Here is a 144,179-nt window from a genome sequence, read left to right on the forward strand (position 1 = left end):
CACCTGATGTATAACAAGAACAGAACTGTGTTCTTTGCATGCATGTCTTGCAGGTAGAGAAGTCAGGAGATTGGTTGAAATATGTGGGTTTGCATTGCTACCTCTAAAGACAGTGTAAAAAACAAAAAACCCAAACCAAAACAAAAAAGTATTGGCCAGAATGTTTGTGGTTTCTGAAAAGATTTCTTTTTCTCTATTTTGCACTTATGCCTTCACAGGTGACAATGAGGTCTAGGAAGAGAGTTCTGTTTCCTTGAGAACTTGATGTCAGAGAAATTGGTTAGGGAAAGGAAGATAGAATTCTACATAAAAGTTCTGTGATTTAGAGAAAAGAAAATCATTACAAGGAAAAAAAAAGTCCTTTCTCCATCTTTATTTCCCATCTTTGTGTGTGTGTGTGTGTGTGTGTGTGTGTGTGTGTGTGTGTGTGTGTGTTTTGTTTTCTGTTACAAATGCGTGAAGGCAGGAATTTTGAGAAAAACAACTTCTATTTATTACTTTAATTGGAAACCAATTTTTGTAAGTTACTTGTGAAAAAAGGGAAGATATAAAAGTCCATAAAAAGTTATAGACTCTCAGATTTCCTAGTGCAATAAAATGAATCTCTTTTTTTATACCTGTTATTCCTTTAGACTGAGTAATGCACCTGGCCTAGCCTATGCTTCCTTGTTTCCATCTTTGTTGATGAGAGAGAAAGACACATGAACAGCATTTATTTCCTGGCTGCCCTCTCCTTCTCTCTCTCTTTTCAAGTACTTGGATTCATGTATAGCATATTTTGGCTTCATGCATCTTCTTGCATGATGAAGCATCTGCCTGTGGTGCCGAAGCTACTGGCAGTGCCTGTGTTTGCCCCAGAGCACATTACAGATGGTAGTGTCATTGCAGATAATGATAGCCTAATATACTCATGGTAGCAACAGGGGACAGATGCTGCTTTTGTTCAGTTTTCAGTGGCAGATCCGCCCTGCAGACTGGGGCGGAGAGGGGGAAACTCCTCTAAAAACCAAGCAGAGCTGGCAATTTAGGTACTGGCCACTGGGTGGGGCAAAAGTGCACATCATTAAAAAACAAAACAAAACAAAACCCCAACCAAAAAAACCCAAACCCAAAACGCGGATGATTTGTCAGAAACAACAGGGGAATCAAAAGCAGGACTCTTTAGGGTGGCCAGGAGATTCTCAAATATGTGAAATAACAGTTTCTACATACCAAACAGTAGACATTCTTCATTACTTTTATTACTTCCACAATAATCTGCATCAGATTACACAGGGGACCATTTCAAGGCATCTTGTTGTCTCTCAGGATACGGATGTGAATAAATCACACCCTATAATCTTCCATCATCCCCAGTGGTTTTTCCAGGGGGGATTTACACTCACACATAAACTAAACACTTAAACCCCTACTGTAGAATGGTAAAGGATGTTTTTTTCCAGAGACTGCAAGAATATAAAGTACATGCTGTTTATCTTTTGCCTTTTTGTGCAGCGTAGTCGGATGAGGAAAGCCTTACCAGATCATTGTATTAAGTAGGAATTTAACTTTATCACCATTTTTATTGAGTGTAATGTTTTAACAAATTGCATTTGTCCTATTTCTCAGTTTAATACCTTGAGATCCTAAAAGAAAATTTACATGTTTTTAATGATTAACATGATTTTAATGCAAAACAGCATTTTTCCCCTTTTAGTTAGCAACCCTAATGAGAACATGGACCTCAGATTATCCCTCATCCATGTGCAGCCAGTGTATCAGAAACATAGGAGAGAAGCCAGTAGCTGAGCAAAAAAAAAATCACCCTGTGCATGAACTTAACTTCTTGTATATCCTTTTACCCATACCCAGATCTGCAGTCTGTTTTCTGCCATAATGTGATTGCTCTGCTTGAAGCCCTTGAAGAAATTTCTTCCCATAGAACTGCTTTTCTTTTTGTTTTTTTTTCTGTGGGAAGGAAAACTGTTGGCCTGATTCCAGCAAGTCCTTAAAAAGGAAGACATAGGGAAGAAGGGAGGAAGTATTACAGACATTTCTAACAATTTTTCCCAGACATAGTCCTGAAGAGTGATCAGAAAACAAACAAATATACAAAAGAATCCCCATCGTCTTTGTAATACAACTGCCATTTTCTAAATTAGCCAAAGGAACTGATCTGCATGCGGTTGTCCAAGCACTAAATCCAAGGTAGAGTACTGCCCTTTCTCTTTAAAGAAGGCCTTAAAAATACTTTTTTTTCCTCCTCTTCAACTTCTTACTTCTTCATGACTGTATCCATCTATAACTCTAGAAGACCTCTCACATTTATGAACTCAGTAACTATTATCACTTGTGTCATAGGGTCAGGGGACAGGACAGCTTATAATATACAGTACCATTTTCCGGAGGGAGAAAAGAACACCATATCTTATTTTCAGCAAAAAGACTAAAACAAGGTGACAAAAGCCATTATGTTTCCTCAGTCATTGAACTCCACGGCTGGCGCCATTTTTCACTGACCTCACAACTAGCTCTTTTTCTACAAACACCCCTATTAAAGCCACTTCCTGTGACTAAAGCAGCCATCTGCCCATGCTGCGAGTCCCTCTGCCCCTAGACAGGACTATTTTACCTCGCTCTTTTTAGAGGAACTGACCGCCTGGATATATTTCTACTTGTGGTGCCTGGCCTACAAAGTGAACTGCTGATTTCAGCCCGTTTCCTGTTCATCAGGCACACCAGTCAGCAAAAATCATTAGAACAGATGTTACTATCTGTTAGTGGCTTTAAAAGAGAAGACACTGGAGAGCTGAACTACCTTGCAGAAATTTCCAGACGTGAAATGGTCAAATGCACAACACTTTCTTAATGTTCCTAACCTGTGGGTAAATTAACTTCATTCTCCGCTGTTGCCGGCTTTGCATTTTTCGAAGTACTAAAAACTAATGTGAGGAAAAGCAAGCACAGTCACAGATAACAGTGCTTGGACTCTGTAGAGTGTTTCAGGGGATACCAGCATGGTAAACAAAACCACCTCTGCTAGTGTCTTAGAATACCTTTCAATTGTCCTGTTGTGGTGGTGCTAAACACTGAAACAGAAAAAGTTAATCTCAACAGTGTATGCAGTTTTACAGAAAGGGGGATGACTGAAATATGGAGCCACTACCCCTGGCTCACCAAAGGAGTTGGATATTGGGTATCAAACTCATAAATTCTGTCCTGTAACAACAAGATCATCTTTCCACTCTGTCTTGCAATGCAAAGCTAAGATGATAATGCTTTTCAATAATGTCATTACCGATAGTACCTATTACTTAAAAGATTACCCAGTGTTGTAGTACAACTGTCAGTCAAACTGTATCTGCTTATACCAGAGCTGAATCTGTTTCATAAGGCGTTATAAAATCTGAAGCACTTCAGAAATGTAGGTAACCATGACCATATACAGATGAGGAGACTGAAATATAAGTTTGGGATTTTCCTCCAGGTAACTCTCTCTATCCACCACTACAGTACAAAGCAGAGTCTTTCAAATTAGTTCAGTTTGGGAGCCTAGTATTTGCTTGAGCATACTCTAACCAGGTCTTCCAAGGTCTCTTCTTCCAAGAACTGGAGCTTTGTGAGTTGCTTCTCTCCTAAAAATCAGTCATGATCCCCATCTAAAGTAGCTGTAGCTTTCCAGCCTACACCGTGAGTACATTGAAGACTTCCATTTAGATTTACACCTCCTGACTACCCATCCTTGTCCTCAACCACTGAGAAACTCTGTTTTTTGATAATTGGGTTGGCAATTAAGTGTGACATTACATTCAACGTGGGTTCGATAGTCAATAAACAATTGTCAATAGCAACTTGAAATATTCATTTAGGGCCTAAAGTAAATTTAATAAAAATTGCATAAGAGTTAATTAACATAAAACAGCCAAATGCAAAATGAATTAAATAAACTAAAATAAAGTTCATGTTTTAATCAGCAAAGCCTTGTTGCTTAACAGCTCCTCCAGGCTTAATGTTCAGCTTAGAGTCTGGATCACACTCTTTCAAATTGCTCCACAGAGACATAAATCTGACTGTAGCTACTGTATACTCTTGTGAGAGTGAATACATGTGGATATTTTTGAGTGGGAATGTAAAATATAGTGTGCTGGTGCACTGCGTGTGAATTAATCTTTTCTGTAGTAGGAAAAATACATTATAATATTTTTCTCTTACAGAACACTGTCAAATATTTTCAGCTTTCTTTTGTTTGAGGTGATACCAGAGAAATTCAAGAATAATATTGGACTCAATTAGACTGTATGAAAGCAGAATAAGGTTATTGACTTCACTGGAATTTTCCTGAACAGACACCAACATGTTTGAAATCTAATGCTAACCCAAAGTTCCCTCCTTTGGAGTGCCTTCACTGCAATATTTTTCTTTCTTGAGATGAAATAAAAAAACATTTCACAATCTGTTAATCCATCGATCTAGGACACATGTATTTCAAAATAATGTTCAAATTTACACTTAAAACCATGCAACTAGATGAATGATCTGGATTATGCCACATGTGTTAGCCTGCTTTGATTGTTCTGTTATGCCTCATTGTGCAATCCTCTGAGCGTTGTGAACACAAGTGAAAATGCAGCTTGAGATGTCTTTTCTCCCTCCAGTTTCTTACTGAAGTTTGGAAAAACTTGACCACAACCTGCTCTAAGCAACAAGGTTGCTGTTGTTTGACAAGGTACAGCAACTAAGCGATCAGTACACTAGCTGGTTGTTTCTTGGCTCTGAAGTGAGTGGGCTGAACTCCCAGGAGATGTCCACTGCCCGCCCCCGGGACCCTGCCCTGGCTGCTGTGTCTCTGTCTGGGAAGATGGAGAGAAAAATGTTGTGCAGCATCAGCTGTAACACTGGCTCCAGGATGTATCACACAGGTATTTTTGGTGTGCTCAAAGATATGTCTGAATTTTCCTGACAAATGTAAAAAACCTTTCAGTTTTGTTAATAACTACATGGAAATCTGCTTGTATGGTCACCTAGCTTACACGTATATTAACAATCTAATCTACTCTGTTCTTCAGTCTATATTTCTGCTAAGGAATTCTATTATCATATAAGTTGTCTGAGTTTTTTTTCCTAATTTTCCCTATCTGTAAGTTCATAATGGTACTATTCTGTATGACAAAGATTGTGAAATAAAAGTGTCAGGAAGTGCTTTTTGAGCCTCAGGTGGAAAGTTTCACACAAGTGGAAAGTGTCTTTTTATTTTCTGACGTCTATAAATGAATCTGCAGCTCAGAGCAAGCTTGTGAAAAGCAATTCTCTGAGGCAAAATAGGTCACATGGTCCTATTAAGACAAGCAGGTAATTTCTGTTGTGGAAGTTATGTGCTTCAAGTACAACTGATTGAATTCTAGAAATTTTTATGTGGGAACAATTACTGAATGAAATCATGCTAATATGCTTAATTAATATTAAGCATGACTTGGTTTTTTTAAGCAGTACTGATTTCACGTATCTCATTAAATGACTGGAGATCACTATTAAAGAGGGTCGCCTCTGACAAGGCTGTAGCCAGCAGTATTATATCTGAAAAGCAACACTTACGGAAAAAAGGACAGTCATCCTTTTACTGTTGATACACCTTAGAGGGTCACTGCATGAAGTTTTCTGGGGTTAATCACATATTCGATGGAAAAGATTTTTAAGGGAGAAATGTAACAATATGTTTGAAGCCAGAAGAAGACAATCCCTGAGATACACAGTTGATTTTAAACCAAATTTCTAAGATACAAGCTTTTGATGAATGAAGTTTATAGTTCAAAATGCTTTCTCTAGGACCAACAACTCTGCATCAGTATGTCACTGCTAGTCCCACCCAGTAAAACTGATGTCTGTGTGATGATGTAGAGGAAGGTGGTCAGGCTTCTTTAGGTATGATTTCCTACAACTTCTCTTTGGTAAAACTTTCCAAAAGAATGAGACCTAGTGGGTATCCAAACAGGTTTAAAGGCATCACAAGTCAGAGGAACAACATGAACCGCAAAAATAACTATTGAAACACAGGTGGGCTTTCCCTGCCTTGTACCCAGGGATACAATGTCACTTGTTCCCATGGAATCTCTTTAGATGGTATGGTGGAAACTGATAACGTACTGCCTAAGATAATATTCCTTGGGAAATTTTTGTTGCCTGACCATTGATATTTCCCATAAGCAAGGGTGGTCCTGGTTAAGGTGTCCAAGAATTGTGGCAAGGGCTTTAAATCTGTTTCAAAGCAGATTACATACACTTAAACAGAGCAAGGATATCAGCCCTGGACCTATACAGTGTGCAGTCTCTCCACCAAGTTCAGATCCAGCACACGCTGGTGCAAAAAAGTGTCACTGCAAATTTGTCAGCAGAATGCCCCCAAATCAACACAAAAATAGAGGTCAAAACAAAAGTGGAGGGCAAATCAGTTATTGAGCAATCTCTAAAGAAAACCAAGGCCAGGTTAAATGCAGCTTATGCAATCCTTTTTAAAAAGGAGATTCAATAAATTTATGGACCTGCAATCCTGATTCTCAGGCTCAAGCAAATGAGAGCTGAGTGGAGAATACATTTTCTTCGTATCAATCTTTGCTGTTGTGCCACAGACAACTGACCCTGCGGATGACTCGCAACACAGTTCTATCAGTCATTGGATCCTTCAATTGCTCCGTTTCCTTAGCTGGGATGTGTGCCCAGCAGAACATTTTATTTTTGAGAGATTGTTCATCAGTTATAAGGACAACTATTCAGAGTGAAGCAGAGGATCTCTCCAGACAAGAAAGAGAGGCTAGTGTACCAAAATATAACAAAATTTAAAACATTCACTGTCTAAGTTTAGATGCTCTACAATTAAAAATAGTATGATTTCAGAGGACTTGCTTTATTTGCAGAGTTGTTTCATGTACAAATTGCATATCACTCGTTCATTTAAGAAGCTATATGTGCAGAGTAGTGAATGCATTTTGTTACATATAATGCATTCTCATTTAACACTTTAACACTCATCTTCATAGGGCTTGTGTTGATTCAGCATCTACAGTAATTCTAAATAGTGTGGTTTTATTGATTTAACTTGTAATGTCCCAGCAGATCAGTTTGATTCATTTTTTCCTCCAAACTAAGTGAACTGACTTGAAAAGTGAATTTACATTTTGGTTTCTGATTACATCTCAGAACTACTGGTCAATATTAGATGAACCAAACAACTAACTGAATTTGTCATATTCTTGCCCTCCTTATTTTCAGTGCGTATTTACATTCTAGGTTTTGAAAGTAACATTCATAATATATCTCCCAGATACATAGAATCTACTTTAAGAACTAAAGGTAGAATGATCAAAGTATTTTATTTTAATAAATGAAGCATCATCTGCATCTTCACAAACCTGCAAATCTTATAGTATTGGCATTCTTACTGTCAACTAGCTCATCTGAGTATGGACAGCTTTGCTAGGGACAGAGTATATGCTCAGCTTCAACAAATCAGCCCAGTGTCCTACATAGTTAAAATTAGTTTTAGTGATTATGATCATCACACACAATTTCAGGTGCATGCTGTAATGCTCTTCCAGTCAGCCATGAGACTGAGAGGTGGAGCGTTTTCCCAGTTTACACTGATTATTACTTTATACCCAGGGAATTAAAAATCACTGTAGATATTAAGGTTTATTTCTACATAATAAATAGAGAAGCATTCACTCAGATTCTCTTTTCTTTCTTTTTTTTTTTTTTTTTTTTTTAAATCAGTGTTTTTCTTCTTGCAAACACAGATTTCTGTCGGCTATTTGTATACTGTATTAAAATATTCTTTTATCTCTTAAATGTATCATTATGCATTTTTACTCCTGGTTTCTTCATTCCACATTACAGCAAAATAGATGAGTGCATTGAATTGCTTTTTATAGATTTCAGTGTCTGATAGATGACTACGATTTTCAAAAGTATAGAGGGCATTTGATATCCAGTTCAATTGCTCCATGTCTCTAGGAAAGTAGTAACCTCACCAGACATCAGTTTTGTAGGCTCTTTCTTCTTCTCATTTGAGAAGAAATGCTCTTTAAAAATGTATTTTAATGCTAATTTGAAATGTATGGCAGTAGTGGAATGCCCTTTGCCATAATCTGTCTAATTAGAGATCATGCTTGGGACGAAGCGACCCTGTGTATTCATGATATTTCTGAAGAATATATTTAGTTTGTGTGCTATTTGGGACCACTTCTGTGTTAAGATTGCTGTATTTACTGAACATAAAACAACTAGAAAAAGTACTGTTTAGGTTCTTTAAGGCTGAATTTTTTTATTAATGGAAAAGAACCACTGAAGTTAAAAACCTCTAGAAACATTCTACCTCTTTCTCTTCATTATACAAAGAAATTTTCTTGATCTCTCTCTATATAAAAGACTTCAGGATGCTCATAAATATTTCTTGGGTGACCAAAACCAAATTCAGAATTCAATTTCAGGAAAATAAACATGAAACTTATTTTAAATGTATTTAATTGGATATACAAGGTTTGATGGCTTGTGTTTTACGTTTTAAGACTTCTAAGTGATTGCAGTGTGCTTAAACTATGGCTTATTCCTGTTTCTTTTTGATAGGTTTCTCCTGCTACATTATGATGTGCTCTTCCCTTAATTTCTTCTGTACCCTTTTTTTCACAAAAGTTAAGGACTGCCGTCAGACCAAATAATTGGACTGCTAAGGACCAAATAATTTTGGATGTGAATCTATAGCAGAGGTCTTCTGCAGTAATTGTGTGAGTGTTCTTACCATGTCTGATGATAAGGTCAGGTAACCTGTATATCCCTCAGCTATTCTACAAAGGGAAGGACATTATCAAATTTATTTTGTTACATCAGAGCAGCTGATACATATTTCTGCTCACACTGTATTTCATATACCTTGTATTGGAGTTTTTTGTGGGTATTGCCTTTGAAAGTGGAATTTATCTATAAATTTGTGATTTGAAACAACAAACACCTTTGTATGTCCTAAGACCATAAAATGGGTTGGAGGCTTTTAAGTCAGGTCAGTAGTTATATCACCTTTGTAACTGTCTCCTAATGGAAAAGCATCACAATTATACTTGAAGTCTAGCCAAACTGTGAACAGTGTTTTACTCTGAACTGAAAATAGCAAAGCTAATCCAAAACTGCATTGCAAGTATTTTAAGAAGTGTGTGCTCTCAGGATGGCCTAGTCTCAAGTTACCCTACAGCTTGGGTTTTTTTCTCCCCCCTTATTTATTTTTAACCAGAGTAACACCAAAAGAAACACCAGATGAGGTCTGGAGCGAAGTCAAAATATATTGAATGTAATTTAATACATTAATGAAAACTTCTAGACTGGAAGGGAGCTTGGTTTTGGTTTTTTTGTGATGTTCAACCCAGTGGCATAACTTCAAGCTAAAGTAGCCTGGAGGACATGGGGAATATTACTTTATGGAACACTTCATCTGTATCCTAAATCTTCACTTTATGGCTAGTGCAATTCTTCTTGTCTTCAGTGAGAGTTTTATCTGAATAAGTAGTGAAGGAACTATTCACATAAAAAAACCCCCATATATATATATAAACACACACAGATGCATAAACATACATATATAAATATGGAACAGACAAATCTAAAAATATGATAAATGAAAAAGAAGAAGAAGGATAAAGAAAAAAATAAAAATAATATGAGTGTCAGATTTTAGAACTGGTGAGAGTACCATTTCAGCTACCATCTAAAAACTACATTTAATTCAACAATGGTGAAATCCTTCTACTTCAAGATGTCGGTGATATTATGCCATCAAAAAGGAAGCTGAAGACATTAGACGAAGTTTTATAAGGAATTTTTGGCATTGGTTTGTCTTGACTGTTCAAGTAAAAGAGTTAAGGGTAATTCACAAATGAAAAATAGTGTTAATGTATACTCTGTTGAGAAAGTATTAATAAGTTCATGCTTATGAAGTGTTTTGAGGAAGCACATTGTTACATAGGAGGCATGTGTTTACCCTAATATTATGCAGCTCCTCTAGCTATTTCCTGCTTTCATAGTATATAATTTTAAACTGTTCGGTAATTGATACAGCCTTCCTTCTTGGGCAAAACTTGTGTGAAAGAGCTCATCATTTTGTTCTAGAAAGATAAAGAAGTGACACTACGTTCACACTTAGAAATGTTCCTGCAAAGTTACAACTAGTTCTATGACTGCCTTATTCTATTATTACGCAGGAATTGCAATACTGATTCAGATCCAAAGCCTACCCTGAGCAAAGTCTCTCACTGAGAAAGTGGCTGGTGTCAGATGCTTTAAAGTCCTGGAGCACTCTTCATAGGCACTCCGTATCATATAGTCTGTCCCCACTTTTGACCTTTTTTTGGTTGCAAGCAGAAAGTCAACCCCCAAGCACGAAGTACTTCAATATGTCTCAATATAAAAAAATCTAATACTTGGTATCTTGTGTGCAAAAAAGCAAAGTTCTCCAGGTAGAGGTGGTTGAAGAAAAGTTTTTGGCAGTTGTACACAGAGGCAACTGAGTGAACCAGTAGGTTGTCATAACTCTCATAATCACGTGAGGGATGCTCAAGGAATAATGGTGTGTGCAAGCAAACTCCAACCCTTAGTTGCTTTTCATTCCCTAAAACCATCCTCACCTCCATTATCCATCATCTCATTTTCAGTCAACTAATTTGCACCCATGTTCTGATTTTACTTCTCTGGTGTTTTATTGCAGTAGCTGGAGATTATAGTGCGGTGTAACTTTCTGTATATGCTAATCCTCTCAGTCATAAGTCATTTCTTTATTCTGGGCTTAAAACTAAACCAAGATCAAACCCCTTTATAATCTTTTGGTTTGTGTTTCATTTGGATAATTTTTTGATAGATCTTATAGATACTGTCCAAAGTCTAAAAGAGTACTGTGCAAGTGGGAATGAGTGAAGCCCCTTCTCTGTGAAAATATGACTGAAGTTGATACTAACCCCTTGATTGCGTTCCTCATTCATTGGCATTTCAGTCTATATTCCCTGTATCTCTTATCCTGATAAGATAATAGATATTCAATTAATATAATAATATTAAGATAATAAGATAATATAAGATAATAGATATTCATTGCTCTATTCAATTTTAAAAAGATGGAGGATGGTAGATTCCTGTGTAGTAGGCTTTTTACTTTGTAGAGAAGTTGTTACCTTAGGCTCCTAACTTCAATAGGAGACCAACTGCCATTGGTGGCCTCAAGGTCCCAACAGAGTGACGTTTGTGAACCAAACGGAGGTGATGAGTTCTCACAGGGGTGGCTACAACAGTGCTACAAAGATCACCCATCCCCTCAGCGTGGCCATATGCAAAAGGGTGCCAGAGCTTATGCTTAGCAAACAATCGTTACTGAAGGGAGCCCCACGAAGGGCTAGAAATGGCTCGAATGAGCACAGTTTGCCCCAAAGGGTTCCCATGGATCCATTGTGGGCTAAATCTCTGAATTGCTGTCCAGTGTCCTTGAAGGTCCTTGATTTGCCTGAGATTGCCAACCTACCAAATGTAGGCATCTCATGTAAACACTAAATTAGGCAGGTGAACATCCTGCATGCCAACCACAGCCAGTGAAAACTGTGGCCTCTGCGGAGAAAGAAGCCACTTCAGAGCTGAATGCTGCCCTTTGGTTTCCATCAGCTGGCTTCAGGTAGAAAAAGAAAGACTATGCTAATGCTGTAATTTCCTTGTAACTTCTTCTTTCTTCCAGGTAAATAGTCAAGGAAAAAACTGTAACACACTCTATCCTTTGGATGAGAACGTCACTGTATACCCAGTCCCAGTGAAAAAAGAAAGAAGGAAGATTTGAAAGAGTGTTTTGATTTGTTTTTCCTTTAATTTGTAAGCATGCTGGAGAGCAGTGAATGCAGTTTGGTGCAAATAGGGCTTGCTCTGGCACTGCTGTGTAAAGACACTCACCTCTGGGTTGTGAGCTAGAATACATTCCTACTCTGTTTTCTGTCTCCTAATTAGTTTTTAATCCATAGCATGACTGTGCATCATCCCCTTTCATTGCTTAATATCCTCAAAAGAAGAAATTTTCAAAAGGCTCTTGAAATTCTAAACCAGTTATATAACCTGCTTCTATTATGTATTTTGTTAACTATCCCAAGTAGCACTAACCCTTTAAAATGTAAAAATCTCTGTAACAATGAGCTTTGCAGTTTTTTTCCTTTTCATGTTGTATACATCAGAGATTCTTATGGACCTTTGGTCAGTGATACCAATTAGGAGCCATACACATACAGGAGATCTGATTTCACTCTGTACAGTTCTCGTCTGGTCTTATCAGTACTGAAAGTGCCTGGAGTACAATTAATGTGCTATGGACAGTACCTTTACTAAAACATGGCATGGCAATAACCACCCATGAATTCTAATGGTGAGGTTTTTAAAATTTCTTTTCTTTTCTTTAGTAGCCTATCTGCTTAAATTTTAAGGGCTTTAGTATTTGTGTTTTAGGCTACATTCTGCTGAGGCCTATATATATAGATGACTCTTTTTTTAGATATCACCAAATAATTTGTGCACACCTAAATATTAAGACTTGTACCCTCAAAATGAATATATGGGAACTGATATCAGTTTTTTAAATAGTATTTGCCACCCAGAAAGGACAAGCACAAGCTTTTGCACACTCAGTATTATTTTATTTTTTTATGCACAAGAAGAAACTGTGTAGAAGCCCAAATGAGAACTTGCTTCTTTCAGAGCATTAATTCAGCCCATTTCTGTTCCCTGCTGCCTAGCTTATTAAAGTGCGTATCACCTCAGACTGACAACTGGCAAATGCCCGTACCCTTTCTACTGTTCTCCTCAGCAGTGTTTGACACTGTCAGTCATACATTCCGGCTTTCATGCTGTACAAATCTGGCAAGTGTAGGCAGAAGCACGCTGAAGTGCCTCTGATCTTTCTTGTCAGACTAATCCCAGAAGGCCCTATTTCCATCTCCAGAACTTGCCATTGAGGAACTTGCTAAGGTTCAATTCCTTCCCCTTTCTCATTCAATATCTATACTTTGGGAAGCTATGACTTGGGAGACGCTTGGGAGAAGACCAGCAAGAAGAAAATATACCCCACTAGCAGAATGAGATAAAAAATAGATAATATACCAGCAGATGTGCCCAAACACCTTTTATATTGAGCTTCCCAAAGAAGTATGTATGAATTTTCTGAAGGAAACTTATAGTGTAACTTTAATTTCCTTGCTTCTGCCGTCTTATCCCTATTTTTTGTTCTGCATGGTTACATAGGGACTTGTGCTGTAAAGCTGATCAGGGAAGCGATCTATGTTAAATAAAACAAATTTGAAACTTCTCTTTTTTATTGCTTGATTTAACTTGAACCATTGAACTGATCTATTTCACAAGGTGGCCTCACACACATGATGTCACCCCAGCTGACGGGGACGGTGAATGGCAGCCAGGGGGTAGGAAGGAAGGAGGAGAGGAATGTCGCAGCTGGCTTTGTTGCCAGTGACACTGAAACACACAATTCCACCCCTTGCCTAGCTGAAAACCACATGTCTTACAAACGGGAGTGAGTTTTCAGATGCAGCTCTTCAAAACTCATACATTTAGTATATCGAGTGCCTTAAAGAAAAGGAAGCTTTAAGAAGGGCTATGAAGGAAATTTCATGACACATATTTTTCTAGTTATTGTTTTAAGGAGAAAAAGAAGTGAATTCTCTGTTGAAGATACAAGCTCTTCCTGCTTTTTTGTTTTAAAACTTTTCTTTGAACATACAGCATTCTTTTTTCTATTTTCTGTGTGAAAACAGCAGCAAGTAATAGGATGAAATATTAATAAAGGAAGATCAAGATTTACCTCAGTTTTCTGTCTGTAATTCAAGGAATTAAAACTTTTTTTTGTGTGTGTGAAGTCATGTATCAGAGGGTCTAGCATAGCCATTTGGACACTTTCTTTTCTCCACCTCAATGTTTATGAGTCAACAGGCAGATTTTTATATATCTTTTCCCTTAGCTTCTGTTTCTATACCTGCTAATTGAGTAAATATGAAGAGCTTTTTCCTTTCTTCTCTAGCTTACAAAGCTACCTCATGGATAACTGTACTTCAAAGGCCACGTGTTATACCAAGCCATTCCATTGAAATGCAGAGCCAGAGTAAATGCTGTAATTCCTCATTTCCCCTGATCTTAAATCCATGGTTCTATGAATTAACATAAACATCCATTCTTTGACCAGTCTGGTGAAATTACCTATATATCCATAGAGATTTTGCTTTCCTTTCAGAGGCATCAAAGAGTGCTTCCTTTTGAAGTGGTAAGTGCTCGGTATCGTGGCTTAATGCAGTACTGTATTGTTTTGTTTGGCCTCAGCCTCAGAGAGCTGTTGGTCTGATCCTTCACACAGCAGAAAATACTGTGATCTGATATCTGGGACTGAACCAAGTAATTGCAGGAGCTTGGCTGTACCAGGGAAAGGGGGAGGGTTATGCCTTCATCTTTCCCTGCTAATGCCTGCTGTGTGCTCTTATCTCATTTGGTAGATTAGAAAGAATTTAAAAAGAGGTAAATACCAAATCTTCTTTTTTTTTTTTTCTTTTTTTTTTTTCACTTGGATAACAGCTATGTAGCAGCTTCCAGTCACTGAAACAGGTTGTTAATATAGTAGGAAATGGTGATGGTGATTATTCCTTTCCGTAAATTTGTTTCAGAAATAGTTTAGAGAACTTGCAGACAATGTTTCAAACAATATTGAGGACACACACAGACACAACTGATCTTGAATCACACATATCAAGAATATTCTGCCAAGGGTTAAACAGCAAGATGTTCCCAAGCCTGAACTGTCAGTGTTACTATTTTAATTGTTCCCCAATTAAATAATTAGGTGTAACTTAATAAATGTTTGAACACCATTTTCTCCCCTCTTCTTTCAGTCCAACTGTCTTGTAGTTTATGTCACTATGTCCTACTTTTCAGCAAGAGCATGTCTTAATATTGAGTGTATCAAATCTAATCCTACGGTTTATTGTGGGCAGCCCCAGTTGGTCCTGTTCTAAGGCTTTCCCTCCCTTTCTGGTGAAAAGCACTTGTACCGGGGTCCTGCTGGTGGCCTGAATCACCTCAATTTGTTCTAGCAATCAGAGGCAGCTGCTCCATGTGAAAGGAGTGTGGACCACTGAACAGAGCATTAGGACTGACCTCAGGCTGAATGCAAAAGGCTCAGCCTTTTCTGCGAGGCCAGTCGAGCATGTGCAAACAGATTTGCTGAAGTACAAAATGGTCCAGTGATTTAAAGCAAGTTCTCTTCTCTCTCTTTCTCTCTTTTTCCCTTTCAGAAATGAAACAGGATAGAGGATAGCCTGGGTACAATCTTAGTAACATCTGTTGCCTTTCACTGGGGTCTTGGCCAAGGACAATATCTATTCAAAGAGGTACTGACATTTTATTGAAAGAGAAAAAAGCCTTAAATAGAGAAGCATTTGGACATGTTTCCCAACACACACAGTTGGGTCTTTTTATGGGTCAGAATGCTTTTGGAGAAACACTTTTTCCCCCCCCTCTCTCTCCCTTTTCTGGTGAAAGTGTCAGAAAACAAATCTTCAGCAAATTACCGAGCTCAGTGGGCTTACAACACTGAAGAACAGTTAAATTTTCCCTTGTTTGCTTTTATTCCCTGAACCAAAGGGTGTTTGACAACCAAAATCTTAACCACACTTAATAAGAAGTGTGAAGGAATTTATGCTTAAGATTGTTTCACATCTGTTACTTTCTAATTTCCACATTAATTTATCTTTTAAAACAACTAGTAATAGCAGTGGAGCAACTGCAGCATTTTAGCACTATTGCGATGACTGATATTGTATGAAGATGTATTTTGTAAACTTATTTGTTATGTTTGTTTTCCTGTGTGCTCTCCCCCCCACCATAAACATTAATTTCATCCAGCACTTAGGAAGAGGCAGTTACCTGTTTCTCTCTCCCTTTTTTCCTCACATAGCTTTTCACAGGCAATTTTGCTCTGTCCAACCATGACATGCCTTCATAAAAATGACAGATGAAGCAGCTGAGTAACCGGTGGGTATATTATCCTCCTGCAGGCATCTGCTGCTCAAAAGGCACCTATTCTTTTGTTGGCCTTGAGAGTGAGGATGTATGTTGCATCCCATACGTGAAGCCATTCTTATCAGCCTGCTACTACTTGGAAGAAAATCACAGTAGATTAAATAAAAGCTACTCAAAAGAAGTCTAGTAGAGTTATCCAATTACATAGATTAGCAATAAAACTTTATATAAGTACAATTTTTTAGACACAGAAGATAGTGCTAGAATCCTCAGAAGAAATCCTTTAGTTTTACTGAATTTTGGTTGATCAGGCCATGGTCTTTAAGTTCAAAGCAACATGAAAATGTATGGATAAGCGCAAGCTCCATGACATGAGATGACTTAACATAGCTGACTTATGTGTGTATTGTATACATGTGTGTAGTAAATTATTAATAATTATCTGTATGGTGGTATTTCACACTGAGATCGGGGTGCTTGTGCTCTGCCTGTGTCCCATGATTGACATAAAAAATCCTTGTGTCAGAAAGTTTGCAACAGAAATATGTATGACAAACTTCAGTGACTCAAAGAAAAACAAAAGCAGTACTTCTGTCGAAAAACCAAGGCATGTATGACTAGTAACACTAAGGTCAGTGTTGTTGAATGATTAGACACAGCATCCTAGTGACCAGTGCCTGATGTCTCCAAAGGCCAGACTGGAGGAAATACACTAAAAGAGTGAAGGGGATTGAATGGCTCTTACTTCTGGTGCTAGGGCACTAAACCATTAACCTGCTAAATGTGGGAGGAAGCAGGTTCCAGAGAACTGCTATTTTCTTTCACCTGCCCTCAGCCCTTTTTTTCCTCCCTTATACATACAGGCACAGGTAGAAGTAGGAAGAAATAGGACCTGATCAGCCTCTGTTTTTATTCTTGCAGCACAACTGTCGGTGTAATGCCTTGGGACATGCATCTTCATAGCAATGGGCAAAGATTTCCCCCACCATCTGTAGGAGTGGGACAAAGTGCTGTGCCCCATACTGTGAGCTAGTTTTCTAAATGGCAATGACTTAGATCTTCCATAAAACTTATTCTTCTCTCACTGAATCAAAAGATGTTTTTCCACTGATTTTAATGAATGCAGAATCTAGCCCAAGAACAGATAGAAGTTGGATAGGATTAAGGGATTTATAATGTTTTTAACATTTTAAGTATAAAAGTAATGTCTGAGTTGTCATTCCTAAGGAATAAAAAAATTGATGGATACATTAGCTGGGTGGAAAATTGACATATCAAATTATGTCTCCTTCGGCACTCACACCAAGTAATTGTGAGAGTGGGCAGTTCAAGATGATGAAGATAGTCACATTTTTTCTCTAGCTAACTTTGAAGACATTTCCATCTGCTTCCTATACCACTGCTTACATGCCGTTTTAGAATTCTTTCTCCATAAATATTCAGGTATAGGAGTTTAACATTTAGGTTAACATTCAGACATGAAAAGTTTGATTGCCTGAAGGTGAGAAAGAAGGGTCACCAGCATGCTCCCTCCTTGTAGTGTTTGTTGTGCTTATAATGCTCAGAATGTACATTTTGCAAATGTTTAGTGTTTGGGGGTTGGGTTGTTTTTTGGTTTTTGTTTTTGTTTTGGTTTTGGGTTTTTTTGGCTTGTTTTGGGGGTTTGGGGTTTTTTTTGAAAGAGAGAGGCTGCTTGTCCAATTATTGTTGTGGTCAGAGGAAAAACATACAAATAAAAAAAATTGCTTACTTAGCTAATGTGTTCACATAGGGAAGGTTATGAGCATCTTGAATACCAGTCATGATGCAGGAGTACACCTAGTTTGGGCCAGTTATTCAGAAAAGTCTTCTAAAATTGCAGCTGTAATCTCTGATTTTGTTCATGCAAGTATTCAAGCTTGTATTGACAAACTGCACTGGAACTCTGAAATCTGGTTTGGGTTTAGAGGTCAGTGGAGGAGTTATTCACATTAATTTTGTATAGTTGGTGCAGAGTATAGAATCTGACCTGAAGTGACACATCCTGCTGTGTATGGGCAGTTACTGGTTTATTTGTGTACATATTGGCATTTTTCACAAGTAACTTAGCTGCAGATTTTCAGATGACTGCTACACAGTAGCAGTCCCCTGAAGCGTGCAAAACTCCCTGAAGTCAATTGGACTTCCTATGGATAACTTTTCATAGAATCAGACAAATGTTTTCAGTCTAGGTTGCAATTCCTCTGAAAAATTGACCTTAGTTGTGCCACAGTGTGAATGCCATGCAGAATTGAGCTTAATATCCAGCAGAAACTTATCTAACCTAATTTTTTTCTGCATACATCAGAAAAGAGAGGAGTGCTGATTATAAAAATGGTGATGCTTCTTCTCCACTAGCAGGATCTTACTGGCATGAAGCATTAATCTGAGATACAAGTGTCTGTGGATTTATTTACTTACAGTTTGAACTATTGTGGTCAAGAGATGCTCATAAATGTAGCTAGGTAAGGTCTATTACAGAGCTAGTTTAACTTACCATTGCAATGTTAGTGCAGGTCCAAGGATACGCAAGTAGTTGGCACTTTGTTTGCACTTCTCAGAAACTGGATTTTCTTCTGCTCCTTCCCTGACTATGCCTTTCCTAGCACTTTTGTTTGAATAATCTCCTTGAATGAAACAGAAAAAAAATTTTTTAAGTATTCTTCCTCCCTTTTGTCTTACAATACCTCATTTCCTAGCTCTTATTCCTAGCTCTTAAAAAAAAAAAAAAAAAAAAAAAATTAATGTTTTAAAAATATTTTTAATGCTTTTATTCTCAGCACCTTTCTTTGGTTGCTGCTGATTTTTTTCTTCTTCTGTTTTTTTTCCCCCTTCCCCTATTGGTAATCCATGCTTCTCGCAGAGCACTCGGTGTACAACACTGCCAGCTTTGTCCTGCCGTGTTCTATCTCAGTGCTGGCCAGCTTGGTACATCCACTTATAATATGATGAATAGCATCTGGAGCCTGGCCACACAGCCTACATTCTGGTCTTAGGGCTTTTTTAAGCCATCTATCCTTGCTTGTACAAATAGCCCATTCCTGTGTGGCCATAATGAAATTCTCCATTTCTCTTTTCAGTCTTCTGACAGACTACCTGCCATTTGCCACCCTCTTCTTGTGAGGTTTTCAAAATTCTTTCCATGCAGTTGTTTTTAATTTGATTTCTCCTTGTGCTGTTCTTACTGCTGTGTGACTAATAAATTACCCTCAATGGCAGAATCCTTTTCTTTTAATTTTGGAGCCTCCTTATGATTAAACAAGCCTGTTTTCTATCTATAGTTTCTTAACTTTACAGGTTCCTTTCCTACAACTGCCTCCGTTGCCTTTGTCTGTTCTTCCTGAGAATATAAACTCCATTTTTATCGGCATTCACAGTTTTTACCTTGGGCATCAGTAACTTCTTATTACTGTTACAGTTACATTGCCTTAGATTAACTAGATTTACTTCTGAAGAAGAATACCACTCTTTCACATATATCAGTTACCCATATTTGCCAGTACATGTGGGCCAAATAGGTCATCAAAAGATTGTGGAGACTCAAGAGAAGATGAGGAACTCAAGAAGAGAGGAACAGGTGGAGCCATGATGGTAATGTTGAAATGATAAGGTAACACTTCCTAAGTGGAATGGGTGGTTGTGGATACATAAAGAGACCCCATAAACTCACTAGATGAATCACCACTATTTTTATTTGCTACAGTTTAGTTCATATTGTTATGTCTTTTTGGCTTCCATATCGTTAGAGGATATTCTGCAAAATATCTTCTAAAGAACAGGTTGCTGAATTTTTGGAGGTTATTAGGTAGGTCCCCACAATTACTGTGGCCCCACAGGGGGTGGGAAAAACTCCTGGAATATAGGCAACAATGTAATTGCCTCAAAAAATCAGTTTAAATAGCATATTAAACCATAACTGGGAGGACAAAGAAAGGCAGAGACATTCCTGTGTTGAGTATCTTGTTAAAGGCAGTGAGTGTCTTCAATTTCAGTAGGCCTTTTGTTTTTCCTTCTGCTATTTGTAGAGATGAGAACAAAAGAAGACTGAAGACAAGCAATGCTCGGTTCTAGATTTGAATCAGAGCTGGTGTAACCACAACAATGGACAGTGGCTTCCCATGTGATACAGAAGGTGAGAAATTCACATCAGAATTATAGCCACCTGTAAATAATACCTCTGGACAGCAGGAGTACTTACCTAAGAGTCATTTATAGAGATATTTGTACTTGTACAGGGCAACCATGTGCTAATGGTGGTAAGTGTTTTCCTTTAAAAAAGTTCTTAAACTGCAAGCTCTCCTACCTGCCTCATGAAAGTCAAATATCCATATAAATTTTTAGGAAAAGTAAGGAAAAGTTAGCATTTTGCCTCTGAGCATAATACATTCTCATATTGAAGGAACTCTGCAAGCTGTTGCTGAGCACATAATGGAAGTTATTTCTGCCCACACAGTCAATGAGTTACCAGCACCCAGGTAGCAGTTACCAGCCGTTGCTTTTTTTCAGAATATATATTAGAAGTGTACAGGTAGAAATGTTAATGTTGCAAGACTGTCAGTGGCTCAGGAGACTGAAGACAACTATAAAACTTATCCATTTTCTGCCTCAGGTCCAAATCCTCCCTCAGCAGTGGCCACCAAAGCTCTCACTGTCTAAGAAGCATTTGAGAGCGTGTCACAGAGCAGGGTTTGTGGTCCTAAACCTGCCTATGGATCCGCTATACAGAACAGCAACACAACTTGTACTGTGAATAGGCATCCTTGACACCTTCAGAAGTCAAAAGATGGGAAAGGTGCCAGTAGCAATGCACCCTTTGATGCCTGCAGTCAGTCTTTACAGGGCCTATGTAAGAGACAGTCTAGCGTGGTCCAATGTTTGTTTTTACAAACCGTACACTTTCCTCCAGAAATGGTATACCCATACCTCTCAAGATGACTAAATGTACTACAGAACGTATTAGAAAGAAATACAACAGCACTGTAAGTACGGGTTACAGCCAAAATGATCCAGTCAATGTATTGGAATGGACTGACTCATTGGCAAAACCCCACACTCAAGACAGTCAAGAACAAATTGTATTAAAAAAATATACATTTGCTTACATTACTAAAAATGATAGATTGCCAAAAGTGACTAAGAATAATTGCTTCTTTATATTTTATTCTGCGTGTGCAATGAAATTAAATTGGTCTGCTTAGTCACACTTTTTGCTTGGAGTCACTGGGCTGTTTTGCTCCCATGAAAGTCAGAGGGTTTAAAGCATTTTATTTTGATATGACAGCATAAGCATTTAGAAAAATAATCAGACAAAAATATCTATCCTATTTTCAACATAGTAAAAATAAGTTCAAATGTTTTCTCAGACATACAGTTTAATGAAAGGTTTTGCTTGAGAGAATATAGATTTTTTGGAACATAAAGCACATCCTTGAGAGAGGTCTGTTAAGTTAGTAGGGACATCATGAAATACTCTGTGAAGGTCTACACATGAAAGCTTTTTAATTGGGTAATAATTGGCTATTCCAATTCTCCATTACTAATATCTGGATCCGAATGAAAATTAATGAGAAAGAATCCTTCCTTTATAAAGAATTTTAAGTGATTGTAAATCTATTTAGTCCCTATTTTGAACCTGAAGAGCAAAGAAAAAGTTTGAAGATGTTAGGTAAAGTTTATGAAGCACGTGACCCGTTGTAGATTCTTTTTTTGTATCATCCTATTCCCAACTAATGATTTTTTTTTTTTTTGTCTCTTTTTAAACTGTTCTATCTTCACCATTGAAGTCGTAGCTACTGAATTAAGTAGGAAAAGATAAAGTTTCCAATACTGGTTACCTCTCAGAATGAGTTTGAAAGAAGATAAAGCAGAGGTGTTTGTGATATTTAGTGATGAAAAACGATAATCTGTCCTTGAATCTTGTCCTCTAAGGATCAGTGCAAAGAGTCTTATTTTGATTAACTTGTGAAAGATGAATTAGGGATTGGGGGAAGGAGGACAAAGGAAAGAAGAATCCTTAATTACAATCTTAAGCAACTGTGTGCAATCATGTTCCAGGATTTTCTTGCCTGAATACATCTTATTAAGTTGTAACCATGTACTCAGATGCTCCATAACTTGGAGAATGAAGATTGCTTCTAGGTGCTCTCTTCAAACCACTTCTTCAGTTCACAAATGCCATGATGCTGAATTGCCTCTCTCGGATTAGAAGGGTGACATTGGAAATCACATGTCTGAAAATGAAGCTAAAATACAAGGAACACATGGCAGTTACATATTACATTTATTAAAATACTCATGCATGTTTGCATATGTGTATCCAAAGGCTGCAAAAAAATCAGAAATTAAAGTGATTTAAAAAAAAATCCTTTGTGATCTAAACCAATTTTGTTGGTTTTTTTTAAGAAGTGACTTTATCCTCACATTACTTTATTATTGTTGACATCACACTTCACAGTATAATGTATAATAGGAATGAAAATTAATTATAAAAGCACATTATTAGTTTGTTCACAGTATGTTAAGAATGTTTTTCTGGTGAAGCTATAAATCAAAAGACATTGGCCAAGGCTCATTTCTTACAGTTGCCCTTGGTACGATCCATTGTTCTAAAAACAGTACGTGTTAAAAATATTTGTGCCCGTGGAAAATGTCAGTTCAGCAGCTCCGCCAACATTTGGAACCTCTGCTTTTTTTTTTTTTTTTTTTTTTTTTTTTTTTGCAGGAGGCGTCCTGACTCCCGGGTGATCGCGTTTCAGTTGTAGATCTCTTCCATTCTGCAGACCCAAAAGGCTTCAAGTGGTGCTAAAACGAGGCAGAAAGTTTGTCCTGCCGCTTTCGCAGCCGGACCGAGTCCAAACAAAGCAGGTATTCATTTCCCAGAGCGGCTTCCCCGGGCAGCTCTGGGCTTGCGGGGCTGTGCGGGGATGCTGCCAGGCACCAGCCCCAGCGTGACTCTGCGCCTTCTCCTCCTGCCAGTGCGCAGAGCTCCAGCACGTCTCTCTCCACCGTTTATTCTATGAAAGCACCTGCTTTATTTAGTCCATGTTTGTTTTTTTTTTTTTTTTTAACACACCCCCCCCCCCCCCCCCCCGCCCCGGTTTAAACAGGGGCCGGGTAAGAGGGACAGCAGCAGTGGGGAGGCAGAGGGCAGCAGGGGTGCGGGGTTTTAGGTGCCTTGAGCAGTCCGCGTCCTGCCCCGGGATCCGGAGAGGGGACCCCGGCCCGGCCCGCTCGCTGCCCCGCGGCCCCCAGCTTCCCCAGAGCCGGCCAGCTGCGAACGGGCCGGGGGAGGAGGAGGAGGAGGAGGAGGAGGAGGAGGAGGAGGAGGAGGAGAGGAGGACATGTGGGTTTGGCAGGGGGAAGCAGGGAGGGCTGGGGAGACTGAAAGGGCAAAACTGTCAAGGAGGGACCCCGCAAGTTCGGATTAGTTTTGCGACTTTGCCTTCACACCTCGGGAGCTCAATTGATCGCGGCTTCTAGGACAAGTTGGGGGGGGGGGGTGGTAAAAAAAAAATTCTTAAACTCTCTCCTTCAGCTCCGCGTTTCAAATGCAAATCGGGAGATAGATTGGCTCCCGCCCCACCCCCTAGCCCGGCTCCTGATTTTTATCCAAAGGACTCCATCTGTATATCCTGTCAAGGAGGAGGAGGAGGAGGAGAGGAGAGGCGGGGGGGAGCGGGGACGGGCAGGCTGCTTGCTCCCCGGATCCCTTTTCAAGAGCCACCGCTGGGTCTTCGGGAGGTACAAAGAGTCCCGGTGCCTCCTCCGCACGCCCTCGGACGGAGCCGGCAGCCGGCTCCGGCCGCCGAGCGCTGAGATCCCCTGCCCAGAGCAGCATCCCCACCTCCTCTGCCTTCTTCCCTCCCTCCCCCCTCCTTCCCTCCCTCCCTCCTCTTCCTCCTCCTCCTCCCGCAGCCACGATCCGCACCCAGTCGGAGCCGGGCTTGGCACCGGCACCCACTTCTCCCACCGTGTGCCCAGCGGCTTGCCGTTCCGCGCCGTGCCGCGGAGGAGGAGAAGGAGAAGGAGAAGGAGGAGGAGGAGGAGGAGGAGGAGAAGGAGGAGGAGGAGCGGAGCGGCGGCGTTCCGACCTCCGCGGGTGCGGGCGGGCGCGCAGCCCCCATGCCAGGCGGGCCCCCCCGCCGCCCGCAGCCCGGCCCCCGCCTGGGAGCATCCCGCCAGCGCTTCGCCGCGGAGGCACCGGCGGCCCTTGGGATTAAAAGACTCGCTGCGCCGGGCAGCCGAGGGAGAGGGGGAGCAGGTAAGTGCCGGCTGCACCTGTGCCCTTCCTTGCTTTCCTCTCCCCCTTCCCCTCCGCGTAGGCAGAAGGAGAGCGGAGTAGTTGCAGGAAAGGGGGGCTGCGTGCCGTTCGTGTTCCCCCCCTCCCCGCCCCGTCCCTCGCCCTTAACCCGCCCCGCTCGGCAGCGGGGCCGCGGCTCTGCGGAGTGAGCAGGGAAGTTTGGTTGTGTCCCTGCCCGGGGGCGGCGGGGAAGGGGCCGGCGGGGCGGCCCGGGCAGCGGCGGGAGCAGCGGCGGCAGGGACAGCGTGGGAAGGGAGAGCCCCCACGCTACAGGCGGGCGTGTGTTCACCTTCTGAGACATAAGAGAACAATAGCATCTCTCTGACTCTTTGGAGAAGTCTCGCAGACAAGGGGGGAGGTGGGGGGTGGCGGTGGAGGAAGGGAGGACCACACACTTCTGCAAAATACGGGCAGCGCTAAGTCCTGACTCCCCCGGTCCTTTCTGCCAAACCGAAGCGGCTGGCTTGCTTGGTCTCAGAGTCCGGCACTGATGCTGCAGAGCAAAAGGTTACCGAGGCCAGGAAATTTCCCGAGTTCTTTCCCAGAGCTTTCCTCCTTTTGTGTCAAGGATGTTCCAGAGTTTGCAAATGTTGAAATGATGGGAGCGTGTTTCTTTGATTAGTATTCAGCTGGTAAGGCTGGCTCTGCAGTCTTTGGCTGTTTGATACCGACCCTTCCCCCCCCCGCCCCGTCCCCCCAGCTATCCACATAGCCACACACGGGCATGTCCTGCTCTCCTGTAATAGGTTGTGGGCACCGGTAGCAAGCGGTTTGTGATCTGGATCCTCCGACTTCTGGTTGCTAAATGGAGGAAAAAATATCCCTTTTTGAGATAAGATTTAGCCTTTATACTCGTGCTTTCAAAAGGTGAGCTAGTTCAGGTGAGCCAGGATTCTGCAGACGATGCCTTCCCCCTGCAAATTGGGGGATTTAGGGAGGGATGGGAGATGGAGGCTAGTGAGGCACTCTGATTTGGGGAACTGAAATGTTGATACTTTAATCTTTTCCCATCGCAAGGATAAAATCTTGTGTTCTGATAGATAACTTCTCAAGTCAAAGCAGAGACTTGAAAGGGCAGCATATACTTTATAGTCTCTCTAACAAGACATGCTGCCTTGCCATTTTTCAGCTAAAACATAGGTGATTGTACAGCTTTGCAGGAAATAAAGTGCTTTTCCAGGACAAATAAGTAAATACATAAAGGAGCCAAACTCTTAACAATGCCAGTTTCTGAAGCAGTCTCTCCTTGGCAGTGATGTGTGACTTTTCTACCCTTATTACATTTACTAATTGTTCCTCTGTTACCTCATTTGAAGTTTGCACAGAATTGTTACTGGTGAAAGCTAGATACTTATTTCTGTTTCTGGAAAAGGTAGGTCTGCATAATCTCAGGGGAAGAGCTATTCAGTTGGGCAATAGCATGAAAGTTGCGTAAGTAAATTAAGTTTGCTTAGAATATAGCTTCTGAAGGTACAACAGGTCAACAGATAAAGATCAGCTGGGAAATGATGCTCATCTGCTCTTAGCAATATCATAACAGTTTTAAAGATGCAACAGTGAATTGAGGATGTTTAGAAATAGTACAACCGTGCCTCATTAGAGCTAGTTCAGTGCAACGGGTGTGTTACCACCTTTGGGGGAAAAAAGAACAAAAAACCCACTAAACAAATCCAAAAGAACTATCTAGGGACCAAGTGTGACATCCTGTTTAAAGTCCTTGTACGGACTTTTCTATCTCTCCAGCCTGCAGCTACCCGGGGATCTAATCTAGACACACTTCTTTTTTAGGGTCATGAAGGAGGGCTAAGTAAGATTTAAGAAACAATTGCAATAAAATCCATAGCAAGGGGAGAGGAGCAAAGGAGCTAAAAGCTGACTCTGACAAATATTAAGTATGTGAAATATCTTGGGTTTGAGTACTTAATACAGATTAAAACCTACCTGGAATATTAGGGAAATATCGAAGGTAATAATCTGAGCTACCATTGCATGTTAGAAGTGTGTGGCAGTTAATGTGAATAAAAAACCAAACATCAGTAATGTAGACTATTTTCTTGCAGAAAGCCATTAAAGATTGCAGTTTTAATCAGAGGGCATTTCAGCCTTATAATGGGAGACTGTACTGTAATTAGAGGCTGATGTAGGTCATTAGAATTGTGTTAAGAGTCAGATGACAGCCTCGCAACTCTCTTAAGTCTACTTTTATTGATTTAATAGAAAAGCACTCTTGATTATTTGCTATTGATTTAATAGCAAAGCATTCTTATCTTTCCATATAAAAGGGTAATTGTAAAGTATTTGTATAACTGCAGATTATCCATGAATTATCTGATGACAAGAATGGATATAGCGTCCATGTAGATTTTCACCTATCCTTTTCATCTATAGCTGTGTGCATGTGCATGTTGTGTCCATATTTTCCCATGTTTCTTCAGCAGTCAGAGACTTAACTGAAGAAAATCATTATTAATGCAAAACCTGAGGTTGTTCTACTCTAAGTTATAGTCCTACTTTACTATAAACCTGACTAAGCTTTTTCTCAAAGGTATTCAGCTCACAAATTGACTACAACGTGCAAGGAAAATAGAAAATATTTTAAACTTCAAATGGTTTGCAGGTGAATATACTGCTTGGGAGTCAGTTTTGGTGACAGGCTGGCCAGTAAGTTTCTGTGTATGTTTTTGGCTATTGGCTTCAATATCTGCTGTGTTCAGCGGTTCTTCAATGAAGGCCTTTCTTGAGCCATTCGGTTTCCTTTAGTTTATCGTGCACATTTTTTCTCATGTACGCTTTCATGCTACTACTGGGTATTGTTTTTTCGTGGTAATAAAAATCATTACATTCTAGCTGAGGAAGGGTGCATAAAAGAGATGATGGTTACTTCGGTTCTTCCTGTCAAACCAGGCTTAACTCTGAGCAGTAATGCAGGAGTGCCTCCTCTGGGAATTCAGTGGTTCTGCAAGAAAGTCATCCCTAGGCATTAATGTGAGGTTCCTCAGCTTAAATGAGGCTGCAGAAATTGAGCTTGTGGAAATTTAAATATTTGACTTGATTGGTCACAGATATACAAATACTGCTAACGTTTCTTTTCAATAACTGATCAAATTAGCATAATCCTTTCCAGCAACTTAGATCTATAAAATGTACCATAGCAAGGTGAAAAACCCACAAAGCACTTTCACATGGAGAAAATGATATTTAAAAAAAAAAAAAAAGAAATCCTTCTTTTGTTCACTTTTCTTGGGGGGAGGGGGGAAACTGTCAACAACCCAAACAACTTAGCACTCTAGCCACATACAATCTCATGAGCAACTGCAGAACAGTATGAAAGAGCAAAAGCTGCTGCCTGGTTTCCTTTACGCATTTTTTGAAGCCCTATCATTTATTGAAGTGTGCCTAGTGTTTTTCTGTTGTCTCATCAGGTCCTTTCACCTGAGTCAGAGAGTATTGGAGCCAGTTTAGTGTAGCAGCACCATATGTTTGGAGCAGTGATAGTTTTTTTCTTGATAACCAGATGCAGACTGCAGGATGTGCACTACATTTACAGATCTCCCATGTGAATATTTAGGCCAGTTAGCGGCAGGAGGTTGTGGTCTGTAGTTGTAATGTCTTCTGGCACAGGGACTTAATAGGTTTCATCATACTGCCTTGACTTGCAGAGCTTCATTTCATGGAAAGGTCCTCACCTCACTTACTCCAAGGCACCCTTCTTTTTTTTTTTTTTTTTTTTTTCTTTCCCTGGAAAAAGTGATACCCAGATGTAGCAATCTGCACCCTAATTAGACATATCTTCTCTAAACCCTTTGTCTCAAGGATCACAGAGTCTCTGAGCCTGTGAAGGAGTTTCCTGTGATATTTAGGACGTGTGACATAGAGGAGCTGCAGGCTCATAACAAAGGGGAATTTTCTCTGCCACAGAAAGTGACACCCTTTCCAATGGGCATTGTAAAGTGGAATGTCAAAACGTAAATATTTCAGTGAGGGTAGTTCAGCTGTCAGGGGGCTCACCTGCTGATTCCACTGTGTTTAAGAGATCATGGTTCAAGATCCAGTGGCAACAGTCACCCTCAGAATTATCTCAACACACAGGGTCTTATTTTATTGAATGACTAAAGTAGAGGAAAAAAAAACCCTAAACATGGGATAACTGTGCACTATTGACCAAGCTAAAGCAAGATTTACTAGCAGGTGTTGTCTGGGCTGCACTTCCAGAGACAGTGAGGTCCAGATTTATGCAGTAAATTTTGCAATGGTATCAAAAATTTAAGTGCTCCGATGAGAGGAGACTAATGAGAGGGGGGGAGAGGGAAGGCAATCGGAGTGGAAAACTCTTCAGTGGATGCCCTGAGCTGACAGCGAGATTTCAAAATAGAGAAATGTAAGCCAGGCTGGGGGAGTTTAGTAATGGAAAAGCTTTTGGATTTCCACTTCTTCCTGAAGAATTTTGCACATTGGAAAGACTTTAGGACAACATACGGTGAAGGACAAAATTCCCCGTTGGGTTGAAGGGATTGACGGGGAAATGATATGGTTCACAGATTAAGCTGGCACTGTGACACCCGTAGCAATGTGTGACTGGAAGTCTGCAGGAATTTGCGCTTTGGCTGCAAAGGTCAGGTGGTACGAAGATGATCTCAAAAGCCTTCAGCAAATGCCCTCCAAGGATGGGGAAATCTCAGGGGTGGGGAAGAAGGGCTTCCGTGAGGATATCTGGGAGACTGAAGACATGTTTTTGTCCATAGCTACTGGGTGCTGACTGCTGCACACAAACAGCGAGGACTAGTCTTGATGCGTTGTTTTAGAAATTATGGAGCGAAGCAAAATATTCAGAGAGATTTTCAGTGGGTGTAAATTACCCTTAATTGCTTGCAGTGAGGGGAACAATTCCTTAAAGCTGAGGATCTTATTCATGATCTGAATGTTTTCAACAAATCAAGATTGCCCCTCAGAGACAGTGCATAATAGTGTCTTTCTGACACTAGCAGATTGTTTTGGCAAAGTAGAGTAGTAACATTTTTCAGATTAGCAGTGTTCACCAGAACATTTCTGCTACTAGGCTGTGGCTTAAATATAGTTCCATTTCTATACAGCAGATGGGAGAAGATGTAAGTTTTATGGTATATATTGAATAAGGAGGTTATTATTTTTTCAAATGTATATTCTTCAGTCTGATGTTTTATATGTCAACCAGCTATTTAAGAACACAAACATGAGAGATTAGATATTTAGTGGATATTTTTAATTTTTTTTTATTCTTATGGCTGTTCACACTGACAGCGTGTTACTGCTCTGGTAAGACATACTACGTGCACAGTCCAGATCACACAACATACTCTTTGAATTACACACCAGTTTTTATACTTTGTATTTTTCATATTTGTGATTGTCAGGACTATATGCAAAGTAAATAGGGAGTACAAGCTTAGATATGAAAGGTAGAGCCTAGTGCTTTAAATACACCAGCAGACAAATTTATTTTATTTTTAAAGCCTAAATTACTTTTTATGTAGGCAAAGTGTGAGTGAGGAGACATGATTGCATTTTGCCCCTGTTTGGGGAGGGGAGTAGCATTCTGGAGATGCAGAAACAAGATGTAAAGGTGCACTGATGTCCTAGGGTAAGTAATGACATCAATTACAAGTGCAAATATTTCTCAGTTCTGCGTACGCTGAGTCCTGTTTGTGCAGAAAGTGATACCATTTTATAAAAGAGCATCTTTAAACACAAAATACAAAATGGTTGCAGGTCAGTTTTGCCTTCACTTCACACTCAAGCCTGTAAGCGCAGATGACAGAGAAGGCACTGGAAGCAGAGCACTGCATTCCCTCTATTGCTGTCAGTGTTAGTCATATCCACTGCTGCAAGTGCAACCCTGAACAGTGAAGTTATGCCTTGATGAGAAAAAAAAAAACAACAGCACCTTTTAGTTTTCAATTTTATGGATGCTGTGGTGTTACTTATGTGGTCTTGTGGACTTCATACTTATGGACTTCATAGAACAGGTGCTGTTGAAGTGATAGTTATGCTTGGACAGAAATATAATATATATATTTTTTATTTAAAAATCCATATAAATATGTATATCTGTATCAGCAAGATAGGTAATGAAATGCAATTTAATAAATAATTATTCCCCAAACAGAAAAGGTGTTTAAATAGCAGACACTTTTACTTCTGCCTTGGGAAGTATCACACTCCAAAGGCAATGCGCTGAAAGAACTATAAATAAAAACCTAAAAAAAAGGGCTCTAAGAGGAATAAGACTTATCCTGAAGAAGGGGAGGAAGGGAGGGAAGAGTGTTTCAGAGCTGAAAGTGCTGCCACACAGCTGAATAAAAATAATTGGAATTCTGGAGATTGTGTGGTGAAAGTATTTGAGAATGAGTAAACGACAACAATTTTTTTCCAGGGGGTGTGAGTACTCTGCTTTTCATCAGATTGTGCTGTCTAGCATATGGACTGTTTTTCAGTTGGTATTTTGGGTGCGTTTTTCAGTTCTGTGCTGTGGTGTGTGGCTGGGGACCATGGCACTCCATATGGTGGCTTTCATACTTTCCTGCAGGTGTAAAAGAGAGGATATAAGAGAACACTGTTCGAGATAAAGGTTAGAGCAATTCTAGGTTTGAAATGTCTGTTCAGAGCAAGAACAAGACATTTCAAACTGCTTAGTGGAAAGACTCTAACATATTGTAAATGTTTTACTGACATTTCTTAAGAAAATCCATTTCATATTTTTATCTCTGTTAAATAACAATCTGCTGCCTCTTTGAAATAAACTGACGGTTTATCAATATCAGATGTCTTTAACCTGATGTAACTTAGACACAGAGAGGGAAAGCAAAGGGTGCATAAACAGCCTTTACTACAAACAACGCTTATCTTATTTGAACTGAGCGGTAGGAAGTGAACCTATGACGGAGGAAGCACAGCCGCTCTCCTTGCCACTCATGGCAGCCCTCCCAGTAATTACTATGTCATATGGTCACGATTTACCCAAAGGGCCAGATCAAAACTGAGCTACGACTAGTTGGGATTCATCATTTTGAGCTATGCTCTGCTAGGGATGATGACACCTGCCTGTTAATTCCACCGCAAAAAGAATCTTGGTCCATGTTGGAGAGACGTCTTTTATAATTGTAGCATCATGTTTTGGAAATCAGGGTCTTTAGGTAAGACATTGCCTATTCTTGTTTTGCCTGTGGGGAGACACTGGATTTTCACATATGGAAGCTTTCAAATTGCTGCTGCTTAGCAAACACGCTCAGTGGGTTTGTGGTTTATCCCACCAGCCTCTAAGCAAAGCCTTTCTGGTGCAGGGCAGTACCACAGAAGGGATTACTGTAAAAAAGGCTTTAAATACAGCCTGTAATCAGAAGAGCTTTTTATTTGTTTCATGTTTCTGCCCTCTAGGTACCTTTGGCAGCACGATGCTTAGGCATTCTGCAGCTAAAAGAGCCTGACATACTGAAAACAGATAGCAGAGATCACATTTCACTCAGTTTTAATAGTAGTGGGTAGGGATATAATGTTAATCTATCTAGAGCATTTAATGTGTATGTGATTTAATGTCTAGCCTTTTTAGATTAATTAAATGTAGAGAGGATGAAATCTTCTTTCTTCCAGGGCTTCCTAAGTAGCAGCAGTTCACTCCAAATGAATGTCTTGTTATCTGTTTTAATTTCATCCTCATTTTCACCTTGTGCTTGGCACTTCTTAAATCCTTCTTGTCTGCCTCATTGCTCACTCAGGCAAGGGGGATGCCTCTTTCAGAGAGAGCATTGCTTACCTGGGGTTAATGCAGGTGATTTCCCTGAAAGGCAAAGCTATGGTTCGTTCTGTCTGACAGAACTTACACTTTTAAAAACATTATACTAAGTATACATTTTTGCTTGGCCAGAGAATGCTCACAATTGTAAAAGGCAGAAAAAAGACTTGTTTAAATATTGAAGGGTCGGGTTTTTTTGTAATTGGTTATTTTTTTTAGTGAGTTCTACCAGTTATTAAATGATCAAGATTTTGAAATAAAAAAGGACAAGATGCACAAAAAGATGAAAATTGTATGTGTTAGTGCTGAAAGATCATTTGTTGTTAAATCAAGATTTCATTGAAAATACAAAATCACATTATCCTCTGATCTTTCTGAACATATTTGTGTGTAAGTATATAAACTAGTCTAACATGCTTCTTACCAAGCTTGACATTTGCTTTAGGAATGTAGTAAGAATGAGTGGGGAGACTCTGAGGGCTTTTTACTAGGCCAGATTCAGATCAGAACAAATCATAACATCTGGTGTACTGTGACTAAGAATCAATCAAATTGTTCAGATTCATCTTATACTCCTTTATTCTACTTTTCCATTGTATGGAAGAGAGTTAAGCTAGCATATGTCCTTACCATTAATGTAACTTCCTGCCTGTAGTTGATGATTTGTATCATGGTAATGGCAAGTAAAGAAGACTGTAGCAGACAGAGGAGGAAAAATCAAACCAAAGAACTGTAAATAACTACACTTGCTTTGATTGTTTTAAAGAGAAAAATATTCAGCATTTGTATGGGGGAAACTGGTGTATTAAGAGAGCAGTCACAAGAAAACTTTATAGCTGTCAAGTATGGACGTATCAGCAGTAGTAATGCCATCCAAGGAATGCACTCTAAACTCTCAGAGACTTATTATGTAAACTCAACTGTGTTGATGATGAGAAAAATCATAAACATTTTTGATGCATTATATGAAGCTGCAAAGAATTTGCATTCTTTAAAAAAAAAAAAAATTCTGACAACAGTTCTTGTCTTTTTCCCGGATAGGTACCTATTACACCATTTCTTTGGTGAAGGCTATTCAGCAGTGGTGACTTCTTCCAATCGACCACTCTACAAATTATTATCTCTGGACTCCCAGCTGACAACCTGCCGGAGGCTAGAGCTCCTGAGACAACTGGAATTGTGCCCGCTCTCATCAAGGTTTTTTCTTTCACGGGGAAAAGAAAAAAAAAAAAAAAAGATGAAGTTGGGCAAAGTGGAGTTCTGCCATTTTCTGCAGATACTAGCTCTTTTCCTGTGTCTTTCTGGGATGAATCAAGCAGAGCTCTCAAGGTCCAGGTCAAAGCCCTACTTTCAATCAGGGAGGACGAGAACCAAACGCAGCTGGGTGTGGAATCAATTCTTTGTGCTGGAAGAATACATGGGTACAGACCCACTCTATGTAGGAAAGGTAGGGGATTTAAACAACCTTTGGAGGGTGCAGATGCTTGCTTTTTGATGTGTTTATATGGTGCAACCTGAAAATTGTAATTCTGTCAGCATGGTTGACTTAAGCCAGGGTGGGACAAAGTTTCGTAGTTTGAAAAGGGAAAATGTTTAGCACTTCAAAACAGCAACACATTACATTCCTGATTCCTCTTGCAATTTTCATTAAGAGCTATTTTCATTTCAGCTATGATTCTTTAAAGGAGTACGATAATGAAAGTGTTTACCACCTTTGATACAAAGAAAAGATTTTATTACTAATATTAGATTATTTTTTATTTTACATAGGAATAGAGAAAAATATTGAAGACTGTTCTTTTATAAGAGCTAACAGCTAGTACCAGAAAATAGAAGTTCTGTGTTATGTTGTTTGCTCCCTAAAGATCAGCACTACTGAAGGCAAGAGAGAAAGAATCGGGCGTCTGGGGGTGTGACAAGTGAAAAGGAGGGCATGTCTGCATTACTGCCTTGCTTTGACGTTGCCTGGCTGGCAGATTGGCACCTTGGGGGCCTTGCTGTCCCTCCGTGCAAAATCTTGTGGCTTTACCTTCCCTCTGACGGGCAACAGGCCAGCGCAGAGCAAGCCCTTCCATCGGGGCATCCCAAATGGCTTGTTTCGCGCGCCCGCTGCTGCACGTGGACCGTGCGGAGCACGGCTGTGAATCCTCATTCACTGCCTTGTGCTGGTGGGTAATACGCTTCCTTCAGCAATTACAAAGGGAAAAAAACCAACAAACAAAAATCCCTCTTGTGTTTCTATGTAACATTTATGCGTAATCATCTTATTGAAAGAAACCCCCATTTTTCTATGTGATATCAGAATCAATAAATAGAGTTTCTCATTAAACTATAGCAAACGCATAGAAAACAACAGAGTGACAGCTTTTGGCAAAATGGCACGCTTACAGAAAAGGAGATGAAGTAATCTGAAATCTACTGATTCAAGTATACGAGTGCAGTGAATTTCAGCTTACTTAATTTGTCCTACTGAGACAAAAACCTTGATGTTTGTGTTAACGCAGTTAAGCACTTAGAATTTAATCATGCCAACTGAATAATCAAGTTAAATGGGGAACTGCTCTTATGATTACAACTATGGTTGTATTTAGGTGCTTTTCTGAACTGGGGCTGGTACTTTGCACAATTGAGCCCTTGAGAAAGATGTGCTAGAATCAGAAATACCTTCTCTTATTACAGCAGTCCTGAAAGATTTTGTGAAGTTTTAGGTTATGTAGCAGTGTCCATTCTGATGCCACGCAGCTGCTGCTTGGCTTTGTGAGTTTTGTCTTTTAGGCGAATTTGTTCTCAGGTTGGAGCTTCTCTTGTGTCTCTGGAAAATGGCATATTTGGCATTCTTGCCTACCGATGAAAAAGGAAGTGTGGCTTGCAAATTGGAATTTCTCTCCTGGAAAAGAAGTGTCTTTAAATACTTGACTGAAGACTGGTTTTGATCTGTAACTATTCTCATAGTCATTCAGTTACTATATCATGGCCAAAGAAGCTGTGGTAGCGCTGGAGTACATGATATTTCCATGTATGTTGTTATTTTTAGCTTCACAGTCTGCTTTTCCCTGTCCTTTCCAGGAGTCCTAGCATTCATAAGCAGACATCTTCTGAAAAGCAAACCTTTTTTTCTGAAACAATCTGTGCCCAGCCTGCTTTTGTATCAGCAGGAACTCACATTTGTACCAGCAATTCATTTTGTAGGAAAAGCAGATAAAAATTTGCACTTGCAAAAGGAAGCCCATCTTCCTGCAAACAGAGTCCTTGCTGAGCGTCTTATACGATAAGATATGCCCGGTTCCTAACCTTCTCACTGGAGAGGCTTTTTACTGTGTGGTTCCTGAGGTGCAATCATGACCGAAGCTGCATTCCCATGCAGGGAAGCAAAAAGGTGAAGAAGTGATTTTCTTTCTGTATGTTAACGTATTATGTGTAGCACCACTCTGAAGTGAGCAGCAGTCGCCTTCCTCCCCCTCTTCTCCCCTTAAAAATATTGCTGTTCTTGTTTCAAATCCTTTGCAGGCAGGTAGGGACTGAGAAGACCAAGATTTGGATAAGCAGGTTAGTTTTTATTTTTCTTTTTTCCTTTTTCTTTTTCCTTCCCCTTGGTGAGGAAGCTACAGCAAGCAAAGAGCTGGCATAACTCATAACTCACAACTCACTTCTCTCATCAAGTGAAGTGGAAGCAGTGACCAGACTCTGCCTCATGTTCTGCAGAGTGCTCTGCTCCTGGGGTGGTCAGTCCTGCACCGCCTTACGTTCAGGATGCTTTGCAGGGTGCCAATCTAACTGCACATCCAGGAATGAGGAACCTTCCTCCGGATTTTAAGGGCTGTGAGATAAAAATGCTTCAGAAACACTCAGGCAAATGGAGCTGCATTAGGGAATATTTTCTCCCCACCGCTATTCCATTTTACAAAGCCCCAGGTGATTCTGGTTGGAAGGCAGCATTTGGAGACTGTTAGGATTACACGGCAAATCGTTCAAGAGGCATGAAATACCAATGTTAATTCCATGTTCAGCATTAACTCTGTCCTCCTGGGTGTGTGCATTCTAACACTTTAATTACATGATCATGTGGGGTAAAACCCTATTCCTTTTAAATAATGTAACAGGATTCCTATTTGCCTCAGTAAGATGAGTCTTCCACCTAAAATAATTTTTCAGTGTTTTGTGTTTATTTAACAAGATTTCAGATCCATACCTGAGGTATATTGCAGCCTTCCTTCTTGCATCCTTGACATCCATTTATTGCCAGAATGTTTTTTGTTTGTTTGTTTGTTTTTTAAAAAAAAAGGTATTTATTTTCTTAAGGCAGCAGGGGCCTGTTTCACATCACTCTGGAGAAACCTCTGGAGGAGTTCCATTAGTTTTACACTAATAGGAGTCAGAGGTGACTGAGGTTTTTTGCTTCTTTTTTTTTTTTTAAATGTAGGTCTTTCCTCTCCATGGTATGAATTTTAATCATCTTGGATTCAATCCTGAGTAATTCTGAGTGCCTCTTGGGAGGTGCTTAACATGTAATCAGATTGTGGACTGAACCACATACAATTTCTTTCTGTCCGTCAGCACAGCATATGTTATGTTCACTTAAAGGGCTGAAGCATTTAACTGTTTAGCCCATTTACCTGTTTGGATAGGTACTGTTATCTTCCAGACATACCATGTAGGAGAAGAGGCAGTTAACTATGATGCTAATTTAGCTAGAAGCATAGGTGGCTTCTGTTTTCTGGAAAATATTTACTATTGCTTGGTAATACGTTTTGTGAAATGCCTTACTCTCTATTTTCCATATAAATGACCTAAATGGAATCTATTTGGGCATAAAAATAATAGTACAGAGCAATTTAAAATGATGCAATGCATAGACACCTAAAATTAGGAAAAAGTGTATGCTATTATATTGAATATTTGAAAAGCTGTATACAATCTTGTAATTAAAGTCTCTATGGGTACACATTGGCAAAAAGGGGTGAAGTTAAAGTAGAACGTTAAAATTTTGTTGATATAATTTTTGGTTTTGTTATGTAGCTATCAGACATCCAGGGTTTGGTTTTGGTTGTGTATTTTTGTTGTTGCTGGTGGTTTTTTTTAGTTTTAATTCCGTTTTATGTGTTCTGCTGCAAGAATGTGAGTCTCCTCAAAAGCATTATAATGACACAAAGTCTCAGCCAGCAATCCTTTCATTTTTCTTATTAAAAAAATTTTAAAAAAATCAAAAGAAGCCACAAATAAACCTGAAGAAGTGAAACAAGGCTGTGAACTCCATGTGAGATGCTGATTGATGACTGGCTTCACTGTTTTCTTTTGGATCCAAACCAAAGCTCCTTTTCCAATGGCTTTAAATTTAGGTATGGTTGAAGACAGGGAGAGTTTCAAGCTCTTTGCTGAGTTCCTCTTTTTTTTTTTTTTTTTTTTTTTCCCTGAAACCTCAGTAAGATAGGAAGGACTGAAAATAAAAGAGAAAAAGGCATAGGCTTGATTGAGCACAAAACCAAGAAGTTGATATTTAACTTTGTGAGGCTCACTGGTACTTCTCAGAAATAACACTTGGAACTTGTAACATGCCCTGCATGTAGTTGTTATTTATAATATATGGGGAAGCAAAACATAAATCCTAACCTGCATTTTCTTGATGGCAAAAGCAAGAAAAAAGGTTAAATGAGGGGACTAAGAACATGTAGTTTCTTAGAGCTCACAGTCATTGCCTTCCAATTCCATTTTATCTGCCTTTGGTTTTGCTTTTTGTTTTTCGAAGGTGTTGGTCAATGTGTCAATAGGGTGACAGAATTATTCACATATGATATTTATCTGGGGTGTGACCTTATATCAAGCCATAGCGATGTAGTCAGAAGTAGAGCTCTTTTTCTACATCATAGCCTGACACTTTCAGATGCGGCTGATGACTTTTTGGCTGACTTGGATAGTAAGTGTCTTTGCTAAAATACTTTAAGATGGTGAGCTACTCCACTACTGTGGAAGTGCTGGCCCCTCAGTCAAACTCAGACCCATATGTTGGAATATCAGCTGCTGAGAAACTGAGGGAACTTCATCTGTGATGAAAGAGCTGAGGATCTCTGAATAGAAATTAGCCCAAATAGCTTTTCCTCTCTCTAGAAACTACACTACAGCAGTTTTACTGACACTTTGGGAAATGGAGAGGAGATGGGGTGAAATTACAAAAGTGAAATGTAAGTAAAAGAGGTTAGGCTGCCCCATTTGCAGGTACCAGAGCAGGAGGTGGGTTGGTGGGTTGAGTGCGATTCCCTGGGGGGCTCTGTCCCTCCCGCTGCCTCTGGAGGCAACCCATGGGGACCCGCGCTCTCTGCCCAGCCTCAGCCTGGGCTCTCGCCCCTCCAAGCGTCCTGCGCAAGATGAATGTTCACATCTGCTCTGCAAGTAAGCTCCCGGCTGAGAGTAGCTACAGCTCTGCACAGGTGGTTTTTTCTTTCCTTTCTTTTTTTTCCCCGGGTACTTCTGGGGGAAAAAAAACCCCAAACCCAACACGAGCCAACTATTCTTCATTTGTCTTTGTGGACACTATGTGGAAAACAAAGATGGCATAATAACTCAGAGAGAAACTTCCCCTTCGTTGTATTTTTTCTCCTTTTCTATTTATGTTATCTTTACTTTTAGCATAATCTTTGAAGCACTGTTGTTTTATATGCTCCCCAAAGGCCATTTATGAAAGTGAAAAAGCAAAACTGCTGTATTTCTGATATTTATCCATCTCAGGAACTCTGTGTTGTTCTGTGCTATGAAATTTGATAACAGTTGACCTTTTAAGTAAAATGGGACATGCCATTCTGGTCAATGTTTTTCTACCACAAGTGCTGCAAATGAAACAAATGAACAGACCAAATAGTCAAGTCCTGCTTACCTGCTTTGTGGATTGAATAGGTCTTGGTGAAGGGATGCTTCAACTGTACAGCAGTGGTATGAATTTACTGTCTCAGCTTGTACTACACAGTCACTAGTAGCACACACTTTTCTTCACTGGCTAGTCACTGTGGGCTTTGCATTATTCCATGCTTTACTTTATTTGGATTACCCCGAATAACTGAGAGCTAACTGACAATCTGAGTGTTTCCTACTCAGCATGCAGGGCTAAAGTGTCTCTGGGGAGAATGGTGAGATTAAAGGCACACAGGAAGAATTATCCAAAGGGATAACCTAAAATCTACTGCTTTTTCCTGGTTGATTTCATTAGCCTGCACAGCTATAGTGTAATTTCCTCTTTCCCTCTTGATAGGAAGTCGTCTTCTCACATAGCTGAACGGATACAAAAATGGGTTTTATGCCAGGGATTTACAGTGATGACAATTTCACATGCTCAAGCACTAAAAGACAATTTGTATGTAATTTCATTATTAGAAGGCAATAATAGAGTTGAGAGACTTATGGTCGGATACTGAACCAGAACATGCAGCTTTTTGATCTTTTAGTATAATATAGAACATTGATCCTTAACATGTGGCATTACAGAAGAGGAAGGTTAGTGAAGGTGATGACAACATCCGTAAATTAAGTAGCCCTCATCACAGCTTTTTATTCAATGCCTCAGCCATGCTATTTATATAATCCTGTAATACCAGTTCTGTATTTCAGTAGACTATTAGGCTCTACCTGCAGTGCTCTCCTCTGAATTTCTTTTGGGCATTATTTAAAACTATGTTTTATGGGTCTCTGACAAAATAGAAAAGCAAGAGTAAAAGCTAATTTTGCAATGGTATGTAGATTCAAGTCTCCTGTATGCTTGGCTGGTTATCAGAAAATGCCTTCTTTTCATGAGAGCATGAGATTTACAGTTTTGATGTCAGTTAAGCTCATGCTGCTTCAGCTGACTTTTTTTAGCCATGTTGTAATGTTCCTTCTCCTTTTCATCTGCTGAGCTTGTTTTTAGTCCTCTAATTCTTGCTATTGGGTGTCACTCAACATCCAGTTTTAACTCTGTCCTCTAGTCTCACAGTTGTGTATTAATGACATTAGAAATACAGCGCTGTAAAACTAGGGCTACTAATGAGCATTTGCATTAGTCTAGGGCTAAGGAAGTCCAGTCATGAACCAAATCCCCACTGTGTTAGGCGCAGTGCAAGCAAACACAACCCCTGCCCTGAGGCAGTGGTCTTGTAAGACAGGAGGCAATAGCAGATTAAAAAGCATCGACAGAATTCAGAGAAATATGGAGATGTTATAGTCAACATCCCGAAAATAGCTGGAGAACAATAGCTCACTATTGTTCTTTGCTGTGAAGATAGAATATTATTTGTTCTGAAAATGAGAATCATGCAACATTTTTAAACATTATGAACAGATAACAGGGAGTTCTTTCCTGCCTTTATTTTCCATCCCTTATGGATGACAAGTTACTTGAAATTCATAAATGCAGATCTATTTGATATCTATGTTAGTACAAGGCTACTTCTTCTTTCAGACTGGTGAAGATAAAGGATATTTCTCCATTGCTTTCAAAAGATCAAACTGCATATGCTTTAAAGTTTTACATCTTGTAGCCTGCTATCATGCTACCTTTTCCGTAGTGCCTTTTTTCTTATACCTGTTCTGATAGACATAATTGTCTGTCTACAGACTCATTGGGCATTCATCCCATGTATTTAGTGCTTTCCATGTGTTACAGTTTAAAAGTGCTGCCAGGACTATTCCTGCCTTGTCAGAATTCTTCTACTTAATTTCTTCTTTGCTCCACACTATTGGGTTTTTTTGGTGTTTGGTTTTGTTGGCTTTTTTTTAAGTATCACACTGCACTCCATGAGTTCCTCGTCTGTCTTTTTTTTTTTTTTAGTAATCACTTAGTAAAATAGTACCTGTGTACATGTCAGTTTTTCAGTACCAACTTTTACCAGTTAAAGGGAGTACCTGGGACTACATATTTAAAGATCCTGAAAAAATCAGGGAATGGTTCCTTCACGTCCAATAAGTTGGCTTTTACATGAATATACTGGTGATAAGTCCTGGAAAATCTCTGCAGTATAATCTTTTTCTCTCAGCATCATGCATTTGCCTGGAAGAGGTTCCTGAGCTAAGTGCAATGGTGGAACTGCTGAGAGAAGAAAGAATTTAATACACTAGGTTGCTCATTTCTCTCAGAATAACTATTAGCTACCTTATGCTACCAGTGTCTACTCTGTCACTTTTGCACTGGAAGAGGCACTTAGTGTTACGTAAATTAGAGACAAGTAGCTCTTAGAAAAAGCAGTGGAGTTTATGCTGTTAGGAGAACTCTAATTCTGTCCCATCTATCCAAACCATGGTCGTGGTATGAATACCAGCCTATACCATGAGCAGAAGTTTGCGGAGGTCATAATGTTTAATCTCTCACACCTTCAAGGCTGTAAGAAAGAGGATCAGCCAGTTAAAAACTGGGGTTTTTGATTACATGCTATTAAAAATACATTGTCAACACCTAACTATAGATCACCTGACATCAGTCTATAAATGGGAACCAACTTAACCTTCCCAGGCCGTGTAAAGTTAGCCAATGAAGAAGCCCCACTGACAACAGAAGAACACATCACGAAAAGGTGCTGATCACCAAAATCAATGAATATGCTCATAAAATTATACAATATATTTAGGATTAATTCTTGCAGATGTTTTTGACTCAGCTAAAAAATTACTACCGTTAATAGTTCCTTCCATATTCAAGTATTTGCTGGTGCTACAGCCCTGTACTGTTGCAAAAGTAATATTGTTATTTACATGGGTGTAAAGCACATAGTATGGTAGTAGTACGCTATAAATCATAAACAATATAGCAAAGAATAAACTTTATTTTATCTTTCAGATAAATAGGAATACCAAGACAAATATAGCTCTTTTGCATATAGTAGTTCATGTGTGATTATTCATGTACCAGAAAATACAAAATCTGCCTTACTGGCTCAGTCTCAGGCTGTCTTTTTCAGAATGCTCCCCTGGGAGAAGAAGGTAGTTCTAAACATTCGAGAAGGCGGCAAAGGTTTTTTAATATGTGTTGTTTATTAAGTTGTGCTGTTCATAGAGTAACTGAAGATTTAAGCCAGAATCTTGAGATCAGTTTTATCGACCCTAGCAGACCATCTGAGAATATTAATTTTGGAATACAACTATTTGGCTGGTTTAAAATTGAATTTTTAACTGACATTTTATTCTGTAGGTTAGAAAAAGAATAATACTGAGGACTGATTGACAACTGGTAGCAACATATTCCACATTTTGACAGTGAAAAAATAGTGCCTTCCTTTCATATAGTCACACAGTAGTAGAGCACTGAAGGCTTGCATTTTTGTGTTTTGTTTGGGTGAATGGGGTATATGTTGATAACAGCTAAGGGCAGTCCCACAGATCATTCTACCTACATGACAAGAGATTCTCTGGCCCTCTCTGAGTAGAAAGAAATAAATTTAATGTAATTTTCCAGGTGATATAAGGAGATTTTGCTGCATGAAGTCCACAAAATGTTACCATAGTCATACTGTCCCATTCACTTTTCCTGTTTCTGTAAATTATGAGAAATTACCTTGAGGACTATAGAGACATGCAATTTTGTTGCTCTGGAGTGCATGTGAGAAGAATTGAGCCCACAAAGTTATTTTCCATTTGAAATGCTTCCAAAATATGGAAAATCTGGTACTTGGATACATGTGTAAGGATCATAAGCTGCTTAAACATTTCATACTGAGGTACCAAATTGTAACCCTGCGGACTAGGCAATCAAGCAATTCATTTTCCTTACAAGGTAGGCAGGTGCTGTACTAGGCAAAGTTTAGCTTGTTATTCTGTAACAATGAAAAGTTTTCAGACACAGTTGGGAAAAGCAGATGGTCATTTCTTAAGTTTCCATAATCATGGTATAAATGCAGTGCCATAAATTAGCAAAATAGTTAACTTGTCTTTCTTATACAATTTACACACATTCTATGGGCAGAGCAGGCATTTGGGAGAGTATTTGGCATATTTTTATGTATCTTTTTTAATTTGCAAGGCTATAATGCTGCATGGCGTTTCTATTAAAAACTGTTAAATAATTCCTCCTGCTCCTGGGTGTTCATAATCTTCATGCACATGTAGACTGTTGTCCTCCCCCCCCATCTTTTACCCTTTACCACTTAACTGTTGCTTAGCCAAGCAAAACATATTTCACACTTTTAAAAAGTTTTCCTCATTAGTCAGCATTGCAATCCTGTGTTCATTTTTACTGCTTTTTTTATTTATTCCCTCTATTTTTTCAATATTTTCCTCATAATAAAAAGCCATAAACAAAAGCACTCTATTATACCTTCAGCTAAACAGGAAATAAGCCAAGTGAAACTGTTATTTCCTGTCTCATTGTATGATTCGAATTGCACAATTCATGTTTGTTTCTTTCTTTGCAAGCTCATGTCCACTACTGCTCTGAGGATCTTAAAGCCTTATTGTTTTTCTGTTTTATTCTTTCTGCTGAATCAAGTGTACCTGAGGAATGCTTCCCACTTGTACTGACACATTTATGCATCTCAGATTCATCTTAAGATTGAAAGAAAATGTAAAGATTCTAGTACAGTTAAAAAAAAAATTGAAAAAGTTTAACAGAAGAAAAAGCATCCCAAAGAGTAGAGTGTGAGAATGCAAGGACCATGATGAAACAATACGCTATGTTTTTCTCACTCCGGAGCCTGATGTAAAGCTAAAAAGAACATACCAAAGCAATTGATGAAAAGATTAAGTTAGATTAATGTATAACAATCATATGTATAGGTCTTGATTCCCTTTGCTCTTTGCTAAGGATGCTATAATTGTGTGTATGGGGCATACATTGGTTTAAGTCACATCAATCTACCAAGCAGGGGTTCTAGAAAGAAAGCCTTGTAGGTATGCTAGTGGGCTTAATTATGTTAACGCAGATGGCAAAGGAGGGCAGCTAGCCAGAGAGCCAGTAAAACCCAGGTTTGAGAAATGTGCAGGAGACTCGGACGGTTTACTAGCAGATGCAGCTGAAAGGGACAAAAAGGTAAGTAAAGCTCATTTGTAATCGAAAGAGGAAGATGCCATGTACAACGTAATCTGTAGTACAAGACAGCAGCAGCAAAAAAAAAAAAAAAAAAAAAAAAAATCATCAAGAAAAGAACTAGTAGAAAAGTGATTTTGTGTTTCTTTTCTGGGAACAGGGAAGCAATGGATAGAAAAGGAAAGACGTAAATATTTCTTCTAAAACGTTACTGGAGAGGGCTAGAGAATTTGGAATTTGATCAAAAAAAGCCTAAAGCATGAGCAACATGGCACCAAACAACATAGGACAAGAAAGAAAAGCCTTCCATCTGTAGAGATTCCAAGAATTACTGGGTCAAGATAGAGTGTGGATAAGCAAAAAAGCCACATGCAGATCTGGAGGAGTCCAAGCAAGTCTGAGCTCTCAGCAGATGGATGGAAGGATGCGAATATGTGCAGCTGTCAGGGCAGCAACTGGGCCATGTCCAGACTGTTTCCAAATTAAGAGCTGAAAATCAAAAGGATTAATGCTCTGGTCTACCACTAAGGAAGGCAGCCCCCACCTTATGAAGTAAATTAGTGTTTGGAATTAAGGGGATGATATAATGATGCTCATGGGTTTTCTAGGTCTTTCAGAAGCTCAGCAGACACCTTTCCTTCTAGACTGGTATTTTGACATTCGTCATTTCATGTAACTGTATTTCCTTCAATCTATTTGCAGGCTACATGAGAATTTTTTCCTGTAGACTAATTTCAAAGTCCTGTCAAAATTAGATTTTGTTCCATACTATATGTAAGCAACAGTATCATATTCAACAATTTCCCTTCATCTATTATTTTAGTAAGTAGAGCTGGGTAGGAGGAAATGGTCCATTCTGCTAGTCTGACGGCAAAATAATCTTTCCAGAATGTTTTTCTGACAATTTTACTTCTAGTAGCACAAAATGAAATCAATGACTGCTTTTCATGTGGGATGATACAGACTGAGGGCCCAGGTGCTTTGTCTTGCTTCCAAAATGTCTGCCAAGCAGGCAATGAGGAAGACAGAAAGATTAAGATGTCCACCTTGGTGACAGAACCTTCTGGTACCTTTATAGATATGAGAGTCCATATCTGCACACTACACTAAATAATTTTATCTTCTGTTTATTAGATACAGTGGCCCACCTTCTAGTTCTGACCATTTAATGTGTGCTTTGTACTATGCTTAAACTGCAAATATCAATTTGGAACACAGTTTTGGACTGTAGCAGGATGAGCTAACAGGTTGTGGATCAGATTCAATTCTCCGGAAAATTACTTTGTAAGGTAATTAGCAAGATACAGGGGAAACATGCTGCAGCTTAACCATCAAGGTCGGAAGAGTTAAGTTTATTACAGTGAACAAAGCGATCAGCAGTATTGCAAATTTTCCTGGAGTCAAACACTCTTGCACCTGTAAATAACCTTTACTGATAACAGAACTCTGACAGAACTGATACAAGTGCCATTGTAGAGAGTAACTAGGTGAAACCATATCTTTTTTTCCCATAATTGCTTGGATCTGTTGGAAACGTAAATACAACTGATGATGAACATTACATTCCATGCTTTCCTAATCTATTCTCAAAATCAAAGTGCACTCTTGGTTTTATTGGTGGCAACAGAAGTAACGCAATAAAATAAGATAGATTTTCTTAAACCCTAAAACATCAAGATACTGTTTAATAATGTTTGGTAGAGGATAACATTATTTTATGAATGATGTTTTGCAAGGCAAAGTAAGATTTGTTCTGTTCTTCATACTCCTGAAGTTGTGTGTCTCATTAATCAATAGACCCTTCCTGATGTTTTGCTGTAAGTTTGGGCTCAGCGAAAACATTCAATACTGTTAAGTTTTTTACCGCAACTGAAGATTTAAAAGCCTTCAGGGTGGAGTGTGGGACTGTCAGAAGAAGCAGCAGGTTACCACGTGAAAAAGGCAGCTCAGGGCCATGAGTCTTGACGTTGGCTTGGAAACCCTGGGTGTCTTCACTAAATACAATATGACTGTCTAGTATGTGTCTGTTTACAGAGTAGCAGAAAATTTGCTCTTACAAGTGACTGTATAAAATTATACTTTATAACTCAGTAGATGAATTCTATGTCTCAGTCACACCTGCCTGTTCTGGTGATAATTTTTTTTCTATTTATTATTGCTATTAGTCCTGCTGAGCTAACACAGCTGAGAGACAGCAAATTGGACTCTATTATTTCTTGTGTGTCATCCACAGATGTGTTTGTTAGTTCCACTGACTTACACCTGCACAACCCAGTTGTAAGCTATGGGACCATACATTTGTACAATGAGAACAGAATCTGAAGATAGCAGGGTTTTTACTTACGTAAGCGGAGGCCTAATTCGTCTCCTGGAAAGAAAGAGCTTGTCTTTACAAGATTCAGCCAAGGTTGCAATATGAACAGCTTACATACAAGTTGTCTGCTGAGTCTATTTGAAATGCAAGTCACAGAAAGCCATTGCTGGTTTTATACTACCACTTTTCAACATGCAGCACATTAATAGAAAGCCTATTTACTGTCTTAATGCCTTTTTTATGATCAAATTGGTTTACTTGGTTAATTCAGTTTGTTCTTTGCCAGTTAACATTGAATGCACTAGATTTGCTATTGAACAGCTACTATCCTTCCACTTGTACTGAAATTTTTGTTTATATATGGACATAACAACATGGCTCTATTACTGAACTGGCATGCTTTCTCTTTGATAAAAATTGGGGAATTTAATAGTCCATTCTGGTTCCTTTGTTCTCTTATATAGCCATTGTTTTTGCCTTCCAGTCTTCCACCTGTTTTAAAAGTAGCTGTAGAGCAGGCTGAAGGGTATTACTTATCTTGTGCTGTCATAAGCACTGATCACCAGTATTTGATCATTTCTGTGAACAATGTGCTTTAGGGTTTCTTGCGTATTCTTCACTGAAAACAAATTAAAAAAACCCGTGAACAATCTTTTTGCCTTCTCATAGATTTTATTTAGCAAACACGAATAGAGATTAATGGAGAAAACAAGAGGAAGCAGCAATAAAAAGGATGTATGTAGGAGAAAAATAAGCCAATACTCACCAACCACAAACTCCAAGAAGAGCAGAGGATCTGTGGGACCATTAGGAGGACAAAGGATTCACCAGTTAGGTATGCAAGGAATAGAGTACAGTTGAAGAAACACAATGACCTTTGAAGATGTATATAAACTAGAGACAGGTGGGGAATATAAATTCCACCTGTGAACTACAAGTGAGGTTATTAAGTAATATTTTCTCTTCACTTCGGAAAGTTTGATTTTAATGATATTTGAAATTTATACCTCCTTGATCTTCATTAGTTTGACTCATTTGCTTGTGACTTTTCTTTGCAGAAGCTTTTATTTATTTGTGTTATTTTCACAAGCTAGATTTCACCTATTTATAAGTAATGTAACTTTTTACTAAACTGCCATTGTATTTAAATGACAATTTGCACATTTTTGAAGGGAAAAAGTACAGAAAAATAACTTAAATAGGAGGTTTCTGTTTCATGTGCAGGAACAGTTATTATTTGGAAAATATTTACTGAATTTAAAATAACATTTTCCTTTTAAAAGGTATAAAATTTTTGGCAGTATCTATTAATGTGCAAGGCTCAGAACTTTATGAATGGGGATATAATTAATTATTTGTTTTCCCTTAAAAATATAGGAGCAGATCCTCAATGAATTGAAACTGCTCTCTCCTTCCAGCGCGCAGAGCTGTGCTGATTTACACCAAGCCATATAGAACTTCCCTAAGGGGGGATATTTAGCACAGTTTGTAAAATTAAGTGATCATTTTAATGGACCACACAGAAGGTGTGAAACAAAAGTGAAAATGCCTTGAGTATAAAGTTCTGAACATTACAATTGGTGACAGAAGGCCTATCAATGAGACAGTAATCCTATAAAAATACAGAAAGATCAGATTGCTTGTCGAATTAGAATTGCTTTAATATGGATGCATGCAAGGGGATAGCAAAGGAGCTGGAAACTTTCCATCTGCTTTGTATACAAAGTGATTAGATTGTGATCACTTAGTCCAAGAGGATAGAAATGATGCACAATTCTGCCAGGATGAGACATGCAAATTGGATCAATTAAGCTTTGAGAGCGCTCAGACAATCTGGTAGAGAAGTTTACATGCTGTGTCAAGTGAAACTTAGCAAAGATCAGTCTTGAATGCTGGGGGCAAGTATTATAGTGATTTAAACTCTAATCTCCAAGAGTAATTCATTGTTTTCGGATTCGGTTATAAAACTGATCAGATACTATAATAAAACAATCAGATACTATAATAAAAGATCCCTTTAGGAGGTGTTTGATAGTATACACAAGGAGTATGACAGACAAATTAGTAACAGTCATCTGAGTTGAAACATTTGAGGTAGATGAGAGTAAATTCAGATGACTGATCTTGTTTGCAGTTAATGGAATACACAATACTAATAACTCCTGTACCTTCATGTTGACCACAATGCTTTGGAAGCAGGTAGTGTTCTCATAAGGAACTCATTGTGTGCTCTATTTTTTATTGAACCAGAGCTCACTCAGAAGGGGAACAATGTGAAAATGATTGTTAGATAAGAGTGCTCTAATTTCATCAGGGACCATCTAAGAATTTGAAATATGTACCCTATGCAATGTCTTTTATAGTGGCAAAAGGACAAGTTGTTTCAGATAATCAGAGGGGTCTTTATGTAAATTGGAAGTTCTCAATATATGTGAAGTACTGGAACCTTCAGAAATGAGTTTCTGAAGGAAGACTTTGAACATTTTCTGTAGAATCCAGATGGCTTTCAGAATTAGAAACAGGTCTGCACAATTTGAATTTTAATGTAGATTCAGCAAGTATACATGACCAACGTAAAATAACACCTGCCATTTCAGTATTTTCTCATCATTTGTTTATCAATGGCACATACATTGATTGTCTTGCCAGCATTTAATGGCAGTGAGTAAGAAACACAGCAAGAATGTGTTCTAGTGAAAACATGAAGAACAGACGAAAAAATCCTGGGTTGGCATCAGCATTGCACATGGCAAAACTATGGATTTTTTTTTTTTTAAAAACGATGAGTGAATTTCAATTTTAATCCATAAATATCTTCTCCCATCATTTGAAATGTCAAAATATGATTTAAGGAAACAAGGTGTAATGACTGCATAGGAATTTGATGAGATTGTCTCTATTAAACACTCATCATACTCACCAAAATAAGAAAAGGCATCAGGAGAGCACTGCCCTTTACATACAGCTGTTAAAATCCTTCTAAGCTGCAAGGCTTTACAATTAACCTAGTATTGTTCATGTTAAGACAGTTTGTTATGGTTTTGAAATACTAATGCATTATCCTCCCCCTCAAATGTTTTCTGAAAAACAACATAAAACATGGGCATTAAAAGCATTTCTTTCCCAGCCCTTAATCCTATGGAGTAAAAATGCCTATCAAAATATGAATTACTATCTTGAGATCAGTCTGGTTGTATCTGAAAGCCCTGGCAGACCTGCAAATTTGAATGGTTAAAAAAAAAAGTTAAGAAGAAATCAAACTTTTCAAAGTATTTATTCACAAAGGATCACTTTAAATGATCTTAACAGTTTAAGGCAGACTTTCAAATGTCCATACTTACTGTGCATCCCTTACTTCAGCTTGTGCTGAATACTGAACAGCTACAGTGTGAATTTATGTAACACAATCACTTAAGCTTTCAATTCTGCTTCTTACAATTAGTCGATGTGATGCACATTGCTGTTCATTAAAGCACCCTTCCTTTGCACAGGGATTAAGGCTCTGTTTCAGAAAGGCGCTTAGGCATATGCTTAGTACCAACATTCATGAGCCTTAAGCAAGTCCTGACATGCTGTACATGCATAAGGATGATTTCCTAACTTAGAGAATTCTAAACCAGAGATTTAATTTGATGTAGCACAGGGTTAAATTTCCCTACTCTTTGGAGTGAATTTTGAACAATGAGCTGTTAATTAACTAGCCAGTATATACAGATGGATGTATATGTATTGTAGAAACACTTTTGGGCAAAAATCAATGTAATAAACCATCTTCAGTGAAATACATAAGAGTAGGGGGAAAAAAAAAAAGTAGTTGTCTTATATCCTTCTGAAAAAAAGAAAAATTTATTTGTCATGCAGTGTTCTACCTTTACTGAACTACATTGTTAGTAATCAGTCATAGTAGTTAATAGAAAGCACTACAGAAATGTTAGGGTGTTTAATCAAGCCAGACTGAAAAAGAGATTCCAAATGAAATGTAAACACACTGACAGCAGTAACTTGTGCTTTAAGATAATAAGTTAACCAAGGGATTCTTCTGCTCTTTTTAAGTGAACTCAGTTTAAGACACAAGATAAGTGTCTACAGGAAGGTATCTAATACTGTACTATTTGGTCATGCATTGGTTTTTCATGTTACATTGTCATACTAGCAATGAAACTGTAATGATTTGCTATAGATTTTCATTGCTGCCCTTTTCATATGAAATAATTTACTCATTAAAATGTTATAGTAAAATTTTACTTTCAAAATTCTCTGTTCTTGCTTTATTTCCTTGACCCACTTCAGCTATGAGCAGTTATGACTCTCTCCCCAACATACCTTCCCAGGGACTAATTATGTGTGATATGGGCATTGTGTCAAATTCTTAATTTTGCACTTTAAATCTAGGAGTAGTCCTACTGATCTTAGTGGGAATACTTATGGGATTAGGTTTGTGGAAATGCTTTGAGAAATATCTGGGTGGTGTGAAACATTTTATATCACATAACCAACATGATCATATGAAGAATTATCAATTTCAAGTTGACTATAAATCATTCGGGAAAGTCAGCACTAAGTATTGCATTTATCCAAACATATAAAACTTTATAAAGAAAGACAATAGGAATTTAATTTTTAAGAAGCAAAATATGATAACAAACACTGATGCCCTGACATGTATATTATCATTTATGTACGTTAAAAATGGAGATGTAGACCAACATGTTAACTCTGCTTTGTTTGAACAGTTTCATAAATTTTATTTAACAAGTCCTTAACTGTTTTCAGGGAATTATAGGTTAGTGTGGTGGTGGACCCAGTTAATTACAGTTTTTCTGTATTGTAAATCTTTCATCATTAAAATGATCAGATCGTGCTGTCTTCTGTAGTCCAGTATTTTATAAGCTTCTACAGACACTATTAGTCAAAGTAATTACTTCAACTGCTTTACAGTTACATATATTACTATTGTCTTCTAGTCTGTCAGGGTTTCAGCACTTCCCACTAACATGCAAGGTAAGATTATAAGTGGATTTTTAGCAGCATTAAACTTTCAAGAGCAAATGAAATTCGAGGAATTGATACAACATAAAAACAAACCAGAAACAACAGAAAAAGCTCTACACCCTCCGGGTATCTATTCCTTGGTACTAATGTTCTTTGGAAGCAGGTTCCTATGAGAAAAATCATTATCAACCAAGCAACGCTGCAAGCTATTTTGGATAGTTGAAGCAGAAACAGGATAATCACTCTAAACTATAGATCAGTAGTTTGACAAAGAAGAGACAATATGGGAGGTATAATTTCCACTCTAAAATAAAGACAGTCAGTATAAGTACATTTCTTATCTCAGAAAAGGCTTTAATACCAAATACATTTTTGTTTGTAAATTTGGTATTATTGATATGGTAGTCAAACAAGAACTGTGTATGATTATTTTTCCTGCTCAGTGCTATTACAGATAATTCTTTAGATTACAGGGTTAGATATGAAAAAATAGATCCTTTAATATGCTCTTATTTTCCATGGTTGAAATCCTAGGCTTGAATTATTATGGCTAAGTACAAAAAACAGTATGGGAGAAACAATTTCTATTTGTATATTTTTGTATATTTGTATACTTTTTGTCTTATTTCTATTTTCAAGAACAGGGAAAAAGTAAAAGCATTCATTTTGCATTATTGCAGGTATATAAATTCTGCTATTGCCTTTCTTGTTTCATTTTCCCTCTTTCCCTCTTTCCTGTGCCATAAGGCAAAGTGCATTCATGCATTCTCTGCTCATAAAAAAAAAAAATCCCTAAAAATCATAAATAATTAATAAAACGATGAATATATTTTTTACCACATACAGTGGCATAAACTCTGAAACTATTCATATCACTGTAAACATATATCTATTTATGCATATATACATATATGTATTTCAAGAAAAGTATATGCTCAAGAAACAGTTCTTTACCGTATGTATATTAATATTGTGCAAGCAGAGATTGTTTCGTGTCTAGTGGGGAAGTAATTTGCGAAGAGGAATGAGTGCAGTTTCTTGAAGGCTCTGTTTCTTTAAGCTGCTACACGTGCATAAACTTTCCAAGCCCATGGACATCTGCTAGCCCTGAGATATTCTTCTATGAAGTATACTAGGGTCTTTGGTATTTATTTGCCATGCTACATATTTTAAGCCTGATCACTTTCATAGAAGCTATATGTGGGGAATGCAGGGAGAGAGCATCTTCACACAGTTTTATTACACTGCTGAAATAGAGAGTAGTGACTTTAAGAGAATTTTGTCTTACAGCTTCAGTGATTCTTGGCAACAAAATAAATCAAATCGCTGGACCAGCAAATACGTTGGTTTAGTATATAACGGCGAGTAGTATGGTGCATTATGAATAGATATGGATCATGTGAAAATACTGTTGGTATGTATGGCAGAGAACTTAGTCCCTTTCCTGGAGAATAAGTGAATGTAGAGACCCCAATACAGCTGGTAAGAATAAACATTCAGGAATTTGTAAATACAATTTCACTCCAGTGGTATTTTCACATGATTTAATTGTTTTAGGGACTTGTATAAATGAGGTTTGAGTCATTGGTTTCTTTAATAAAAAATTAAATCTGTTTGTGTAGAAACAGAAGCGGTTTTTATACAGCAAATAGGATAGCAAATCCACTACTCTATGGCTTGGTTTGTCAGTGATGCAGTATTGTTACTGAAATACTCAGAAAGAGCCCTCCAAGGAATAAATACTGATGGACTGAGAGTGGTTTGGGAAACAACAAAAAAACCCAAAGCTGAATATTGAACAGGTCTGTAAGGATTCCAATATGCATATTGTTTACAAACGCTGTGCTCTGTTTCCCCATTCCAAATTCTAACAAGATAATTTCTGAAAAGCTTGAAGTGTGTGTGTGTGAGGGAAAAACAGGTCTCTTTTTTCCATTCTTATTCCGAACGTGTTATGTTGCCTGCAGGCTCTTGGTGGTGCTACAATACAGTATTGCTGTCCCCCCCCTTCCCCGCCCCCCAATAAATATTATGCAATTAGTACGTGATGATGCACAGTATACAGATGGCTTTTACCTCCCAAAGCTGCCAAACTGTCTTTTTAAGAGTGTGAATGACAAATAGTCATTTTGGAGAGTGACATGTCATGATGATGGCCCATTAAAACTCCTCAAGAATACTCATCCGGCTACATATGCCCACTCAGCTCCATCTACAGCAGCAGCTGCTTCCGAGTTCCTCCTGTAGCTGCACTAATCTTAATGGGCTGGCTGCACAATTCCCTGTCGCCACGGGGCATTTCGTGTTCTTCTTAAAACTGGGGGGGGGGGGGAAGAAGGTGCAGATTTGCGAGTACAGCATCTGCAGAGATGGGAAAAGAAGAGGACGTAGTAAGAAAACAGATACATGTGTGCGCGTGCACACGTGCATGTGTATGTATACATAGATACGCTTAAATGTACGCATACATTGTATACATAAACACAATTACTATATCACCGTCTATATAAAGAGCTAAATTATATAACTATAGACGCAACTGGGTGTTATTAAGAGAAAAAATGTCATAAAAATGTGACATGGTTGTTCTTATCACATCCAGTTTTCGGTGTTTCCTATTAATTATTCAACTCACTAGCCTTTAGATGACAGTATCTCTTATTCCTAGAGGAACCTTTCATCTGAACTTTGTCTTCCACTTAGAAGCCTTGAGGGCTTACTTAGATACTAACTGGAATGTTATGAAGTGTAAGATTGAGAATTTTGGTCCTGCTATTTTGCATTTTGTTTGAACAATAACCATCAAGGAACTAAAGAAGTTTCACTGTTCTGTTTCCTGTTTCACACCCCTTCTTGAAAAGGTTGGCAAACTTAAATATTTACTTCACTTCATGTGGCTGAGGTGATAAGGTTATCATCCTCCTGGGGCACTGATCAGTCGCTTAAGGGTGTAAGGGCTATATATTTTTCACTAAACCCTTCCACCAACATTTCTGAACCTTTTACTGAGGAAACAACATGGGCGAAGAAGGGGATAGTAACATCTAACTGCTTATTCCAAGTTTGATCACGGGAGAGAACAAGTCTGAGTAAATTAATAAAAATTCTTACTATTTTAATTTTTTAGGCACAGAAACATACATTCTGTAGCAGCAAAAAACTTCAGAAACTGCATTAATAGGGGAAATAAGGATTTTTATTTTTTTTTAAGAATGATGCCTAGTTCATTCAGAACAAGCTGACACTTATGCTACTCTACCTGCCCATCAGTCCTGTTTCTTATCTTTGCTCCTCTGGTTCCAGCACTTTAAAATCAATGACAATTTAAATTGCACCCTTTTTTTTTTTTCCCTTCCCCTCCAGAGTAAGCCTTTTTTTGTGAACTTGGAGTAGTAGTAATACACACCCTCAGTAAAATGACACCTGACCAGATTCAGGTTATCAACCTTTTTAATTCCTGTTGCATTAAACAGAGCTTGAAGAGAAGAGGCTGGTAAAGTTGTACAGCTTTACTCTCAAACACTGTTCCTGCCTAACACTGATCAGTCACTGAAGATCAGCTCCACTTACTACTTCAGTTTTTTTTTTAATTTCTTTTCATTTTTATTTTTTCCTTGCTGTTTTGTCCCATTTCAACTTGTCATTCTACCTTTTGCCTGTCTCCTTTTGTCTTCCTCTTGCCCCATCTCCTCTGCCTCATGACATTCATTTGAGGTCTTTCATCAGCCTGTTTCCCATTCCAGTTCTCTCCTCGTCCTTCAGACCTGTTCATGTTCTAATCCACTTTGTGTTTTTTGGTTTGTAGATTTTTTTACCTTGTTTTTTTTAAACTCAGTTTCCTTTCTTCCCTCTTTATCCTTCTTATTTATTATCTCTCTTATCCTATGCTTTCTTAATCCTGCACCTGCATGAATGCCTTGATCGTAGATGGAGCTTTGTTCTCACTGGCTTTATATGCACTGTTGGATATGAATATCTTGGAAGTCAAAATACACCAAATGACATAAAATTACCTGCAAAAGGGCTATTAAGGACAAGCTGTGGGATGGCACAGCTGGTACTCCCAAAAGGATGCTCCTGGTTTTACCTTGAATGTGAAATGTGCTCATGTAATAAGTAACCTCTCATTATCTCATTGCCTTTGTGGTGATCCTGGGCAGATCTATTGGCTTGTGGTCATTCATAGGACTCTAGTATTATCCATAACAAGACAAAAGAGGATTCAGAGACAGTCTGAGTTCAGGCAGCCTATAAGGACAGTGCTGGATATGAAGAGATCTCAGGAAATGTTGTGGACCTCGGTTGTCTCAGCAGCTCTTAGGTCTTTGGTCAGCTCTGAGCACTCTAGACACAGTTTTGAGGGTTTTAGATCAACACAGAAGTCTTGTCTAGGCTGACTGGCTTTTGAGCAAGCCTGTCACCAGCTGCTTGTGTTAGATAAATATAACGTGGTTATACTGTGGTCTACAGCATGGGACCTTCTACTCCCACATGACTATCTCTGCACTTGCCTGAAAAGGAAAAAGTCTAGAGGCAACACAGCAGTGCATGAAATTGCTAGTAAGTCAAAGTGGTGAATTGTGCCACTGTGGCACAGTTGTCTGCGTCAGTTCCCTACAATAGTGACAACATTGCTGAAACAAGGAAGCTCTAGCAGCATTACAAACATATTCCTTCTTTTCAAACTCTAATTAAAAATGTTAGGGTTTGGGGTATAGCCATTTATATTGACTTGGATCTCTTGTACTCGGTGTTATCTGTTACACTGAAAGCACAGAACATAAACCAGCATATTTCTTTCCAAGCCCAGGCTTGTACTATAGTTTTACAAAAATTAATAAAATCAAAAGCAAACAAAAGCCCTCCAGGAGCTCCTTTATCACCTTCTCAATGTTTCTTGGAAAAAAGACTTTTATAAGAAAATCATTACCTGCTGAATAATACTTTCACTAGTGCCTGGGTGTGAAGTCAATTATATGAATCACAAGCCTTTGCTGACATCAATAAAATGTTGAGGAATCTGTTTCTGTCCCACATGACTTCTGTAATGACACTGAAAAGGAAATTAAAAAAAGACGTCTTAAGCTGTTGATATTGAAATATGGTTACAGTTTACAAGAGTGAGAGTTTCATAGCTCCCTCTGAAAACAGCAATTGTATTAGTAACTAATGTGTTTGTGAGTCCCTTAAACGTTGCAGAAATGTGGTATGTGTGCATATTGGATTTTACTTAAATGTTAACTCTGTTGTCTATGCTGAATTTTAAATGTTAGTTATTATTTGCACTGAAATTGTTCCAAATCAGCAACTTTGAACCCTTAGTTATCCTGAAAATTATCAAATATAGTGTTATATTTTAAAAAAGAAGGAAAAAAATACAAATATCTAGTACTTTATGAGTCATCACAATTCAAAACACTTACTAGCAGTGAAAATCTGATGGGAAAAGGGATTTCAAAACCTTCTAGGTGCAACCACAGTAAATAATGAACACAAGAACATAAGTTTTAAGAACCTAGCTGTTGTGATGAGCAAGATTTAGTAGAAATAGCCAAATTAAGTCTTTGTTTCAAATCACCTACTTTCTTTCACATTTTGGCAATTACATGTTTAATCTGTATGCACCCGACAAGTTCCCTTTTTAAGTCTTCCCAGAAAGCAGTGGGTCATGTATATGAAGGCAAGAGTGTCTTCCTCCCACAATCAATTCTCAGTTGTTTTGTGATTTTAAGTTGTGGTTATAAAATGGACAAGAATATTGCTCCCGGCTTGGTGTTTTTTCTTCCTTTTGTCTGTTTTTGCTTCCTAGTCCCTCCTTGCTTTTAGTGAGAAGGCAGGAATAAAGCTGCAGTTGCATCAATTCTGTATTACCAAGAGCTACGGATGCCTGCACAGTCATGAGGAGGCAGTTTTCATTCCTTTCCTCCCTTTCTAGGTACTTTCACAGCAAGAAAGGGAAGGGTTCAGGCAGGGTAACTCCTCCTTGAGAAAACTTTTCAGTTGTTCTGCAAATAAGTGCACATTTCTTATGGTCTTAGGGAGCTATGGAGCTAGGTTGTACTGAAGCATCTCGTGGTTGCTCTGTCTCATTCTCACCATTACCTGATCCTGCTGGTGCTGAAAACCTGGCAGCTCCTCATGTTCTCCCTGTGCTTTTCTTCTTCACCCAGAAGCTGTAAACTCAGCAATGAAACACTGGCCATGCTGCCACAGGGAGGAACGACTGCAAAGGTAGATATTTAGGGAAGCAAAAATGGAGAAGAGATGCATGTGAACATTGCACCTGCTTTGAGGGAGCCTGAACTGAAAATCAGAGAAATAGCAAACCTCTCATTCAGACCTCAAACAGATCAGTGTTGGCCACATAAATTGCTTTTAATGCAGTGCAGTATCTCTGCTTACTGATAAAAATAAATGGCCTTCTCTATTAAAAATACTGTATTAACATATTTTAATGGCAAGTGATGCAGAATGACGTCAGCATTGGTTGTATAGATCTGTACCTACAAACAGACAAAATCCAGAAACTACTGAGTATTAGGGAACTTGAAGGAAATGTATTGTTTAGGTTTCCCCAGAATAATCATCATCCTAAGGGTCCACATAAACATAAATGCATTAGACAAGACCCTATACTAAGCTATATTGCTGCAGCGCCAAAAAATGTGAGGACAAAATTGCATTCATTAAAGGAGTCAGGGTAATAGTGCCTTTGCTACTGAGTGAACCTGACTGCTTCCTTCTCTCACACATATCCAAACAAGCATTTTCTAAAACTGAGAAGAGTTTTAGGAGTTGGGCCTAAAAAGATCTAAGTGCCCTCTTTTTAGGTTGAGTTCAGAGACAGTAGAGGGCACTTGGTATATTATCTTCTTAAAAAAAACCAAAAAACCCTTGCACTTCTTATACACCCTGGCCCTCTCTGCCTCCACAAGGCTTGTGTGGCTTTTCTTATTAGATTTGTTCACTCTCTGCTAAGTTTCCTAGAACATTAAAAACTTACTTACCCTCCTGTTAAAAATGCAGAAGCTTGCTGCTTCCGTTTTCTGTTCTCATGTGCTCTTTCTTGTACATCGTGTAATGCAGGGAACACCCAACACCAAACCTCTTAAAATCTTAATGTTAAATGTATGTGGAATGTAACAAAGAAGCAATACGATCAGCATATAAGAATTGGATCATGAATCTCATACTGGAAATAAGGTTACTTGAAAGCCAAGGCAAACTGGAGAGTGACCATCATGGATATTGTGTGGACACAGCAATGGGTGAAATGAATTGGAATTATACAACTATCTTTACTTATAGCATTCCCCTTTCAGAAAACAGAGGGAGGAATTTTATTTACAATATTTATTGCAAACTACTTCTGAAAGAAAATTTGTCTGGGAAGCTCCAGGATGGAATCAGATGAGATTTACCCAGTGAATCCTGGAATCTTCCATGTCTCCTGAAACAAGAATTGGAAACTGCCTTTGTCTTGACCCTCTATTTCTAAAGTCATAGTCCCCATGTGCAGCTACAGCCTCAGCTGCCGTTCTGTCTCCTACATAAATGTCTCTGTAGAAAGCAGGAGGGGTGATAGACAAGCTAGTAGATGGCACCGCCATAGATGCTTTCTGGAGCCTTCCTGTAAAGTACAAATGTCCTGAGGACTAACATTACTCTATATAATTGTTGCCAAATTAATCACAAGAACAAATTCTAGGTCTCATTCTTAAATGTATTTCTTCTTAAAAAAAAGGGAGCGGGGGGGGGGTGGGATGACACCAAACCACGCTCCTGCCCCCGCCCCCCAAAAAAAAAAACACAACAACAACAAAAAAAAGAATGTGCAAAGTGTTTTCTAAAGCCAACAATATAAGGAAAATATTACTTCTCATTTCCTAGGGTGTTAAACTAAATAGCTGGAAGTACAGGTAGTTTGAAGTCACATTTGGTAGTAGCAGAGCTGTAATATGGTACAGGACTGCTGCATTCAAAAATTTTATTCTTAGTTGCAAATCACTGATGTCTCTGCATTAATGACTTTGAAGATCACTGTTTGGCAGGATTATATTGGGTGGAACTGGAATAAAGGTCATCTGAAAACTGCACCAAACATACATCTGGATTCTGTCAGCCTGCTTTAGTTTTGCATTGTTCTCTTGTATTGGACTTTTAAGTTATCTCAGATAGACACTAAAATACACATAAAGTTGAAAAAATTATTTAAGACTGCTTTGCACAGAATTGATTGTACTATAGTGCCAAAGATAAACTAAATCTTGAGTGATATCGCCTTACTGGGGTTAAGTAGGTAGAGAATGGTGCTTTACTAACTTGAGCATGGGCCAGTATTGTTTTTTTAAAGGCTTAGTAGAACAAAGTTTTAGTAACAGATACAAAGAAGTTTGCTTTCCCAGAGCTTCAACCTCGGAGTAACAAAGGTCATTGCTAATCACTTTACTAATCTGTGTGGTAGCAGTTTTCTACCAAGGCATCATTCCAAAAAGTGGCTTCTGTTCAGCACTTCGCTTCAGGGCACCAGCCACTGTAGTGTAATCCATGAGGAGATTTATGGACCTCAGAGTGGGACTCTTTAAAAAACAATGCGTTAATCAGAGAGCCACTGAGTGAGCAAATGGGAAATGCTGAAGCTACGGAATTTCTTCTTTCTCTGGGTTGTGAAAGCCTTACTCAGTGCATCTTTGAGGATTTACACTTCTGGCCTCTCCCCTGAAGGTGTCTCTTCTTTCAAAACACTGCTAGACAGTTGTTCGGGATGGGGCTGGATCTAAATACAAGGTGAATGGGAGGCTGTGCAGCCCTGTAGCATGAGACCCAGGTGTGAGTGCTACACTCTGGTGTGCTGATGGACTCGGCTTCCCCCCATGAGAGAGTTCTATGTTGCTCTCAGCAAGTTGAGACATGGAATCCCTTCCCTCCTCTGCCTGAAGAGATCTATTTGCACATTTTTAACCTTCAGAAAACTGCTCTGCCTGATAAACTGCTGGGTATGCTGGTGTCATCCACTTTTCTCTCATCCAGCACATCCTTACATATGCCAGAAAAGGTGGAATAACTTTTACAGGGAGAATGGGAGAGTCTCAGCCACCACAGAAAGACCAGTGCTCTGCTAGAATATGGGATATGAAGAAAACTGAATCACTTCAAGATGACAAAGGCACTGAATCTTTGTATCCCATAACTTCAGTTCTTGGGTGATGTGACACTCAGCGTTTCAGTCTAGACTGTAGGATTCTGGCTATGGAGGGAACCCACACAATGCCTCTGTAGTACATAGGAGACTTATGCACCCTGAAGTAGGTCTTAGAAAAAGAAAAGAGGACAAAAAAAAGTAAAAGCAAATCAAACACAAGCCAGACAGATTCTTACTTGCACAGGCCACTGCTCCTTTGTAGGGAAAATGGGTACCTCTTCCAGTCAAGTTTGGAAAAGCAGCAAGAGCCCCAACTGCCAGATTTGGGAAATGAACAGAGGTATGGTTTAATGAATAAACCCCCAGCCATTAGGGCTGAGGAATACGCAGTGCTGTGGATCTTGAAAGAGCCTGGATGTGAGAGATGTTTTACCTTGATCTGCTCACAGTGTCAGCACTGAGTATTTCTATGTGCTGAGAAGTAGGACTTTGAATGTTCGGGGAACTCCACCAAAGAAATCTCAGGCTTGTTTAGGTATCTCAGGAGTTAGGTAGCAGCAGAATGAGGATAAGCCATATTCTGAAACAATGTAGCTGTTCTGGTTTAGACACCCTAGTTCTGTTTTTTGATCCAGTCCAAAGCTCAGACTCCATTTCTACCTTAAAAGAGAGAGGGAGTGCACTGTAATTGCATAAGTATGAGATATCCAGACAGTCTAAGTGAAATAATGTGTAAGAAATAGGCAGCTTTTTATCCAGCTGCAAAATTCAAAACTGATCACGAATACTTCCCTGCTGAAATAGGAAAAGGTTTTGCAGCTGTGCTAAGTTATGCCTGAGATAGCAATTTTCTGTATGTATTCTGGAAGTGATTACTATCTCAGTGATACTCCCAGCTGAGAGAAAAAGTATGTTAGTGGAGGAAATTATGATGATGATGATGACAGTGGAGTTACCTCTAAACTCAACATGACATGGAGTTAGGACAGGTACAAAGCAGATAAGAGACCTAAGAGTAGATAAGAATCTGAACATCTTTAACATCATCCTCAGCTATTTACAAGTAATAATCCACTTTTTAACAAGCGCGCAAGTACTTTGAATTTTACTGATGTTCTTTTCAGTTATACCATGTTAAATATGTGTGTGTGTTACTTTAATGTGATATCCAGATCAATAAGATTGCTGATACAAGTTTGTGAAGTCTATGAGGATTGTTTGAGTCTGTGTTCTGTAACAGGAAGGTGAGACACAGTAGACATAAAAAAGCTACAAAACCTGTGGAACCTTGCTCTGTAACTGTGAATAGCTTGCGTGATGAGGAAGAAAGTTTCTTTGTGTAAATCTCTCTTGCAATTCCAGTGGAATTGCAAGATTGCAGTTCCAGTGGAAGATACATTTTGACCTACTGAGGTACATTTGTTCTGTGCCTGCTAGGAGTAGTCCCAGGGAAACTACACCTGACCTTTGATGCTGGTTCAGGAGGTGCCAGGACACTTCTTGGTCTTTCTCAGACTCTGCATTTTTCTGAAGTTAGATAATGGAAAACAAGATATGGAAGTGAAGTTACTGGCCCATCAGATAGTAGTGAGCAATCTATCAACCAATCCCTTTTAATTAATTTGATGTTTTACTGCTCTACACAGTAAACACTGAGGAAATCAGTATGTCACTTCCCATACGTACACAGGAGCAACCACACGCTGACATTAAGTTTATAGTGACATTTGTTTGAGGTCTCACTCTTCAGTAGGATAATAAGCTGAAACCAACAATGTCATTAAATTCAGGTAGGAATAAAGTCACAGCTATAATCATACGTGTGCATGGGTGTACGTGTGTGACTATGTAAAAGTCTGGTATGAGAAGACTGTACGACAATATCAAATGCATTTGAAAATGAGATTATCTGCAGGAAAGAATGAAATTATCTTGCTCAAAAGAGCAAGCTGACAGATTCTAATAGTCCCTCACATGCCGTGCACGATAAACATTCAGCTTATCTTTCCAAGAACAATAAAATTTCATGTACTACTGCTCAACATAAGAATTATTTTTACATATCTCCATGCCACTGACTCTCTTGTAAGTTAATCTCATCTCTCATCAATTTTTCACCAGCTTCACTCTGATGTTGATAAAGGAGATGGTTCCATCAAATACATCTTGTCAGGCGAAGGGGCAAGTTCCATTTTCATTATTGATGAGAACACGGGGGATATTCATGCTACAAAGAGGCTGGATCGAGAAGAGCAGGCCTACTACACACTCCGAGCACAAGCACTAGATAGGCTGACTAATAAACCTGTGGAACCCGAATCTGAGTTCGTCATTAAGATTCAGGACATCAATGACAATGAGCCAAAATTTCTGGATGGTCCTTACACTGCTGGAGTTCCCGAGATGTCTCCTGTGGGTAAGTGCAAAATACACTGTTGGTGTTGTGGGAAATTTGTTCCTATTGCCTTTTTAAAAATTTCATTATTTTTTACTGTATCGCACTAAGCTACTTAATTATCCATGAGGCACCTGCAACAGTTAGATATTTCAAGACTTAACTGGAAATAACATGCTAGATTAAGTATTTACCCTCTCAAAAATGTTGTGAAACTCAAATAGCTATGTAGGGATTCAGATAAGCATTTTATGGTGTATTTCTCATTCCAGTGCCCAGAGGCTTTGTTTTATAATTCTCACTAACAATAATAAGTTTCACACCTATGCTATGGTACTCAGAGGTGATAATATATCATTTTGTTCAGATAAAGTCCATTCTTAACAAACTCTTCAAATTCCTGCTAGCACACAGCATAATTTTTTTGGTAAGTGTTGCATATGTCGGTAACAGTTTACTGTATGTCTTTTCTAATACTGAAATACAGCTCTCTGGGAAATAGATGCAAGCAGCAGGGACTGGGTTACAACTTGAAATAGTTTCAAAATTCCCATGGAATCAGAGAAGAATGGCTTTTAGAGGCTTAAGACCCTCTGTTGGAAAAGAAGAAATGCTATTTTTCCTGAGCTTGAATTAGGGAAGAATTTCAACATCAAATCCACTATCTCTTCATTTTAAAGAGACTAAATGCTCATCTATTGTCAGGTGCCACTGTTCCTTTGAAAGCTGACTTGATTCAGACCAGATAGGACTTTGGCCCAGAGACATTTTGATAAATTTTACTTTAACCTGAAATTATAAATGAAAGCATGAAGCTAAAAAAAGCAGAAGAACTTAATCTACTTCAGTGGAACTATGTGTATGGGAATTCTCACTTCAGGTTAGGAGAGACATACAGTGATTGAAATTAGGATTTCTTTTGCTTTACTGATTTTAAACCATAACAAAATTTGATACTCTTACAGTAAGACTGCCCATATAGAATATGCTATGGTTTCCTCTATACCATCTCCTGTCTTTTTGGACATTAAACAATGCCTTCTAAATTAGAGCTAGAGAGAGAACAATAATCTTCCCTGCCCAAGTGCCCTGCAGCAATCATTAGTCAACATTGCTTTTATATTTGAAACTCAGCTTAGGAGCCAGTAGAAGATGAGTAAAACATGGCTAATGACTTTTCTATTTATTTATTTTACTAAGCAGTGAGCATAGACACTATTTCTTATTTGATACGTGGCATTTGTTCGTTGTCACTCGAACACTATGTGGATGGCTGAAGAGGCAACAGTAGCCTTGGAAAGAAAGATGGACACCACAGCTTTCGAAGAGTAGCAGGGATGAGATGAAGTTGTGATACAGTACTGAGAACTTTTTACAGCTGCACTTTGGAAAAACAGAGATAATCAGATAATCTAAGTCTGTAAAATGTAAATATCCAGCACTTCAAAAACACATTCTGTAAAAAACTTATCTTTTTTTTAAATTGCTGTTTTATTTTAGAATTAGATTATTTAAGTGAGCTGTAGCATGCAGCAATGATTAGATTTTTTGCACCTTTGCCTTGTGCCCTGAAAAGCAATATGTCCTCCTTTCCCTTTTATATGAGTTACCTCTGTCTTGTCCTGTACTACATGTTGGCATATGCACAATTACTACAAGTATATGGGGTTTACCTACACACACAAATCCATGCCTCTACCCCTCACCCATGCTTCATTTGTTCAAAAAATATATTGGAAAACAATCTATCTGGAGTGCCCAGTATGCAGTGGAGAACATAAGGACTATTTTTCAAAACGAGCTGGTTTTGCACATTTTAATGAATCTTGAAAACTTCCTGAAACTGTACATTTTAAACATCTTCATGGTTTGTATCACACAACTATGGAATACTGCATTGTTACTGAATTAAAGATTAGCATGAAATGCCTGTATGGCACTTGTCTTACATAGTCACATCAGTTCATAGTTTATTCATATAACACAATTTTTAATTAATCACCTAGAGCACTTATGAAATATTAAGGAGAAACAAAGTATCTCTTTCCTATTTTGTTTAAAATTATATCCATGACAAGGATTTTTAATTGGATATTAAACAAAATGAAAGAGATCACAGGATTATAAACCCAAATTAACTAGAAAGCTAGGAGAACTATAACCTTTAACCTAAAGGGTGATTATGCAAGTATAATGATTCCGTATTGTATTTGACAAATATTTTAGGACATTATCTAAGGCTAATTGAAGTCAATCTTTTCTGGTATTTGCAATGACTTCGGGTCAGGTTCAAATTATATTTGGGTCAGGCCCAATTATATTGATTATCCTGGATAGGGTAAATATCTTGATGGCTTGTAAATCTATTCATAGCAAAACCCTCAAAGCTATGGCTTATCTGAAAAATCATAGGGCTTTTTTTTTTAAGTATGTGTCTTAAAAAATCGAGCAGTGTTATATTTCAAACAAAAAGATTGCAAATTATAGTTAAAAGAGTATTAAAAGAGTGTTCCTGTGAAGTTGAAAAAAACAAGCTGATGTGAGATGCTGATCTGTTTGGCTTATAGCTGAGGGAACTGGGGATAAAAATTGCAATACCCAACATAGTTCTGGTTTTGTTTAATCTACTCTCCAAAGATATCAACAGCTTTGCTTGTTACCCAGCACAACAAACATCTTTCCTGCCACGTTTCTTATTTCTGATTAAGATGGATAGAAACATTTGATTTTTATAGTAAACTAAAAAAAAAAGAAAAAAGTAAAGCTTTATAACATGCTTTAATCTTTGGTATAAGTGGGGAGTGGGTTTTGAGAGCCTCAGTGAAGGGAGAGTGTCTCTCTCCAGTCACAAGCCCCCTCTGCTTCACTTTATCTGACCTTGTTGCTGGGTTGGGACCAGTCTTGGGCTTTGTCCCCAAGTGAAGGCAACCTAACGAGGCTGTGGGAGGAGAGAGAGGAGGTGGAGAGGGTAGAACCTGCTTCCAAGTGCTGTTTCTCCCCCTTCACACTCCTGGAGGGAAAAGTCCATGCAGGCATTGCTGCATCAGCCCTGGGTGATACCTGAAATACCAGATGGTATGGAGCAGAACCAGGCTGGGCTGTTGCACTTAAGGGTTAAGCAGGTCTTATGGATAACTTGATAGTAAAGGTGTTTAATATTTCTAGTAGCAGCTGATATCATGTAGAAAAGTGATGCCATCATGGAATTGTTTTGTGTATTACGCATATTACACATCATTAATTGATATCAGTCAATGCCTTTAATAACTGACTGCCTTTAAAGGTGTATTTTTAATTTGTTAATGTGGCTACAATTCATTTGATAAAGGTTTGTGCAGTTTCAAAAATAATCATTTGTTAAGTTCATCTAGTTTTAGAAACCAGTTTTCCCTTAAATGATTTCACCAGTGTTAAAAACAGAAGTCACACAAGCATTTCCCATACAAACTAATTTAAAAGCTTTGGTAAAATACCACACAAGTTACTAGCAAGCTTTTTAAAAAGCTCTGTGCAGAGGTTTCTAAAACAATAAACTGAGAGATTTAAAAAGGTTCCCTTTGAAGGATCTCCAACTCAGAATAAACTTCAGCAACCAGCTTACCTTTATCTGACCCAATCACAGGAAAGGTTGATCTCTGCAACATGTCAGAAACATTGCTGAATCTTGACTTGGGTAAATTAAGGTACATATAATGTTCTAAATTCAAGGTCCTCTCTGCAAAAACTTGCTTCCTTTTGCCCTAATATCAGAATTTGAATAGGTCAAGTTCTCAGATTACTGTGATTCTGTAATATCTATTATTATCTACTAAAGTTTAGGTTAAAAATGATGGCTTAAACATTTTGGAAAAAAACAAATCTGTGCCAGCTACACAAAATTCAATGTGTTATTAGTTAGTATCAATAAAGAAATATGTGGAACACCCTTTGATTAACAGCACGGATTTCCCCTCAGTATGTGCTGCAATTGCTGAAAAAGTCTATGAAATTGCTGCATGTAGAATTCTTCTTAATGATAGTCAAGCTTTGTTACAAAGACAATTGTACAAAAAAATAATTGTACAGAAAAATAATTGTAGAGGAATCCATATCTGAGAGGGAAAGACATTTTTTCCTTAAATAACCCCTATTTATTTTTTCGACCCATATCAGATACACAAACTGTAAGAAATATTCAAAGTTGTAGTTGTGAAGCTACAGGTTATAACAAGTCACGAATGAAAGTTTGGGGTAGGGCTAGTGTCCTGTTTACTCCTGCAGTTTAGGGCTCTGAACAATGCTGCCATAAACAGGATTTACTGGGACACTCATTTTGTTGGGTGGAGTGAAGGTGTGATGCCATTTGTTGGCTGTCCCATGTAACCTGTAAGTCCTAATCTTGAACGCATGTACGTCAGCTGACCACCTGTGTTATGAGGTAGGGCAAAGTGTTCAGGAATAAAAAGAAGACTTAATTTCAGTGCAGGAACACGAAGTCTCCTTTTGTAAGGAACTACGATGCAACTACTCATTTTTCCTCAACCTATAGATTTATTGACTATCCATGAGCATCCATAGAGCTTTATTGGTTACAATTTTTTTTAAGGAAAATCAGCATATGAATTTGACATCAATCCATTGCAAGAAAAAGTAGGACAGCTCTGTGTTGCAATGATCATCCTCTGAAGGAATTCCTGTTCTTCAAGAAAAATCTGCTTCCTCTGGGAAAATGTCTGGAAATCTTCCTATACAGATCTTTCTCTGCATTATGTTTCCTTGGAACTGATTTTCTACACATAGGACTTTTCACATAGTTAGCATACCTTATGGTAGCTTGCATATTCTTTTTAAAAAATATATTGTGCAGAAATCTCCCTCTTGGCATGGGACTTCTGGAAGCTCAAAGTTTTTGTGTGCAATTGGTAAAGGAATAATGACAATAGCAGTTGTTTTAAAAGATCTTTCCCCCATGAGGTTTGAGAGAAGTGGATTAGCACGAAGGGACTAGAAAAGTATTATTGTTCTTTAGTTGCTGATTACACTTAAGTGGGATGAGTGCAGAAAGATTTGGTGTTAGAATTTCTTCCTTAAAAAAACCCTTTTCTAAAGGATCTATGTGTTTTAGGAGAGAGCCAATTAGATTCAGATACTGACTTTATTCATCTCATGGAATGTGGAGGGTTTGTTTGTTACATCAATAGATTTTTATAGCAAACAAGCACTTCTAAGCTTGCAGGATTTCCAAAATGTCTGTGTTGAGGTTGCAGAGCCTGTAAGTTCTTTGATCTTGTATTGGTTTGGAGTCCTTGAAAGCGGCAAGAGCAAGGAGCAAAGACATAACTGTGTGTGAGGTTTAGAAGCACTTTTGCCAATATTTGCAGACATTGTAAGCTTCATTGGCAGGGCTTAGGGACTTTGTAAATGTGGTAAGCCTGGCTTTCACAAAGAACACAGGATGTCAAATAGTCATTATGATACCCTTGTACTCAAAAGCTGGAGAGACTCTGGCAAGTTTAAAATAGGTCCCTGTATGAAATTACATTATAGAGTAATCTGTAAAATCAGTTTGACATGCTGAATCAAAGCTCTTAGTTACTGGTGAACAGAAAATTGATGTATTTTAAGTCCCATAACTGATAAATGACTTGATGGATTAACTACCAATTTCCTTTAAACTTTCCATCTACTTAATAGTTGCATGTGAAATTTCAGGTTGAGAATAACCTTTTCCCTGTCCAAAAATATTAGACAGTCCACAAGAGAGAAAAATTGCATTTAAAATAGAATTGCAACCATAATACTTTGTCATGGATACTTTAGGAAGAGAGATCAGGAATGTGAGTTAGCTAAGCCATAACTTAAGTGAATAAAGTTATCTTATGAATGATCATTTCTAGTCAGAATTCATTCAAGCAGGTCCCATCCTTTGTAATCTGTACCATTTTATGGAGGGCTGCACTTAATCCTCTCTCTCTCCAAGCCTACCACCTGGTCCCAGAACCCATTTATGATCCTCTACTCAACTGAGAATTGAAAAGCTGAGGAAAATGGATGGGGGACGTACTATATCAGACATAAAGAATTTCAGAACTTTCTCCCACCCATTTCCTGAAAAAATCCAAATAAAACTGACAAGAATACAACTTATGTTAAGTTCACCCTGGATACTTGCTATTGCAATTTGTTCTTAAAGAGTGATTTCTAGACTTGCTGCTCTCATTTTTGCATGTCAAAAATGTGTTCATTCGGAAAATGAACGCTCTCTTTAACAAATGCTTTTCTCTAATCTTGTGTCTAAATCCAGTTTATGAAGGAATCTGATCCTCTGTTGAAGACTTTTACTGGGCATCTGCCAAATTGCTACAATATTAATTTGCAACCTAACCTCCAAATGGGTCCCTGGGCTGTTGAATGGAAGGTCTCAATGTTCCAGACAATCTGCCAGTGAGAAAAAATAATCCTTTCTGGCTATCAGAGGGCGGTGACCATGGCCAAGGCCCTGGCTCCCAAGTGTCATTCTATTCTGCTCTCAGCATACATCACGGAAGCTGTTGTACAGAACAAAACAAATGGGAGCTGACGTGGAGAACATAATGAATAGGAGCTGGATGCAGAATGAGGTCCTCACAAAATATACCCTTCTTTCTAGCTAGTTAGACATTTCACTTTCTTATTCCTGTCAACATAGAGACATTTCTTGCTCAAGAAATGTTTATGCAGCAGATTATTACCACAACTGATACTAAAGTATCGCAGATTATTGAAGTAAATGAGTACTTTTAAAAGGAATTTAGAGATAGCTCTCACCAGTTTTTCTCTGAGCTGAAACAGAAACTCTTCAGCCATCTCTTTATAAAAGGGTAAATAATTTTATAGGCTAAAATTAATTTTATACATATATATGGGTACAATTATCAAAATATATAATACTTATATATGTATGTATATTTGAATCTCTAACTACTCATTACAATTTAGCATGCAGACTTCCCTTCAAAGGGAAACTATTACTATATTTCATACTTAAGCATACTCCAGGCAACACCATCATTTAAGAAATATTGTTCACATACCCTCCACCAACAAAAGGCAGAGATAGAGCCGGGGAGATACTGAGATGGTTCTTATTGCTGTGAGTCAAAGGCTGAGACTATTTGAGAAGATGGAACTCTGTAATAGCTGATACTACTGGTTTACAAAGAGGACCTTATACTCTAAGTTGAATCAGCATGGAAATGATGGACACTTGTGATAAAGCCACCTCACACTGTTTCAGATATATATTGGCACAGCATGTTGAATAAGTGTAGTTCAGATTTTTGTATCTTTTATGTACAACAGTCCCTTAAACATTTTGCAGGTACCTCTGTGGTTCAGGTGACAGCGACTGATGCAGATGATCCTACTTATGGCAACAGTGCTCGAGTGGTTTACAGCATATTGCAAGGACAACCTTATTTTTCTGTGGAGCCAAAAACAGGTAACTTGCCATAAACTCTCTGCAGTAGTGCTGAGAAAAAAGAAAAGGTGCATTAAAACTTGCTAGGATTTTATTAATGTGGTCTTTTGGTTAACTGAATACATTTGTGTTTTGTTGATCTTTTAATCTCTTATTCTTCAGAATAGATTATGCAAACCACAGATCTGAGCTATGTGATGAGCAGACATTGTTGGAATGGGAATTTTTCTCTTCTTGTCAATCTACCAGCACCCTGGTCTGCTACCTGTTGCCATCTTTCTGATCAATGAAAATTTCAAGAATCTATGAACAAGTTATTTTGCAGATGTTTGTTCGAGAAATATCTAAATGTCACATAGCCAGCTTTCCTTAAGTATAGATTTAGGCATGATCACCTCTCCATTCTCCTTCTTAAACTAAAGTTTTCTTGTGGGAAATGTATCTTTTCTTTATTAGTTTGAAGAAGAAAGCACCGTGCTTCCTATCCTTATCTGATACAACATTTTGCTGCCACTTTCAAAACAAGTTACCGGTGGAACTTTTTTTTACTGTTTTCATGAAATTTTGTGAATATTTTAAGCCACAACAAGATTCAGCCTTTAATCCTCTGTCTGTTTAAAAAACATTACCCATTCTACTGTATCATTTCATAGAGTGGGAAAATAAGTTCTCACTCTGCTGAGTTCAGTTTGGTGCCTGAACTTTCACTTACACCAACATGAAGAAGAGTTATAATCGTCATTCCTGAGATGGACAAATTGAGATAGAAGAGAAACAATTTACCCTATTTATCATAAACAATCTGTGATGTGAATCAGACCTGAAAACCAATGCTATGACCAAAAGGTCACACTCTGTTCAACAGCATCTAAATTTGCAGAAATAAGTACTATAATTATCTTCATTTTGCAACAGGTCCACCTTCAGCAGGGATATATAGCACTTTCTTTTTCCCCCAATGAGTATGATTTATAGTGGTTTTCCCTCTGTCTCTCTCTCTCCCAATGTATATGTATGTACAATGTATATCATCATAATGATGGCAGACAGCCCTTGAACAATAATACAGTAGTTTCTGCTAAATCATAATCTTTAAGGATTCAGACTGAAATGTTTGCATACATTTTCACTTTGATGTGATACTCAAATTTCCTGTATGCATGATAATTAGCTTCCAAATGATTGGTTAATGTTGCCTGGCAATTTAACTATGATAGAAGAACAAGCAGGTCAGAAAAAGCAATGTAGAAACAATAACATTATGAAATTGTATATTAATTGTGTTTTAACACATCTTGTAAAACGGGTGAAATAGTGCCAGACTGTCTGTCTGTGAAATAAATGTTTCAACCCAGAGATGATTAATGGCAAGTCCTGCATTCATAAGGGAAGAAAGAAATAAAACTCTAACTAAACATTCAACAAATATCAGATGAAGAGATATGTGTCCCAATGTGCCTCTCCTTTATTTAGTTTGTTTATGTTTCCTTCACTGCTGACACTAAGTGCTGGTGGAGTAAACGGTTGCCTCTCTGGAAATCAGAGTTAGCGGCTGTACTGTGTACTGAGCATGAAATATTCATGAAGTCATCACGTTTTGAGATGGCATATTTATTTTCTGACCTATATCAACAGAACTGAAAGGACGGAACATGGAGCTTTCTTCTGGTTTTAATTTCAAATCAATTAATTACAAATTGTATGCGATTATCAAATGGATATAACAAAAACTACTTCAGATATTACAGTATTCCCATTAATAAATCAAAAATCTCTTAATTACACTGAGCTTTAGAAGTGGGTATTGTTAAAGCAAATATATGATAAAATAAGATAATTTCATATATATGTAGAGTCTGACATGATATCAATATTAGTAAGAGTTAATGTAGTGAATGACTATTCAAGATATTGTGAAATCAGTCTTGACCTTGGAATCTTAAAAAAGAATGCAGAATATTCTGTTCTTCCTAGCTTTAAAAGAGTGGGAAATCAAATACAGAAGATGATATCTTCCAGGGAAGGGAGTGTTACCGAAGACATGAAGTCTATAGTTCAGGGAGAAGATATTTGGAAAAATAGTCATGGATGACACTACCCAAAGAATCTAGTACTAAATAAAAATTTGTGGGTTTTGGTGACTACTTCAGATAAGCTTGTAGTATGCCAGTTCAGGTCCTAGTCAAAACCTGTGATATTAACGTTGAAATTAATGCTTTCCCCCCTTGTTGCAATCATTGATCTGCTGCTACTTTTCAAAGGCAAACTCAGCTTCCATGGTAACGTTTTTGCTTGTGCAACCTTTGACATATCTTGTCTTACTGCAGGTGTTATCAAGACTGCCCTTCCGAATATGGATAGAGAAGCCAAGGACCAGTACCTACTGGTTATTCAAGCAAAGGACATGGTTGGGCAGAATGGTGGATTATCAGGGACCACATCTGTAACTGTCACCCTGACTGATGTTAATGACAACCCACCCCGCTTTCCACGACGTAAGTTACTTTGTAAAAATATGACTTGTAATATTATTTCTAAACATTGTTATTTTCTTTACACGTCATGCTATTTCTAAGCAAAGAGTAAAAGTGTTCAGCTTCCATGTTAAGTATTTTGAGACTCACTGACAGCAAGGTATATTTTTATTATTCTTTATTATTATTATTACATTTGAAGAATCTTTTTTCTTTCTTGAAGAAATTCAAAGATTCTTGAAGAATCTTTCTTCTTACCTAATATGTTTCATATCAGTTGAAATGATGTACAGCAGGTGCATTTATGAATGTATTTTACTTCCTCTCTATGAATAAAAAGTCAAAAAAATATACACCTTAATAGATACTTAGCTCTTGCCAGTTGGACTTCAGGATGCATAGTTCTTTAGCTTGACTCTTAATCCTTCATATTCCTTTGGCATTTTAGCAGGATTTCTCTTGTGCATACAGCATTTCCTGAAGAGTTAATCACAGAAGAGCTGGAAAGTCATCTTCCCTCCATTTACTTTCTTTGACCAAGGTGGCTCTCATCCTAACCAAATAAAGGAGTACACAGATGTATGCTCAAACCTGAAGAGCTCAGTTTATTAATAGCATTCTGTCTGGGGTGCTTTTTTCTTTAAAAAAAAAAAAAAAAAAAAAAAAAAAAAGGAAAAAAAAAAGCCCTTGCTAAGTAGAATAAAAATAATATGAAGAATGTATTCACGTCCACTCCAGCCTCACCTCCAATGAAATAAAAAATAGATCTGTACATAATAGATTTCCTGTTATTTCAAGCCACCAACTGCTTGAAATAATAATAGAATAACTGAAGTTATTTTTGAAGGTGAGGGCGTTATTGGCTACAGGCTGCACTCAGATACCCTTTTGACAGCATATATATCATTTTCTACTTGAATGAAAAAGCTGGAATTTTCAAGAATGCAGATGGTGCGCTTACTGTTAAAGAAATGAACATATATCAGTTTCTAGTCATAGTCAGATTGCAAACTGCCTAATCAAGATACACAGCTATAAAAGCATAAGAGTTTATATTGATATTATTTGACTTACTTGCTTTTTTCCTCTTTTGTGGAAAACAAATTAAAATATTTTCTGCATTGGAACTCTGTAGCAGGCATTCACCTCATGATTTGCACTTAAGTTTTGCATTATGTTTTTGCATCTTTGCCTTGTACTTCTGTCGTTGTAGGAAGGAATTATGCCCATAGTACTTAAAGCAGCGTCCATCACCAGGAAAACCTAGCAAAGAAAGGGCAATTCTATTTTAAACTGTATATATTCTGGTAGCCTGAGTAGGCATGCAAGTGCATGATTTAAAGGAAGGTTAGGGGTTTTTTTAGCCTACAGTCCCAGAAGACTGAATTCATTAAATTTTTAAATTTCACAGGATCATATCAGTATAATGTCCCAGAGTCTTTGCCAGTGGCTTCTGTGGTGGCCAGAATAAAAGCTGCAGATGCAGATGTGGGACCTAATGCTGAAATGGAGTATAAGATTGTGGATGGTGATGGTTTGGGAGTATTCAAAATTTCTGTCGACAAAGACACCCAGGAGGGAATCATAACAATTCAGAAAGTAAGTCTGATTTTTCTCACTGATTCTGTTTGGATCTGTGCAAGATGAGGGCAGCTAATGAGAGTATAAGCTTTTGTTTCTAAGAGCCTCATCTGCTGTAAAAGTTTCCACTGGCATATTTCATCTTGACTTCAGTGTGTGCGTGCATGTGTGTGATTTTGAGCTTTTTAATGATTTACGCTGAAAAATCTTGTGGGTTTTTTTGGCAATAGCTGTATTGTTTTGATGAGTCTTTTTTTTAAAGCTCCTGCATATACAAGTTTGGATGGGAATCCAAGCTTTAGTCTCATTTGTCCTTGTATTAAAGAGAAAATGTGAAAATATATCTTACAGTAAAAATGCAAGCTCCAAATATAAAATGGATTCCAAACATAATTAAAAAAAATATATATCTAATTGTCTTTGGCTGATGTTGTTCTATTCAGAAGACACATATTACTAACATTAAAATTATGTATCAGTAAGAATAGTTGTTTTACGAGATAATATATTATAGAAAAGTATTATTTGCAAAAAATGGAACTATTTAAAGAAATATTTTTTCTTCTTAGCTTTCTATATGTACAGTTAGAAAGCTAACATTTTAAAATTGAAAAATCATGTTTATATAAAAACATTAAAACTCAGTATTCTTACCTTGCTGCAACACATTTTAAAGAGTAACCTTTTAGAAAATAAATATGTGCTTAAATATTTTGCAAGAAAATTTAAATGTTGAGAAGAATGGGGAAAAAACCCAACACCTTAGAAGAATCTCTTCTCTTAATTTCATACTCTTAATGTGTAAATGCTTGGCAATGACAATACTGAATCTATGGCCCTAACTCTGCTAAGCACTTTAATACCCCCTAAAATATGGTACTAACTTGGCATTTTAGAATATGTGCAAGTATGTTCCTGAACAGGGACATATGTTTGTAGTTAATATGATTCCGTGGCAGATTTTTCTTCCCTATATACTCTTTAATCTCTGTAAACTTCACCCACCAGTTGTGGTTTTGTTTTGTTTGGGTTTTTTTTCCCCCCTCCTCTGGTGCATCAGTTCCTTCTAAAGCAATGTAAAACTTCAGTAACATTTCTCCTTTGAAAGAAGTTAATATTGCATGATGTTGCAAAGCAATGGGCTAATCCTCTGAACACCTGCTGAGAGCTGGTAAGCATCCGTAGATGTCAAGGCAGATGGAAGACGTTCTGCACCCTTGAAAGGTCAGGCTCTAATATGTTTAATGTGAATCATCTTTTTTTAAAACAAAACCATTCATCTTAGGCTTCTTACAAACTGTGCTAATTTCTGCTTAGCACATTTGAAACACAAGTGATGAAAAGTTAGTCATCTCTTTGTTCAACAGCCAAATTCAATGTGGCTCCTTCAGTTTGCTCATTTAAGGTTTTTGAGCAAGGATCTGGAAGAAAGATGCCTATCCCAGAGGGAGAGCATTTATCAGGGCCACAGTGAGCAACACTGACTCAGCTGGGGGCTTCAGTGCTCTAATTTGAGAACTGATGAGGTCATATTAATTTTTAGTATGCTCTTGTAGTCGTGGTGTTTGTTCCTGGAATATCCTGATTCCAGTGTTCTACAGTGGACCAAACAATTGTCATTTATTATTTCTATAATCACTTTAGTTAGGGAGCTGAACTGGACTTTTCAGTACTGAACATTTATCCTTGGAAGTGCTTTATGAAATAGCTAGGGGACTTCATTAAAAAGCTTACAAAATTTTGACGAGATGAAACGCTCCAATTTGCTAATCATTTTTAAATCTAGATGCTGCTATATTTTGACACAAGAATTTGGACTTTTTTCTCTTCAGCATTAGAACTTTTCTCTCTCATTGTCTAACTGTTATGGACTTTCTTCCCTCTGCTATATGCAAAGGTGAGTCCCCATGCTGAGCGGCACCTCCCAACCTCTGGATGCCCTTAGCTCCTCACTGGGACTCCAGGGAACTCGGTGCCTTGCCCAAGGCTGACAGATCCTCCCTGCCAGCCCTGCAGAGAACATTGGCCAGGAGGGAAGAACGTAAGTGAAGAGCTCAAGCACAGTGGCTAAAAGGCAACTGTACCTTGTTCTTCTCTGGAGAACAAGTACATAGCAGAGCATTCATGGCAGTGTATGCAGGTTAAATGGGCCTCAAACACTGAGCCTCACCTGCCAGATCACTATGGAGTTGAGCAGAGGTTATCCCTGCATGATAATGTGTGATGGTTAGTAAGGAATCAGGGAAGAAATTAAGTCTGTAGCCTGGAATCTGCCTAAACATTTTGCTATCCAGCACGTGACGTTCTGTACACCTCTGAGTGTAATTAGCTCTCTCCTTTTCATGCCCCTGAAATCAGCTGAGGCATTGAGAAACAGCTCAGCCCCCAAACGCATGCCCATCATTTTAAATTCCTGTGTATTTTTATGCTCAGATGACATGTCTGTGTACACATCAAGCAGTAAAATGCCAAGGCAGAGACTTCTGAAAAGGCATGCTTTGGTTCTAAATGCAAATGCAAGCTTTAGCTTTGCGTACTTTTCCTTCAATCGTACATACAGATCAGCAGGCTAGGCATGAAAATCACCGCCAGTGTCGCTGAGCAGCTGAAGGCACTGCTCCATTCATTTTTGTGCTAGGTGTTGCAGGGAAAGTTTGGCACCTGGTTTTCGGAGTTCCATACACAAACTGAGGATTTTAATTTCTGTTTTTAGAAGGTTAACGCTTTGAGACAATTTGAAAAGTTGACTTCCTCTAAGACTTTTTTTAAACACTTAAGGAGCATCCAGTAAAAAAAAAGTTTTTCTAAAAAAAAATAAAAAATTGAAAGACATGAGATTTAAGAATTCAGTGAGCAAAGCAGGATTTTTGTATGCTCCAAGTAGATGAAATACGGAAGAAAATGCCTAAGGATCAGCAAAAATTGCAAATAAATTATTTATATATATAAATTCAGGAAAATGAACTTTTTAAAAAAAGAGAGATACCAAGAATCGTGATATTAGAAAGAGAAAAATGTTACATGGCTAGGTATTTCCCAAGATTACTTGTGTATAATGGACTTGATAAATACACATATTCGTCAAGTGGCAAACAGTGAAAGGTGGCAAAACTCATGAATCAGATTTGGGTGTGTTTAATTTTTGGTTTGGTTTGGGTTTTTTTCCATGCACATTTGAACACATTTCTTCTCTGCAGCCTATGACACAAAGACTTCAAAACATCAAAAGTCAACAGAAAAAAATAATCATGGTTTTACTCTAACAGTGATATTCATCAAAATATGGAGCATATTGTTCCCTCATTTATCTCTCTTCTGCATTGCTAAATCCAGGTATCTCTTTGGCTTGCATGGTTTATTCAGGATGGATTTTTCTGTAAACAGCTTGAGAACAGTGCTCTTTTTCAAATAGTAGTAGTAGTTCTGCTCATATTTTTTCTAGCCATGGTAGGACTGGGGATGGCATGTTCCTGAACATGCTGGTACTGTTCCTGCATGGTGCCTCATATCAGTCTGTACTAGCCACTAGACTAAACCTCAGCCCAAGGTAACATCTTGACAGTAGGCTGGTACTCTTATAATAACTCTCTTGACCATACGGAATCAGAAAAGAGAGGAATGCTTTCTCTGTCTTTTCATCCACTTGGTCTTTATCCCTCCAAAGAGTAAAGAGTAGGATTGTACTACCTTACGCAGCACAACTAAGAAGCGTGCATGCTGTACCACTGCACAATATTTGCTGCTATATGGTTTTCCACATACTTGTGACACCTTATTTTCTTTCATCCTGGTTAGGAGGTTTGGATCAGGATTAAATGAATGAGATGTGAAGTTCATGTATGCCAGCAAGTTGCTTAAGTTCATTTTAGAAAACAAACTTTTAAAAAATATTCTTTGGGACAAGGACTAACTTATGTTCATGAATTTATGGTGTAAATAATAACAAGAGGTTAACTCTGGGTGGAATTGCTTTTTTTGTGAAATCAGTGAAGCTAGGATTTCATCTTATGACAGGAGCTAGTAAAAACAGTATTGAACCATTTACTTGGTTATTGCTACTAAAAAATAAAGTCTACCTTCTTCTGCAATACATTAACTGAATTCATTGAATTCATATGCAAAAATTTTATTCAGCACGTATCTAGGATGGTATATAAAAGTGCATAAGTTGCTTTTAGGATGCCATGCTCTGTTTCCAACCTGCAATAGGATATGAAAAATGCTAGAAGGCAAACTTTATTTTCCAGACGCTGGTATAAACAACAAGTGAATGGGACCCATAAGCACAGTTCAGAGTGGTATTCTCAGCTGACAGGAAGGGTGGGAAAACTAGTAGGGGTCTTTTCCTGTAGCCTACTATGTTCATACAGTTTGTTGCCTAGTCGTTTCAAGTCACTGTGGAAACCTTCCCATTTTTTTCTTTTCCAACTTTCTCTTTTATTAAATAATAATAAAAAATGAAAAGTTCTTACTTGGTAAATGAAACAGAAGAAAGCTTTTCCTTTATTTTTATCCTGTACAAAGCAGTCTAAAGGTACCAACTGCTCAAACTTGGTGCTAGAGTTCTGATGTTGCAAATAATGGGAGAGTTTGGCTCTTCTCCACCCTGTAGGCACACTTGCTGTAGTGAATTCCTAAGTAGAGCTAAATTAGATGTGTAAGTCACTTTTAAGCAGGATTTAGAAAAACATGCATCTTAGGTGATCTTTTCAGGAAAAGGAAATGTCTTGTGCAGTTTTTGAAAAGAGGTTGGGCATTTATATTTCTTAGAAGTATTTGAAAATTTTATCCTAGTTCACACTGTGACTCAATTCTCCATCTGTAGAGTAGGATCAATTCCTTCCTGTGGTTTCATTTGTAATTTACATTCTGCTATCAATGCTGTTAGCAAGGACTCAGATAATTTGCATAGCTACATTTCACAGTGGTGAGGGTGTTTGGAAGAAAAGTGTAATTTTTCTGAATATACTGGAGTTTGAAAAAGATGTTTTGGATTTGTCTCTGCAGTAGCAACCTTAGAACTGAAGAAACGTTTATGGAAGTGAATGATGATTCAGTCATTTAATACAATAAATCCTGAAGTGTCCATGCAAACCTATGTGTATACAATTTCAAAGTGAATTCATGTTGACTGTTCACAGAATCCTGATTATAATACACATGAATGGAAGCTTGGCTTCACTTTCTAAGCAAAATGCATACACAAGACCATTTTGTTTGTAGTTTCCAAAGCATTATTACTAAAAATAGGCATCATAGAAGTACAGATCTCATTTTATTCACCAAGTTGCAGGCTATAGTTAGACTTCAGTAAAAATAACAGCTTAGTAGCAAAACATCGTAAGATAAAAACCTGATACATGATCTGTATCCACCTACACCTTTATCAAATACTTGGTGCTTAAAGTAGGAATGGTAATTTAATAATAAAAAAGGCCGCTAGGTATATTTTTCTTATATGAATCATATGTGATTTTTTGGAAGGTTATGAGATCTGATTCAAACAATTTCAAAGTCTATGGAGAGATTTTAGTGGATGTAAGTGCAAAAAAAAAAAAAAAAAGCCTGAAAACTCTATAGAGGGTTGTCATGTCTTACTGTAGCAAGTGACAAACATTGAGAAGATTTCCCATGGTACAGTTCTTGCTCACTTGGCCTTCATTTCTCCCCCCAGTACACAGCCCTACTACCAATATCAGCAACCAATTTGAATGTTAAAGGGAAAAATGTGAAAATAGTGTCGCAAAGTACTTTCTCATCGAAATTGACTGCTAAGAGATTATTCTAAAACCTGAGTTCGTTCTAAGAGCAATGCTGGCAATTGTAAAAATGGTGGGTTTATGCATAAGCTTTTGAGTGAAAAGCTATCTTTCTATTACTGTTAACATTTCCCCTTTATTTTTTTTCAGCTAGAAAATTTTCTTTCAATTCTATATCAGAGTTTACAATGTAAGAATTTGAGGCTTCCATGGTTCCTTTGAGAGATAATGTGCATTTGTTTGATGTACTGCAGTTTTCACTATAAAACCTCAACTGGGCTTAAAAATGGGATTTTCACCTCTGAAAAGTACATTATTACAAAGTTACCATACAATAAAAAATGAACATTACAAAAATGGCCTTCCTGTGAATGATAACTTCATATCCAGCCTCTGTAACACAGATGACTTGTTTTGCAATTTCCTTCAGACAGGATAAAATTCTTACCCTTAAAAGAAAAAAGATAAAAACAAAAAGAAAGAAAGAAAGACCCCGCAAACCCCCAAATAAGAGAAAGAGAAATGGATCTTGCATGGGATCTAATCAGATAACACTAATGCACAGATATTAATGAAACTGTCAAGTTGTACTGAAGGACTGAAGTATACATTGTCCATTCAACCTTCAACACTGATGTAGCTATTTGTAGGCTGTTGACTTGGTATTCCATTATTGGAATCCTGTGCTTTTGTTATAGCAGGAAATAATGAAGGCATGATCTGAAGGCCAGTTAAATAATGCTCTCTGTGTAACAGACATCAGTGATAATTAGATCAGAAGAAACGAGAAAAGGAAATATTTTCCGTTCACTTTTTCAGTCATTCATTAGTCTCTGTAGTATGTAATGTCTTCATTATATTATCTACAAATTATTGAAACATTTCCACCAGGTCAAGAACTAATACTAATCATATCTTAGAGGTTTTGTTTATTTTTCACAGATTATATTCTGCCTCAAAACCTGGTACTTGTGTAGCCACCATAGGATCTGAGCATGTGTATCTTATAGGAACAGACTGAGGAATGATGACTAGCTTTTGTAGACATTGTCACACCCCACAGGACACAGGCCCTGCTACAAAGAACTAAAATAAAACAATATTACCGCCCCTAAATGTCCCGACCCAATGTCAGGGAAGGTTTCGATATGATTCCAAGAGCAAGGTTAAGACACAAACAAGGTCAAATGCCGTATACCCAATAATCTTTGAGACAAACAGCTCAAGATAACAATTCAGTCTCTCACACTGTATAAGACAACACCATTTGATGTTGTAAAACCCCTTTGCCAATCCATACTTCCCCTCTTCTAAACACCAACTGTTCCCCACTGTATATGTACATAAATTAGATTTTTTAATTTATTTTTCATTAACAAGGACCCCTATATCTTTTGGAAACTATCAGCAGTATGGGGTACCAGAAGATATCTGAGGGAATCCCAGGGCAGGATTCATGTTGCTGAAAGCAGATGTTTACTTCTTCCAGTTTTTGAGACTCCCTTACTAGTAACTGGTGAAAAACAGGCATTTAGAAGTAGACCAGCTGATTTCTTCCCTAGAAGAATTTTCCTACACCCACAGTAAGCACCATATGGTGATTTTCTCACATGTACATGGCTAAGTTAGAGAAGGTGAAACCTGCTTTTAGTAAGCAAGCCTGTTTAGAACATGCATCTACACGATCATTAGTGTTGCATCCTTCTCTGTGAGGAAACACCTTTCTAATGAAACTGGGTTTTGTGTATTCCCTACAAGTCTAACACTCCTGTAATCCAGTCAAATAAAGAATGATCTCTTTCTACATTACGAGAATGAAATATGATGATTTAAAGTGTGTGTCAGCCCTTGTGATAAACATTCACATAAGAAAACACCTGTTTTTGTGATTTCCATTATTAAAGTTCTAATTTAGTCTTTAATCAATATAGAAACAGGGGAATGTCTTAAAAAATAATTTAAATAATATTTCATCATTATTGTCCTTAGTCTATTCAAAGTCAAATTTATATAATTTGTCCAACCACATATACTGTGCTCTATGCACTTTCTTTATTAAATCAGAATTTTTGTAATCATTTTTTCTTAGGATCACTGTGGTGTTGACATTAGTATACCATAAGAAACTATCTTGTCTGCAGTTTCATGATGTATTTCCACGTGTTTGATTAAGTATAGCTGTAATCTGAATCACACAATTTCAACAGATATCCCTGATTAATAAGAATTAATTAGCCTTCCCTTCTCTGCTACATATTTTTGTACATTCTGACGGAAAATACACTGTTCACTAAGGGCTTGCTTTTTTTTTTTTTAGTTCAACAAATCTCAGCCTTTTGTCTTTCACATTCTTAAGGTTATCATTTCTTTAATTAATATGATGCTTTTATTGGAAAATGAGAAGTCTTAAGATATTTGTGTGCTTGGTTGTCTTCTCCTTAACCTTGCTGCTCATCTGGTCATATCAGTTGCTTAATTGTTATCCCCATACAATATAGTTTCTGAGATATTTTTCATCGTCCTGACACCGCATTACATTTGCGTTATGGCTGTGAGGTTTGTTCCATAGCACACACATTGTACTTGAAATATAAAACCAAAATTAAAATAAAAAACAATTAAATATGCTTTAGTAATAAATACTGATCAGTTGTATCCAGTGTAGTGACCAGTATCCAGACAAAATTCTTTTATGTGTTTGGGGATCTATGGACACTACAGCACAGATTCAGTGCAAGAAGTAAGCACTTGCATAACATGAAGATTGTATGTATTCCCGTTCAGAGAAGCCTTTTGCTGCCACAGAGTTTATAAAAGTTCAGTGCCTTTCTGAGTGTGATGTGTTGCAATACATTTTTCATTTTTAAATCTAGACTGTGTACAGCTGTATCATAACGTCAGCATAATCGCTGACCTTAAGGTACTCGTTTGGGATTTATCCTACTGTAACGTGATGGAGAACTTAGACCCTTGCATTTGTAGGTCAACAGATGTGTGTTTCACCTCTGCTGCTGCTCTGAGTGAGTACAGGAGTGTTTTGCAGATGCTGTCAGGTTATTGTGCAAGAACATTTCATATCTCTATGATGTATTCAGAATCAGAACTGCAGAAAACCTTTTGTAATCTGTTTTATACCCTTGGAATTATGGTTTGAAAAGGTAGTTCAGTAACCAGACTGCAGTTTTAGAAATGCTTGGGTCTTTTACTGCTGTTCTTAATGATTAAACTTGGAATTGCAAAGGAATAGTTAGCCAGCTGTTTGGTGCAAGCTAACAAACTAAGATTATAGATATAGGGTAAACTGTGCTAATATTAATATGATGATTTCTTTCAATAATTGCCTGTGAGGTAGGATGCTTTTGTGCCACTAAAATAATTTTCTTTATGGGACTGTTCTCCAGATCACAGATATCCTGTTAGCTGTGGAGGGAAATATTCCAAAAGAAGCTATACTTTCATCAAAGAAAATTAAAGCAGAATGGAGGTGGAAAAAATTAATGTGCATTTTGTTTAATAAGCAAAACAAACCAAAACAACCTCCAGGCTGCATGTCAGTACAAAATATTGTCATATAAACAATGTAGTTCAACCGATTACCACATTTTTTACACAAATTTATACAGAGCTTGGAGTAATAATTGATTAGTCAATCCCAATAGTATGCAAACGGCCCCTCCCCTAATTTTCTGAATGAGGTGTTTTCACCAGTGAATATTATATTGAGTTCTTATGTCTGGGTAGTATGGCACATTGTATTCAGCATTATCTTACATAAAATATGAATAAGACAAAAAGAAGTATTCATTCACAATGATGAAATAATGGGGGAGAATTTGGTTCTCACAGAAGTCACAGAAAATTTTGCCATTAACAGAGAATTCTTGCTTCATTCACAGGCTACAACTACCTTTACCGTTAAAATCATTGGGGAATATTCACTAGCGAGACACTGCAAACAGTGTTTTGAGAAAGCTAAAAAATGAGCCATCAACTATGATCTGCTAATCAAAAGTACTGGTTGTGTACACATGGCAAAGTTCATTTTGTACTTACCGACAGTTGTAAGTGAAACAGTTTTGTGGCAACATTACTGGATAATAAAATTTCCACATAACTTTACCTGTGTAGGAGCTGGATTTTGAAGCTAAGACAAGCTATACCCTGAGGATAGAAGCAGCCAATATGCATGTTGACCCTCGCTTTCTGAGTCTGGGGCCCTTCAGTGATATGACAACAGTGAAGATAATCGTAGAAGATGTTGATGAGCCGCCTGTGTTTACTTCACGTTTGTACTCCATGGTGGTGTCTGAAGCAGCAAAGGTCGGCACTATCATTGGAACTGTAGCGGCCCATGATCCAGATGCCTCAAATAGTCCTGTCAGGTAATTATAAGATGTCTTAATTGTTTATTTCTTTAGCCTTTGTATTGAGGTTGTTCATTTTGTAGAGAGAGGGTCTTTGGTTACACTGAAAGCAATTATTTAACCTGTTTCCCTTGCAGAGGGAGATTGAGATATTTTAAGAGTTTGCACATTTTGACTTTTATACTCCTGAACTACAGAACCTTTGAAAAGATAATATAATTAGATCTCTGTAAAACAAAGAAGAGAAGAGAAGATATAATTTCAGGATTCCAAAGGAAAAAACCTCAACATATTACTTATATTTATTTCTCTTTAAGTTTAGGAAGAGTTTATTATTATCTGTAACAAGTTATGTTCTCTTAAATCAACCAGGATCTATCTCTCTATCTCTATATAAAACATATATATCTCTGTGTGTGTGTGTGCATAATGATTCATATTCTGCATGCACTATGCACAAAAATGTAACAGCACATGGACTCTTGCATGGTAAACCAGATCTGAGGTCCCACAGGAAAAAAATTAGAAAAAACTCTACATGAGAAAAATGGGTAGGACAACACATCCTGTCCTAGTCAGGATGGTTAAAATCAATAATATTTTGGCTTCTGTAAATTCTGCTGCAGCCAAATATCTTCTATTCAAACGGGAAGAAGTATGAACACTAGAGATGCCTGAACACTGTCAAGGGCCTCTTCCTTTGTCTTCAGTGTGTGAAGATCCTGCAAGTCTTCCACAGTTTAATGTCCAGAATCATAAAGAAACCATAAGAAAACACAAAGTATTGATCTTTTGTTTGCCAATATCTAAGGTCAAAGCTCAAGGACAAAGACTCACTACCTAAGTTAAACCAGTAATGAGTTACTTGTTACTTTTCTTATGCAGAGTAGTAATATTAATTGTCAAAGGAACATGCAAAGGATCTAGAGGGTAACACTTCTGACTCAGGAATTTTGTGAGCTTAAATATCTGCAGGAGGACAAACATAGAGACAATTAAAAGTAGTACGAAGTTTCATTTGTTATTATTGTTCATTTAGGGCATACATAGAAAAGAACCTCACAGGTACAGAACTTGTTTTTATGTCACCTTTTTTGGTGGTGTTAAATTTTTACTTTCATGCACTGAAGATGAACTTGGGACTCTACTGTAGCTCTGTAATTTCTAAAGTAGCAATCTTAAGTTGTAAAAATAAAGCATATGTTTCACTCCTAGAGGTGACGTAAGTGTTCTCTCTCTCTCTCTTTCATTATGTATTTGCAACATATTCAAAATAGCTGATTCCTGTCATGTATAAACAAGTCCTAGATGGATGGTTGGCATGGATTTACTTGTGAAATTTATCTTTGCTGAGCTCTTTCTTTGCTGTGGCAGTGTTTTCTGGCACTGATGTTAGCATCTGGTGTATAATATCTGGTTTAGCAGAATCATGTAGAGTAGGATTAATTCCAGTTCCATAAATGCAGTCCAAGCTCAGAATGCTTTTGACTCCTGTGTAAACATAAGGATGAGTTTATTGGCCTTGATCTGGTTAATTTTTACAATTCCAGCATAAAAAATAGTTATATCACTAGCTTAAATAACATCTTGAAGATTTCTTCTGCATCACAGTTGTTTGGAATTTGAGAGGGAGGAAAAAAAAATAGTGAGGGTTTATCTATATGCTTGTGAACTGGCTGTGTATATTGTCAGGGGTACTGACAGATCATATAATTTAAAGCTGTCCTGCATCTGCTTCAGATTCACCTAAAATTGGAATGTGTTAAGGAGGATTAATCCATAATACTCCTCATGATCTATTTAAGAAGTTTAAATTATCAATCTATAAATAAGTATTCCAAATTCCAAACATTGGATTATATTGATATTGATTAAAAATTAGATTTGTTACAATTCAGAAAATGTTGAAATTACAAGATCAGACACAATTAAAACCTTGACAATGCTGGGGGGGGGGGGAGGGTGAGTGGGAGTAATAAATATTTTGAAAATAAGAGGTTATCTCATATGGACCAGAGAACTATTGATGTTTGAACTAGCTTAAATAAAGGATTTAAAACTCCTGCAGCTCAAAGATTTTCAAGTATTAATGGCTGCAAGGAATTAAAGGATTAAAAGTATTTAAAATATTTTTTTAGAATTTGAATACGGATACAACACTTGTAAATAAGTTGAGGAAAACTGCTTGTTTCCTATGCATAAAAATGAGTTTCCTTCTTGTTTCATAAGAATGTCATCCAATTTATATAACTTGTTTCCTTTCCCTCCCTCCTTCTTCCTTTCTTTCCTTCTTCCTTCGGCGCTCTTCCTTCTTTCCTTCTTCCTTCGGCGCTCTTCCTTCTTTCCTTCTTTCCTTCCTTCCTTTGCCCCCCCCCCCCTCCTTTTTATTGCTTCCTTGCTTTCTTTTCCTTTTTCTGTCTTTCTCACCTCTCTTTCTCCTTCTCCTTCTCTCTCTTTCTTACTTTTTTTTTTAAGAAAGGTCTTTGGCTCTTCAAATTGCATAGCGATAGTGTTAATAATTGGGAAATCTAAGGGCTGCCAGGAGATTAAATCCCAGCTATGGGGCCTGCCAAGACTGACTACATAGCAGAGGTGACAGGCATAGTCTCAGGGGGAAACTTGCCAGCCACAAAACAGCTGAAGAGCATTGCTGACCAAATAAACAACAGTGCTGGCATGAAATAAAGTAAAAAATGAACTACAGTTAACATAAAATGGAAACAAAAAAAAAAAGAAAAAAGTGAAAGAGGGAGAGCCTTAACCCATGAAAACTGCTGTAACTGTTGTTACAACTCTTTACTCTGTTCTCTCTCTCACTGTGACATAATATGATAAAACAGTTCCAATTATGTAACAAGTCTCTGCTCTTAAGATTTTGCAGCCAAGAGGGTTAGATAAAAACACAGTAATACAACAAAGTAGAAGTTGGTCTGTTACAACATAGAACAAGCAAGTAGTCTCATAATATCTGGGAGGTCCAATTTTTTAACTATTTTCCATAATTCTTTCCTTCCACATTGTTCAAAGGATTTGGTTAATGTTATATTAATAATCTAATATATCATCAGTGTGACAGTAATTGTAATGATCACACTTGGTCTGATTCAGACATTTTAATTCATCCTGAGTGTAGGGAAGTTCTCTGGAGAACATACTTGGTCTAAATGAGAGTACAAGAATCTGACCCAATATTAAATTGAATGTCTCGAATATTCCAGTTGTAAATGTAAATCTGCCTAATCAACTGTCCCTTTCTCTCAAAATGGACCTAAGCAAAACACCCACAGGCATTTTGACCTTTTCCCTTATGCTATTTTCTGTTTGCTAAGGAGCTCATTTCCCCTTCCTAAAACAAATTTGGAGGTAAAAGATATGTTAAGCCAAAGAGTTAAGGGCACGAGCCTGTGTTTCCCTAATGACAGTAACACACCAGGAGCTGACAGGGATGACATGCAATCCTTTGACCTCCTCTGCACCTCTCTCTCTTATCCCCTACCCCTGGAGCTCTGGGTGACTCAGGAGCTCTTCTGCTGGTGATAGAAAGCTCTGTGCTCAGACTGCCAGCCCCCCCGGGAGCGGTGCCTGGATGGCACTGCCATGTAGCAAACTTCCAACGTGCCTTCTCCTTAGCTGGGGTTCAGGAGGATGCTATTCATGAATAAATGAAAGTTTGCCTACAGCAGAGGGGAAGAAAGAAAAGAGAGGACAATACCTATAACCTCACTTAAAAGGACACTCCAGGAATGGAGCCTGCCACAGTCAGCACAGGTCACTGTGTAACTCTCTCGCTCCTGCATACGGCTTTGCTTCTCTCAACGCCCCAGAGAAACTGGACAAAACAAAACCCAAAATGGGGAAACAGTGGAAATGCTTTCTCTCTGAGAAGAAATCAATGAAATGGTTTTACAAGCTGTAATTGAACATAAATCAAAAGTTTTCTTTCATCCTTTACCTAGGTACTCAATAGATCGAAACACAGACCTGGAGAGGTATTTTAATATTGATGCCAACAGCGGAGTCATTACAACTGCCAAATCTCTGGACAGGGAAACTAATGCTGTTCATAATATCACAGTTTTGGCTATGGAGAGTCGTAAGTAACAATTTAAAGATTTTATTGGCTGTTCATGTGTAAAACTTCAGGCTTGGTTGTGATCAGCTGCATTGAGAGACATTATGACAGTTTCAAACCTTGGCAGAGAAAAATAACTTCTTACTCAATGTAAAAGAAACCTGTGTGATAAAAAATAAGAAATGCAAGAGATTAAGTATTTGCTCTTTCCTTTGCCTCACACTTTGTGTAGTCTTTTGACTTCTGAAAAAGGAGTACAAAAGAAGGTGAAATATGTTAAGTCAGCAGTCTCAGACCAAGTGTCATTAAAGGAAAAGTGATATGGAGTATAGAGGAGAGCAGTTAGCCCATCTTAGTGATGGCACTCACTTAGAGTTGATTGCTGTTCGTCAACCACAGCATTCTTAAAAGGTATGAAGGAAAGGGGATTGAATGCTTGTGTGGTTTCACTTTCCTGACTCTATGGTAAGACTGTAGAGGATATTTTGTACTTGGTATCTTTTCTGGTGTAAGATGAAAAGTGTTGAAGAATCAAAACCTTCAAGTGCATACAACAAGAATTCTGTTAATGCAAGTTTAAACCTAAACTTGTCCAGCTCTGAATACATTCTGTGAAAAAAATATATATTTATGCCTTTATATTTGAAGAATTTATTTCTTCAAACCTCATCCTTATTACTACCCTGTTGGGTTGTGATAATAAAAGAATTACCAGTTCTCTGGCCTGCTATTTTAAAAACCCTCACTTCTTGCTTTCAGTGAGGTTAATTTAATGTTTAACCTGAAAGATAACATTTATAATTTAGTGTCTGTATGAATTTATCTGTATTCTCAGGAGTAGAATTTTGGTCCAGGAGACCAGCATGGAAACCAGAATTTTCCTGGGTAGTAACAAAACTGACAAGGTAGCCAAGGGGCATACCTGACACAAGCGAGAGTCTAGGAGCACTAGTAATACCTTACAATGCTTTAATTTATGTTCATGGCCTGCTTGGTTTTCAATAAGCTTAGATCAGCAGAGGAAAAAGTTGGTGTCAAAATTGCTTACTCCTCTGGTATTTGACATGAAGAATAAAAAAACAAACCAAAACACTTTGTGATCTACATTTGGATGCATTGCTTTAAATACTTGTAATATTTACTAAAATATGGTTGCAATACCCTGTAAAAAGATAGATACATATTTGAAGGTTTGTACAGTTTTTCATTCTGCCCTGCTCTATCACTAATATCACCGCTTGTGGTAAAAAAATAATGTAGTCTCCTCCCTGCTCCAAAACAGAAGTGTTATCTAGCAAAACGAGTATAGCACACACTGATGTCCTTTATGCTCAGTACAAAAATATCTTCTATTTAAGAGTAAATGATGACATTGGACCCTGAACAGATTCATATTTTAGCTAGAGATGTGCATCAGTTTAAGAATGTCATTCATATTTAAGGTGTTCAAAGTGTTAATGACAGTGTTGAAATACTTCGTGTGTGCACTTTAAATACTTTGGAATTTGCTTGGGAATGCAGCTTCCTCTTTTCTTCTGTTATACGTAGCTGATGGAATTCTGTTTTTAACTTCTTAATAGCCTGATCAATCTGAATTGCAACAAAAAATTGTTTAACCCGTAATAACCATTCTATTCCCGATATGAATAGTGCTGTTCTGGCTAGCTATACCCATTGGCAATGGCTTTACATCATCTAGCTCTTATCCCTCCATATGATGTGATTTAGATTTTCAGTTTATCCCTGAGAGTAAAATCTTAGTTTAATTGAAGTGGCTGGAAGACATAAACATTTTTTTCCACTAGGTGCAGAAGATGAAGCCAAGAGCTTCCTTTGTCTTTCCAGGAGGGATTGTAATTGATTTGACATGTATATGCAAAAGAAGAATGCAAATGAAAAATGTACTGACCCAAAGAATAACTTTCAAGGAGCTCTTCCTGACTCTTTTGTTGGCTTCTTTTCCTATAGAGAATCCAGCACAGATTGGGAGAGGCTATGTAGCCATCACTATCCTTGACATCAATGACAATGCCCCTGAATTTGCCATGGAGTATGAGACAACTGTCTGTGAAAATGCTCAGCCTGGTCAGGTATGGCTTGATAGGTTTTTTTATGTTTATTTTTATCAGATAGGCAGTTATTCCTTACGAAAGCCTGCCAGCTTTAAGATAAAATATAATCAGCTTATGGCAGGAAAAATGATGCTTTGATGTGCAGCACAAGCAAGTATCAATCAAACCCTAACATCTTCACCATACCTCTGAAGAGACAGACTCAGGTGTAATTACTTCCTGAAGGTACTGTTAAAATCTCTGGCTTTCTTACTGATATAACTGACACATTTTGCTAAACTCACCTAATTTTGAATAATATTAAGAATGTGTTTTTTCCTCCTAATTTTGCTGGGAAGTGGGAAGTCCTAACACGGAGGTTATTCTGAGACTAAAGGCCTAGCATCCCCCAAATGAGTACACACTTTTATTTCCCTGAGGAAGTATGGGCCATGAGGCCACAATTTCACAAGGGAGATGTATTCCTACCATATTCCCCAGTGTTTTTAACTCCCAAATGTCTTCCAAGTAGTCCTAGACTCAACTAAAAGTATCTGGTGGTGTTTGTCCTTGGCATCTCTCATATTTGGACTTTTCCTCTCTACTTTGTAAGACTTCAGAAAAGACATATATTTTCTCATTCTCTCTTCTTTCTCCCAGAAAACTAGTAGATGTTTCATTCACATAGATCCCACATACTCCCTGGGAGACTTTGCACTTTTGTGCCTTCTCCCAGAATATTGTCCTTCCTGTGGCAGATGTTGTTTATTGCACATTTCAAAATCACAGCATAATTTAAATCCTTAACAGAAAACACTATGATTATTAGCTTGTGTTCATGAGAAACACAGAATATGCATGCTCTTATTGGAGTACCTGTTTGTTTTCCCTGTGGTCTAGTCAGAATGTTAGCTCTGAGTATTCATTCTTTATGGATTTTAAGCAATGGTGACATTTTTTTTAGAGGCAGATTTTGATAGAATTTTAGAAAATAAAATTGGAAAAATAATAATAATAATAAAAAAGAAATCCCAGAAAATATTAGTATACATGTGACTTAGCTTTTTATTTTTCACTATATTAAAAAAAAAAACCAACAACACATGAATTAAAATGTTCAAAACCATAATCATCTCCTTGCGAGAGTTTACATTGATTGCAGCCACTGATAACTACATTCAGGGCCATCCAGAAGATATACACTTCTTCCCCTGCTATGCAGTTTATACTCCAAGCTCTGGTGAATGACAGAACCTAACTTTCTCACAGGCCCTGCAGATCGTTGCTTTTGGCCAATAAAGTTGGTACAGGGAAAGTAAAGAGTTGAGTCACATTTTAGTTTTAAGAGTGTCTGTACATGCTTAGGAGATTAGAAACCCAAAATGCAATATGAGCAGGACTTGAGGGAGGGTTGATACTTTGATAGGTAATAGAGGAGTTATACAATGTACATGTATTTATGCTTCTTACCATTCCAAACAATGAAACCCCAATGCATCTTAAAACAGGTGATCCAGAAAATCAGTGCAATTGATAAAGATGACCCACCAAATGGCCATCAGTTCTACTTCAGTTTAACAGCAGAGGCAGCAAATAACCACAATTTTACACTGCAGGACAACAAAGGTAAGGACATTTTGTTTGGGTAAATATCCACCACTAACACCTTTAATTTTGAATATATCATGCTGACTATGACATCCATAAACTTCTATTCTGGTAAGGACATAAATTAAACCACAATCAGCCTGCAAAATAATTTTATGTGTAGATTATTTGTCAAGGAAATTAAGCTGTTGTTTGAATAATTTAAAGCATTGAGCCAGAGTAGCTTCAAATCTTTTTTTTTTTTTTTTTTTTTTTTTCCCAGAAGTCACTTCTCTCACATCTTTTCCTTGTATTTATAGGTTTTTATCTAAACTAGATTTTACCTTGGGGCAGTGACTGAAAAATGTCCAGGAATTCATGTTTTATTAATATAACTCAGGTCATAAAAAAATAAGTGCACAGTAAATCAAGAAGTGGGGTTTGATTTTTTAAATTATTTTTTTTTGGAGAAACACATCTTTTCAGTAAGTATACCACCTATTGAAGAATGCTTTGGATAATGGAAGCTGCCGACAATATTTACACAGACTTCTTATGACTATTTCCCCAAAGACTTAAGCAAAGACTCCCATTGACATCACATTTCTATTAGTTAAAATATCTGAGAACACGTTTCTAATTAGTGTTCTCATTAGTTGCACTGGATAGTATGGCATCTGGGCATGTATCAGTCAGTTTAGCTATTAGCTGAAGCAAATAGAACCAAATAGACACTATGTTACTCTTGCATTGCTCTTTTATGGCTCAGTACTAAACCAGAGTTACAAAGTCATCCTTATTAATAAGAAAAGCAGACATATGGTGGACTAAAGGGTAGTGTTTGTACAGACAGACTTTGAACAACATTCACTAACTATAACATGTGACCTAATAAAAGTTCTCTCACACACCTATTTATTGGCTTACCCTGCATGTAGTTACTGACATGCTTAATTTTCTTCATATGAGCAGCTTGCAGATTCAAACTAAAGACTGTAATAGTAATAATGATCAAAATAATAAAAATCCATTAGAATAAGACTCTGTTCAGAAATCTGACATTGTTACAAGTACTGTAGAGTATTTAATGAAAAGACAGGCCCTCTTCCAGAGAACTTATAATTTGGAAAGGGTAATAACAGACTTTTGCAATGCCAGTAAAATCAATGGAGTTGCAAGACACAGCAGCAGTTGCCTCTTTCGATGTTAAGTAATTTTACGCATATCTCATATGATGCTATATGAAGAAGTGCTTGCATATTTTGCCAGATAGGTCATAATAGATGACACAATAAGATAACTTTACAGGACTATAGATATATCTGTCTATAAATAGATAGATAAGTAGGTGGACAGATAGATAGACAGACCGACCGACCGACCTTTTCTATACATTCTAGGAGATGTAACTCCCTACCTCTCAGGAGCTGTCAACCTGTATTGAACACAGTGAGTTTTGCACATATTTTCTGGAACACGTGGACTTTTTAATCACCTAACTCAGGGCAGCATCGAACCACACATTTTAGACTGATTATATTAGTCATCTTGACTCTCAGATGAGACTGAAAACAAGTGCTTGTCTTTGTTACATCTGCAATTACCTGTATTTGTGCACCAACTGGGTTTTTTTTGCATTCAAAAAATATTTCATTGGTCTTCAGAACTTGTTCTCCTATTAGTATGTTCATCCCTTCCATTAATATGGTATCTATATCTGCAAATGATTGAAATAGATCCTTGGAAATCAGACATGAAACAGGTATGTAGGTACTTTATCTGATCACTGAAGGGTAAATTTTTTCTTTTTTATAATGATCTCATCTTCAACTATCTATCAAGAGTGTGGAACTGTGAGCTTAACAAAAATCAAATAAACCTCTGCAATTTTGAAACAGTCTTGCGTGGAAAACAGAAAGCTTTTTGTTTAGTTGGTATCATATCTCAGATGATCCTATCTCTGCAGCTTCAGAAATATATGACCAGGAAAGATAAACTTGTTGAAATAATATAAATGTGTTTATAAAGTCTTTTAAGTGAAAGACTGTATTATTTATAGGCTTGTATTTTAGAAAGGTCATGTATTTTATATTTATCTTTTTATTCCTTTACCTAGATAACACTGCAACAGTATTAACCAGAAGAAATGGGTTCCGAAGACAGGAACAGTCTGTTTTCTACTTGCCAATATTCATTGTGGACAGTGGATCACCTTCACTTAGTAGCACTAATACCCTCACAATCAGAGTCTGTGATTGTGACGCAGATGGTATTGCTCAGACATGCAATGCAGAAGCATATATCTTGCCTGCAGGACTTAGCACTGGAGCCCTGATAGCAATATTGGCTTGTGTCTTGACACTGCTAGGTACGTCTTCTTCCTGTTACGCTTATTTTCTGTTTAATGTATAGTAGCAAAAGAGATAGATATGTATATGTATATAAGCTTCAACCCACTCCCCTCCCCCCACCCCCCCAATTTCTGTAAACAGGTACACCTAACATTCCCAGCAGAATGGCATTTTGTATCATGAGCCACACAAAATCTTTAGTTTGGGATTTTCAAGTTCAGATAATTTGTTTCTATGTCAAGCTGCCTCCAGACATATATATGAAATAATAGTAAAAGGAAAAAAGATCACTTGCATCAAATGTAATACTTAAGAGATAGCCAATGCAGTTTATGGAAGTAATGTGTTTAGCATACTCACTGTATAACCATGTGTGTCCCTTTTTCAGAGATATAACTATCATTAAACATTTATTGATTTGCATAAAAAAAAAGATGTTCAGAAAACAGAACAGATGTAATTTACTGATGGGAATCATTTACTTGAACCTCTTCTACAGAATGATCTTTTGTTACCTCTGCAACTGGTAGCACAGTTGGATTTTATGCCATGCAGTGAGACTGTAACTAGATAAAAGACAGTGGAAAGCAGTGGAACAGTGTCAACATCCTGGTTTAGCATTTCTCATTTCGTGCCTAGTCCTTAAACAAAATGACTACATAGTAGTAGTAAAGGCCTAAATTGAGGAGTAAAGATGAAGGATCATCTTTACTCCTGCAGAGTGCAGGTGAGCAAAAGTGCAGTTTTGCTTATTGTCAGAAAGTTCACATGTTAATATGGGTACTGATTCGGCACACAAGGATTTTCTTGAGTGTTGTTATCAATGGAGAGATTTTTCTATTCCCTGGCTGTACATACCAGTCTAAGGGGAAGGGGAAGACCATAGCCTCCTCAGGTTGGTATAATCCCAGTGGTGATTTGTCTGTCACTGTTATCCAAGTAATTTGAATAGGTCAAATCAAGAGACTTCGGTCCACATTTCTGTTCATGGTAGTATTTCAACAATTTATAGACGTCTCTTCTTATTGACTTTGATTCACCTCACTGTAAACCATTAGAGGGAAATGTCCCTTCTGCTGCACATATTTCTGGTGCATATGACCACCTTACCATTGATTTTATTTGCCAAAGAATTGAACTTCCAAATTCAGCTGTCTGAATGCGTCACCACTGTTTATCCAAATAGACGTTTGTATGTGCTATCATCCCTTCCAATCTAAACTCTTCCTTTTGGATATAGTTCAAAGCTGCAGGTGCAGTTTAGGCTGCGTTTGTATGCTAACCCTGGCTTTGAGTCCTGCCTTAGGGTACTGTATCCTGCTGCTGTTTTGTTCCCAGCCAGGTGCCAGTCTTCACAAGGAAGAGGTGCCTAAGCATCACTGCTGCCCAGTGAAATCCCAGTCAAATGCTGTTGCTTGTCTGGTCCCAGAGCCTTTCTTCTTCTCCTGTTTGTTCCTAGAAGACATTTTCTGGGATCAGCTGAATGGTAGCACTGCTAGGAATTTTTCTCCTTTTTCCCTTTTTCTTTTCACATCCATTCCCAAGAAAAAAACCTGAAGATCCACTAGCACAGCATAAAAAACAGGCTTCAGCTGTTGGCAAGTGGTTCCAGGGCTGGGACCAAGGGATGCACCTTTTTGTGTAAGAGTTTATCAGTGAAAAGAGGAGACAGGCTACCGGATCAATTTTTTTTTTCTGATCCAAGGTTACACGCAGTGTAAATCCAGTCACATTCATCAATGTCATCTCAACATGAGTCGTAAAGTGTTGTAAAGTGGAGGAGGCAGGAGATTTGCATAGATGTCATGGATACATGCATTCTGGCACTAGTATCTCGAATTCTCAACAAGCTTTTATCTTCTTAAAGTTAGTATGATGTACTTTGGTATTTCTTCTTGCCCCATACATCCCTTTGTCTAATAAATAACTATTTGTCTTGATGAAGACTCAGATTGTCTCAGTGGGATTTCTTAGTGTTATTATTTTGACTTAAGGAACCAATTAATTTTAGATAAGAACAATGTTTCCACTGATGCTAAGAAGGAATAATGTTACTAAATCATAGTGATTCATTATAATTGGATATAACATGGTGTAGGCTATTTTTTCAAACTAAAATAATTTTTAAAAGTTAAAAACTTTTTACCAAAATCTTTTTCCCTCCTCATCTTGACTGATGGAGATTAAATTCTGAATTTTATTCCACAAGAAAGTTCCAGTACTTTGTTAATTACTCAAAAGAGCTTTATAATTATTCACTCTGCAGTGAGGCTGTGTTTTAAAGAAAAAAAACGGAAAAAAAAAAAGTGCTTGCAATTTATTCTATAAAAAGCATATGAAAAGCTAGTTTGCATTCGTTTTAGACCGTACATATTTTTTAGAGAAATAAGTAGGAATTTTTTAACTCCTCTGAAAATTATATGGTAATTTAATTCAAGGTAATTTGTTTTTCAGTTAGCATCTTCCAGACACAATAATTGCTTTTATAACAAGTGCTTAGCATAAAATGTGTACATAAAATCATACAGAAAAAGAATGTTCACCTGTAGATAACCCAATCATATTTGAGAGGTTAAAGATTTTCTTTGTATTGAAACAATGGAAAGCTAAATTGACATAATGCTTTTTCATGATTTTTATCTTTCATACTTCTGAATATAATCTATTAGTACCACCTATTTCCTTAGAAACACTAAAAAAAGCTCCTGTTAGTGTGGTACTAGAGTTTACAAGTTAATAATACGTTGATTAAACTTCAAAATACAGATTTAAATTATTATTTTTTCAGTTGAAAGACGAGGAATTTGTTATTATTATCACAATACCTACAAGAACCTGATTAAATCAGCACACATAATTGTGTGATTCGTAAACAAGAAGAAACAGTCTTAGTCATAAGGATCTTATTCTCTAAACAGGTAAAATGTATACAGAATGTTACTGTCTAGTATGTGTGGGTTTGGGTCTTGCAGTTTTAAAAGTGATAAAACTGTAATTGTTTTAATTTGGGGGTATCCAAATTAAGTCATTTAAAAGGGGCTTCAGTATGCAATGCAGAAGCTGTTTTCTGAAAGTTATAGAGCCTATTAGGGTCACTCAGTGTGGGCATTTAAAGGTCACAGTCACTTTGCAAATATCAATCCAAACTGATTAAACAACAGTTATATATGAAGCTTGTTAGCTGGGAATTAAATGCAGGTTTCCTGAGTCTTGGCCTCTGTAATCCCCAAATCTCATCTGACTGTACTGGCAACTGCAAGGTATAACTAAATAGGTTATTAGCGTGCTGCTTAGATGGCTGAGGATCTCCGGTCTTCAGCTTTATGAATCATGACACACCTAAGGCATAAACCGATGTGCAGATTAGCTTGCAGCTGATGTGGCTTATTGCTATACTAAATGCCAGGCTTAGGGGCATACCATATACACGGCGTGGTAACGCTTGGGATTTAGCTCTGTCCCTTACTGTATAGCTCTGCAGGTAGTCTTCTCCCTCAGGTGCTCTCAGGGTGTTTATGGCTTCCTTACAATTATGTTGCAGTTACCTCGAGTCTTAAAGGAAAGATTAATACTAAAACAGAGAAATATGCCCTGGTGACCTAAACCTGACTTTTTACCAGATAATACCAAAATGGAAATTTCATGTTAATTCCATAAAGCACACTGCAAAATGGCAAAGCAAATATCCACTCTTGTATTCAAAGGTGTTTGTTTAAAGACTGATTCAGGTAAACTGAAACTACTGATATTATTATTACATCTATGCTGACAGAAGGATAAACCTATTTGTTACCACAGCTAATGTAAATACAAATGACATTTTCTCTTGGCTATTGTACCCGTTAAACAAAAATCAACATTTCTAAAAATTCAGGTAAATCAAAACAAAAAGGTTAGTGTAGATCTATCTTTATTAGTTCTGGTTATTTACTCTTTTGTAAATAGTGACTTCTAATACTGATTGGTTTATGTATTTGTTGAATCACATACAAAATCAGTATTGCCATTTCATCTCTTTAGCATGAGTTTGGCATACCAGTATGGAGCCAAACTAGTGGCCTCAATGTGCAATACGTATGTCCCTAAAACTTTTCCATTGTATTATTTCTTCTCTAAAAAGCATAAAATTAGGTTTTCTAGATGTTCAGCCAGTCACTAATTACTGACTTAATCTTTGCTTTTGTGATAAATGCAGGGTAAAAACCCCACCATGACTTAATGAGAAATGGATAAGCTTTAAAACCATTTGCACCTGATTTAGATATCAGTGAAATTTGTTTGGGGCTTGTATTCCTCTCTGCAGTTCCTGCAATGCAGCTGAAGCTTTGTTCATTTAGAGGTTAAACTTTATTGTTCATAGCTGTTGGAAAGGCAGGAAATTAATAATCTCATAAAGCCATCTAAATGCTAAAATATTTAACCTTTAGAAAGACTCCATATTTTTCTTGGCTTCAAGCAAGTGTGAGATGTACAAGGAATACTATATAAATCATTCAACGTATCTTGATTTTTATTGTACCTTTAGGCTAACCTGCCTCCTAAGTTTCATATTTTTCACTTATTAGCAGGTATTTAACTTTCAAAATGAAGTATGTTAAGAGGGCCAGTGGTGTGAAAATGCATTTACACTTAAGTAAAGGAAATGATAAGCTGCATACCTATATGGCAATAAAAAATGTGGCAGTAAAAGTTAAAAATAATAATTAAAAAGTTATGTCAATAGCAATCTTGGCTTAAATGTGTATTTGTACTCTCAGCAAGCTAATCTGTCTTTCACTTTAAAATATCTGTTATAATAAGGAAAAACATTAAGAGTGGAGTACAATTGTCTCTGATAACAATTTTATGTTCTCTGCTGTATAATTTATAGCTCAATTTGTATTATACAAATATCAGAATGTTTTGAAATTTCACAAGAGCCATTGTAAAGGTCAAAATCTTATATTGTCAAACTGCTTATGTAAATATTGTTTAAAGCAAAATGCCCCAAACTAGTGGCTTCTGAATTCAATACATAAAGCATGAATCAGGGAGATGCCAGGGGCAAAAAAGTGAGAGTGTGATGCTGATGTTGCAGTAATATAGAATCACAAGGCATCTGTTAGTAGATGGATCATTAGATGTGTGCCTGGTAGCTGCTGAAAAAAGGGGGAAAAAATATTGCCTAATATATTTGTCAAAAAGTTTAGAAAAAAATTGAGCTTGTTCCAGTTTTGTTTTTAGACATGCATGGCTCCAAAGGAAAATAAAAAGAATTGCAGAAAATCCACCTTTAAGTCATCTTATGCTTTAACCAATTCCAAATACTACCATAACATCTGTGGACGTATGATACAGTTTTCTGCATGTACAGTCTCTGAATGACTGGTTTATTTTAACCAAGTGATCCCAATATTAAATCATGCCTCACAATGACTAGATTGATATTGATTTTAAAAATTCCTCCATGAAAAGAAGGGCTTTCAAGAATGGCAGGCCTACATCATACAATTTATGGAGGCCACTTTTGAGACTGCCTAGGGAAGCTCAAGCTTAATTTTTTCTATATCAGCTTTTGCTTTTCCAGATGTTTCTACAGCATTTAGTTGGCATATCAAAGTACTGTAAGTAAAGGTTGTAAACCTTAGACATATGAATGCATATAATCACGTATTCTTAAGATTAAAAAATAAACATAAAATCAGAAGAGATTAATTTAATGTGGAATGACACTTACTTTTGAACATACTGTTATTTTTACAGTCATAGAGATGCCTGCTATTTTCTAGGAGTATCATTAACTCAGCAAATGTTACCCAGATGCTACAATATAGTATTAATAATTTTCTAGGAGGATGATTCACACTCCATCATGTCCCACAGATGGGTGCAATATTCATATTACTGGTTCCATATTTTGTGTGTCAGCAATGATGTTTCTCTACCAAAACTGTATTTGAACAAGAGGAGCCTTGAGTTAGTTTCTCCCAGTTATTTTGGCTGTTACTGCAGTTTAGTATTAGCTTTCAAGCTGAAAGAAACTGTAAGCATTAAAATAAAAAAAAAAAAATTATATTTCTAGCACTGGCTGATCCAATAAACTCCAGCCCTAGCAGTTCTCATTAGATGTAATTCATAAACCTCAAGTACAGTGCTTTGCACTTCATAGGAAAGTGAGGTCTTATACAGAGATATTTTTAATCCATGAACTAAGACAGTCTTATTTTACACATTGCTTAACAATTCGCTGTTGTCCAATCTACAATTTTTAAATATTTTTTTTTTCAGCAGAGATTGGCCATATACTTTAATTCAGTCTCTTCCCAAACCATGGTTGTTAAATTCTATTCAGTTACTTTATGAATGTGCTTTTATTGCTTGGGCAATTAAGAGTTCAGGAAAAGGTCTTTTTTTTATTTCATGGCTGTGAGATTGTAATAGTCAGACTGAACCAGTTCTAAAATTTATGTTTAGAAGACAGCATAGATATAGAATTAGAGATGAAGACGTTAATCCAGAATGGTTTTGGAAATAGATTCTTTAACGTCTAAAAAGCTTACAGTTTAAAAGCTGTTTCAGAACCTGCTAGGTTTCAAATCTCATTGCCTGCTATTTCCTTGGGTCTTTGCCATATAAATTAATGAGTACTTCCACCACTAGGAAAAATATGAGGAAACTTTGGCGTTGCTAAAATTCCTGTCTTTCTGTGTTACAGTTCTTGTCTTACTGATTGTCACTATGAGGCGACGGAAAAAAGAGCCCCTCATTTTCGATGAAGAGAGAGATATCAGAGAGAACATTGTCAGGTATGATGACGAGGGTGGTGGAGAAGAAGACACTGAGGCTTTTGACATGGCTGCCTTGAGAAACCTCAACATCATCCGAGACACCAAGACCAGAAGGGATGTGACGCCTGAGATTCAGTTCTTGAGCAGACCAACTTTTAAAAGCATTCCAGATAACGTCATTTTTCGGGAATTTATCTGGGAAAGACTAAAAGAAGCGGACGTGGACCCCTGCGCGCCACCCTACGACTCCCTGCAGACATACGCGTTTGAGGGGAATGGCTCGGTGGCAGAGTCGCTCAGTTCTTTAGATTCGATCAGCTCAAACTCTGATCAGAACTACGATTACCTCAGTGACTGGGGCCCTCGCTTTAAAAGGCTTGCGGATATGTATGGGACTGGACCAGACTGCTTATACTCATAGCCTTGGAACCTCTCTCTGAAAATGCACTGAAGAATACTAAAACAGAAAACTCAACCTTACGGACTGAAGAAAGTTGTAAATATTTCTCCATTTTTAACCTTTTAGGTTTTTTTGCCTTGGTGGTACATATCTTCATTAGACTTGTCCTAGGGACTGCACTGACCACACAGAATATGAGCATTTGGTGGCATTTTTGATAAAATGAAATGCTCAGCCGCGTTCAAATAGATAGCAACCCTCAGATACCTGCAGAGGTAACTCACTTTCAAAAGTATGTTATGCACTGTGACCTCAATGAGCCAATGGTACCCTGTAGATGCCTTCGCAGTATTGCTATATCTAGAACACATAGTCTCTGGTATGAGATAAGTGTAAGAAGAAACAAATTTACAAATATAACATTCAATACAACATTACAATATATAGCATTTACAGATGCAAGTTTTTTTTAACAAATTTTCTTTACAGTGTTGCATGCAGCTTGCTAGGCCAAAAGCAGAAGGACAGACACGAAAACAAACAAAAGCCCAGCAGGTCATTTTTTTGCTTCTCCCTGTTTGTTCTCAGAGCTATTTAATTAGAACTCTCTGTAATTTTCTGGGTAGTTTTATGAAAAATTACCTTTTGTACTAAGAAATTCCACAATGTTTGTCATCAACTTACCAAAGTAGTTTACAAACCCCATAAAATGAGAAATATGGAGGGGAATTCTTCTGGTTGAAAAGTTTTGTGATGCTCTTGTAGGTATAGAAAAGGTGTTGCTATCTATTTGCTATTTTTTATTGTCTCTTCTGATTTGTACAGGAGAATTTATCCTTTTTTATTATTATTTGACATAAAGTGTTATATTTATTTTGGAGCTCCAATCTCCACTAAATTCAGGTCCATTTTACTGCCTCATGGTATTAGACTTGTCAGAACATGCTGATTTTTCTCCAGTCTCAGATAAATGTAGGAAATGAAGCATGGAAATGGAGAAATTACAGTAAAGCAATCTCGCCTGCCATTCATCTCTCAGAAGGGAGAGCAGCTCCAAGGACATGCAGTTGTTCTTCTGAGCCATTACAAAGTCTGAGACATTTAAATAAAATATTTGTACATTGAATTTTTGGAAAGAAGACTACAGAGGTAGCTGGGAGTGTCTTTAATGCAAGATTTAATTTTCAAGGTTAAACACGCTATATGCTTCAAAGACTGTAAACACCTTGCTTTTCTCCTTCCCCTTCTCTTTTGCTGCTGATGAATCACAGTAAAAGACTCTTCAATTTCTTTCTTATGTTAAGCAATGTAATGCTATTAACTCCAGAAATCATCTTTAGGTCCTGCTGCACAGAAGTATTTTTCCCCAAAGGTGTTAACTCACTACACATAATTTCTACGCTGGTTCAGGAGTGCCAAAACAGAAGGACAACTGCTGTTGGTTAAAATACTGTATGATTTTGGAGTAGGATTTCTTAGAATAAGACAACTTTTTTATGATTCTGACAATATTTATACTTCATCTTTCATGATTTATTACTAGATAATAAGGCATTTATTCAAGTAAAATAGTGGTTTTAAGTATTATTTCAGATTCTTTTGTTTTAGATAATCTGTAGGTGAGTTCCTAAGTTAGACTCTGCTCCTGCAAACTTTTTTGCTTGAACCTAACTTGAAATGACTTAACTCTAGCTTGAAATGACTTGATTTGCCTGCAGTTACTGAGAGGCATACAGAATTGTTTGCAGGACTCTGTTTGTGGATAGAAGGTACTCCATAGAGGATGATGCTCACTCTAAAAGTACTTCTTTCTGAAAGAAGGATCCTTGTACTAAAATCCTAATGTATGGGTGACACCAGGCTGGGAGACAGGAATTTATCTTTAAGGCTTTGTAATTTTTGCAGCCCAGCATTATTAATTAACTATGTGAAAGTGGCCTTCAGCTCCATCAGAGAAAACAAAATAATATTAATCATCTGCAACATATTTAATTTGAGTTACATTTTGGTAGACAATCATTATTTCATAATTCAGTAGATTTGCTTCTAGCTGTATTAAATATATATATATAGGTATATATATATATATATGACAGATTTTGTAATGGAACTGAAAGATGTCACCCATGACTTTTAGTCATACATGTAAGATTTTCAATAAAAAATTAAAAAAAAAAACAACCCCAAAATGAGCTACGTGTATGCAGTTTAATGAGAGCAAGATATGCTGCAGGAGTTAAGCAGGTATTAAATCAACAAGGTGCTGAGAGAACAGTTTTTTATTAATCTCCTTGTTGTTTGTGGGAAGATAATTCATGCATCTGGATTAAGATGTCAAAAATGCTGATTTTAGCACATAACACTCAAAAGAGATTTAAATGTGGTTTAGAGTAAACAGCACAATTCCCTTGCTCTTCCACCTTCTATATCTGTAAAAAACCAAAAAGCTCCCCTGCCATGAAAGTATGTTAGGGTGCGTTGGGGGTTTTTTTGGTGTGTTTTCTATGGAAAGAAATATGCTTTACTCCAATGCCATAAAAACTCTTGCATATATGTATTTTCTGTTGCACACTTCTAAAATAATCAAGCAAATTTGTTGTTACATTATATATGCTTACCAACTGATTATATTATTGCAGTAAGAAAGGTGGAAATCCCTTATGTTTGATGACAGATGTTTACTATAATATATACACACAGTACGTATAACACACATACTATATAACGTTCGCCATAAGTTACCATGAATGTAGGTTTTATTTATATTACATAGCCTGATGTCATAAAGTAGATTCTACTGACTAAATAGTGTAAAATATAAGAAATATTTTCTCTGTCCTGGAAAGGTTATGAAATTATTTGAGCAAATTAATTAGAAAGGCCTTTTAAAAAGACTTCCCATTTTATTTATTTAACTTTCTGAAGAGCTCCAGTATCTAACTAGAGGCCACAAGTCCTCCTTCAAAAGTATGTCAAACATTGCAACCACTCCCATCTTACAGTGAAATGCCAAGATCTCTTTCCTTTTACCATATGACGATTGAATAGGCTTATTTTAAATTGAGATGTTCAAGCACCTTGAAAAGCATATGGGTTTAAGAGTGCTACTAAAAGAAAATCCATGTAAAGTTAAACCATTTGAAGAAGATTTAGGGCAAGACTCCTTACTCTGCTTTGACCAGTGGAAAATCTACTGAATTCAAGAGTTAAACAGTGGACATTGTGACTTACATTTTTAATTCAAAAGAATAAACTTAGTGTACTTACTCTACTAAGTTATATCCTCACTAAGACATAGCACAGGCCTTCCTAAGCCTACTAATTCTGGTGGCTGGGTTAATACAATCACTGCAGGACTCATGAAATCTGATGATACTGACTGAAACCTCTCCTCCTCCCTAAGAATTAAGGGAAAAAAAAATTGCTTCGTTTTTACTTGTTGTTTTCTTTGTTGTTTTGAAAGGGGTGAGCGGGATTCATAGGAATTTCCCTTTAAAGTTAAGGTCTTTTCTCAATTACTTTATCCAATTTACACTTCAGGTGCTGGCACTTATCAATAACAAAATATTTCCTGTCCTTTTTTCTTTTTAGAGATTTTGGATAAAAGCATATTATGAAATATAAAATGTCAGCATCTTATTTTTATGGACAAGTACTCTTGTATGATAGAAAGAACAGTAATAGTTTGTCGTTCTGAAAAAGAAATAAATATACTATAAAGTGTACAATTACATTGACTTTTAAGATCATTAAAGAGTTGAAAGGTGAACACAATTACCTATATCAAATCTAGTATTAAATTCTTGGTTGCAGCCTGTCATGTGGCTGATTTTATTTTTCTATGTGTAGAATTTTTCTCTACTTGAGAAACTATGTAGAGTAATAGTGGTTTGAGACAACATTGTATTCACCTCATTAGTAATAGTTAGATGGGGTCAAGTATATTTTTATTGGTCTGTGACTCTAAAAGCAAATTGCTAAAGATAGAAATGTCATTCTATTTATTTGACAGAAACAGGAAGGTCTACAAGGTAACCAGAAGTCTACAAGTTGCAGTCTTAAATATGGCATCACCAAGTTTCCCAGATATATATCTAAGTTTCCCAAATATATCCTAAGGTATATTTACACCCCAGCACCAATTCTTCCACACCAAGAATTCTTCCTCTGCTCAGGATCAATGCAGCTAAAAATGTATTGTATTGTTTACTGAAAAGTTTTTTATGGATATCTACCTGTGATTTTGTTCTTTGAACTAGGAGAATCACAGCATACAAGAGAAATAATCTATTTCCTATGTGAAGGGAATGAAAAACATATCCACAAATGAATGCTATACTTTGCTTTGTGACTATAATTTATCATTTCTCAGAAAAGAGAAAATAAATCTTTCAATGTGGTACCTAAACTGTGAAACCTTAGATCATACAATTGCAGACAGAAATATATTGGTTGAAAAAACTTGATTTACCCAAGCGTTATATGACACATTGTCATGGAATGTTTAGGTATCTAATCAAACACAATGAAAGCAGAAAACAGCATAGGAATTTCTTGGAAATCAGAAAAAAATCTGATTTGAAGCCACAGTGGGGTATCATACACATGCTTCTTCTCTTATCTCATATGTGAACATATATTTCCTAAAATTATATGTATATTTAAACATTCCACCCACACACTATTTATTTTAAAATACTTTATTTAACCAGAAAGTATCTGAAACAATGAACCTCACTCTCAAAAAATTTATTTATCCTCATTAATGTGTGATGTAGAAAAATGTAGTTTAGACTCAGGCAAAACTTTTAAGATTGCCCACACAGTAAAAGCAAATTGTTTTCATATTTTGACCCAAAATAATTTAGAAGACGTTAGAAGTGTTGCAAGGACTGCTATTTCCATAATGTTTTAAAGCCATAGGTTATTTTATAGTAAAATGGTATCAGATTGAAATTCCTATTCCTAGAAATGGCATAAAGTTTAATGGAGTTTAATATTTGGTTGATTAACTAAGGTCATGAACCTATTGTGCATCATAACAACAAGCTGAATGCTGAAGCAGGACTAGAAAAAAGTCAAGGATTTTATTTTCTCCTTCTACTCCCTACCATCTCTGCCAAAGCCAGAATTTTTTTTCATTGTACATTAGAGCAAAATCATGTTGAGTCTAAGTTAGACACAGGAGGGAATTAGATCTTGGTCTCCTCCTCACAAAGGCTGAAAGACTATTTACTAGGTCGTTCTATTCAATTATTCCTGTCTGATGATGTCTTGACTCCTAGGTCATGCTAGTTGAGACCTGTGAAGTTGTTGGTTGTTTTGTTTTGGGGTTTTTTTGGTATTGTTAAAACTGGTGTTCTTGGTGAAAAGCTTGTTTGGATGGGGTGACTTTTTTCACTGGATTTTTTGTTTTTCTTTTTCTTTGGTCAAAAACACACCAGTCAGCTATATCCTGACTTTTATTCAGTTTTAACTTCAACCCCCCATTTTCTCTTCCGTTAATAGAACAAAATAAAGTCCTGAGAAGTTCCTTCTCTTTGATGTCAAGAAGCTATGGAGAAAAAGCTGAACATAGCAGCAACAGACTGCAGTGAAACTAATCTGTTACTTTCTCTAAACACAAGCTCACAAACACTATAGCTAAGCTGCCATTAACACCATTCAAATCATGACATGGGTCTAATCTTACAACTTTAAAATATACTGTCATTTTCTGGCACTACTATCAGCCATTTTTACACATTTAGCAAAATCAAATTTTAGAATTGTCAAGGTTTGTTACCTGTAGCTCAGTTTCATCATTATTATTTATATCATGATCTTGGTGCACAGAAAAAGAGGAAAAAGTTACAAAAGTAAAACAGCACAAGTACAAAATGCCCCTATGTGCACTGACTTTTAATGCAGTGTTTTAATTATTGCTCTGCCTTAGTACTCCCTAAAACATTGATGCTTTACCTCTCATTGAGACTAACTACTCATCAGTTAGGATAAGTGTGATATCCAGCCAGACATTCAAGCCACATTAGACCATTCGAGTCTGACAAGAATGGTCAGTCTGAATTTTAATGTCCTTGTATTTCCTTAATGATCAAAGCATCCTTTTTTATTATCACACTGCTGAAATTACATGGAGAAAGAAGTGTTTACTGATGCACCTAAAAAATGCTAGGTGAAATCCTGATCATGTTGAAGTACTTGGCAGATCTCCCTGTGCCTTTCAAGAGGTGTCAGGATTTATACACATTGTTAGGGAAGACTGATAGAAGACTACTTACAGCATCAAGACGAGAGATTGTTGCTTTGAGCTGGATACCCTTTCTTTTTACACAATGTCTTCTACTGACTTTCCCTTTCTAGAAGCCACAGTCTGCATCTTTTAATGGTAATGCAAGTATCTTAATAGGATGTTTTTGATGGCATAAACTACTTACCATCAGTATAGTACACATAACTTTGCTGTAACAAACAGCACCCTTGCTCACAAACATAATTTCTGTGCACATGCTAAATAAAGACACTGTTACAAAAGGTTTACACTTGATGAAGTACCAATGGTGAAATACTGACTGGAGAAAAAAACCCTCACACCTCTCTCTCCCTAAAATTAAGAACATATAAAATTTCTGAGCTATGAAAATCAAATTATTATACCTTTCCTCAGACTGTGTAACCATCTGCAGCTTTACTGACTTCCATGACTGTAGGTACAATCCAAATGAATCATAATCTTCCTGTTTTGGAATCTGTTCTCTCACTGTTGCTTGAGATTTTATTAACATCAAAAGGGGCTGGAGCAACAAAATGGCAGAAAGATTAAGAGTATTAAGCTTTTCCTGGTGTTTTTATTGCTTCATACATGACCTAATGATGTGAAAAATAACATTTTAACAGATGGTACTGGAATACAATTTCCTCTAAGCTAATAATGTTTCCATCCTGTGGAACAGTATCTTCCAACAGTCTACAGTACTTGGTCAGGTCTCATCTTCTTATCCAAATATAAAGAAAGAACCGTTAAGGAGAGAGATTAAATATCTAAGTGATAAGCTTAATACGATTTTTTCTATTCCTCAAAACATTAAGTTTTCCTAGTTCATGTGTGATGAACAAATGAATGGAGCTCTCATAGGACATACAACCTGTTGATGCAGTTAGTATTTCTGGCTGGATATTTGTTTATATTTATTTTCCCCTTCAGTTTCTAGTAGAGTTTGACTGTGACATATAGAAAACAACTACAGCAATGAAAAAGTGTGGTATATTTACCTCCAAGGACACTGTGAAGATTCAAGCAGTGTAAAAAATAATTTATTTAGAACAGGTTAGTGAAAAGATGAACATTTTGTCTCCTCCTTTCTCTTCTTGCCCCTTCCATCCTCTGTCCCCCCAAAGATAATATATGACACTAAAGCTTTTGCTAATACATCATTTTGCTGTTTTGGGCACACATTCATTATCTTTTGTAGTAGTCACATGTAGAAGGTGAATGGAGAACAAGCCAGTGTCAAAGTCAAAGCTTGGGAATTAGGAAAAAGATTTAATAGTTTCCTACTCTTTTTATATGACCTTGACAAACTAGCTTTGAGGTAAAGCTATGATTTTTCTTTCAGTGTAAATTATTATATGATAACAAAATAAAATAATATAAAAAATGATAGTAGCAGCTGATAGTGAGAATTAGATTAATATATTATGTATGACATTTTTTTACTGTGGCTTAGCACAGGTCAATATACTTTATTGGGACTCAAAGATTAATGTAGACCATCTTGGCTCATGCACAAAGCACTTTCATGAAGGGATTTTAATTCAAATAGCTACTGTGAAATGTGGCGTTATTTCAACATTCAAAACCCACAGTTCCTTGGAAGTAAACAGAGGTAACCAATAATCCAGACTTCATGTAGTTCTGGGAAGACATAGATATACACAGAGAAGACAGGAAGGGAAAGCTTTTAGAATTTAACCCCTGTAGTAAATATGTACACAAATCCAGTTGCCTACAACTGAAAGCAAGACAGAAGCAGAGGAGGCATCTTTCAAATGGCATATGTTCTATTCAGTCTTATTTAGCCAATTATTGTCATCTGTATTGAGTTGTCTTTACTTTGTCCTCTGTATACTACAAAAAAAACACAGCTTCAGAAACTGAAAAGATTTCTGTTGTCTTCTGGTGAATTTGCACTCATGAAGAGGTAAAGCAAATAATATATACCAAAGCTGTGGCTGACTGGCAGTCTGTTCTCACCTACAACAGAGTTAAGTCTGATGGTACGTGGAGACCATGCTGAATGACAATGTCTTCCTGTCTCATTCTTCATCCTTTCCTGTATACATCCACTGCTCATCTCTTTCTGTAGTTGCTATTTCGTAGAGGAAAGTTTTATGGTTTTGAATTTTCTATGTACGGTGCTTCATACACTAGGTCACAGATGATGATTAGGTCTTCTAAAGAGAACAGCAATGCGACTGTTACTACAACTAATAATGATGCTGCTGAAAAGAGATGTTGTTGGTCTTAGAATCAGAATATCAAGTTATCTGCCCAGCTTTGTCACTGATCTGCTCTGTGACATTGGTTGATTCACCTGTCTTTGTCATCTGTTGATATAAAGGCCTGAAGAGGAATAGAGCCTTTTCAATATTTTGGAGAATGAAAATAGTATGGTAACTTCTACATAATAAGTGTGTGTTTGTTTGTTTGTTTTCTCTTTTAAATTGAAAATATGAAGTATACCTGTGGATAGAATTCAGTCCTGGCATAAGTCTGGAGTAAACCATACCTGAGCCAATGTCAGCAACAATGTAATTTCAGTGTTGCATATGGAATGGCAAGGGAGCATCAAGACATAACGAGCATTCCTGAAAATGATTTGGCATTAGAAAGGCATATGAATGCAATATGATAATCATACCAGTGGGATGGAATGTTGTAGAAAAAAGCACACATAAAGGCTGCCAATGCTTTCATTTCATACATCTTGTGTTCTATAGAGTTTCAGACAAAAAAAGAGAGATTGAATTAATTTGCTTATTCATTCTGTCTTTGAAGTAAGTGTTCTCTCAAATCCACAATGAAACAGTAGAGTTTCCAATAAATATATTGGAGGGCTAGTATACTTTGTTCTGAGGTAAAAGAAAGCGTCATATCCTTCTGTTGGGTATACAAGTAGATAAACACAAATACTGAATTGATGTTTCAATACGGAAGAAACCATATTTGCAAGTAACCAAGAAAGGTTTTTAGAATGTATATTCTCCTCAGCTAATTTATTTCGACAGCTGAAGCTTGTTAAAATCCTTCCCTAAAGTAAAACATGCATCTTTGTAAACCTTATGGTTTAACGAATCTGAACTTAATAAATACCAACTTTATTGACATGGAAGCTTCATCTGAGGAGAGAAAATTAATTCATCCTTCTTGCCATTCAATCATAAAAAACCTGAATGGTTTTGTAAATTTTAAAATCTGTCCTCCATTTGGAAAAGAGAAATTAAAGGCCCCCTCACTAGCAAGTTGTATTGGCAAAGCAATGCGTGGGAAGAGCCAATGGTCTTGAACGGACTACATAATTGAATAATATCTCTAAAGTTTATCTGTCATGTGCATCAGGAATTGCTGCTCTGTTAGAAAACCAAAATGGAGGCAACTCAGGTAAGCTATCATCAACTTCAGTAACAAAACAGGTTTTGCTCTGTAATTTGATGGTGGATGGAAATTATATAAACCAATTGATATGGACAGAATTGATACATGATTAATTTTAAAGGTGATCATACTGTCCAAATATATTCTGTGTGAAATAATTTATCAAGATTCAGGCCAATAAAGCTGGACTGCTCAAATTTTTGCTGAGTGAATTAAAAAGGATGCCAATACTCTGATACCAAAATTATTTTGTAAAGTAAATGGAATCTCACAGAACGTATGTTCCACTGTTTTCTTTCAATGTGTTTAAATGAAAAAAAGTCAGGGAAACAGAAGACATAAGAGTTCAAAGAGCTCATACAGGACTTTTTTGTAACTACAGCAGCTGTTTTATTTGTCCAGTAGCTCAGATGATATAGTAGGTCAATAATAAAGCTTCTCTTTTTACTATTTGTTTTTTTTAATAGAATCTAATCTTTTGACACTCAGTGCGAGCTGAAGTGTAAAATCAGAATATCTTGTGTTTAGAAGAACAGCAAGCTAGCTGGGCTTAGGACAAAACTGTAATAGCTTCTGAAACATCCTATTCTTTTTATTTTTTATTATTTTTCTATAAATAAGATCATATTGACCTTTGCATTACAAGACAGAGAGCAAATTTAGTGGTTTTTATACATATTGTCCAAGGAGATAGAGATGTGTTATTTACAGCCAACAGGCAGAAGAGTGAGTAGATGCAAGATGACATGATGTTAGACTACAAGGATGCAACTTTAACAAGCTTAGAAAAAGGACATCTTGTTTACAATGGAGTGTATTCATCAGAGAGCTGTTAAGTATGAATTATTAAACTTAGTGCACTTCAGAAAATGTAATTGAACGTGGGAGACTAAAAATATAAATTATAGTCTGCAAGTAAATAAATGTAACCTTCTCCTAGCTCTAAAACAGATATAAAGTATAATATTAGCATACAATTTAAAGGTCAATTAGTAGTGGTAGTCTGTCAGTATTATGTAGGTTAGCCATGTTGGCAGCTTGAAAAATAACTGACTGGTCACATGATTTTATAGACTTCTGTTACACCCATACTCCTTCACCTTTCTCTCTTATTTTTCCTCTCCTCATTCCCTTTCACTCTTTTTCTCCTTTAATAAATCTATTTTATTATACAACCTCTCAATCTCTAAAAGGTTAAGATGTAACAGGTACTCTCAGTATTTGGGTTGCAAAATTAGATTACAGCAATGGGTTTCATAATCAGTTCTTCTGGCAGTGCTGCCTTCAAGATCCACCTAGAACAAAATTCTCTACCAGTGTTTACATGTGGTCAGGATTTTGCCTATTTCTTATAAAAGACAGGCAAAAGACATAAACCCAATACTCTGCCTGATGTCTTCTCCTTCTGCCTGTGTAGTTTACGAATTCCAAAAGAAAAACTTTTCAAGAAACTATGGTACTTTGTAGAGGAAAGGACAGAGTAAGAAAAGGGAAGTAGTTCAGATAACTTCTCAGGAAGTTAATAATGAATTAGGGAGCCCCCCTTACCTATGTAAACCAAGTTGTGAGTGGGAAGGAGATCCTAGTCAACAATATTTGAAAGACATTACATTACTCTCAGCTGGCTATGAGGCAGCCTATGTCAAATGAATTGTGTTTTGAAACTAGGTCATAGAGAATAAAGTCTTCACATAACCGCTGACCATTAATTTAACATCTTTGTGGGCAGTCTCAATAAAGAAAAAAAGTACTGAATTAACACACACACTAAAACATCCTCTCTCTTTCCATCTGATTTCAAAATGTTCCCTTCAGGTCATTTTTTTTTTAGTCACACTGGTGAAGAAAACCTGTAGCCATCACAGAACAAGATCAAGAAAGCTTCAGATGTTAATGGATTGTAATTCAGCATTTTTATAATAGCATTAGAAAGAAAAGAAAATAGTTGACTAAGCAAAAATAATTCAAGTTAAGGTCAGTCATAAAACCTTTCTGAAATTTAACCAGCTGCCAAGCTCAACTTTCAAAACTTCTAGCGGTTATGTTCAAATCAGGTCAAAAGTAATCATTAAGACAGGTATGTATTTAGATAGAATTTAAATTCATTTTTGGACAAAGTTCCAATGTCTTCCTTTTTTCTTACGTCTTTTTCTTTTAACTTATATGAAATTGCAGATGTTCACTATGCAATAATCTCAGTAAAATTCTGGAAGTAACAAGTAACATAATTATGAAACACTACAATTTTCTAGACATATTGTGAAAGATATCATAATAACTGTAGGGACAAGATATTCTTGTACATGGAGCTGGCAGATATGTCTACCAAATACTGAAATGAAACAGTGAAATAAACTGTTTTAGATCAGAAAGTATATTTATAACAGAATTAGCCACAAAAGTAATCTGTGACTGATGTGTTGAAATGCAAGACAAAAATAAGCCTCTGACTTTTTAGTTTCTTACTTCTAATTGGTGATTTTGATTGGCTTGAGTGAGGAACACAAGGACTTGAATGTGGAACAGGCAAAGAATTATTTTCTGTAAAAAGGGCGAATTTGACCAGGATTTTTTATTCAAAGCAGGAGGGCAAAATAACTCATATGGAAGAAGTACAAGTCTTACTGAATGAAAAAAAACAAAAGAACCTCGAACATGTCAAAAAGAATATTAAGGCAGCAAGCACAAAGTATAGAAAAAGAATCTGCAAGGATGCCTATGACACCATTGCAAGGAAGTACAGAGACAGAATGAAAATAGTAAAAATATAGTTAAGCTGAACTTTTTAAAGCAAATTACAACTGCCAGTGACAAAGATAAAAATAGAAAAGGGTCAGCAGGGATAGGTAACAGAAGAAAAGTGATACTAATGCATGCTTAGAAAGGAGTAAAGATCAAGATTAATCTATTCCGGTTGCCAAAGGAATATTTTTGTCTCAGATTTTTTTTTTTTTTTAAATATGACTGCTATACAGAAAAAATGATGGTAAGCTATCTTAAAAAATCAAAACAAAACAAAACCAAAAACCAACAAAAAAAAAGGAAGTATGTAACAGAAATAAGGATATCTGAAATGGAAAGAAAGCTTAGACTGCATATTCTAACAAAATCAGGATAGTCCATTAGTCTCTATCTCTGAAGAATCTGTTGATAAAGAATCATCACTTGAAATTGAAAATCCTGTACTATGAATGAATGATGGCAATGTTCTCTGAATGGAGAGCAGGGAATACAGCACTGTACGTACATCCCATGTATGTACATAATAGGCCTCAGTGCTGCATAACAGCTTAGAACCTATTTTGGAAAAAAAATTACCAAATCCACGGAACTCTGCAGACCCTCGAGTAAGTTACAAAATTGTTTTAAAGAGATAGCATATTAGATACACTCCATATACATATGTTTGCAAGTACACATATATGCATATTTTCTGACAGCTGATCTATTAGATCATCATAGTTGTCAGTCCAATGTATCTAGACTTACAAAGGCACTTCGCATAGCTCCCTGTAGAAAGTGATATTTCAAATAGACTTATATTCATCAGAAATTATGAATAGCTACGTAACAGGAAAGTGACACAAGTTACATCAAACAGACCAGACTAGGAAGAGATTAGACTGATTTTCCTCAGTTGTTATTCTTGTGGTAGATTTGTTCAATATTCTCATTACAGACCTTCATGCAGGAAGTAAATGGGTACTCTGAGATGTGCATGTTGTACAGTGGAAAGCATTATCCATACTCTGGAAGACCAGATCAATAAGTGGAAGAATCAGATGAACTTCTGGACTAAAGCAATGGAAATTGAATTAAATTTAATAATACAAAGCACAAAGATATATACTTCAGGATTAATGAGAAATTGAGCCTATAAATGTCAACTACATCAATTGTATGTGACAAAGGAAAGGAAGAATCTGAATACATTGGTGAGTAATAGGATGACAGTGTGACATGGCTGTGAAAATGCTAATGACATCCTGGGATGTGTCAAGCAAGGTATTCTCAGTACAGATAGGAAAACATTGCTCCCATTTTTTAACATGTTGGCAGGATGTTACTCAAAATATTCTATCCATTACTCATCTGATAATGATGAAATTAACCTGAACTAGGTGCAGAAAAAGGCTATAAGGATGACTATGAGAATGGAAAAATCCTTATGAAATTATGTTAGAAGAGATAGTAAAACAAATGTTGAGAGAAGACTACTTTCTTTGTAAGTGTGCAAATACAAGAAGGACAAGTATGATCTGCTTTAGAAGACAATGCTCTGCTATGGATATGAAATGGTCATGAATAATTCTGTCATCACAATTAGAGAGTTGTTTCTAAGTAAGGTCCTGGGATAGCCTTTCTAATGTTTTTGGCTTTAACACAAAAGTTGAAGAGATTATAAAAGAAGGGATCACATAAGGCAAAAATACATCAGTCCTAATTCTCATGATGATTAAATTCTCATTTAAATTTTCAAAGGCTGTTGAAATAAACTTAAATGTTTCATTGATCAAAAATATGGACCCTATTTATTTGGTACTACACAGAAGTTACATGTTGTTGAGATTACCTCCTAGATAAACAAATTGGCTCTTTTTGGTGTTCTATTTTTTACTCTCCATCCCAAAAAGCACTTGGAGACTGATCACGGGCTACTGTACAGGTTCACAAGTGGCTCTAGCAATACTGAAAATTTTTCACATGCCCGCATGGTATTTCTTGCTTAGATACTCAAGTGTTCATCACATATCATTAAATTAGTAGTCAGGAAGTCATCCCAGACTGGCTGGCAGGAAACGTTGGAAAGTTGTTTTAATTTGCTATGCAGTGTCCTTACCTAGATGGCTTCATCTAACAAATGCCCACATTCTTCCAGGAATCTAGGACAGTGTCAATGCCCTTGATGTTCTCAGCTATATTTCTGTACATTTTTGTAGCTTTTGATCTTGTGTTGAAATACTGAAGTCTTTGGTTTGCATAGTGTTATGACTTGTGAGATGTTCAGCTAAGGTTTTTTGGTGCCTGTCCAAGTAGGTGTTCTTTAATCTATAACTGGTGAGCACTGGGCTCTATTGCTATAGCTCCCCCCCCCCCCCCCCCCAGCTCTATTTCCTTATTTATTTGTATTTGTTTAAGGGTTTAAGCTGTATTATTGACTGCTTTTCCAACCTTGTAACAGAAGTAATACCACATTTTGTGTAATTCTTGTTCTTTGGGGCCTTAAAACAACATTCTGGGTCCGTGTTACTGAATGGGTATAAATCTGACTGGGGATTAGATGAAATTCATTTAATATTTTAAAATTTAGGATCAATATTGTAAGGAACAAAATTTTAGCTGTTAGAGTGTCTTAAACACTGCATATGTATATACCTACAAAATCACTGGTTTTGGTTAAGGAACTTTGACTTATCTTTTCTTCCCTTTACTGATACTTACCTCACCTTTCTCAATTTCTGTCATTTCTGGCTGAATATCTGAAGCTACCTGTTATCATTCCCCTACTGTATGTCACTCAAGACCACTTTCCCAGTAGTTAATTGGGAAAAGACAGCTCACCTGGGCAGGCTCTAGCCTCATGATATTTGCACACAGGAGTCTTTACCACTCAGGTATCATGCTGATGCTGCTCTATATATCATTGCATAGAAAAGAGCAAGAAATTCAGAAGGCATCTCCAGTATTTTTCTGCACAGTGCTCCAGAAGAGAAATGGGGGAAAAACTAAAGAGGTTTTGTTAGAAAGAAAAAAAATTGACAAATTAAGATTAAGCAAAGGGGAATTCATATTTCTAATACTGAGGAGGAAACGTAAGATTTTCATCATTTCAATCAGCAGTTTTACTATTTTTATATGCAAAAATAAACAAATGTAGACCAGTATGGAAACAGGCTTGTATGTATTTGTTTTTGTTTCTTAATCTGCCTTTTCCAGTGCTTCCTCTGCTCTACCATGACAAGAAAGTAGCAGGAAATTGTAGGTTATATTTTCTCAATTCATTTGTTGTCTGTTTTAAAACAGTGTTTAATAATTTATATATAATAACTTTACAAAATACATATTTTTGAAATAAATATCATTCATCTACAGAAAGAAGAATGCCTTATAATATTAGATTCACTGACTGCTGAATCACGCTTCCTTTAAATGAGCAATGCAATTTTTTCCCTTAATTAGGGAAAGGTCAGTGTCGAATGAGAATAATAATCATAGTGATAAAACTTTACATTTATATTATGTGTTGCGTGTGAATAATTCGAAGTATTTTTCAAGTTTAATAGCATTTAGCCAAGTATTAGAGGTCTATTTACACAGAAGAAGCTAAGAACCAAGGCATAGACAATTTAAGTGACTTACCCAAGGCCACACGACAATTCAATTCCAGTAAAAAAAATAAGATTCTATAATTTGTCTCCTTTTTTCCTAGCTAGACCTCATTCCTGCCAAGCACCTGTCTTATAGACAAATGCCCGTGTTCTCAATGGTGAAGTGAAATGAAAGGAAATGAAGTCACCTTCTGTGGTTTTATTAGCTGACCTGTCTTGATGAAATATTGAATCCTCTAAAGATGGTGCATAGAATTTATCTTTCTGGTCCTAAATATGTTAATAATATTCTTTTACTCTTTCTCTTGTAGAAATTTCGGTTATAACAGAAATGTGGCAGTGTCACCAGAGGTGTGTCCTTACAGCACCAGCTTTTGCAGCTGGGTGGATGTCATGGTTTAACCCCAGCCAGCCGCTCAGCCCCACCCAGCCACTCACTCCTCCCCAGTGGGATGGGGGAGAGAATTAGAAGGGTAAAAGTGAGAAAACTCATAGGCTGGGATAAAGACAGTTTAATGGGTAAAGCAAAAGCCATGTGCACAAGCAAAGCAAAATGAGGGATTCCTTCCCCACTTCCCATGGGCAGGCAGGTGTTCAGCCATCTCCAGGAAAGCAGGGCTCCAGCACACCTAATGGTGACTTGGAAAGAGAAACGCCATCACTCCAAACGTCCCCCCTTCCTTTTTCTTCCCCCAGCTTTATATGCTGAGCCTGATGCCATATGGTCTGGGATATCCCTTAGGTCAGTTGGGGTCAGCTGTCCCAGCTGTGTCCCCTCCCAACTCCTTGTGCCCCCCCAGCCTCCTCGCTGGTGGGGTGGGGTGAGAAGCAGAACAGCCCTTGGCTCTGGGTAAGCACTGCTCAGCAACAGCAAACACATCCCTGTGTTATCAACTCTGTTTTCAGCACAAGTCCAAAACACAGCCCCGTACTAGTTACTGTGAAGAAAATTAACTCTGTCCCAGCCAAAACCAGTGCGGTAGACTTATGAGTAAAAAGGAGCAGATGTGATAGCAAAGGACTAACTGCATTAACAGCTTAAATAAAAAGTAAATGCCATATCAGACAGAAATGTGAAGGAAGTGAAATACCTTCTATCTAAATATACACATGCAGTCACAGCTGTTTCCGAGGTAACACAGTGTGCCTTTCTGAACAGTAATTCCCAAAAGCAGGTGTAACTTTCAAGGGATGAGTCAGTGCAGAAAGACATTCAGACCCATAACATTTCTAACACCAGCAGTTAGTTATTTTAGGTGAATTTTTCCTTGTCACAGGCTTTTATATAATCACTAGCAAAAGTTTGCCAGGAAAGTAACTGCAGTCTTCTGGCAATCTCTCTCTTTGTTTCCTGTGGAGTTGTCTGTGCTTCTCTATGTTGGTAAAAACAAGAACAAAAATAAGTTGATAAGAAAGTCAGGAGGAGCAAGAGTATTTGATTAAGGCTTCACTGCCTGACATAACAGCTGTCTATAAATCTTCTGTGCGTTTTTTACCTTGGCAAAACTGGGCACTAGCCAGTAGCATACAATGCTCTGTAGGCAGGGAATCCAATTCTCTACTGCCTGAAGCCTGTGTAATTTCTCATAGTTTTTCAGAGTGCATGTAAAATACCACTATTCTGATCATACTCACACTTCTTTGCACGCAAGATAGTGATTACCTAAGGCAGTGTGGAATCAGACCAAGACAGACAGGGAAGAGGACTCTTTCCTTATGATTGATATTTAAGCAAGAAAATACAGAATAATAAAAAAACACATGCATTTTCATGAGCTTTCACTTTTTTCCCAGTATTTGCAATAGCATTAATCAATTTTTAATTATGAATTCAGGCAGGTGTTAAAATATTCAAACTGTATAAAATTTTCCAATGGATTATCACTGCATTCAAACCCACTTAAAATTACATTTTTGTAGCACACCTATAAAAACTGTTATCTAATCATCTCTGCAGAAGGTCTATTTAAAACCTATGCACAGTTTCAGAGAACTAGATTCCTGCTGTATTACTTTTGGGTGCAATAATATACCTATTAGTACTTTGCTCAGAGTGCTAGTGGACTAAACTATCTAGAAATGCACAGAATGAATATGGAACATCTACTTTTTAATCCTTTATAGTCTCTGAGTACATCTTGCTGCACCTTAGTCGATTTGTCACATACTCTAAGGGTCGTTTACAGTGAAGGACTGCAGATTTGCAGTTTTAATGTTTTTTGTGGGCTTGTTGTTGCATAAGGTCCCACAAAAGCTTTGACAAGATGTGATTAACTATTTGTTTCTCATTCATACCCATAATTTTCATTCACGGATTGAAAGTAGAGGCCTACAGTCAAAGAAGATGTGACTGGCTGCCTTTCAGCATTATAATGGAAAGTAATCATCTGTCATTTAAATTCTCCCCCACACACACACACTCTTGCTCTCATGTAGCAATAATTGCAGTCTAGATGAATCTGCAGAGAATATAAAACATCCATGTTCTCCTGTATTTTTGAGAAATGACAATATATTTATGTGAATCATTTTTATTGTTACATCAGCATTTTAGGTAAGAAGAAGATGACGTTATTCAAAGAAGTCTTGAAAATTTGGAGAGGTATGTCAGGACACAGGTGAGATTAAGAAGTTAATAGCCTCAAGAACATAAGAATATCCATAGCTCAGACTAAGGGCCCTGTAATCAAAAGTGCAAAATTAATATAGAAGAAATCTAGCAAGGAGAGAATGTGCTGAAATGTTCTCAAAAGACTTTCCCAGCCTTGAGATGGAATTACAGTTCCAGGACACAAGGCAGATGATATGTACTTGTCTATACTACCCAGATGAAAACTGGGAATGGAAAGTGCTTTCACATCTCTGGGCAGATATGTTCTTCTTGTCTTTTATCCCAGTCAGACTTTGTTTTCCTCAAAACAATCTGCCCATCAATGTATAAACATACTACACTTCAAAGACTTCGTATTTTTTCATAATGATCAGTTTAGTAGTCAGAGAACCATGGACCATTACAAGTTCACTCATATTCCTCAGCTGTCACATCTGACCAGACAGTAATGTTTACTGATTTGAATGGTTTGCTTACAAACTATGTAAAAACCATACTATTACATTTTGAGAAATGGCTTTAATCTATTAGTTGACATGAGAGGAACAAACAGAAACAAAGGGAATTGGTTCTGCAACTTTCATTTGTAGGGAGCTGCAGTGCAATTGTTAGGATTGGTGTGAATGGAGAATGAACGGGATTTTTTGGCTATAGAAATAGTGGAAGGAAAAGCAGAAGAAAACAAAGCCTATAAGGATAGCATGCATTGATAGCACGTAGATTATCAGGTGGTCATCAAGACCCACACACACCTACATGTTGATTTTCAAAACATACATATCAATAGACAAATAACTGAGTAAATTCTGAAGACTCATAGAGGTTGGACAGGATCGAGAGATTAATCTCTGAAGAGGCCAACAGACACATGCAAAACTAGCACATAGTCACCAACTTAAGAAAAACTGAGGAGATGATGAGTAGCTGGTGTTCCTTGGAATCTGTAACATCCTGGGTCCAACTGCTATTGTACAAGCACATTGGTCACTGCATGCTGGAGAGGCTGCTAAGACGAGAAGGTCTTGGTGCCTGTGAGTATGTGAATATGAGTGTGAGTGTTAACAAGTTAAATTACTTGGGTTTGTTTGGTTTAGTATGGTTTTGAATAAAATGATCTTTCCCTCCTAGAAGGCCTGCACTAAGTTTTGCTACATTTTCTCTATTATGCTATGACATTACTTCCTACCTTCTCTATTTCTCTTTTGTTCTTCTTATTTTTTATTTTATCATATACCCTCCTTCTGCATGAGCTGGAAACAAAACAAAACAAAGCAAACAAAAAAACCGCCAAACACCCCAACTAATCAATCAAGATGTGGTCCCTAAACATTTGTTTCACAGATAGCACTTTCCAGTCATAGAGGTTTAGAAGAAAGAATGATGAAAACTGAAGTACAGCCAGACTATGAACAAGTTCCAAAAATGCTTCCCTCAACAGCCATTAAACAAGATGCTTTCTGTCAAGAGGATCCAATTCAGTCTGGCTTTTGGTACTTCGTAGATCTTGTAGGACTCTTTGAAAATCATTGTGTGGAATCCAGTAGAGGTTCAGTGGTTAGTCTGACTCGGTGGTTACATGACTTCCCCATCTATGTAATTTGCAGAAAATTGAAAATGTTTCAAAGGCACAGACTCAAAAAGGAAAATGTATTTCTTGGTTATAAAAGCAGAAAAGGAATTGGAATGAAATACATCTACAATGGCTTTCACAGTGTGAAGCGCAGCTGTCCTTTGCACAGCCAGCCAGCTTGGAAGGCCAGAGCAAAGGGGCAACAAAGGCCACTCTTCCAATCAGCTTTTGGGGACATCTTGTTTCTAAAGGGGGGTGCATAGGTAAAGTAAATTTGGATATTAAGGATAATTGTATCAGATCATGAAGGATGTACTCCAAAAAAGGGCTATCTGACCCTCTTAAGTATCACAGCATGTCGGAGGGAGTAGACAAAACACACCAGTTAGTTCTGGAAGTCCAAAGTGAGAGGAAATAAAAAGAAAGACCTCAATTAAATGTCCTTTTTTTTTTTAAACTCTACTGCAATTTCTATCAAGTCAGATAGTTCCAAGCTCTACAAGCTATAAATGAAGTCTGTACATGAATGTCTCATATTTAATTAGTAGGTGACAATTTGAAATGTTAGCCACCAGCTGCCTAGGTGCCCAGATAATTTCAAACTAATTAGGGCCTCCTGAATATTAGTTCAGCTTAGCTGTTTATCACTGTATAGTTAGTGTTCTTCCATACTATACTGCCCCTTAGTTTCAACACCATTGGTATTTGATTGCTCAATAAAAAAGAGGAAAGGCGGAAAGGAAAGAAGGAAGGAGATAGAAAGGTAGGAAGCAAGCATGCAAGATTTAAGAGCTATGAGGTAGTTCCGGATTTTTATTATAACAGCTAGGAAACATATATTGGGGGGTGGGGGGAGGCACTGTTGTTTTCACTTTCAGCTTTTTGCTTACACATTTCAGTGATTCAGTTCTGAATAATGTCCGTGGCTTGATCCAAAGGCACAGAAGCAGTCATACTGACTCCACCTGCCTTCAAACATACCATTGACAACCAGATGTATGGACCAGGCACAGATTTAACTCTGATGTCCTGAAGTTGTTTGTTTCCATGTAGAATAAAAAAGCAGATGAGAACAAGAGAGGACCTGCAAGTCTGAGATTTAGCTTTGTAGCCAATGAAAAAACAGCAGCAGCATTCCCCAGCTGTGCTTATTACTACTGCACAACAGTGATAATTACCAAATTTCTATATTTATAGAAAACTGGTGCCTCATAAATATCCAGCTGCACTTTTATCTAAGTACAATATGTGACCATTTTCTATAAATATGGACATTTGGTAGAAGCTTTTTGTAACTGTTAAAATGCAGGATTAAGTTATAGGAATGTTCAGTAATTTACTTATTTATTTATTTTTAATACAGAAAAATGCTGCCTTTCAGGAAAATCAGTATGACTGTCCTGGTTTCAGCTGGGATAGAGTTAATTGTCTACCTAGTAGCTGGTACAGTGCTGTGTTTTGAGTTCAGTATGTGAAGAATGTTGATAACGCTGATGTTTTCAGTTGTTGCTAAGTAATGTTTAGTATAAAGTCAAGGATTTTTCAGCTTCTGATGCCCAGCCAGCGAGAAAGCTGGAGGGGCACAAGAAGTTGGCACAGGACACAGCCAGGGCAGCTGACCCAAACTGGCCAACAGGGTATTCCATACCGTGTGATGTCACATCTAGTATAGGAACTGGGGGGAGTGGGGGCGGGGAATCGCCGCTCGGGGAATAGCTGGGTGTCGATCGGCGGGTGGTGAGCAATTGCACTGCGCATCATTTGTACATTCCAATCCTATCATTATTACTGTTGTCATTTTATTAGTGTTATCATTACCATTATTAGTTTCTTCTTTTCTGTTCTATTAAACCGTTCTTATCTCAACCCACGAGTTTTACTTCTTTTCCCGATTTTCTCCCCCATCCCACAGGGCAGGGGGGGAGTGAGTGAGCGGCTGCATGGTGCTTAGTTGCTGGCTGGGGTTAAACCACGGCAATGACTCATTGCCATTTTCAGTGAACCCATCACTGATCATTTAGCGATTTTTGATGATGAGGGCTATACAGGGTTTTTCTTTAGCAGCATGTCTTGACACGAAACAAGCAGATTAACAAAGTTTTCAGTCATGATGGCTAACGTGAATAGTCAATGACTATGCTGGCTATAATGCTGGAAACACTGGCACCAAGAAATCTATCAATCAGCAGTGTGGAGCTGTATAGGTAGAATAAAACAGAGACATTGATTCAGTTGAGAGAGGTGGAACATTTCAATTATTTATCTGCAAAGAACCACAACAGCAGCAAAACCCTGACATAACATAAGATGGTTAACTTTGAGCTTGGAATAGATCTTATAGTCACCAAGGTACCTCAGAGGCAGAAGGCAAGCTGTCAGTAATTAATGGCTTGTGGATTTAAGAAAAAAGCCGAGTGTCAGCATTTACACAATGAAGGGTAGGAGAGTATGTGGGACCAATCTAGCTGACAACTGCAGGGAGTTTTGCAAATGTTTGCAAGTGGCTTCTTAAGAAATATTCATCTGAAAAATGACTATACCTATAAATGGATTATGGTATCTAAAACTCCACATGTCTTTTATTGTCAGTTCTAGCTGCTGGTCTTCTTCCATCTTGCCTAATAAGATTTACCTTAAAATGTTTGTCCTATTTTAACAACAGCAGCAGCCGCTGAAGAGAAGAAAAACAACCAACCCCCTTTTTATGCCAGACAAACTTCTTTCTTTTTATTAGTCCAAATGGTTCCAAAGGCTCTTTTTGTATAGTGCATGATGTGTGTGTGTCTGCAGTGGCTATATATAACATAAGTACACAGAACTGGCAAGGTGGATTTCAGTCTACTGCTGATGAGGTGGCTTCTTTTATCCCTCTTGCCTCCCTGAAATAAACTGCTAAGCTTTCAAATGCTATCCTGCCTCCATGTAGTCACTTGACTAAACCGGATTTTAAACTTTTCACCTGTTAAAGCTCCTCTTTTTCAAACAGCACTGAGGGAACCCAAAGCAATAAAAAACTGACAGAAGTCCCCGTGTCATCCAGAGAGGGGAAAGGGAAGAGCTCAGGAAACTACATTGCTGCTCAAAATGTCAGCAATTAAAATTAATTGAAAATAATCGAGGAACGCCCATCTTCTTGTTCCTTTTCAGTGTTTATTTAATCTTGATATTACTACTATAGGAAGTTCATGCACAGACTGAAAACAAGTTGAAAGCGATCTACAGTTTCATTCCTGATTCTTTGCAGGAGCGTGTCAGGGTACTGTGGGGGCCGGGGGCCATGTCAGGGCAGGGCCCGGCAGCCAGGGCCCATCCCACCGGCCCAGCCAGGAGCAGGGCGGCCGGGGGCACCGGGGCAGCCCCAGCCCCGGGCAGCGGGCACCTCCCTGGGGACAGGGACGGGCCGAGGCCAGGCTGGGATGTCGGCCCGTGGGTAGGCCCGGCTCGGTGGAGACAAGGCAGGGCTGTGGGAACAGGGACGGGCGGAGGTCAGTCCAGGGTGCCCCCACAGGGCACTGGGGCCTCTTCCCAGGGCTCCAGAGGGACAGGACCCCCTTGGCCATGCCAGCTCTGAGCTGGCCTCAGCCCTCAGCCAGGCCCCGCGCTCCAGGCCCTGCTGTGACCATTTCAAGGAGAGGTACATGTGTACGGACGTCTTTTCCTCATGGTCCAGGCAGGCTGCCCTCCCTCCCTGCTTTGGGCAGGTGTGATGTAGGGCTGCCTTCTCCCATTTCCTCTCCTCTCCTCCACCTGTGGAGGGTCTGGACTTCCAAGGCAAGGCTGGTCTCTGCCAGTGTGTGGTAGCTGCTCCGTGTGAAGGTCCCTGGTGCCCTGGGGGCTCAGCAGAACAAGGATAGTGCAGTTTGTGGTCGTCGTCTCAGCCCAGGGGCACCCACCTCTGTAAAAACCCGCATAGGGAAAAGCAGAAGCTTTCTGGGAAATTACATTTCAGGAATTTTTTGATAGCAAACATATTTTTATCTTATTAATTACAAGAATCCAAGCACGACCAAGACACAGTCATAACCACAAGAGAAATCTGTCCTCCTTGCTTTTAACAACTGAACACTCTTCAATTCTTTGGTTTTCCAGCTAGGAGTTTAGCAACTGAAAATCAAAATATTTATTCTGAAATGAAAATAGAGGAAGAGAAGACAACATTTTCTAAACAAAAACACTCAGTAGAAGAAAGTGAGACAAGGTTGTAATGACAACTAATATTAATAATTAGAAAAAATAATGTTGTTGTGAAAATTAAACTTTTGAACCCATCACCTCTTCTTTGTATCTAAAAGAGACGGAACAAACATCGCACTAAGGCCAAGCTGGTAGTGACTGTTAAGGTTCATACTCCTTCCCCTGGCTTCTCATGCCCTTGGCTTTTCCTTCCTGGGGTCCCTTGTACAACTTGTGGGTGTCTTAGCTGTGACAGTAAATGCTTGTAGGCCACCAGTATAAACCAGATGAGTCAAATGATCCAGAATAATTACAAGCCTTGGGAACTAAGACATGTGGAAAGAACTACATCAGATCACACCCTGAGTTTAACTTACTTATGTTATGTTTACTGATTTTATATGCTTTGATATTTGATTTGTGTCGAGCAGAAAAAAAATTTAGGCATGGGAGAAGTAAGAACGGTGGTTTCGTCTGCAGAACAGGGAGGAGTAATTATCACCTGAGAAACATTAATAACTACACTGGAGAAAGGATGGGGGAAAATGCATACAGCATAAAAAGAATAGCCCTGTTGAGCCTTTGATTTTTAATATTAATTTTCAAGGGGATAAAAAAAAAGATTTTGATGGGAAAAAAGTTTCACTCAAAGTGAAAAAAAAGTTAAAAAAGTTTAACAAAACTGGGTCTGGATTAGCACTTTGCAAAATTTTCTTTTTTTTTTTTTTTTTTTGGTTAGGTCTCTCAGTTCTATTCTATAGCCAATTTCTTTACCCAGCTGCTATTATTAACATTATGCCTGTGCGAGCAACAGAATATGGAGCGTTCCTTAGCAATAACTTATCCTCTATGTCTTGCTTTTTGAGATGCCTGAGCAATGAATTTTCTCTACGGGATACTTGCTGTCTCATCAGTTCTTCCTCACGTTTTAAATGTAAACTACTTTCTCCTGTCCTTTGATTCCTTTAATTTATTTCCCAAATTTCATTCTGAATCAGAGCATTTCCTCCAATCAGCTGGTATGCTGCTGGGCTTCTATTTCTTTTGTATATACTGTCAGGTACAGACACATTTAAAGTTGCCCTCGTCAGCATAACTCTCAGCATTACAAGACCTAGTTGTATGGCACAAGACTTTTTGTTACACAGTACAGGCTGGAGCTAACCTAATCCCTTTTAAAGATGAATTACAAGTATAGCAGACTGGTGAATGTGGGCTAAGCACCCAACCTTCCTTAATTCACAAAAAATATGAATATATATAAGTACATAAGACTTGTTAAAAGATTGGCTTTTTAGCTCAAGCCATTGAAATTCATGTTTATAGTTTTGCAATTTCCCAGTCTGTCTGCTATCATTATTGCTATCATTACTGACAGTTTTTCAGAACTCAGCTGGACAAGATTCTGTGCAACTTGATCTCAGTTTGAATTTAACCCTGCTTTCAGCAGGAGGCTGGGCTAGGTGAGCTTCAGAGTTTCCTTTGATCCTAAAGTTATCTATGCTTCTATGAATTATAATGAACTTGATCAGGACAGGCCTCTGTTCAGTAGTGAATTTAATGCTTATTCTCAAAATCCTGTGACCTTTGCTGTTTTTAATTTATTTTTATCTCAAGTTTTAAATTACTCACTGAAATCCTCTTGCATTTTAAGTCTGGCATTTCATCTGATACATTCTTTTCTTTTGCTTAAAAAGTAACTGAAGAATAGAAAAAGTTGAGACAGTAATAATTAGTATATTTCCCACTTTTTTCTTCTTCTGATTTCCTATAATTATATTACTTACACATTTTGCCATGTTTCTTCCTTTGACCCTAATACTGCCATTACTGTTCTGTGAGCAGTCACCTCCATTTCATCAGTTACTGGTGACAGGAACAGCTGTCATTCACAAAATCTTTCATAAAGAATTATCCTTTGGGAAACTAAGTGACATCCCAACCATTTTCTTAACAAACTATTGATTTTCTTGTGCTTTTCTCTCCACATCAGACATAGAAGCTTCATACCTTTGAAGATACTGTAACTAGGAAGGCAATGCAGCAGGTACTTTTTGCACCAGATTTCCTCTTTCATCACTTCATTTTTATGTTTCTGTGAGTTTTTCAACTCCTTTTTAACATTACCTTTGCCAAGCAATCCAGTCTCCCTTGAATGCATAAGCCTTTAAAAGCTCTAGAGATACTGAAAGAACATTACTGACTTATCCTTTTGAGACACTCCTATAAATCACAGTTTAGGGTTACTATCTGAACCTCTTTAAAATTGGAGCAACTATGCTGCAGAATTAGGTTAGGAGGAAATCAAGTCACAAGGAGCTCATTAATTTATTTCCTAAAACAAGAATATTAATTAATCTCATTTTGTATATTTTCATATCCTATCACACAAAGCAGATAATTATCGAATGTTTCATTGCATTCCTAAAAATATGTAGAGAAAAAAAATACATATCCCTTGTTAGAGATAAATACTGAAGAGGTTCTTACAGATGACCTGGGTATGAAGAAACCCTCACTGAATATAACATTAATAGAAATCAGTGTTGTTTAGTTTTCAGTAAAAGGTATAAGATATTCTTCAGTGAATATCAAGATGATTAGATTTCTTGGACTTCCCAGTAAAATCATTGGGATCCAAAGATTTTGGAAGGCTGGGTACTTGTCTGGGACAGTAAATACAGGGAGGAGCCCAAGACTGCAAATCCTCTTATTTGTGCACTGCCTTATTCCTTAATCAGTTTTGCAGATGTCCACCGTTTTAACAAGTAACCATCCTACTACATGATCACATAACTTAAGGCTGGCAAGAAAGGCTATTTTTTGTTCTAAGTGCAAGAAATAAAAAGATGATAATGTGAGAAAGCTGCTTGTAAGTGTAACAAGTCATGGTTTTAAATAATTTTCACTTTCCAGTTGCAAGATGCAGTATGTACATGTGGAGAGCAGAGAGAGTACCACCTCTTGGACTTTTTAACAGGTATAATCCCACCTTATTTACTGTTACTTCTGACCTCCTGTTAGCAGCATTAGAAAATTACTATTCATTTGATAAGTCTACAGGGCATTAAATACATTTTTATAAAATAAAAGTGCTTGTATTTGACTGCAGATATATTTTAGAGACGGTCTCATTGTATTTTCTTAGGTTTCTAATCTTACAAAACAATTTCCTTCCAAATGTCTAGAAGCTGTGAATGCTACATATTTTCTTAACAGCACCTTGCAGTTCTCATGTTTATAGTCACTGGACCAGAACTGAAGGGTTTCTGGATAAGGTTTCTGACTATGCAATAAAAAGAACACTATGCAAATAGTTAAATATTGATGTCCTGTAAGAGTGATGTGAGGTAGATAAATGTTCTTATTAGGCAGCATCAGCTTTTAATACAGTAATAAAGTTTCCTGTGTCTAGGTGCTGTAGTAAATTCCGGCAAGGGATATTTATGTAAGTGTCTATTGATTAAAAACACCTACAGTAAGTATTAACAGCGGTAGGCTTGGAGCAGAGAATTTTACAGATTTTCTATCAAATCTCCCCTACTTAGCAACTGTTCAGATTAATTTTTCAAAATAATTTTCAAGAGATATTTTGAACAGAGTGGGTAGTAATTATAAGTCAAAAGAAATCCATATTTGTGATTGAATCCCTCCTCTATTCGACCTCTGGACTCATAACCTCTCCTCATTTAGCATATTCCCCTCCTGTGTCACTTACACTGGTTTCTGGTCAGAAATTGTAAATGCTATGATTCAGTGTTCCTAGAAAGATAAAAAAACTTTTAAAATCCTTTCATTGTTAAATATTTAATTGACTTTATATGGACATTTTAAACTAATCCATACATACACTAATACAAAGCAGGCAACTTCTCATCTCCAGGTGCACAATGGGATCTATAACTATTAAAAAAGGAATCACAGAGGAGAGGAGACCTTAGGAAATAGACACTTTGATCACTCCTTTCTATCTCCAAATGCATCTTATAGTCACTTGTCTTTCAATCACCACATACAGCTCCAGCAGAGACTCTCTTCCTAGTTATTCCTATTTCTACTTATTCATATTGACTAAGAAATTATATCCATGTAAAAACTGAGATTCTTCTTAATCACATCTACTAGAGAAAACTTAATTTTATTTGTCCCTTTTGAGTTGCTACGTTTTTAAAACCCATCAGCAAGATTATGAAATGTGTAAACGGTATAGTTCAAGAGTTTATGATAGTCCAAAGGCAGAAAAGCTGGAATTATTGAATGATATAGAGAAAAAAAAATGAACATCATTCCTTACCAGTTTAGTGAGACAGTTTTCCAACATAATTTTCTTCTATGTCATTAAAGTATTTTGTAAAAAAAGGAACAAAAGGGAATATGCATAAAAGAACCAAGAGGAAAAATGGAGAATAAAGAAGGAATGATGGTAACATTTGTCAGGACATTGCTAGAGGGAATTAAAAAAATGGTATAAGCATTACGTTTTCCCCAAAGACCCCAGATAAAAAGGTCTGGTTGCTGGTGACCCAAATATAAAATGAATGAATATGAAATGTTCATCTGTGAAGGACTGGAGATAACTCAGCATGATGATAGGGTAGTTTTTGAAGCCAGTGATTAAGAAGTGAAAATAAGCTGTCTCTGGGGCTGCTGATTGCAGCTATGTATATATGCCTACAGTTTGAAGGAACAGCAGTAACTAGCCTGTAATGGGTACATTTTTGAAGGATAGAGGTTAGTCTCAGGTAAGACTTTTCTTACTAGTCTGTCATCAATTTTTCATGCCTTTCCCATTAAGAAAAGTATCATCCCCAAAAGTTGCCCAAATCACAGGTTCAACAAACTTCCCAGTAGAAATCAGAGGACTAGGAAACAGCTTTTTGGGAGCAGTTGAAACCTCAGGTGGTTTTTGTTCAGAAAAACTTCAGGCAGTGAGGACTCTTCATTTTGATGTCAATTGTTGAAACACCCTTTGTAATTTCACTTATAAACTTTCATAAACATCCCTACAGTTTTGCTTTAAAAACTTAACCAACTTGGACTCATTCAGTAGGAGAGCATTCTACCAATATTATAACCTCCTTTTTTTTTTTTTTTTTTTTTTTTTTTTAATTAAAGTTTAAATCTTAACTGTATTCCTTACTAGGGATATGGCTCTGTCTAAACATACAAGTAGTTCTTATTGATTGCTTAAAGATACACAGAAAGGCAAGAATTTAAATTCAGACCCCAGGTCCTGCGACACAGCATGAAATTAGTGCCCTGTCTTAAGCCTTCAAATGACATTAGAGTGTGTTGTCTCTTCCTCATGAGGGTGAGACCTATTTGTGCATTAAAAGCTTTAGGAACTGAGACTCCTCAGAACCTCTTCAGAGAAGACATTTAGACCTTTTTATTATCACTCAAGTTACATTTGTTCTGTTTCAGAGTGATTTTTTTCCCCAGACCAAGTGTTACCTACTTCTGCACAGCTCCTCCTTCCCCTTTCTGTCTTTGGTGATATCCTCTAAACCTACTATATCCCTTCATATTTAGCCCCCATTGATTTTAACTCCTCTGCCATGTTCCAGTTAAGCGTGTTTGCTTAAATGGAACAGTCACCTGTCCTTGTCATTAAGAGGCACCCTGTGTTAAAGAAGTTAAAGTCCAAAGAGCAGCATATCAAAAAGGTTAACGGCATATGAAATGGTGCATTTCAGTGTTACTTTGGAAGTTCATTAAAATTTAGTACCCATTATTGGTCTTTTTAAGATCCCAACTTCCATTGAATAATCTGATCTTGTCCTTGTAGTTTTGTTAATAATTCAAAAACTTTTGTTTCAAACACCTCATTTCAACATCTCTGTCAGCATCATGCTAATAATTTTAACTTTGCCTGAATTTAAAAGGAGGGAGATTAGCACAGACAGAAAATGAAACCTGAATTCCAGCCTTGCAGTAGCAATCAATCAAAGGAAATGTATTTTCCACTGAGGGGTACAAGCAGACTGAAGAGAACTTTTTAAAAAAAAATAAATATTTTATTGTATGCTAGATAGAATCATATGTTTGTACTGCAGGGAATATTCATATGAAGTTTAGCTATAAAATGTGAACAACAGATCATATCATGGAGACATCTCATAGTGGCTTATTGCCTACTAGATAGCATTATATTGCCAAACACTGTCATTCAAATGGGGAGAAATAGAGTGGGCAGGGGAAGAGAGACAGCGGGATGGAGGAAGAGAGAGAGAAAGAGACTGTGTGTGCATCTTCATGTTCTGATTCTGGTATTAGTTAGGCTCAAGTTAGGAAAGGAACAATTGTTTAGGAAAGCGGAATATAATTTTATAATAAATTCCTATTTATTCCTTTACATTTATAAGTGTCATCTTTGCAGAGATGCAATCCATGACTTTCATATTCTCTCTGTGAAAAGTGTTTTTCAAAAGAAAGACAAAAACTTTTTAATAAACAGACAAATTGGTTGCCATAGAATTAGCAGACTCCAGCACTTTTTTCTCTTCCTTTATGAACTCTTAATGGAAACCACTTAATATTTAAGCAACATCTAAAATATTCTTAGGAATGCATAAGCTACATCTTCTAAGATAAAAAAAAAGAGTACTTTCACTTAATACTGTAAGTGGCTCTTATTCAACAAATATGAATCATGCTCATTGGAGGCTTGATTTGTATTGTTCTTCAAAAATATCATTTTAACAGTTATTGTTGCTCTTAAGAAATACCTGTTTTTACCCTGCTTCGTCAATTACAGAGAAACAGTATTCATCCACATATGTTTCCTTATTTTTTTGCCTTTTGCAGAACATGAAAAAAATAACAGAGGATTTCTTGAGAAAGTTGTATCACAGTGAATACTCGTATAGTATTGTTTAGCTTCATAAATATAACAAAAATTGTTCCACTTCTGGAAAATCTCAGGTAAAGGATGAATCTTTCTGAGTACCTGGGTCAGTCTGCTGGACCAAGGATTGGCTTTCTAGAGATTTTTCTGACTAATCAACCTTCTAAGAACTTTCTTCAGTATTGGTACTATGATGTTCATCAAAACTAAGGAAAATTTTAGCTTATGTAAGAAATTTCACCAAAACAATAATGGGCAGAGAAAGACTGTTTCCCTCTCAAAGGAGAAATGTTTCTCCTATTGGATATGTTTTGCTCTCATCTATACCAAAAGAAATGCCTTTTACAAAATCTGTTTCCCATATAATCATTATTAATATATCTGCTGAGAGTGACTATTGTATGGCAGCCACTCAACCCTAATGTAAAATGTAAAAGACGAGCCAATCTACACACAAGGATTCCTTCAACACGCTTGTTGGAAACCGAGTGTTTTAATTTAGCTTTCAGCTTGTGTCCACACTATTTGCATTTTTTATATAAGCCAATTGTTATACCTTACATACGGGCATCAGGTTTCATTGCATTTGAAAGTACATCATCTGTATATATTTTATCTGTATATATTTTAACTCCTCTCAATTGGAACAGTTATCTTCAAAGAAACTCTCTTAAATATGCAGTACAAATCATATCACATAGGGTGGCTCCACAGGAAAGGATGAGTAGGTCAAGTCCTTCAAATAAGGAACTTTAGAGCTGCAATTTCTTAAAGATTACTGCATCTTTCCTCTGTATATAGGAAATGCATTCTATTCATTGTGTTTGAACAGATACTTGTGAAATTTCCAGGGTAACATGAGGAGCAAACTGTTCCATTCAGTGTGATATTAACTATTACTGTACTAGTATTTATAATGAAGAGATGACATGTTTTCTATCTATGAGTGCTGACCTGAGTTTTGCAAAGAGAAGATGGGAAGTATCCTGTCACTAATTCCTGGGAGTTTTGTGCAGGACCTTCATGTACAATTTATGCTTGCTAATGATTCTCTGTACCAAACTCTTTAGGTGGTATTTTCTAGTTTTTTGTTTGTTTAATTTCCCCAAATACTTACTGCTGTATGATAGAACATGAATCTTAGGGATAAAATTAATGGCAAAATAGGAGTATCTTTGTAATTTTTCAAAAGACTAATTTCTGCTAGAAAATATAAGGTGATCATAACTGAAAGTTTCCATGGATTGGCCTGATTTGTTGACTTTTTTAATTAGCCACAAACAGACTTCAGTAACATCCACCAGTTTCTGCTAATCTATCACTTCAGCAATGCCTTTGATTTGGGTAGCTGTGGCTTTCATTGTCACTTACAGGGAAACAGTCCTGACGTCTAAGCTGTCTAGAGGTAGGGCACTCATAACACAGCTGGACTCCCTGAGATCCTGATGGATCCTAGCTTGCAGTGAGGCTTTCAGAATTTAGGTTTCTGACTCTGCAGCAGGGTGTCTTAAAACCTGGAGAGACTTGGTTTTCTAAGCCCCTTGCTATAGATTATTGGCTAGACACCCTGTGTCTCCCAAAGCATCAATGAGGAAAAAAAAAAAAAATTGAAAAATTAAAGAGTCAAGAGTCTCAGAGATTTAGCTATATAAAGAATTTTGTGTCAACATTTTTTAGAATGAAGCTTTTTTTTTTAGACATTGGTTTCCAATGTCCTTTTTAGAAGTATTTTTCAAATTGACTTTTAGAAAACAGGCATTTTTCTCCCTGAATTTGGAATGTCATAAGAAAAGGATTTTAGATTTGTGATTTTGTGGTTCTGCTTTGCTTTCTTTATGTACTGGTCTGATCAATTCCCAATATTTTAATTACTTCCTGAAATGTTATTGACAACTATTTCTTTGTTTCTCTCCTGGACAGTTGTGCTTTTTCTCTAGTGCAAAGCTCCTAAGAAAAATACTAACAGTTCTCATAATGCCTTCAAGAGTGATTAGGAAAGCAGAAGAAACATTTAATGCCTATATGAGTATGTAGAATACTTTTGGTGGTGAGAAGATACCTACCCTTTCCCAAATCTCTTTTTACTTCCTGTTACAGTTGGAGCAAGGCTATACACTAGCTATGACCCTTCAAGTACTCACTTCATCAGCTTGTAGGAAAACAGAAATATTCACAGTAAGTTCAGTTGTAGAAAAAGATTAGCTGTCACTCAGATGATGATAGCACAAAGAAACTGTTTAAAACTTGCATTTTTTGCACATTTTCCCTCCTTTCTAGTACAGCAAGGAGAGACGGGAGAATGACAGGAGGTTTTTCTGAAGAGGGATTTTGGGCAAGTCTGTCTCAGAGACTAGGAAGACAGTGTGCTATCACTAACAAAGCCCTGCCTGACTGCCAGTCATCCTCAGCTGGACTGCTGTTATGGTTTCTCTAGAGTTTTTGAAAGACAGACTTTGGGAAAACAATAATAACTAAGAAAATGATCCATGGAATTGTAAGAATAAAAACATACCTGTTTATGAAAAAGAAGAGGGTCATCTCTGCTGCAGCACGACAGTGACCTGGGACAAGGCCGCAGTGAGGAAAGTCTGGGATCAGCCTCCATAGGACCTCTTCTCCTCCAGTGGGACTGTGCTGGAGCTCAGGCCCTCAGCCCTGCCCGCCCCCCCAGACTGCACTCTAGGGTTACCTCTACTGACCCGGACACCCACCCACGTGGTCCCCACAGGCCTGCCCAGCCATCCCGGGGCCACGTCTGCCCCTGGTTTCTGACACCAGTCCGGCTCTGTCTCCCTTGCTTGGGAGCTGTGGGACGGTATCCCACCTCCGTGAGGTCCCTGCCTTACCAGCCATGCTGTCACCCATGGCTGCCGGCTCGCCTCCCTCGTGGAGCCCTATGCCCTCACTGCTCCCTGACATTTGGACACCCCATGTAAGATAATGGGTGGGATGCTTCATTCTATCTCCATACTGGAAGTGTCTCAACTACCACATAAATCCTCAGAAAGTAGAAAGAAGATCAAGCAGGTATCCAGACGGAAATTATGTGAAGAGGTAATAGCATGGACAGCAGCTTTTTATCCAGAAATTTCATGGATGGGGATCACAAGGACAAGAACAAGCCAAATCTTGCATGGAGTCTGTAAGTTGTGAAAAATGAACAAACCACCTTCTGTCAGAGATTCTTCATCTAATCTTGAAACTTTTATTACAAAAAAATTATTGCTTTTTAGCTAAAGAGAGAAACCAGACACGTACATTTTTGATGGACACCATATTATGGGGAAATTAGATGTTAGCATTTAGAAGAGAGCTTATGAAGTGATTGATTGGAAATTTTTCACTGAAATGTTTCTGACAGTAAATGAATTGTCAAAACTGAAATTATTCCCAGAAAACTATTGTCTTGATTAAAAACTCAGTAAAAAAATTGAGACCAAATTTAAAATTGTCAAAGCATTCTACTTTTATATTCTTTAAGTAGGAAATTTACATTTTAATTTGTAAAAGACCATTTCCCTGTAAAACTTGTTCCAGATTCTCTCTATATTGTAAGTTTTAAACTATTCTTAGTGCTTGCATTCTGGTGTCTCTGATAATTCTCACTCCTTTTGGTTTACTGCATTAGATTTGAAGGAAAGAGCAAATATTTACTTTGGGAAGAAACTGTCATGCATATCCTAGTTTCTTTGTATTGTTGTTGTGCTATACTATCAGCAATATATTTTAAATTTTACTAACCAAGAAAAAAGGTAAAATGGCAGAGATCTTTAGAAGAAACCACTGTTTCTACTAAATGCCAGGATTTGGATTATTTCAGCAAATCAGTGTTATGAATTGATAGATTTTTGGGAGATCATACATTGCAAAGGTAGTTGATGTTCTTAAATGTTCAGCAGTGAGCTGTCTAGCCCATGGCCAGGCTGAACCCATTTTTCCTTTGGGCTTTACTTCTTTGTTCTAATTTGATATTGATTTCTTTCACAGAAAACTTAAAAATGGTCAAACTTACTTACTTCCCCAAAATATGTGTTCAGCAGAAACAGAAATAAATAAATAAACACAGTAAATCATACAAGAAAGAGGGAAGGTAAGTACCAGAACAAAACATATAGTTATCACTAACAGGCAATATTCATTTGAGAAATACTGAAAATTATTTTTACATATGTGTTACTAAATGCATTCAAAATGCTGGTAGTTTGAAAACATTTTATCGTATTTGCAACAACATAATATAGCACCATTCTGGTACCATTAGCTATATATTTATGGTATGAACAATTCTTATCACTGTTTTCTAGATCTTGTATTATGTGTAATCCAAAATAGGTGCTTCTTACCCATAATATAGTACTCCTATATAATACTCAATACTTTTTTGACAAAATACCAGATTTGTTGTCAATGTAAATTAACATTTTTTCATTGTCTGCTGGAAAACTCTGTGAGTTGGAAAAATCTAAAGGTTTCTGAAATAGTCTTTCACACAAATTTTGGTTAGTTAAAATTTCTACATAGTGCATTCCCAAATGAGATAAAAGTGTTCCAAATTTCATTTAAGTTTAAGGAATTTTGGAGGAATATTTATGATTTCTTTAAACTAGGTTTTACTGCTATAGAGGTATGATTCTACTAGTATGGTCTGTTGGAAAGTATACCAATATTTAGAATTCAAAGATATTTGATATTCAAAGATTTTTTTTTTTCAAGTAAAAAACTAAGAGAATTTAAAAATGACAAAATTCTACAGCCTTCAATCTGTCATAATTTAAGACTTAACAAAGTGGTTACAAAGATCACAGATTTCTGTTATTATTAGTTACAATGTTTTCTTCTATTCCATACAGATTAAAATAAAGGACTGGGGTGGAGATGTGATAATTTTTTTAAGATTTCTTATGGTATTACTTATATCAAGGACATAATTTTAAGGTCTCAGTAACAGATTTGACCTTGTGATTATTACTTATGGACAAAGTTAAATACGTATGTAAGATTCATATCTATCAAAGCAGCTTTCTACTCCTTCCTTTAGCTGCATCATAGAGCTAAATTTATGAGTTTGTGTACTTTCTCTTCCACTCTGTTCTTTGTACAGTGAAATTAAAACCTCTTGCTTGATAAAAAGCAAGCAGCTTTTTTTATACTGGTTGTCTTATCTCAACTGAAATAGTACTTTTCAAAAGTGTTTTCCCCTGCCTTTTTCCTGCAAATTAGGCTTGCAAAACGTGATGCCAGAAATAGTTTGGAAAAATAAGATTTTATAGTGTAACTGGGAAACCAGCTTCTAGCATGCTGTATGCTGACTGACTTTTTATCTTGCAATCATATTGAATAAATTCCTAAACCCTTTGTTTTCCGGGCAGTGCCATCTTTTGCAGAGCACACCATCGGTATGCCTTATTAATACATCATTTGCATGACAGATTCAATGGCATGCTGAAGCAACAGCTCATCAGAGCAGCAGCACACTGATGATTTATCACTGTAACATATCATCACAATGAGGCACACTAATAATATATGGTTTAAAAAAAACCTACAGGGGTATTATGCAGAAGTGGATTCAATTCAGGCACCAGAATGAAGGTATAACTTGTAAACCTTCAAACCATTGTCACTAATGTAACAGCATTTGCATTCTTGCAGAGTGACACATTATTATGTCCTAGATGCCTTGTCCCTTCAGCATGAACCCTGAAGCTCTATGGACATGCAAGGTGTCAGCTCACTAGTACAATCTCTCTGGCTTGTCTTGGCATTAGACAATGGTTTAACTGTTCTCCAGGGTCCAATTTCACTCCTTTCTCTGTTATGGCTAATAGAGGTATAAGAGTATAGCCCATAATGCACTGGTAATGTCCTTCTGAGAGATGCTCTCAAAGACTATGTCCTGAAATATGATGCAGTCAAAGAGGACGGTGGAATTTATTATCACTAGTTACAAGGTCAAAGTCAATGGCATAAAAAACATGAAATGAAAATTAGATACACAGAGAATGCACTACTTAAAGATTGTCTACTAAATACATTCTTGCTGTTGGAAAGCTTTGCTACAGAGAAGGATCAAATAAGCTGAAAAAAGTTTGTAAGAACATCTAAGAAAATTAAGAACTGAATTTAGTTTTGGAATGCTTACGAAATGGAAATTGCAAAGACATGAGGTAATAAACACTCCTCCTCTTGTCTCAGTCTTAGGAACTTAGGAACTCTGCTCCTTTTCTGCAGAAGACATGAGGTACTCAGAAATTACTTCTCTGGGCATACCCATAATTTTGTTGAAGTGTCTCATCCTTTTTTTTATTATATTATAACGTTAACTTTGACTAATATAAAATGATTCCATTATGTGCAAGGAGTTGGACATTTCCAACTAACCAGTTGATTCATGCTAATTGAAAGGAGCGTAAAAATGAATCTTACAATTACTGCAGATGTGCTTATTAATTTAAATGTTTATGTAGTGTTATCTGTTAGAAAGCATTAGGAGACCAAGATAACAATAACTAAAGGTGTTAAGAATAAATTAATCACGATATTTCTATAAATATATAATCATCACATACAAGCAAACGTGCACTTACGCACATATGGACACACAATTCATACAACAGCTAAGTCAAAATTATTTGATACCCAAGAATGGGATCATACCTCATTTGTTAACTGACCCAGAGAAAAATATTTTCTGCATGACTTATGCAGGCCATTTAGGAACAAGTATAGTGCCTATATATCTTCAAGGTAGTGTGCAAAACTTGACTAACTAATCCATTTATGCTAATCCATTTATTTAAAGCACTTGAATCTAAATGACCTTTATGAGTCAGGCAGAACCTTTTTGTATTTTCACAGATTTTTCTTCTTCAGAGCCTTCCTTTATGGGTCTTTTTCCTTTTTTTTTTAACCACTTTGTAATCACTGAACAAAGTAAAACTATCTGGAGCTACCTGCATGTTAACCACAGTGCTAGCTTTAGAATTTAAGACCAAAAAGAGATAAACCATACAGTTTCACCTGCTCTCCTGATTTGGATTTTTCTGTGTACCGCCAAGAACATTTCTTTTAATTCTAAGAAATCTTGATCATTTTATCCTGGAGATAGAACACAGTCAGCAATAGAGGAGGTGTCAGGTTTATCTTCTCAAAAGGTCCCTACATCTGTACATCTGTAGAAGCACAACAGAATTTGGGGGTGTTTGTGGATAGACTTAATTTTTGGTGTGTCTTCTGAATTTTCCTCTTGCTGCTGCAGTTTTTTACTGAACAATTTCAATTAGTATGTCAGTCCCAAACCAATGACATCTAGAGTCCAACACCTCCCATAATCTCTAGCTCCACAGCCGTATTCTTTACATAGCCTATAATATCATGTTTCCCTTTGTTTAGCATCCACAGTTTATTCCGTTTGCTCCCACAGTTCAAAAGTATTTAACTTGTTTAACTGTCACTTTTCTTATACTTGAAAAGAAAAGAAAAATGATGTTTCAAAAAAACTTGCCCTGTCATGTTATTACTATTTCAACATATAATTTCACAGACACATTTGATAGGTAACAAAATGTTTAGTTAAGATATTTCACATTAACAATATTATGGTACAAATTTAAACATGTGGTTAATTTTTTTAAGGCAGTATGTCTTTTGAAAGTGCACTTTATTTTACTCTCCTTATTTTGTTTGGACTGTCAAGGTGTTTTAATCATCCAACTTGTATATACTACCTTATTTTTCGGCAATCCTCCTGAAAAAAATAATTATTTGAAAGAACTGAAATTACCTAATGCAATCCCCAGTAAAACAATACATATTTTCAAGTCCTATCATTCTAGCTATTCAACAGCAGGATTCCTGGACCAGTTCTAGACGTTGTCAGTGGAGGTGATTTCTCTCAGGCAGTGATTCAGAAGGTTTAGATCTTGGCATATACTGAGAGTTTGTATTTTTGACTTTCTGTGCTATGTCCAGCATGTATTGAGGTGTCCCAGGGGTTCTGTTATAAGTCTCTCATTCTTTGTTATCTGTCTCCTGCCTTTAGCTGCTCTGGTTTGACTGAGTGATCCAGGCTTTCATTGCTGTCCAGAAAAACATGCTGATTTACTTGGCTTTTTCAATATATAATAAACCCATTATTATCCTACTGGTTTTTATACGTCCAGTAGTGCTAGATGGATTAGCTAAATTAAAAACAACACTGAAAGAAATGAAATTATTCCTCTCATGTTGGCACTTATATCAAAGACTTTTTAATTAGTGGTGAATTAACTGTACCCAGGATTAGGAACCTGCTGATGACAAGGACAAAGAACTGAGAAACCCTGATATTTATATGATAATGAACAGTAATATATAATAAAGTTTTAGCACCAATTGCTATATTTGCCTAGTTTGTTTCCTGCTATATCAGCCATGACTTAATTACTTTGACAGATCACAATCAAACAACATGCTAACATTTCATAGACTCACAGAATAGTTTGGGTTGGAAGGCACCTTTAAAGATCATCTAGTTCCACCCCTGCCACCATGGGCAGGGACACCTACCACTAGACCAGGTTGCTCAAAGCTCTGTCCAGCCTGACCTTGAACAATTCCAGGGATGGGGCATCCACAACTTCTCTGAGCAACCTGTTCCAATGTCTTACGACCCTTATCGTAAAAATGTCTTCCTTATGTGCAATCTAAATTTTCCCTCTTTCAGTTTAAAACCATTGCCCCTTGTCTTGTCACTGCAGGCCCTGGTAAAAAGTCTTTCTCCATCTTTCCTATAACCTCCCTCTATGTATTGAAAGGCTGCAATCAGGTCTACCTGGAGCCTTCTCTTCTCTAGATTGAACAACTTTCTCAGCCTTTCTTCATAGGGGGGGTGTTCCAGTCCTCTGATCATTTTTGTGGCCTTCGCATTTAGCTGTGTTAGTTCTATATATTTTTTCATGTATCTAAACCAAACACGTAATTTTACTAGATCAGGACCACCTTTAATTATAAGTTTCTTATTGGTCTTCTAGTGCCATTAAGGACAAATTATTTTCCACATACCTAAATAGTAAATTTGAGATGACTCAGTACATTTTCTAGCTTTTTCAGCTCACTCTATTGTTATCCGTGCAGGTTCAGTATCAATTTTAAAATGTTTCTTGCCTCACCAGATCTTGTTTGCCCTTGAATTCTCTTTGCTTAACAAGCTGTTCTTTCTTCATATTCTGGTCGAGTTCTAAGTGTTCAAGATGCCAGTCTGCTGATTGTGCCAAAATTGAAGCTGAATCAGCCAGTAAAATTGCTTTGACATCTTCAGTGCTGGAAACATTACACTTTTCAAATCCAAACTGAAGACATTTCAAGATTATTTTTAGTTCCATGAATTCAAATTATTAAATTAATTACATGCACATAATGTTTCATTTGGGAATGTTATCTGGAGAACTCTCTCCAATTTTGGGCTCCCCACCCAAAGAAAGACACTGACGTACTGGAATGAGCCCAGTGGAGGGCCACCAAGCTGGTCAGGGAGCTGGAGCACATGGCACAGAAGGCAAGGCTAAGAGACAGAGGTGCCTGTTCAGCCAGGAGAGGAGATAGCTTTGGGGAGACCTTATTACTGACAGCAACTACTTCAGCTGTGGGCACAGACAGGGTCAGAGCAGACTCTTCTTAAAGTGCAAAGCGATAGGACAAAAGGCAATGGGCACAAACAGAAACATGGGAAATTCTAATTATATATTAGGAATTATTTATTTGTTTGTTTGTTTTACTTTGAAGGCAGTTAAATATTGGAGCAGGGGCCTAGACCAAGTCTGTCTCCAAACTTAAGGGTGTTCAGGACTTAGCTGGACACAAGTCTGAGCAACCTGGTTTGATTAGACTTGCGTTATAAGCAGATGATCAGAGTAGATGACTTCTAGAGGTCTCCTCTGACCTGAATTGTTCTATGATTCTACTATACATATTTTTCATTCTCAGATACCTAACATTTGTAATAATTGTAACAATTTGTGGTATGTTTCATGCTGTGCTGGCGATTGTTATTTGTCTGTGCTCCCTGTTTGCATCAACTAACTGCACACAACAGTATGAGATCAGAAGATTTTTTTCTCATTTAGCTTTGTGCATGTAACATCCAGGGGAGTAAGTGGAGGGCAACATCAAAAATTACTTGAATTAGTGGCACAGAGAGAAAAAAAAATGAAATCTACAGCTTGGTGAGAGTAACTTTGTGTCACTTCCTGGGTAGCAAAGGTTGTGAAAAATGAGGAAGGAATGACATCACCAAGCGGTGCTTTTGGAAGACTATTTGGATCAAAAGCAGTGATGTGGGCAACCCAAATCCTCAGTTATGGGCTGAAGTCAGCTAGCAAGAGCTGCTGAAACTGATATTGCTGAGGTCACCTAGGTTCCAGCCGTATGCCCAAGCCAGGCTCCTTCTCAAGGTTGCAGGAGAACAGAAGGAGGTGTCATTCATTTCCTACCTACTTGTAAAACTCTCTTCTTTTAAGGTGCTATGACTTTTGGTAGAGGGAAGGCTTTAGCATGCAGTTCATACAGATTGGGAGGGTTGGTCACAATGACTTTATAGAGAATTAGAATCTGTCTATTTGGTTTTGGTTCATCTTTATATTTTATCTTGGGACATTTGTGTTGCACTATGGCAAATTATTGAGAAGGGAACATAAAACACTAACTTGCTGTTTCAGTAGCATTTTATGTTTGCTTGATACTCACTTTGTACTGATAACTTTATTAGACTAAGTGAAGGATGCTGCAGGATAAGGATTTTGTTTGGGTTTTTTTTAATAGGTACTATTAATAATGTCAACATTTGCTAACATATGCCAGGCAATTACCATAGTTATGGCAATTGATTCCTAGCTTGAATAAATGGAATAAAATTTACTAGCTGACACTGCTCACTTTTTCTAGTGACCACGTAATAGGCATGAAGAGTACCAGTTATGTAGCCCTGCAGCAGATTGTCTTCATTTCCTTCAATAAAATGCAGATACTGTTTCTAATATCTGCTTGTTATATTTGCTGTTTACAATACATCTTGCTCAGAGATATGGCAAGATTATGACAGCAGCTACATGTGACATGCTGGTTTTATACTTAGGAATGCCATAAAAAGAAACGTACCATCTTCCAGTTTTCATTTTCACTTTTAATTCCAATGTTTGGAGAATTACGTTCTTAATCAGCTTTGC

General features: G+C 37.3%; 1 protein-coding gene across 2 annotated transcripts; it reads left to right on the plus strand.

Moving 5' to 3' along the window:
- The first annotated feature begins 31,434 nt into the window (after positions 1–31,434).
- Positions 31,435–110,432, plus strand: CDH7 (cadherin 7). Of its 2 annotated transcripts, XM_030011838.2 has the most exons (12): positions 31,435–31,539; positions 33,177–33,582; positions 62,676–62,970; positions 70,289–70,408; positions 72,715–72,882; positions 74,273–74,460; positions 84,330–84,583; positions 88,522–88,658; positions 90,606–90,727; positions 92,197–92,314; positions 94,392–94,643; positions 101,321–106,201. In XM_030011838.2, exons 2-12 carry the CDS (start codon positions 33,373–33,375, stop codon positions 101,812–101,814), a joined length of 2,358 nt encoding a protein of 785 aa, XP_029867698.1. In that variant the 5' UTR covers positions 31,435–31,539; positions 33,177–33,372; the 3' UTR covers positions 101,815–106,201. The 2 variants fall into 2 exon arrangements, with proteins under 2 accessions (XP_029867698.1, XP_029867699.1); XM_030011839.2 differs by lacking the exons at positions 31,435–31,539; positions 94,392–94,643; positions 101,321–106,201 and adding exons at positions 100,412–100,416; positions 110,423–110,432 and having other exon boundaries at positions 33,356–33,582; positions 92,197–92,333.
- The last annotated feature ends 33,747 nt before the right edge of the window (positions 110,433–144,179 follow it).

Source organism: Aquila chrysaetos, chromosome 4 (assembly GCF_900496995.4).
Source record: "Aquila chrysaetos chrysaetos chromosome 4, bAquChr1.4, whole genome shotgun sequence".
In the NCBI taxonomy this organism is placed as follows: domain Eukaryota; kingdom Metazoa; phylum Chordata; class Aves; order Accipitriformes; family Accipitridae; genus Aquila; species Aquila chrysaetos.

Bases quoted from the DNA above. Each gene is read 5' to 3' on its own strand.
- CDH7 (XM_030011838.2), top strand. From the start codon at position 33,373: ATGAAGTTGGGCAAAGTGGAGTTCTGCCATTTTCTGCAGATACTAGCT. The intron at 74,461-84,329 runs GTAAGTCTGATT...TTACCTGTGTAG, and splicing joins GAATCATAACAATTCAGAAA to GAGCTGGATTTTGAAGCTAA. The intron at 94,644-101,320 runs GTACGTCTTCTT...TCTGTGTTACAG, and splicing joins TTGTGTCTTGACACTGCTAG to TTCTTGTCTTACTGATTGTC.